We start from the raw sequence: 120,660 nt of genomic DNA on the forward strand, positions 1-120,660 counted from the left end.
AGGTCGAATTTTTATAGTCTCAAAATTGTAAAGTGATGGGAGATTGGTGTGTTCTTCGGAATCCTTTCTTCTTAAACAAGAACGACACTTTTCACAAATTCCAAGTGGAACTTTGTCATTACTAAAATCGATCCTCTCATTGAGTATTGTTTGGCATTTTTCTTTTAGGAAAGGTGTCAGTTCCCTCTGACATTTACTGAAGCAAAGAAAACAGACTTCCTGCAGTCTTGGTGGTTTTTTGCTGTATTCGGCATTTTTTTGTAAAATTAGATGTGCGCAGTTTTGCTCTCGTGAATAAAGTAAATAAATCATGCCTTTTCCCGAAATTTTTATTTTCCCGAAATTTTCCCGAAATTCAAAAACTGTCTTATTTTCACAGTTAAAAATAATTTTTATGAAAAGTTAAACAGAAAAACAGAAGAATAAAAAAATATTATATTTGTTTGGTAATAAAGGAAGCTTATCTTCTTGACATCTTTTAATTTTTCAACTTTTTTTTATGTTTTCATAAAACATAATGCTCTTTATGCTACAGTATGTTTGTTTACTTGAATTTAAAATTATATCTTACTGTAAAAATGCAAAACAAGCTGTCATTTTGAATGTGTGTGTAATCAATAAATTCAGAAAATTTAAACATTATATAATAAATTATATAATATTATTATAAATTAGTCGTATATATTAATCTATACTATTTATATTGTTTAAATATATATATATATATATATATATATATATATATATATATATATATATATATATATATATATATTTATATATATATATATATGTATATATCATATATGTATAGATCTTTATCGTTTATATTGATCTATAATATTTTTAATATCGTATCTATAATATTTAAGAAAATTTAAAATTGGACAACCTTGTGTTTTATTTTTTTACAATTTAATGTTGTAATAGAGTTATGACTATATTAATATGTAATGTGTCTATGACTATATTAATGTATATATATTTTTCTGCTATCGGCGCGACAAATGGCAAAAAGGGAGTTCAATCTCAAGCCTTACAAGCTCCAAAAAGTTCAATTGCTCACCGATGAAAACAAACGTGTGCGGCTCCAGAGATGTCGCCAACTCAAGCGTCGGTCCGCTGTTCAGTGATGGGAGCGTATCCTGTTCACGGACAAGAAGCTGTTCACCGTCAAGCAGACGCACAACCACCAAACCGACAGGAGCTGGTCCACTGAGGCTCCCGGCACGTCGGCCATTGTTGAACACCGCCAAAACCACAGTCCGTCATGGTCTGGGGCGGAATCTGCGCTAGCGGTATGACCCCCCTCGTTTTCGTGGATCAAGGAGTCAAAATCAACCAAGAAGTTTATCGACGCAATATTCTCGAGATTGTGGTACTTCTGTGGACCCAACAGCACTTCGGCAATGTGAATTAGACGTTCCAACAGGACTCTGCCCCTGCTCACAAGGCGAAAACGACTCAATACTGGTGTCAAACCCATTTTCCGGACTTCATCGCGTCTTCGGAATGGCCGCCCTACTCGCCGGATCTCAACCCGATATATTACAGCGTGTGGTCAATTTTGGAGGTCAAGTCCTGTGCTACACGCCACATAAGTTTGGAGTCGCTGAAGCAATCGCTGCGCCGGGAATGGGATCGATTGTTGCCAGAAGACCTGCGGCCCGTCGCTGAAAATTTCAAGACGCGTTTGGGCTTATGAATCGCCGCGGGAGGAGGCCACTTCGTAACCGGCTGAGTATATTATTGCGGAAGGTCCATGTTGTTGTTATTTATCGTAGTTTTACAGAATTTTTGTTGGTTTAATAAAAATTGATAAAAAACGTTTGTCTCCGTTTTTCTGATTACCCTGTAAATGCGGTGCTAAGTGCCCCCCTTAAATTTCTAATAATAAAAAAAAAGTCCTTTAGAAAAAAGTTTGGGAGGAGGGGGTACTTTGCACCTCCGCATTTAATATTGTTTTTCCAAATGAGTTTTTATGGACTTGCCTTTTGGGGATTTTCTCTATGATTTTTTTTTCTTATTTCGATGTTGATAATATGTTTATTAATACTTACTTTTAGATTTAGTTTATCAATACTTACTTTTAGATTTGTATAGTCCTCGGCGAGGACGAAACAAATCTAAAAGTAAGGAGCATCAAGAGTATGAAAGTATCAAGATTTGATTTTAGGATTAAAGGAGTAGGATTAGGAGTATTAGGATAAAGGAGTAGGATTAGGAGTAGGATTAGGAGTAGGATTAGGAGTATTGAAGTATCAAGATTCGATTTTAGGTAAGGAGTATCAAGATTTGATTTTAGACAAACTCTTTGATATTTTTACTTGTACATTCATTTCTTGGAATAATGTTTAAAAAGAAAATTTGGACCGCTGAATAACGCAAAATGGTTGACTTTAGCAATTTGAATCATAGCTTTGCCCTGTGGGCACAGGACCAAAACGTTCAAAAGACGTTGAAAGACGTCTTTTTTACGTCTTATGCCCGAAGGATGTACACTCTTACTGAAGCACCTAGATTAGATCTAAAGCCGTTCGGGAAGGAGGGGAGAGCGTACTATATCTGCTAGTGGTATTGGACACCGGAGTCGGCAAAATTGGATCTATTGTTGGCAGTCGGCAAATGTCAGATAAGGAGACCTTTTATTTATTTTGATCTTAGTCGGTAAAAATGTTTTTTTTTAGTTTCGTCGGCAAGATACGTCTCCCCTCATTTAAAATCTCTTTGGGTAAACCCTGATTAGATCGTATAAGGCTTGTCCGTTTTATTGGACAGATGTATGCTTATATTTGATTTCTTATTTAAAAAGTCAAATTGATACATTAATTGTACTTTATAAAATTTTTAATTACGTAGGCGCTCAACCACCGATAGCTCAGTTGGCAGAGCGGGAGACTGTAGAACGAAATACTGCTTGAAATCTCTAGGTCGCTGGTTCAAATCCGGCTCGGTGGAAAGTTATTTTTTAAAAAACTAATTTTTAGAATTCTTTTTAATGTAAATGTGATTTTATTATTATAAATTAATATATTATTATGTAACAACATTAAGTAAAAATCTAATTACCATAAAAAATAGAATAAAAGCCTTTTATAACGTCATAGAAACTTACAAGCGTCTTAATTCTTTAATTTTATTTAAAAGAAACAACTTTTTATAAGCATTTTATATTTTAAAAACGTGTTTTTAAATAATTTTTAATTTATTGGGAACTTTTGAATTTTTCGTGAAACATAGCTATATTTGTGTAAAGAATGTTTACATGAACGAATTTATTGTTCTCCGAATATTTTTTCTATTTTTATGCTGCATAGGTGTATAAGCAAGCTCCTTGTTAGAAAATGGAAATCGATACAAAGATTAATAATACTTTGATAAATGGTTTAAATTTTTATTCAAAAAATAAACTTTTTTCATACAATTTTCTAGGATGTAAAGTAAGAAATAATTTTGAGACTTGTTTATAATCAACAATTTCATTGTAGTGGATATTCATGATGGCTAATGAACCAAGTCTACCTGCAGTCATACTGGCTCTCAACCATGTTCTTAATCTTCGCATTTCTGAAAAACTGCGTTCACATTCTGCGGACGTTACGGGTAATGTACATCCGATCTTTTGAAGCTCAAAGAGATTAGGATATTGATTTTCATCGCAGATTTTAATGGCTTTAGCTAGAGTATTAAGCCTATTTTCAGGTTTAATAACAGACCATTTTCTTTTCAAAAACATGAATTCTTGATCTACAGCTTCTGAGTTTGAAAGATCAGTTTTATACATTTCACCTAACTTCTGGAAAGCAGTTATCTTCTCACTGCAAATTATCGAAGTAACCAAGCATAAAACCTTAGCAGCAATGCAATTTGTCTTTTGGAATCGTATTTTGATTTCTGAATTGATGGTGTCGAGAAAAGGTATAATCAAGGCCCGTATATAACATCGATGGGGACTCTCTGCAGGTACGTTATTTCTGTTGGCCTGTCTCATAGTGATTCTGGGAATCGTTGGTTCTACAAATGATTTAGTTGCCATACGAGTAACTTGTTGGTAAATTGCATAAGTTTCTCTTTTTTTTTTCTTTTTTCATTTTTCCGTAGATGGTTCAAATCGTCGATTGTTTCTTGAATGTTATTGTATGCATACACAATATCAGTTGTGCGCCCTTGGAACCTCTCTGTTATATACGACTACGGGTGAAGTAAGCGGTACAAAGTTATAATAACAAATATGAGTTCGAACTTAGTGAGTGCATTAAGGAGTGAGTTGGCCTCTCTTTTTCCTTGTGCGTCCCAATTCATACTAAACTCTATATTGAACTGTTCTATATTAGAGTGTATTCCTAAAATAATCTCTAATGCCTCTGCCATAAATGGTATAGCTAAATAAAAGTGTTCATATGCAGCATCTCTTTCTGACAATCTTATTTCGCATATCCCTATCAAAATCTTTTTTTTTTCAGTTGATTTACAACAGTTCTCTGCAACATGCTCCAGCAAGCGCTCTCTTTTCGGAGTGGTATTGAAATTAATGGATATATTTCTGTATACCTCCAAAATGTTATCAGTGATTGGTATTTTTAATGTTGCAGCAATTGATAAATTCAAATTATGTGAGCTACAATGTGTTAAAATTGCTTTTGGTGATACTTTTAAAATATAGCTGGCAACACCTTTTTTTACAGATTGCATGTTTGATGCCAAATCGTAACACTAGCCTCTACAAGAACTATGATTAATTCCACTTCCGCTGTAAAATTTCATCAAGCTTTCTCAAATATGTTTGCCTATTATCCTGTCAAGATTCCAAAAGTCAAAAAATACTTCTCTAATTTCTTTTTTTCCGTTTAACGATCTCATACATACTGATAGAATTTGTTGGTTTGCAGTTGTTACCTCGTCTGCTGAAATTGAATGGTAATTTGCTGCTTTGATTTCATTAATTTGCCGCTCTTGTATACATTTCTTTCCAATTATATCAATTAATTCATTTCGACTCTTGGGGCCAAGGTAGCTGACATCTTTGCGTGATGGTGTTTGTATATGTGCATTAAGTTCAGCGTTATGGCGAGCTATTTTTTGCACAATTGCATTACCTTTTTGGTCTGGGTTTTCCATACACTTTTGATAAGTTCCATGAAATGCAAATCCTTGTTTCCCCATCAAATGCACTATTATACCTTATATTTCAACAATGTACGGGTACATTTGCTGTCGGTTTTTTAAAGTGCAATCGCTTTGTAATGGAATGGTTTGTCTTGGATCTTCAAAACAACAACAAATACCGTTAGCTTGTTCGATAGCTTCTTTATGGTATCTATTGCCTATATGTAGTTTTTGTTTCTCTAAAAAATTGTGCCATTCCTTATATCCACGGTTAACAAAAGCTCTCAAAGATTTTTTTTTTATCCTGCTTTAGAAATAAAGTACAGTATAAACAGTAGACTGCGTCTTCACTTTTGCTGTAGACAAATCCATTTTGTTAAGATTCTTCTTTACAAGCGCGTTTGCAACCATGTTTAATGTTTTTTTGAAATTGAAAATTTATCTTTTGTTTTAAGTTATTCGTAAACATTTTGTGTATTTCATGTGGTGATAATTCTTGATATCCGCACAAGATTTCCTCAATATCATATCGTTTTTCTTCTTCTTTAAAATCACATTCTTTTACATTTATTTGGTCTACTTTGCATGACAAGCTTTTGTTAACATTATTATTATCTTTAATGACCTCTTTTTCTTCTACTTCGGGTAATGTTTTATCGGTTACATTTTGAGAACTGTCGATAATAAAAAACACTTGAAACGTAAGTAATTAATAATAAACTTTCAGATCTTAAATTGTACCAAAATTAAAAAAACTCGCGTAAACATTACAATAAAAAACAAGTAATAACAAAAGAACTATCATAAAAAAGTTTAACGTATAGATAATATCTATATCTAGTTAATATCTATATCTAGTTAATATCAAACTAATCAAACTAATTATTATAAAAAGAAGATCAAAATAACTTTTTTACTTAAAATATCCAACTAACGATTTGCATTTCTTTGCAGCATTTTGAAGCTCTTTTCTATCAGCTGCACGTTTCCTAATTTGGTTAGGTATGTTAACTCTATCGTTTGCTTTTAAAAGTGAATTAGTATTAGTAGAGGACTGTAATTACAGTATAAACTCTGGAGAGACTATTTTTCATATTTCGTTTACAAAAGATTTCACAATGCAATTACTTGTAATGACGCCTTACGTTTGTGAAACAATAAAGTAAAAATTGTTTCATGAAAATGATTCATAAAAATCAAATAATTATCGTAAAAATTTTGATTAAATATTTTGACATCGAAAAGAGTTTAGAAATAACTTTTGGCGTCAAATTAAAAAAGACACATTGCATAAAAAGGGGGTCAATCGCAACCAACGACCCCCTCCCCCTCCTCCCCACGGTACGGTCCTGCATTATAAATTCTACACATAGGCTCAACTTTAGCACTTTTTACAAATGTCGGAATATATACAAAAAATAGAGGATTATAAACAAAAAAAAGTGGCTTTATATTTCGTCCAATAGTTAGACATCTAGTTTATATAATATATCATTGAATGAGCCCAATAATGGGATTCCGACTTTGATGGTATAACTGCTTTAAAATAATAAGAGGTTTGAAAACTTTTTATATTCTTAACTTTCATATGAAATTTAAAATCTATTAGTGAATATAAATTTAGTTTAAAATAGTAACTAATATAAAACTCAGTAAATTCTTGCGTTTGGTGTTGGAGAGGTTGTTGGGGAATTTTTTTAGTGTTTTCGTTGTTCGGAAGACTCCAATCACAGCATTTTTTTTCTTTTTAATGCAAAATTGATATAAGCCATATATATCTATGCTTAAAATTTGCTCCAAATATGTTATTCGTTCTCAAATATCAAAAGCTATCCCTGGAATATCACGCAAATCTTTTGCTCAAAACTTCGCTACTGCACAACTTCATCTTTGGTTATTACCAACTTGCTTTTGTTAAAGCTAGATATATATATATATATATATATATATATATATATATATATATATATATATATATATATATATATATATATATATATAAATATATATATTTATATATATTTATATATATATATATATATATATATATATATATATATATATATATATATATATATATATATATATATATATATATATATATATATATATATTTATATATATAAATTATGTTAGTATATTCTACAAACAGAGTGCTCAATCTTCTTAAAGAACAGAGCGATAATAAATTAGTAAAAACAACTATCTAATTTTTTTTTCTTCTACACAGTGTTTCTCCATCAGTAGCTTCATCATGAAGAATTCTTCCTGATAAACCTACTGATGGAGAAACACTGTGTAGAAGAAAGGAAAAGTTAGATAAGTGTTTTTACTAATTTAAATATATATATATATATATATATATATATATATATATATATATATATATATATATATATATATATATATATATATATATATATATATATATATATATATATATATATATATATATATATATATTAACTATTAAAAACATAAAAATCGCTACGCGCATTTATGAGGTTTCGGACTGAAGGTAAGTTCGCTTTTTTTTTTTAACCATTCGGTAAATATATAAACGTATATATAAAACAGTAATTACTATGTTTATTTATATTAATAAATTGTATTTGTGAATGAACTTTGTATAATAAACATTGATATTTAAAGAAAAAAATCGCTAAAGTATGTCCACCGAGCCGGATTTGAACCAGCGACCTAGAGATATCTGTCTTTATGCTCACTACAGTCTCCCGCTCTGCCAACTGAGCTATCGGTGGATATGCAATAAACAAATGAGTTTATATATATTTATTTTATTGTTTAAACTTTTGAAATTTAATCACTTGATTTTTTATTCTTTAAAAATATTATTTATAAGGGTAATCCTTCAGTTAAGCGGCACACATTATTTTTTTTTTTTTGCATTTTTCACAAATACGTCTGAACAAGAGTTAATACATTTCTAATAAGTATGTCTGATATGATGCACTCTTTTAAATATTAAAAAAACACTTATTTAGGTTCAGGATCGGGGTTAGGGTTTTTAGATATTATCAAGTTATAGTAATCTGATCCTTGCCCTAAACCAATTTTAGACAGCCATGACCTAAAATCTGACCCTAATTACGACCCTCATCACCCTAAACCTTGCCATCACCTGACCTAGTTTTTTAGTTGTGAAAAGCGCAAAAAAAGCAACAACAAAAAATTTTTTTTACGCCGCTTAACTGAAGGATTACCATTTATGAGAGCTACTTAAGCAAGATTTATAGACCATATTCTATTCACAACCTTAGATTTTAGGAATGGTTATAGTTAGGGTGACCAGTCCCGGTTTTCCTCGGTGTCCCGATTTTAGGTAAGCAGTTCCGACAAAACTTCTTCCCGAAAAAGGTCATCACAAAAGTCAATTGTCTCGGGTTTGATTATGTTTTTTTTTTCAATTAAATGCTAATGCAATAGTTTCCGCATACTTAATAAACTTAACTGGTATGGAAACTCTATTTAGTCTACTCTACTAAAAAACATTCAGATCAAGAGATATGAAGCTTTGGATTAAAACTATACACTACGTATGTTAGGCCGCATCTAGAATTCGCTGTTCCGGTATGGTGTCCTTATTTAAAAGGTGACATCAAAGAGATTGAAAAAATTCAGTACAAAGCAACCAAAGGAGACGCGGTGACTTGATCCAGTAGTTTAAACTAGAAAACGGTTATGAGATTATCAATTGGCGTAATCAACCAATTCGCAGATCACCTTCGAACGTCCTAATGCATGAATTCACATATAATAATACTCGTCACAATTTTTTCGCAAATCGTATTGTCAATGATTGGAATAACTTGCCTTAAGCATTCAAAAAGGCTCCGTCAGTTAATACATTTAAGAATAGAATTGACAATATTTTTTTTCTACAGATGCAAACAGTACATCTCTTATTGAAGATGAACTGCACGTTTATTTATTAATTCGTGCTTTAGCAGCTATAAATGACTGACTTTTTAGATACTATTTGTTATAGAGGTAAATTTTAATTAAATGAAAGCAATCTTTTTTCTCATTTTCTCAACTTTGATATCAACTTACTTGCTATGAAATAACAAATGCTTTTTTTTTAATTAAAGTTTATGTTTTACAAACCATAAATTTTTGTATAATTTGTTGGTTTTGTTTGTTTGTTTTTTAATTATTTTTCATGTTATCTAAAAAAACTTATTTAAATATATTTATTTAAATATAAACTCTCTTAAAACAAACAAGTCTCCAGGTATAGATGACATTTGCAGTTATATCGTCATCAATGTCTTTTCGGAGATACGCAAACCTATTTTCGAAATATTTAAATCATCAATTATAACAGGAACTGTACCAGATAAATTGAAAGTAGCTAAAATTGTGCCTATTTTTAAAACCGGTGAAACATTTCTAATAAACAATTACAGACCAATCTCAATACTTCCAACCTTTTCTAAAATACTTGAAAGAATAATCTACAAAAGATTATATGAATACCTAATTCAAAACAAGTTCTTAAATAAAAAACAATTCGGCTTTCAAGCACAGCACTCAACAGAACATGCAATTTTAGATTCAGTTAATAGCATAAGTGATTCTTTTAATAAAAAGCAATTTGTATTAGGAACTTTTATAGACCTATCCAAAGCATTTGACACAATTAATCATGATATCTTACTAAAAAAAATGGAAAAATACGGAATAAAAAATACTAGCCTAGATTGGTTTAAAAGTTATCTGTGCAACAGACAACAATGTGTTATTTCGAACGATAATAAATATTCTAATTTACTAAAAATGAAATGCGGAGTTCCCCAAGGTTCCATTCTTGGTCCTCTTTTATTTTTAATTTATATTAACGATCTTCCACAATCACTAAAAAAACTTGGTGCAATAATGTTTGCTGATGACACAAATTTATTTTATTCATCAGCATCAATTGAAAATCTCTTTGAATCTGCAAATGATGACCTTGAGAGTCTAAACATTTGGTTTAGAGTAAATAAATTATCTCTTTAAATCAAGAAAAAACAAAATACATCTTGTTTCATTCCAACCAGCAAAAAAACAAAATACCAAGCATGCTACCATTACTAAAAATTGATAACATAAACATCGAAAGAACTGAAACTATTAAATTTCTTGGGATAATTATTGACGAAACGATTTCTTGGAAACCCCATATAAAAACATTAAATACAAAAATATCAAAAAGTATCGGCATACTTTACAAAGTCAAAACTATACTTTCCCAGGAGAATCTGAAAGTTCTCTACTTTTCTTATATACAAAGTTATCTAACATATGCTAATATTGCCTGGGGAAGTACAAATAAATCTAAATTAAGTTCTCTATATACACACCAAAAACACGCATCAAGATTGATTTATAATAAAAATAAATTCACTCATGCCGATCCTTTACTTAAAAACTTGAATGCTTTAAATATCTATCAAATTAACATCTACCAAAATGTTTTATTTATGCTCAAATATAAGCTCGGACTTGTCCCAACTCATTTTACTAATAACTTTTTTCAAACCAACGCCAACAGATATATCACACGAGGAACCGGAAACTTTACAATGCCCATAAAAAAAACAAAATTTTCGAGATTTTCAATTGTTTACCGTGGCCCCTATTAATACAACAAAACAATACCTCAAAATATAGAACTTACTAAATTGGACAATCTTATTGCCCTGAATAAAAAACTAAAAGAGTTCATAATTAACAAAACCAATTTTATCGATATGTTTTAAATATAAAAGAACAATTAATATAATAAAATGTAAAAAGAACAATTTCAGCAATAAAAATAAATAAAAAAGAAATAAAACATAAAATATAAAAAAATAAATAAATAAAAATTGTTAGCAACTATACATAGTAAAATATTACTGAACAGTAGACCTCAAAAAATTAATGTGTGTCTTTACTCTTTAAATTTTTAGTTTATTTTGTATTTTAAAGGTTCTCGATGAAAAGACTTTTCCTAGTCTTCTGCGAGTTTCCTTACAACTACATAGTACTACTAATATATGTTGATATATATTTTCAACAAATAACATATATTTTCAACGACAACGACAAGCAAGTCCCTGGTAGCCCTGTGGTGCGACGGACTTGCGTATATTTTTTAAATGCATGGGTTAAAAGCCAGCAATTTATATTATAAACCACGAATTTATTATTTTAACTCGCATGAGTTAAAATGTCAAACGCGCATGCGTAAAACCGCATTGTTAACGCTCTTTAGATATTGTAAATATTTGTGGTGGACATTTATATAAACTGGAGACATGTAAATACCATTTGTTTTTGAAATATATAATAATGATTGTTTTTAAAAAATATATATATTACTATTATTATTTAAATAAGTTATAAGAAAGGAGGCAAAAATTATTTATTTTGTTTATTTATTTAGTTTAGTTTTAAAAACGGGATAAGAAGTAGACAAATCAAAGTGCGGCAAAATAATATTATTCCACAAATGTGGTGCCCAGTGGGTGTGCGTTGTCCGGGGAAGGTCCATCATGCGATGGAAACTTGTTGTCATTACTTCTTGATAGTTCAAACAGTTGTTAAAAACTTATCTATTCAATTTTTAAGAAAGTAATCTACTTCGATTACAGCTTTCAATGCTTACAAATTATATTTCAAAATTTTCTTACTTCAATGCAAAGGCGTCATTTTAACTTGCTGCTGGAATTATACTACTAAGATTGTACCACAATTTTAAACGTTTTTGGCATCGTTTTTGCTCCAGCTAGTCGGTTATACCTCCATGTTTCATCTCAAAAAAAAAAATTTGAATATGAAAAACGATCCGCAAAATTATTCACACATTTCTGGAGGCAATAAAGAAGATGTAAATTACTTTTTTTTAAAAGTGTCTTATTACATTTAAATCTATCACATACCTCTTTTAGTTCTTCATTTGTATGAGAAAAAAGTTTGTGAATGTCATTATTAACGGGTGATGTGGAAGTTATCGGACAAATCCTAATTTCATTATTTGAGCATAATAATTAGTTTTTGTGGTTTTATGCGTAGACATAAACGTTCTATAAATTATAAACTTTATTATTTGAAACACAATTATTTAAAATGAGGTTAAATGCAGCTGAACGAGAATCTTTTCGAAAGCGACTGAAAATGTTTTTTGTAAATAAACCTAATATAAAAAAAAAAAAATCGTAAATCATTTTGGAAAGGAAGGATTTGCTCGAAGTACAATATATGATAACCTAAAAAGACTTGAAACTGTTCAATCGTTTTCTGATAGAAAGCACCCTGGTTGTCCGACATCCTGGACTAGAGAAAAGAAAGCTGAATTAACGAGACTTGTCAACAATCGAAAAGGGGTCAGTCAAAGAAAAATAGGTATTAAATTCGGTGTAAATTAATCGACAATTGGTCTTCAGTTAAAAAAAATGAATATTAAATATAGAAAACGTGAAAAGACTCCAAAATACACTATAGAACAACAAATAAAGGCAAAGAAAAGTAGCAGGAAACTAGTTAACTAACAATATAACACAAAATCGCTTCTAGTCATCGATGACGAAAAATACTTTTGTTTTGCAGAGGACAACATGCCTGGAAATTCTGGATACTACACAAACAACAAAAAGACATGCCCAGAAAGTGTTCGTTTTATAGGAAAAGAGAAATTTCCAAAAAAATTATTAATGTGGATAGCCATATCTGACCGTGGTATGTCCGAGCCATTGTTTCGCACTTCTAAAGGCTGTAGCAATCAATTCATCAATCTATATTAATGAATGTTTAGAAAAACGACTTCTTCCGTTTTTTCACAAGTATCATGGAGACTTTAACTATTTATTTTGGCCAGATTTAGCAAGTTCTCATTATTTTAAAGATTCTCTAAATTGGATGGACCAATATGTCTATTACGTTGATAAAGAATCCAATCCCCCAAATGTGCTTCAAGAACGACCAATTGAAAATTTTTGGGGACATTTGGCACAGAAGGTTTACGAGGGAGATTGGCAAGCTTCAACAGAGCAAGTTTTGATTGATCGCATTAACTAAAACTACAAGAAATTGATTTAAACTTTTTACAGTCGCATATGAAAGGCGTCAGAGCAAAATTGAGATCAATTGTTTTTTCATATAAAAAATAATATATTTTTATTAAAAGATAAATGCTTTATTAAAAAAAAATATAATAGTAGTTTGTTTATTTATTTATAAATAAGTTATTGACGTTTTTATTTTGTCCGATAACTTCCGCATCACCCGTTAGAAAGAAATAAGTTGGTATTTTCAGCAAACACAATACTTAATAGATTAGATTATTTATTTAAGTCATTTACATAGACAAAAAAAAAACAGAGGCCCAAAAATGAAACCCTGTGGAACTCCGCATGGTATATCTAAAAAAGGATTTTGAAATAATCATTAAAACTAACAAATTATTTACTTTTTGATAAATAACTTTTAAACCATTTTATAGCTTACCTGTTTATTCCATAATGGCTAAGTTTATATACAAAAATGATGTAATCTACAGTACCGAATGCCTTGCTTAGAAAGGTCAATGAAAATGCCTAAAGTTAATTAAAATCTTTTAAAAAAATTAAACATTTGTTGTGCGAGCCGGAGTATCACATGTTCTGCAGAACTATCTTTTTTAAAGCCGAATTGATTATATTTACCCCATTGTACATAATTCTTTCCAAAATTTTTGAGAATGCTGTGAATTTTTAAGAATCTAGATTAGAGATGGGAAGGTTATTACTAACATTAGCCTTCTTTGTTGCCTCCTTTGAAATCTGAAATAATTTTTGCAATTTTGAGTTGGTTAGGAAAAACTCCTTGATTGATTGGTAAAAATTCTAAAAATAATTTCTTTCAACTTTTAGAATTATGCTACCATTTATTTCATTGGCTTCAATTGCTTTGTTTCTTTTTTTTGAATTGATTTACATGCTCTTACAAACTCAAAAAATAATTGGAGAATATAGTTTGGAAGAAAAAAAGCATAATGAAACTGAACAACTCTTTTTGTGATGCTGCTTTTTTTCGACGAAAAATATTTAGAACGTCACAGAATTGTTAATTACAAAAATCAGTGTAGCAATTTTTAACTTTAAATTTTGTTTTTCAGCATTTTATTTTTAACCTGATGAGTTGTAAGTGTTGACGTTTGCTCCAGTCTAATAGTCGAACCTATAACGTTCTTGATTTGCTTTAGTTTGTTGAATGACAGCTCTCCTAAACAGTTTATAGAGGCGATACTTAAAAACATGCACTATGACATTTACCTTTGAAAATGTAATCTTGAGGTTCTTGGATCTTTGGATCTGATTTGAATCAGGTCCTGAGCTTTAACTTTTCTCTTCTTTTTCCAAACTAACTTTTTGTAGAAACTTTGTAAACCTTTAAGTATTGGTAACGTATAGGTCAACATGTTTCGCTGTATGACTAGAAACGGAGTCAGAACCAAGTTCATTTAGTTTGATAAGAAAACCCAGGTGTTTGTTTAGCTTGGAACAAATTTCCTTCTATCCAACTTGCTCATAAACAAATAGATGTTCGTATTAATCTTGGATACCATTTTAGGTCTTCCAGTAAAAGTGGTGTCTTTATCACTAGTAGTTTCATCTTGGTGTCGCCTTCAACCCCCAGCAACGTCTGATGTCTATAACATACTCTTTTGTATTACTTTTAGTTTTTGCCAGAGATGCAGATCTCGAGATCAATGTCTTTATCTTGAGACACCTCAAGTTTCATATTTAACTGCCTTGGTCTTGGTATTGGTCTTGAAAGCCAAGACTAATTGGTTTTGGACGGACCTCTACTTTCTTTACCTTTCTTGATTCTTGCGAAAAATATCAACTCAAAATTTTATTTATGTAAAAAAAAGAGTTTAGTTTAGTAGATAGTTAAAATTAGTTTGTTTACGAGTAAAAAAGTTTTTCAATTTCTCGTTGTGTTGAAAGCAAGAAAACTACATCATCTAGTACTTTTAGTTTTAATGTCGTCTAACTTTTCTAAAATGCTGTTTTTATCTAGAAAGTTGTACTTTAAACTTTTTTTTTTCCTGCTTTCCCTTTAACTATGTTACATTTATTGTTTATATTTATACAATATATACAAATGAATATATCAATAAAAATAAGGAATAAAGAATACGGAAACTCAAAGAAGACCGTGATGTCTTGTCCCAGAGAACCGTTTGAATTTGAACTTTTAATATTAAACTTTTTTAAATTTTTTGTATTTGGGTGTTTATGGTAATTTAGGTGCTTTTCATAATCTAATGGTTGAGTTTATTGATTTTCTTGTTAGTTATAATAAGTTTATTTCTTTGACTATATATTCATGTCTATAGTTAATGATTTTTCACTTTTTCTTCTTGCATATTACATACTTCTGTATACAGTCGTTCTATTATGTAGGTAAACATTTTCAATATTGTAAATTGGATCTCATATAAATAAAAGTATTTGTCTATTTGAACTGATTTGGTTTGTCGTAAAAGTTCTTTTTTGTCCTTCATTTCGTTTTTTGACTTAGTAATATGTACAGGTCGCATATACTCACATATACATGCATATGCATACTTATATATACAAAGATACAGGTACACATACACATATACATACGTAAACGCGTTCACATAGACATATTAATACGTACATACAAACATATAGAAAACAATATACATTATAGACGTAATTTTTTTTTTAATAATAATATAATATTTTTCGTTTTACAACTGAAATATAAGTTAAAAAATCGTATTATAATAATAAATAATAAGCATGATATATGCTTTTATGAGAAGTTAAAAAAATCTACAACGAAAAAATAAAAACTGGGTAGAAAAACTATATATTCTTTATTAGTTAAAAATGTATTATCAATAGTATTATCGATAGTATTATCAATAGTATTATCGATAGTATTATCAATAGTATTATCAATAGTATTATCGATAGTATTATCGATAGTATTATCAATAGTATTATCGATAGTATTATCAATAGTATTATCAATAGTATTATCGATAGTATTATCGATAGTATTATCAATAGTATTATCAATAGTATTATCGATAGTATTATCAATAGTATTATCGATAGTATTATCGATAGTATTATCAATAGTATTATCAATAGTATTATCGATAGTATTATCAATAGTATTATCAATAGATAAAATGATTTTCTTAAGTTTTCTTTTAAATTAGTTAAAACTCCATTCATGAGAAAAGTCAAAATATTTTAAAACTATTTTATTCCAAAGAAATGCTCCTCGAAATGAAACACAAGATTTACCAAAATTAGTATGCGAAAATTGTAATCAAATAAAATTATCATTTTGTAGATGGTACTTGTTTTTTTCTTTTAGTGAGTACAGGTTGTGAAAAGAAGAAGGGGAAACGTTGGTTTTACATTTATAGGTAAAACATAAAACATTATAAATTTTAAGCTGATATATATTTAAAATATTCATTTCAAGTAAGAGAGGCCTGGCATGAGTAAGGCGATCTTTAAAGTTTATAAGACGTGCAATGTGTTTCTGTTGACGATGAAGAGGTTAAGTATATTTTTGTTGACACTAACCCAAGCAATATTAGCGTAGTTAATATGACAATAAATAAATGAATAATATAATTGAATTAAAGTATGTTTATTTAAGAAACTTCTTGATTTGTATAATATTCCTATAGTTCTAGCAATTTTGTTATTTAGATTATTAACGTGATTTTTCCATTTAAGATTTTCATCAATATAAATACCTAAAAATTTTGTAATTTTTATTTGCTTTATTTCAATATTGTAAACGAAAATAAGAGGCGTAATATTTAGAACTAATTTTATTTTTGAAGTTGGGTAGAAAAGCATCCATTTAGTTTTTTCTATACTAATCGATAGTTTGTTTGATTTAAATCAGTTAGAAATTTTAATAAGCTCAGTGTTCATACTGCTAAATAATGTTGTAAGGTCATTGCTTGTTAAAAAAAGATTAGTGTCATCGGCAAACGTAATTGTCATAAGGTTCAAGGCTTTGTAGAGATTATTGATATATATTAGGAAAAGTAAAGGGCCTAGTATTAAGCCTTGTGGCAATCCACAAGTTATATCTTATAAGTCTGATGATAATGATGAGTCAATTTGAACAAACTGATTTTGTTATTAAAGAATTTCATGATCTATAATATCGAAAGCTTTTGATAGATTTATGAAAATACCTAATGTGTATTGCAATGTTTCAAATGAATCATCAATATTTCTTGTTAGTTGAAGTATTGCATGTATTTTTTTTAAATCAATTTTGGTTATTATATAATTTTTTTTCTGATTATTTGAGCAGCCGTGGCGGAGTGGTTAGAGCACTGGCTCAGAACCCAGAGGAACCTAAATAACTACAATAAAAAAAAAAAGAGAAGTGATTATAATTTTTATTATACAACATTCTTTCTAAAATTTTTGAAAAAATTGGGAGAACTGAAATTGGGCGAGAATGACTGAGGTTAGTAGGTTCCCCTCCTTTAAAAATTGGGGTAGCTCTAGCTATTTTGAGTTGATCAGCAAATACTGCCTGGTTGATTGAGCACGAAAAGACTCTAAAGATAATATTTTTAATTATGTCATACGAACCAATAACAGTATTTCCGTTTATGTCGTTTTGTCCAATTGCTTTATTAGACTAAAACATTTTGAAAGCAATCTCAAATTTATCAAAAGATACTTTAAATTCATTTAGAGAAGATATTTAAGGGAAAATAAAATCTTTTTTTGAGTTGATTGAATTACTTATTATAGGGATATTTTTTTGCTAAACTCGGTCCAACTGATACAATGAGCTTGTGTATTTCGTTTGCTATTATGTTAGGGTTATACAAAAGTTCAGTATTTATTTTAATTGCCTTTGGCAAAGAGCATGTTCTTGCTTTACTGTTACAAGTGATTTCATTAACAGTTTGCACATTTGACACATTTGACATAAATGTATCAAATGTATTTTTTTCATTTCAATAACGCCCAGAAAATGGAAAAATATTCATACAGCCTAATATTAATGTTTTAAACTAAAACAACAGAGATCACTACACAATGATATTCTCCAGGCCTCAAACAAATTATGATTTTATGATGAAAATGCTTTACAGCTACGTTATTAAGGTGTCCAAAATAAGAAGGAGTCAGGTAAAATTCATAGACTCCAATCAACCTGAGGAGGCTCTTGATGTACAAATGTATGATATATGTAATCACCAGGACCACCCTTGACCACCTCTAAAATAGTCACCTTAACAGTCATTCACTCCTGAAGACTGTATATGCTCAGTTTCAAATTCTCTGACCGCAATTACCTATATTTAGACATGCAACATGTCCTATCTAATTGAAAAATATCGGGGCATCTTAGGGCCACTCTTGACTACCACTAAAATGACTATTTGAGCGGTCATAACAACTCTTAAAGACCGAATATGCCCAGATTTGAACTCCCTGACAGCAGATACCTATATTTAGGTATACGATACATCCAATCTAATTTAAAAACCATCGAGAAACCTTATGAACACCCTTGATAACCCCTATAATAACCATTTGTGTGGTCATGACTACTCCAAAATTAAAATAGACCCCTAAAATAAAATCCTTGGCCCCAAAAACCTCAAAAAATGTATCATATGTCTATATTTAACCCATAAATGGTTTTGCCATTTTTAGTCAATTTTGGCCTACTGTGCAACGCGACGAGTTGTATCTAGAAAGACGGGTACTCTTTTTTTTTTACGCATACCTTTGTTAAACTGTCAAAATGGCTGATAAATTTCCCGCAACTGTTAAATTCAACACTTTCAACACTATCATATCAACGATATTTAATTTAAGTTCAGCTGTCTTATCACAAGAAAAGACAGCTGAACTAAAATTCGTCTCACAAAGAGCATGTAGGTCTATTAAACTTTGCAAGAGATAAGATTTAACAGAAGAAAATTTACTTCAAAGAGTACGAGTATTAGTGATTGAAAGATTTAGAGAACTTGGTTATGACAATGGTTTTTTGTTTTTTATAGTTTTTGATACTTCAGTTATGTTTTAATTGACTAAAGAACTCAACTTAAAGCATAGATAGTACTCAGTACAATACCTAATAATCCAAGCAGTTGCATTATTTCTATGAATAAACCCTAAACCGTAACAAAAGCTCCAAAGGTAGCCTCAACAATACACACCAAAAGTACGAACAGGGACACCATCCATGCACAATATGGCACTGTTAGTACTAATATTTTGAATCGGTCTTTCTGAGAGCTACAACAGTGTAAGCGAAACCTGACTACCAGATGGCCTTAGAACCATAAAACTGAGTTTTAGAACTACATCCTCATTAAGAGATAATAGAATGAGTTATCTAGTCACAAAAACAGCAGTTGGTAGAATTGATCTCTCTGAGAGCTACGACAGAGTTCAGAAAACCTGACTACCAGGTGGCCTCAGAACCATAAAACTGAGTTCTAGAGCTGTACCCTCATTAAGAGATAATAGAATGAGTTGCCTTGTCATAAAAACAAAGACACAAGCAAAACCCATGCAACGATTTAAGAAAATACAGCATTCAACATTCTAAACTGGAAATAATGTATTATAAATACATCTACGGCCGCCTAACAAATGAAGAAGGGGTGAGAAGCTGGTCAACAGATAGAACCGGTTTACCCCTTACATGTGTGAGCATAAGTTTTATTGTGTTGGACTTCTTATAACCTAAGTTTTGATCCTGATCTTGTAAAAAATTTCAAAGTCTTGGTCGTGGATTGATTTTTTGATTACTTGGTCTTGCAGCATTGAGTCTTGGTTTGGTCTTTTGCCCAAATGTCTTGGTCTTAGTCTTGCTCTTGGCCTTTACTGTCTTGACTATATCTCTGGTTTTTGCCAACCAACTCAAAGAGATCAGTTCATAGCCATCAGCTCGAGTGGACTTTCTGATTTGTGAGAGAGTTTTTGGTACTTTCAGCTTTTATTAAGTTATGGTTGTCGTTGGAGTCTAATGTAGAAATAAAAACGGGCCAATAGTTAGTAGATGCAGAAAAGAAATTGAAATGATCCTTGAGAAATCAAAAAAATGTAACTTTGTGTAGCAATAGTCTACATTATGTACACCAACGAGGTTCAACAATCAACAGCACATGGGAATTAATCAGTAAAAGTGTTTAACTGCTTGATACTTGCCTGCAAACTTTTTAAGATACTAGTGTAGTTTTAACCTGTCCTTTACTGTCAAAAATATCTACTTCAAGCTCTTTGAGCTTATTAATCAAAGTATCCAGCATTTAGATTGCAACATGCTTTGTAATAGAAATGAAGAAGGAAAAACGTTCAACTGGAGTGACAGACAGGAGAACGTAGCGAATCGCAAAACACATTTAGTTAGTATAGTAAGTTTTAGCAGTCATATCAATTATGATGAAAAAGTGTCATATTTAAATAGTTTTTAAGCATGTTTTTTAATATAAATAAAACTTTTTATTTTATAATTTAAATTATGTGATAATTTAAATTTTATAAATTTAAAATTAACACATTTAACATTATCGGCAATACACATAAAGTTTATAAAAATAAAAGTAAAAGTTTAAATTTTCATAATTAAACCAATAAATTTAAAAGCCTATTTAAAAAAGTTCTGTTTTTATTGCAGGGAAACAAATAAATAACTAAAAAATAATAATGCTGGAGATAAATAAAACAAAAGTTAAAAACGACAAACTTGACAAACAACATTTTTTGCATAACGGATTCTTGACTTGCTTTTTGAACACCATGGAACTTTTAAAAGAAATGATCATGTTATCTGAAGTACTCCATTATGAGATGGCTCTATATAAAGTACAATATGCATTCTTATATTTAGAGCCGTTTGGTGGTAGAATCATTTTTTTTTTGGATCAATGAGAGTTTAAAGGGAAGAACTTTTTATAGTAAATTGTTGTTGTTGTTAATGTATCAGTTTTAATAAAAGATCTTAATAAAAATTGTTAATGAAAATTCAAAATTTTCAAAATAAAACAAACCTTGACTAAAACTTTTTTTTTGTCCATTGGTTTAATAACTTCTCCTACATAAGAGCCTTGTTCTTGTAGTAAATGCAGCTCTTCTCTTAAAAGTCAAACTAGTAAATGTAAATCAGTACAAAATAAAGTTTCATTATTAACATAAATAATTTGCATTCTTTGTTTTTTATAATTATTGTTTATTTTTTGAAACCAAACCCTTGCGTAAAATCATTTCATTTAAAATTTAGAATAAAGTATCCAAATTAGAGGAAAATAAAAAAAATTAGACATGATAAAGCCGTTAAACAACAGGGTAGCTTTATCACGGGTTAAAAAATTCTATGCGCGACAAAACGAAACATTATATCTGTTCCTCAAACTTTAGCTCCATACCCATCATAACTCCAAGTAACCCATCGCCCATCGTAATTCGCCTTATCGTAGGCAAAAACTCTTAAACTATCTTTAGATGTTGACTTTTTTGTTTTTCTAAACCAAAGTCCAGAAATGGATTTTTTTCGGTTAGGAGATAAAGCTCTTTTAATTTTTAACATATTTAAATTTTAATAAGCACTTTTTTAGTTTTTAATGTGTTTTGAACCTACATTTTAATTTTTTTCCTCGGAACGGCAAACATTTGTAATTTCAAAGAGATATTTTTCCAATAATATTTTTTTAATAAACCTTTTAGCGAGAAACTTGATTATTAAAACCAAGCAGCGTGCAACCAAGGTTTTAACCTTACAACCGTACAACGTAGCGTACAACCAAGGTTTTATCCTTCTACTTTACTTTTTCTGTTTCAACCGTCTCACGAACTCATAGTCAAATCAGGTACAGCAATTGCTGCATCTGATAATAATCCTGTTATGTGCTACTGACTGTTTGTGGTTAAAAAGAGTTAATATAAGGTGTTTTTTGATCTTGGAAGCCACCTTTGTAAGTCAACACAATCTTAGTATTGCCAAAAAAAAACAAAAAAACATGGCCATCAATCTCTAGAGTCTTTTAGTTTGAAAAATGTCAACCAGTTGTCTATGGTTAGTTTATAATAAAATAAGTATAGTTTCTAAAAAGTTGTTAATTTTTTTTTACTTATATAACTCCCTTAAATAAATAAACTATTGGTTGTTGATAAACAACTTGCGCAGAGGATATAATCATGCTTCAAAAAATTGTTCTATTGATAAAAGGCTAAAATTCTGCGGGAAAAATCCGCCAGGTTTACAATTTTTAAGTTTTTAATTTTTCAGCTTGTCTAAATGATATTTGAATAACAACAACAACACGACAACAAATTATATATGGGGCTTATTTACCTCACACTTAGTTTCAACACGGTTGCTATACTACATTAAGTGTGTAAAATTTACGTTATTTTATATTATTACATTTTATTTATTCTATGTAAGTGCAACAACAAACAACAGCAACAACAACAACAACAACAGTTTCTTTTTTAATAAAAAAGGTTAAAGGTTATTTTGACAGCATGAATGGCACATGAGATGAGACGGCATGAATGGCACACACTTGAAGAAAAAATTCCTAAATGATACTAATAATAATAATAATAATAATAATATATATATATATATATATATATATATATATATATATATATATATATATATATATATATACACGACACAAAAAAAACGCTTATTTTTGCTTTCACATGTTGCATTTAGCCTTTTATCACATAAGCTTGCTAATATAATCACTTTTATTAGTCGCTAAATGTCTAAACAAACGCGGCTGTTGTTTTTACGCTTAAAGTTGTATCCAAAATATTAGTGCATCTAATATTAAAACGTTAGCTTTTTTAAGTAGCTTATTTACATGTAAACAAAATGTTTTAAAATATTATAAATAAACATTTTTATAATCCCATAGCTTTTATTAATGTATAAATTTATATAGTCTTGGGGGAGGAGGGGAAACGGAGTGAACAGACTACCCCCTCACTCTATAACTTCATTTTCCTTTATTCTATTGAAACGATTTGAAACAATATTGTTTTTATCAAAAACAGAAAATTACAAATGATTTACCACCTTTTCCTATATTAGATTACATTATTGAAATGATACTTTCAAATGAAAACATAAAATTTCCTAATAAAAAATCTTAAAATTTAGTTTACAAAAAAATTATTTTGTAATTTATTAAATAAGAATCAAGAGAAATCCAAAGCGAAAACAAAGCGTCGTTTGGGTGTAAATTGAGCGGTGCGAGTAATGTAATAAATTATGAGAAAGTCGAAAAAGTAAATAGAATATTATGTAAACGGATAGAAGAACAAGAGAACTATGGTTTACAGGAGTTAAATTACGAATTGTTATAATAAAAAGATTCATTAAAAATTGAAGCAGATAATAATTCAGAAACCATTTTTATTAATGTTTAAAGAGAGTAGCTGTCTTTTAAAGATAATTTATAAAAATTCTGTTAATCTGTAATAGATTCTAAAATATTTTTTTAATAAAAATTTAACAATAGTCCTGGGTCCATACATTGCTATTTATAGATACATAAGTAATTGGAATGGCCCCACCACCTATTCCAGCTCATAGAAAGGTAATTTTTTTGTTTAAAACCTAAAGTTGTCTCTATTTACCATAATCACACAACCAATTTAAAATAGCGTTAACCAAGCTGAGTTTTCTAATTTTAATTCTAAATTATCTTTTGCAAATAATAAAATAACGTTTTTTAAAAAAATTCCTTACAACTATTGTATTTATTCCTCAGTTATTAATAATGTACTCTAATTATACTATTTTAGGAGTATTAGTTTTTTATTCTATATATATCAAAGAATATTATGAAAATACAACATTTTTTTCTAAATTATAAAACACATTTTATTCAAGGTGAAGTTAGTTACAGCATTAAAGAACAAGCTATCAGAACAAACTTCTAAGCTCCAAGTTAAACATCATGCAGAAAATGATCTTCTAGAAGATATACGGTATTATTGTTAGTAAATATTAGTTTTGATGTTTGCATTTCTTATGATTCTAAGTTATACATTTTGTAATAGTTAACAATTTATCTATGAAATGTAAATGAAGAGTGAAAAGTATGAAAAACACAAATTGGGCAGTTATAAATAGTTATAAATTGACAAAATGTAACACCTTACAAAAACATAAATACACTTGTTATCAAAAAAGATTTTTTTAAGTGATTGTACATAATTCACACATACATACATACATACATACATACACACATACATACATACATACATACATACATACATACATACATACATACATACATACATACATACATACATACATACATACATACATACATACATACATACATACAAACATACAGACATACATACATACATACATACATACATACATACATACAAGTGTCCAAACCAAGCAACTCTAGAAGATTATAATAAGAAAAATTATAATAAAACAAAAAATGATTTTTAAGGTTCTTAATTTTCTAAGTGAATTTTCTTTGAACACTTTCAACTGTCTTAATCAATCTAATTTAGTATGGTAACCAAACAGGAGAATAATTTTTCATTTTATCCGTATTCGTAGATTGGGAGTTTTAAAACAGTTTAAAATTAAGTATGCTCTGGACTTGGCTTGATAGATAACATTTTCAATATGCTTTTGTAGTTAAGATTAGAGTCTATAGTGACTTCTAGATCTTTTGGGTTTGAAGACAAAGCTAAAGAATAATCACCAAGACCATCGTGATCTATTTTACAGTTGCATAATGAAGGAGGTGCTATCCTATGTGCAAAACACTTGTTGACAGTAATTGTTGATTGCTACATTTCTGCCCAGAGTATGAGCCTATTTAGATAGTTCATGTGTGATATGAACTGTATAACTTAATATCACTGCAAAAAATTTTAAAGAACAATTAAGATTAGTAATCGTTAACATATTGTAAAAATAATGTTGACTAAAGTTAAAAACTTAATGAGTAATTAATGTGGTTACATTTATTAGAAATCTTTAGGTTTCTAATCAAAGTAACCATATTATTTACTTATTTGGTTTTTAACCATATAAAATAAGTTTTGATAGCTGACACATTTTAGTATTTAAAAAACGATATCATATCATAATAAATATTCTTTTATTTCAAGGTAGTTCTAAAAAAGGCATGAAGTTTTTTTTATACTGAAATACATTTTATACAAAATTCAACTAATTAAAACACAACTAATTAAAAACACAACTAATTAAAAGTATGTAAGAGTAAGTAAATGAAACTTAATGCTATAATAACAACTCTATACTTAATGATGTTATTTCATTATTAAAATAAAAATCTTTAATTATTACCCTGATAAATAATATGTTTGTTTTTAATTTATAATATATATGTGTTAAGTAAAAATTTGAAGAAAAGACTTATCTCAAAAAATATTTGTGCAATATTAAATAAAAAAATATTTGTACAATATTAATATTTGTACAATATGCTACTTATATTGCTGAAAAAAATTCATTTTAAAAAGTGAAGGTTTTCATTAGTTTTTATTAAAAGATTTTATATATATATAATTATTCCTCTTATTTTGGTTTCTGGAGAAGAAATGCAGTAAAAAAACAATGCAATAGTGTTGTAGTGGTAGAGCGCTCGCCTCACAAGCAAGAAGTTTCGAGTTAGATCCTCACCGCGTCCCTGGTAGTTCCATGCTAAACTTGTTTCTCTGTGCAGCGTCCTTGTTTATCAAAGTTTCTGTTTCAGAGTTATAGAGTTAAGAAAGAACTGTATAACCACAACTAAAAGTAGCCTCCTCGACTACAGCAGCCTTCATGGCTTTGGGGAGGTCAATTAAAATAATTAAATAAAAAAAAGACTGAAGAAACATAACTCAAATTTGTTTAATTTCGATTCCAGTGAGTAAAAAAAAAATGAAATTTTATCAATTCGGAAATTCAAAAGAAGATATGTCATATTTTAATTATTCAAAAGAAAAATCATAGAAGATATATAATTTATAAAGTTATAAAATTATAGAAGTTTTTCTTCATATTTTAATTATTCAAACTTCGCAATAAATATAAAATTTTTTCAAGACAAAAAACAAAAATTCTTATTTGATGTGGTTACGATGCCTAAAGTTGATTTCATTGCCCAGATTTTAAAATTCTTAAAGATTATGTCTTTTAATATTTAGTTGTCATAAATTGCAACTAAATATCTTGGAAGTATCTTCAATTTTATGCCAAAGTGAATGGTGTTTTGAATTTCCGTGCGTGATTTAAAAGATCTAATTATTTGGAAAAAGAGGTGTTAATAAGTTTTAAAGAAACTGATTTTTTTTACTTTGTGTATTTTTAGATTACTCAAATGAATGGCAAAAGTAATTTTTTTCTTTTATGATATTTTAGCATGTTTTTTTGCATAACGCACAGACATATCACGCACAAATAAATACTCATCCATGCATGATAATTAGTTTCTTAAGCTTTATAATGTTTGAATCACATATTTGCTGATTAACTAGTTTGAGGATAGTTTAGTTAGATTGAAAATAGTTGCTTAAATGAATTTAGAATTAAAATGAACAAAGTTAAGGATTTAATAGTTAAGAAAAAATTTAGAAAGAAACATACAGAATATCAGATTGCAGAAGCTAATTGAATGAAAAATAAAAGAGCTATCATGAGCGATAGGGTAAAGGAGGAAGTGCATCGAAAAAATCACGAAAGTAAAGAAGCGAAAGTGAGAGGTAAACCAATCTACATCTGATATTGAACAGTCCTTTTTATTTCCACAGAGTTTTGGAAAGGCACTTGAAAAAATTAATTCAGCATATGAAAATATACTATTTTATGATATTTCAGGTTCAGGTCCTAACTTTGCCGGTTTGGACTATGTTAATTGCAAAGTTCTTGATTTTTATTTGCAAGAAGATGTCAATAGAATGGCTCCAGGTCGCAATGATGTTGCTATTAATAGGAAAACAAAAGAGATGGTATGACACAATGTTTATATGTAGGAATCATATTTTATTTATTAAGGTTTTCAGTTTTTGTAAAAAAAAAATTTTGTTTTCTTTCAGAAACAAATCCATCACATGCTGATTACCATAGGAGGAGCATATTCACTTTTGAAAAATGAACATTTTAATTTGTGAAAAAGAGTGGAGAAATCTAAGTTTTACGATCTGCAGCAATTATATGTCAATGGTAAACAATCTTCCCAAGATGTTTGCCTTTGCATATACTATGAAAATTTCAGGTTGTTAACGAATGCCCTTAAAAAAGAAGCCAATCTTGCATGTTTATGGAATGTAAATTAAACTGTGGGTTGGTAAAGTTTGATGAATGTTTCTAATGAATAGACTCATTTGGTGATGATTCAAACAAACCACTTTTTGCTTTTAACTAATGGTCCTCAGAAAATGTGCAGAAAATTTAACAATAATTAACATCTTTGTTAGATGGGTGCATATTGCTGCATCAGCAACTGCCAGATTGTATAAGTCTTGTATATATAAAGTGACAACAAAGTGCAAATTTTTGTTTGTTACCAAAATGTATCAGAAAATGAATTGATTATTACAAGTAAAATTGTAACTTTATTTGTAGTACGATAACAAGATTTAATAATTTTTTATTAACCTTTTTGTTATATTTCTAAGCTAACTATTCATCCATATTTTTAATTTTTCTAAAATCAGATGGATTTCAGTGAAAATTATACCATAATGGAGCAAAGTGAAACCACTTACTGGGTTCATCACCAACTAACAGTATTCACTGCTGCAATTCGGAATAAGAACAATATAGATTCCTATGCAATTGTATCAGATTGTTTACTTTATGATAAATATGCTGTCATCACACGGAAAGGGGGCAGTTGATAGCATATGTGGAGAAATAAAAAAAATGGTTTGGGCAACAGTAAAATTTAGAAATTGATATTGTCGCAGTTTGGAAGATTTTGTGAGCATTGCAAGTGAAAAAAATACCAAAATTAATATTATTTAGAGAAAAAACCTAAAAATGAAAGTTGTAGATTGATTACAAATAAGTATTACCGCAAACCAAAGTGAGATCAATGAGACTCTTCTCAAAGATAAATTTAAAGTCAAGGGTATTTGTTGCCACCACTCTTTTGTTTTTAATATTAATGGCGCTTTTATGGCAATTTGTAACCAATCAGAAATGGTAAAAATTGTTAAGAAACCATCTTCTTCCTTATTGGTAAATAAAGTACCATCTTTATCTGAAAGGTACAAATTTAATACTATTTCCCCAGGTATATTTGTCTTTGTTGAATTGTGTTCTGCTGGTTGAACAAAGACCTACCTTGCTGAAGTATTAGAAATTGTAGATAATATGGCATATTATCTACAAATTTCTAAAAAAACAAAATGAACTTATTTTTATGTATCCAACTGTAGATGGTTTCTCCTGGCATGACGAGTTAAAGTCGTTAATATAATAACCACACTTTGATAACCGTGGACATATTATTATCAAGCTGAAGTGTTACAACTAAACTTATTGTTAAAAATTTGATATTATAATTTTCTTATCTTTAATATAATATATTATATTAAACTATATAATTCATAATTATCTTTAATATAATATATTGAAATATCGTGAATTTAATATAAATGTAAATTTAATATAATAAGTATTGATATATATGTTATTTATTATGTCATAATCGATTTATTTCCAAAAATACAATCTAAAAAGGATAAATGTTTGCATGTTCTGTTCGTTACTTTTTTTTTTTGCCTGTGCGTGATGTTGGTTTAAACTACTATGGTGGAGCAAATATACATTGTAGGATGCTGTAACTTTGTAATAATCTTTAAGAATGCTTGTACAATTACCTATAAAAAACAAAACACCAGTCACTGATACATTTTCAGAAAAAATAAAGTTTATTTATTTTATTTTTTGCTTTTTTCTGTTCCATGCATGACTCCATTAAAAAATTAATTTATTTTATAATGAAGCAACCCATAGCTAGTATACTTTGTATAAGAAATATATAATAGATATATTTAAAAACATAGCTGTCATTTAAATAAAAGTTGTAGATGACAAATTACATTATTTTTACAATAATTAATGCAACAGATACAATGTTCTTTGCGTAATTTTTTGGAAATGTCCAAGTGTAATTATGTATACAGCATAATGTAAGATGAATATATGATGTATATAGCATTAGCTAAAAATTTTCATTAAAGTTGAATTTATATAAAATATTTTATAAAATGTAATTTTAGCCATGTTTATATTCTGTCAAATGCTATTATTTAGATCATACACAAAGTTTAGAGCAGCTGCTGAAAAAGAATATGCTCAGGTAACTTTACAATTTATATTTTTCACTCACATATATATCAATTTATATTTTTCACTCATATATACATATATATATATATATATATATATATATATATATATATATATATATATATATATATATATATATATATATATATATATATATATATATATATATACATATACATATATGTACATATATATATAAATATTTATGCATATATATATATATATATATATATATATATATATGTATATATATATATATATGTATAAATATATAGATATATATGTTTACATATATATATAGAGAGAGAGAGAGATATATATGTATATATATGTAAATTATGTTAGTATATTTTACAAATAGAGTACTCAATGTTCTTAAAGAACAGAGCAATAATAAATTAGTAAAAAACACTTATCTAACTTTTTTCTTCTACTTTAAGTTTCACCATTGCTGGATCATCAGGAAGAGTTACTAAATCTCAACAAAAAAAAAATCAATTTATAGAAAAAATTATTTTACAGGAAGTTATAAATTATTATTAAGGAAAAAATTATTTTACAGGAAGTTATAAATTATTAATAATTTTTAATTACTATATTTTTTTGGTTAATGGGAAGTTACAGAAAAATTTTACCTATATTTGTTGAAACATTTTTGCTGTACAGGGGGTTGAACCAAATTATGTTTCTATTTCTATTACACTTTTTTGCAATTTTCTTTTCAAATTTTAGCTCGAAATTTTGAAAGCCACTTTTTTTAAAGGCATCTTCATAAAAGCGTTTAGAGGAGTTAAAAATATTTTCATTAGAAGAGTAGTGGTTTAGCCTATTGTTAATTGAAATTGGAATTTGTTTTAGAATTTAAGGGGGATGGTTCGAATTCACATTAATATACAATAATTCGTCATTAGGCTTTTTGTAGGGCTTATAGGAACTTTCTGAGAGGTTAAATGTGACATCAAGAAAATTCACTATTTTTAAATTTATGTTTATTTCAATTTGGAAGCCAATGTTTTTAATAACATCTTTTCTAATTTTATCGAGTTGTGGCCCTGATTTTATGCATTATTATTAAACTGTCATCATGATAAAGACCTAATTGATTAGTTTGGATTATTTTAGCTAAGGTATTTAAAATATATAAACCTACAAATTCGCAAATTTCTGCTCCGTCGTAACTTCCCATTGTTACATCAAAGCATTTATGCATGGTTTTTTTCTTCCACGTTTCCTTATTAAAATAGAGTAAAGTTTTTCTGCAGTGCTTAATTATATGGATAGTGTCCTCAGCAATTTCTAAATGGGATTTTCCAAATTCTATTGTTTTATCTAAAATTTCTGCTGTAATTGAGGGGTAAAAATCAACAATATCAAATTGTATAAATGTGCATTCATTTTTATTTTTAATTTTAGAAATTATTATTGTAATTGTAAACAAAAAATAGATTTCCCTCTAAATGGAAAATGCCTTTCGAAAAAAATGTAATTTACAAGTGCATTGTTTCCTCACAAAATAACCCTGATAAACAATATATTGGCTTAACCGAGGGGAATGGAAAAAACGTTATGCCAATCACAAACAATCGTTTAAACTCAAAAAATATTCAAAAGACACTATGTTGTCAAAATATATTTGAGATTTAAAAGAAAAAAGAAAAATTTTAATTTATAATGGTCTATTCTAAAATTTGTCCCTGCCTATAATAACATTTCCAAAAAAATTGAATGCTATGTTTGCAAGAAAAATTTGAAATAGTTACTCATTTAAATCAGGAAAATTTATTAAATAAAAAATCTGAATTAATTCATAAATGTAGGCACGACAATAAATACCTCTTAAAAAATTATAAAAACAAATGACCAAATTAAACTATCCCCAATCCAAAGAAATTTATTTAATAATTACTTTCTGTAACTTCCCGTTAACCAAAAAAATATAGTAATTAAAAATTTTTTTATAATAATTTATAACTTCCTGTAAAATATTTTTTTCTATAAAAAATATACCTAAATATTTTTTCTGTTTTCGTTTTATTTTTTTTATTTTTATTATTATTTGTTATTTTCCACTACCAAAATTGATACAAGTTAAGGAAAAAAGCGGATAAGAACACAACAAAAATAAAAACATTTTATATAATTTTTTCGTAACTTTTTTCAGTCAGTATATTAAGGAAATATATTATAAATTACGCTAGAAACATGGACAATTTTTAGATTTGTTCTTCAAATGTTTTAACTAATCGTTACTGTTTTTATCAATGCACAGAAAGCTAGTTGCTTATTATTTGTAAAAAAAAAATTTTTTTTCTTCAAGTTTTTCATGTAAAAAAAAGTCATTAATACTAATATGTAATTATAAAATATTTGGTTGTTTTCACTTACCCCCATTGAAATAGTCTGCACTTTTGTTAGATTATCCAAATAATGCATTTAAACTCGATAGTTTATTTCCTGATGAACTATTGTTTTTGACAATGCTGCAAAAGCTTGTGGGCTAGTGCATTGTTAATTTACTGAACTTTTGAACAAAAATTTTAGGAGCCTATTTAAAACTTTTTTTAAAGTTTTAAAATACATTTTTTCAAACAAAACAATCGTTATATTCATTATCTCTAGTAATTTGTATTAACATTGGAAATTGGGCAATATAAAAGAAACAATTTCAGACATGCATCAAATGCGGTAAATACATTTATAAAAGAAACCATGTTATTCTTTTATTTAATTTGTTCTGTCATTACAAAATTTATTAATCAAATAATATATTTTACAAATAACTACAATTTATTTTCTTATTTTTCTATTACATTAGTATTTAGAAAAGCGTCAAATATAGTAAAAACATTTTTAAAAGCGAAAAGTTGTCAAAACAAATAAACTTAAGAGTAAAAAAAAAAAAATTCTCATAGTTCTAGCGCACGTAGCAAATTAGTTTATTAATTATATGGACTGATAAAAATTGTGAATAAAATGCATATTAAAACTTTCAATTGTTGTTAAATTGTTATAAAAGATAATATATATTTTTCATCAACCTGTATAAAATTTGATACTATAAAAACTTTACAAAAAATTTTTTTCTTTTAATTTTCTTTTTTTAATTATTAAATTTTCTAGTTTATTTAATTAAATTTGAAACTTTGTGACAATTTTGTTTACAATTGTTTTTAATGTTAAAATGATAATACGAAAATATTCGATTAGACTTAGCAAGCACAATAGTAAATGGTTATCTTCTGATGCAAAGATTAAAAAAAGCCTATGTTGTAAACTGGAGCATTGTTATAGAAAAACTGGCAATTTATCAGATAAAAAACTATATTGAACTGCATGCCCAGAAGCATTTAAAGCAGTTCACCAATCCAAATATAATTATTATAAGGAAAAACTTCACTCGGCACATGGTTATCAAAAAGAAACATGGAATATTGCCAAAGAAATACTACATAATACTTACCTTCTTTTATGTGTAACTTCAACTGTAAACTTCAATCTTTTTATCTGGTATTAATCTGGTTTTAGGTCTAATCACTCAACAGAAACAGCACTCCTAAAGATATGTCATGATATCCTGTTTAACATTGATGATGTTTTAACCACCATTTTCCTCTCTCTGGACATATCTGCAGCGTTTGATACAATCTATTACAACCTGCTAATTGCTCATATAAAAAATGAATTTGATGTCACCGCATTAAAATGGCTGACATCATACTTGCACACTCAAAAATACTTTGTTTCTATTGGCTTAACAAAATCTAGATTGTCAGGAAGTTCAACAGGAGTACCACAAAGTAGTGTATTAGGCCCATTTTTATTTTTGATGTTTGTTTTATTGAATTAGCACATTCAGTAATTTCAAAATCACTGAATGTGCTAATGCAGTCACAAAATAGTTTCTAGAAAATGGACTTCTGCTTAACCCAAGCAAAACAGAAACTATCTTATTTGGATCTAGGAAACAAATTGGAAAATTTAAAAATGATTTCAAAATTACATTCTCCAGAACAACACTAACTACAGTAAATTCTGTAAAAATACTAGGTGTCACCCTAGATTCAACACTATCTATAGACCAACACTGTTATTAACAACGCTGCTAAATCCTGCAACTACCATTACGTGCTCTTTGCATTATACAATGTCTTATCAAAGAAGCAGCTGACACATTTGCTTGCGGCATTGTTAACTCTCAACTTGACTATTGTAACAGTCTTTTAACAGGTTCTTACAAAAAAAATCTTAAAAAACTCCAACGTATTCAAAATAGCTTATCTGGCATTGTCTCTCATTCTCCTATCTATTTAAAATCAGAAAAGTTGCTGAAAGCGCTTCCTTGATTACCAATCCATCAAAGAATAGTTTATAAAATATAAGTTATTACATATAAAACTTTATCAACCAAATCTCCTGCATATCTATTCAAACTTCTAAAAACTCAAATTTCAAAACAAAACGCAAGATCATTAGACAGTTGCCAACTTACTTGTCGCCTATCAAAACCTTTTTTTAGGATCAAAGTCTTTCTCCATGACTGCTCCTCGAATATGAAATAGCTTGTCTATAAACATTCATAACTCAACCACTTTAGAAACATTCAAAAAAAGACAAAAATACAAACTTTTTGTAGACACTTTCTTGAACTGATAGTAAACTTTCTCAGTACTTCAGTACATACATTGACTTTCTTATAGTTTAAAGATTTTAAAACTTAAAAACATAATAATCATGCTAAAATTTTCACTAAAAAATGCATGAGAACAACAGACATTCAAAAACTAAGTTTTTGTAACTTTAGAAGGAATTAATGACATTGCTATGCTTCTTATGAATGAATTTGAGAAAAAAATAAATAATAATTTATTATAATAATAATTTTTGCACAAATATTGTTTTTTGCCAAAAAATGCCTGTTTCCATCAATGTATCCTTACAGCATGCATCAACATGGGGGTTACTGCCACCAAAGTTATTTTTCTAGAATAGCCTCTGGTAATAATTTCTCTAGTTTGATATATTTTGGTTGCTGCGAAATAACAAAATGGAATGTGTATTACAGTGCTGTTTATATCACTCTCAATTAGAAATAATGTCTGAAATATCACTAATTAAGGAATTCTTTGAAAAAAGAAAACATTTTCAAAATGCAAACAGAAATATGGAATACATTCTATTTCAAAAAATTGAAACATAGTCTCTTTTTAAAATCACTTAAAATTGAGATCATAGAAAATTACATAAAGAAGCAAAATATATTTGAGGTGCTGCTGCCACAACAACAACAAGACATAAGGTTTTGTTAGACCTAAAATGGATAATAGTATGCATTTAATAGTATACATTTAATTTTTTTTACATTTAACATATTTAAGTTAATAAAGAACTTGAATTTATTAACATTGATATTTTTAGTTCAAAAAAATAGCCAGTAGTTTACTGTTTCATGGTTTGCTGGTGTTGTTTGCATTCTGTGATTACTTTTTCATATTTTATCTTAATAAGTTCTCAAACATATCAAGATATATTGGTTTCATTTCTTTTTTTATTTTTATTTTTTATTAAACAGGCTCTTTTGAAAATAACTACTCAATTGTTAGCAAAAGTTCAAGTTAAAGATGAAGAAGAAGAAAAAAAGTAAGTTTTCTTTATCTTTAAAATGATATCATCATTGTCAACTTTTTATTTATCAAAGTTGGTATTGTAGTTAGCTCTTTTTAAATATTATTGATTAATTATAAATATATAACATATGAAATATTATGTTGCTTAAATTTATTAACATTACATTATTTAGTATTATGTCCAATTTTTAGTTTTTTTTCTTTTAACTTCTGGTAAGTGGTATGGGTTAGGGCAGGTCAAATTACAACTTTTCTTGAAATCAAGTATTTGGCATTAGAGATATAATCTAAACGATCCAATAACACATCCTGGAAAATTTTTTTAAATTAAAACAGTACTTTCATGAGTGATTTTTGCTTTGAAGAAGTGTTTGAAGGCTTTTCACGCAACATTTACTGCAGCATTTACCGACATTGTATTTCAAATTCAGGACTCAATTATTTGATATATTAAAAATATATGATGGGAAAAACTGGCTCGTAGTGGCAAAATAAAGAAAAACAAATCAAATTATCCGTTATTAAACATTTTAGGGAAGCTCATTCTGATGAAGATTACAGTCCGTAGTGTAAAGTTTTTTATCCAACTCAGAAATTATTTCTACTTTATGACTTATGTTTGTTGAAGTATTGTCATACTCTTCAAGAACTTCATAGAGGCTCTGAGCTTGTTTTTTCCCTGTTGTTACAACAAGAGGTAAAACTTTGACAGTAAGATAAAGGTTTTTTTTGTTCAAGAAATTAATTTTAAATTAAATAAGTCACAAAATTCAACTAATTGACTTGAATTTACTATATTCCATCAAAGCAAAAACTTGAGTTTTTACTTTTTAATTTGAAACTTTAATGAGTTACCGCACTAGAGCTAACAGGTTTTAAACCAGATTCTAATAATACCATTTTTGAAAATTTGTAACTAGTTTCTTGTTGCAGTTGTTGTTTAAAATATAAAGATGTGTTTCTAGACCATTCATGATCAATTAAACCAAGATAAAATGATATTTTTAGACCAAATCTTACTCTATTTTTAAAATATAGTCTCTTCAGGAATATAAATATTAAATTTCTGTTGCTACTTTACATTTACTTTGATTTATTAGTCTGGATAATTTATAAAGTACTCTAAAGTTAACATTAAAGGTAACCAAAGATTAACTTTTAATCATATCATAATAATTTTTTTTGCTATAAGATTTACAGCTATGCTGGAACTATAAATTGGATAAGTATTGTTTAGAAAATAAAGAACTTAAATAATCTGTCTATGGGTGGTTCTGTATTTAAAATAGAGTTAGGACTTTCACTAAACTTATTTTTACGTTGTGTTATTTCATATTTTACGCTTGTTTGACAATTTTACTTTTTGATCTATTTCTGTAAAAATTTAACACTTATTTGTCTTGCGTAAATGCCACAATCTTTAATTTTGTACAAAAATGTAAACGGTAAAGATAGCCTTCCAAAAAAAAATTAAATTATATTTATCAATACTTTGAAATCATTTTATCTCAACCTAAACTTCTTTAAAATATAATAAGATAATATAGACTATATTTAATACACTAAAAAATTTTAATTGTTTACAGGTAAATAATATTATTAAAAATTGTTTGAAAATGTTCACAGATTATCTAGCTTTTCATAGCAAGTATTTTTGAGAACAAGGAAGTATATATAAATGTATATTTGAATATAATATAACAGAATAAATCCAGGTCTTGGTGATCCAGAGAGATCACATATAAAAATGTTACTTAAAAAGTGTCATTGTGAAATTTGATGTTTCAAAGTTTAGTGAACTTGGTACAAAAGATAATAACACCAGTAAATGTAATTGCCACATTAATCCTACAACCAATAAGAATCAATTTAATAATTTAACTAAAATCAAAATTAAGCAATATCCTTTCAAAATGATTAACTATGCTTTCTTTAACGTCAGATCAATTAACAATAAATTACACAACCTACACAATCTTCTTCAAAACAATCTTGTCATTGTTTTCATAAAAAAAACATGGTTTAATATTAATGACAATAGTTATAATCAAATCAGTAAAGGCGGAGTTCGTCTTATATTAATGCACAACAATAAATTAAGTGCAAACATGTGTTGGCGTGTTTGTCTCTAATGATTTTAAGATACGAATTTCATGGATTTATCACTCACCATTTGCAGTCACTAGCACTTTAAAAGCTAAAGCTTTGTGCAAGTTAATTTATCATTTCTACATGACATTATACATGTATCATAGAATTAATTTCAATCTATTATTCATAAACTGGTTAATCTCAATTAATTTTGGATATTTTTGTCATGATCTAATTAAAGAAATGCGCTCTGACAACTTTAAATCAGCTTGTATCTGACAATACTCGACATAACAAGATTTTAGATCTAATGCTAACAAAAAACTATAAAAATGTATTTTATATAGAAACTGATGACTCATTTACAAGCACCTGGGTTTTTTCAATTGTAATATGGAGAAATCAGTAAGTCAGTAAAAAATTCAGCAAAATAATCAACCAACTTGAGTTTTCACAGACCTCATTACAACACAATGTACACTGATTACAACACAATGCAGATTGGTTACAACGCAATGCACATTGATTACAACACAATGTACTTTGATTACAACACAATGCACATTGAATACAACACAATGTACTCTGATTTTAAAACAATGTATGCCTATTACAACACAACCTACACTGATTACAATACAATGCACACTTAATTTAAATTGGAATATGTTATCCAAGCAAAATTAAGACCTTAAATCAGTATTTCAAGTTATTTGTAATTATTTGAACATATCTATTTCATCGTAGTACTTTGCATTAGAAAAAACAGTTTCTAAACCCTTGCCATTCAGAAATTAGGGATATGTAAAAAATTCACCACCACACAAAAGTTCTTTAAATTTAATTTTTTTTCTTATAGTTCTGTTGTAACCAAAAGGTATTATTTAAGTCTTCCAAATCCCCTAATTGATATCTTGCAATATTTTTAAAACTATTTGCAAATGTGATTAGTATACCTTTTTCTATTCTGTTTGAAATGCCAATGATAAAAGTGACAAAAAAATCAAAAATCTGGAAAATTGCTTTTGTGCGTCCAATATTTAAGAAAAGAAACCCATTTTTAACCACAAACCATAGGCCTATTTTATGACATGAGTTGCTTGTTAAGTTTGCTTGTAAATTGTCAACTAATTACATTTACCAAAAAAAGCATTTGTTTACCCTATGGAAAAAAATCCTTTATCTTTAAATTTGTTTGAATCTAACTTAAAAGTAAATATCTTGTTACATAAAAGTAATTATTGTTTGTATTACCTTTTTTTTTAATGTAAATATATTAAATATATATAATAATATATTAAATATATTAAATATATATAATAATATATTAAATATATTAAATAGTAAAAATATTTAATATTATTCGACAATTTGTTGTTAGTTAATTTAAGATTATTTCTTTAGATTACCTGATGGTCTTTGGCGTAAAGTACTTAAAGAAACAGAAAGTCTTGCAAACTCGCGTATGAAAATAGCTCAAACAATGATTGCTAGTGTTTCAGAAAGTATTAAGACTTTAAAAAGTGAAAGAGTAATCACAATGAAAAAGGTTTTTTTTTAAGTAAACATATGCATAAAAAAAATTTTAGATCTGAAAAAAAAAAAAGAAACGAATTCTGTAAAAGAAAGTTAAAATTATTTTCATTTAGTATTAACTAAGATTTATTAATAAAAGTTAAATAATTGAAAAATCACTTTCAAAAAATTGACATGTTAAAGAAGTTAAGAAACTCAAAAAATGAAATGTCCATGAAGACTGCTGTCGACAAGTCTGCGGAGTCAGTAGTAGAAAAGTTTGGAGGAAGCAAAAGTTTATAAGTTAAATATTTACCTTTCTTAAAATTTTAATGCAGTATGGTAGTTGTTGTTGGTTTTGTTACATTAAATCGATTGTTACAAATTTGAATCCATGAGTGACTTGTGGATTAAAATTGAAATCTCTGAGTCACTTCTATTTAAAAGAGTTATAAAGTTTTCTACTAATAAAGTCAAAATGGTCCAACTAATCTGGAAATACTTCATCAAAGATGACCAATAAATTAAAATGCCCAATGGCAGAAAGGTATTTATGTGAAATGTGAGCATGATATGCTCATTTCATTGAAATAATATTATTAATGGACAAGATCTTCTGATAAAGATCTTCCTCGTTAAGATATTCAGCTACTACAAAAAGAATTTACCATATTATTGTGCTGCATCATTTCTCTGCCCTTTTCATTGAGGATACTTTTTGAAATTCACAAAAACTGAGGAAAGAATATCCAAATACCAGCAAGAATATCCCAAATTATAATACTTATTTAAATTATAACTTGTTAAAACTTATTGATGTTGTTGCCATGTAATGTTAATGTCAATTAACATTACAATGCAACAGTTACAATGTTTAAAAATTGTTTTTTTTTTTTTTTTTTTTTTTTTCAAGTTTTTAAAAATATATTCATATTTTTAAATAAATTTTATTATACAATTTGTATCAATAAATTATGATTATATTTTTTTTCCATGTAAAGAGTACTGCAATAGCAGAAAGAATTCATGAAGAACTACAAGCATCGGCTGCTGAACTCATTAAAGTAAACTTTTTATTTTTATTATTTTTTTTTTTATAGATATTTTTGTTTTTATTTATAAGAATTTTTGAAATTTTATAGAGTCAAAAGGTATACATGGAGGCTGAAAAATTAACTCTACAAGCAAAGGAACAAGCTGCAGAAGCTCAAGAACGGTTTGTAAACTTTTTTTATTTGATTCTATTTATATGGACTTTTATTGAATATTTGATTTTATATTGATAAACAAAGATTTTTGAAAATTCTTTAAGTTCCAAATAGTCAATTACTTAATTACTTGACTCTAAATACAAAATATATGTTTTTAAGTTGAAATTATATATGGGAATGATGTGGGAATAAAAAGAGATGACATGGAATAATTTTAAAAAGTTCAGTGAACATATTTATCAAAAAATTTACACAATTTTAAAAACAGCAAATAATTAAAAAAAGGCAAATAAAGTTGTTTTATATATTAAAAAAATATATATTTTTTGTGCTTAGTATTACTGAGAAGTAGAAAAATTATTATTATATAAATTAAATGTTTGTGTTTTTAATATTATAATATTGATTATTATTTAATAAATCTGAAAAATATATTTTAAAATAATATTCAAAATATATTACAATATATATTGTATATATAAATAGATATATATACAGGCCTTGTTAAGAAGTGTTACGCAACTTGTGTAACACTTCTTAACAAGGCTTTTTATATTTTCGTATCTATTTGACTTTAGCTGGTGATGTTACACAGCCGAGTCATAAATTAACAAAAACGCCCACATTGTAGAGTTTTTTGCCAGAATACCCACAACATATTGTGGGTATTCTGGCAAAAAACATTAACTCAAAAATCCTTGTTAAGAAAATCAGTCATTTAAGTTTTCTTCCAATTTAAAACTTTTCTAATCTTATTAAATTACATTTGGTATTGACATTTAAATACACCATAATGTTAACTGTTTATATAAGAAAATATTTAAAGCTTTTATATAATCAGAGAAAAGCTTTTTTCTGATTATATAAAACATAATCAGGGAAAAGCTTTTCTTTGGTTATAAAAATACATTTAAACATGACACCTCTAGTACGTGCTTTTGTTTTTATGCAAACAAACAAAAAAGTTTAGATTTTCACCTTTATATGTTAAAATGAGAGATTTTTCATATAAGCAAAGATTGCAAATTTTTGATAAGGAGTATGGATTGCAATGTTCAACAGTTTTACATTTAATTGATGGTATAAGCATTTTGTCTTTTATGTTCCGAATTTCTTTAGACAACTCAGTATCATTTTTATATTTATTAATGTTAAAAGATTTTAGGTGATTAGCATATCAAGATTTAAATGGAACTTCACATAAGCCAAAATATACTTTTTCTTCGTAGTCTGGTTTATTTGAGAACATGGTGGCTCGATAAATGATGTTCTTTGTCAAACACTGGTTGATCATAGGGCAGATAGACTTTTTGACACAGTTGCATTTTTTTTTCCTCAGTTTTACCTTGGTTATATAATATCCTGTGATTGTGTGAATTAATGATGGACTTGATGTTTAGCATACATAAATAGCTTATTTTAATTGTATTTTAATTAAATAACTTGTGAAGTTTTTTGACCGACCAGAAAGTGCAGATCTACCTTGGCCAAAAAATGACTGTCTATTTTTGTTGCAACATTTCTACTCAAAGATGGGTTGTGCCAGATGTTTTGTTTGTGATTTTTAAATGGGCTCTGTTTTTTATTTGATTGGTAAGCAAATAAAACCTGATTTAATTAATGCATCTTGATAAGAAGAAATAAATTGTTTAAAAATATTTTCACTTGAAGAGTTGGTTGACATTCTTAGTTTGATTGTTTGAATAAAACTTTTTATTATGTTAGAGTGGTTAGAATCAGTCATGATACTAAGCTGTCTAAAGAAATTTGGGGCATAGAAGACAAAAAACACCCTCAAATGGAAATTGTGAAATGTTGCAAACCATACAACAACTCAACAAAAATCTGCAATCTTTGTCTATATGAAAAATTTCTCATTTTAACATACACAGGTGAATATTTGTTAAATAAAAGAAACTTTGATTTCAAAATGCAGGCACAAGAATAAATTTCTTGTATCTTTTTTTAACAGTGATAATAAGCTAATCTTTTGTTTTTTTCTTTCGTTGCTATGAGGTTTGTCTTTCAGCATTTTTTTTTTTTTTTCTTAGATTTTTTTAGTTTTGTGTTCAGTTTTTTTTGTTAAGACTACCTAGCATTTTGTTCTGTCCATATTACAGGAATAGTCAAATTATTACAATTACAAACAGCAAAAAAATATTTTTTCTTGGAAATCTTTAAAATAAAAGTTTTACCAACTTTTTAAATTCTATTTTAATTTATTTTGATTATTTATTGTTTGATTAAACTATATTTTATATATTGTTCTTCTTTAATCATAAAGTTAATTTTTTTTTTTTCTTTGAATAAAAATTTTACCGATTATGAAAATTTTAAAAACCTTACTAAAGTTGTGTGAATTATTATTATTTTTTTTTGAAAGCAGACATGCAAATAAAATTGGATTAACAGTCCAGTAATTTAAAATTTATAGGACAACAAAATATTGACTAACAAATGAATTGCTTGTATAATTTTTCTTTATTATGCAACAGTTCTCATTTTATAAAAGTTTAAGTTTAAATTTTCAGCTAACACAAAAAACTCGAAACAACCACAAAAAAGGAATAATATGTTAAATTTTTTTGCAATACATGCATATATTTCATATTTTGTCTGTTTTTAACATACTAATCATTTAACTTATAACATTGGTTCTTCTGTCTGAGGGATTTAAAGTGATTTTCAAGTAAGTAAAGAGATCAATAATATGGACTGTTTGAATCAATAATCAAGTAGAGTCTAATTTTATTTTTTTAGCATATATTTAACAATATAAAGTACTATTAAATTATATTATATAAATATTATAAAGTGACTTCCATGGGTGGTTAATTTTAAGTTTATTAACTTTTAAAAATTTTTAACTTTTAATAAATTAGAATAGAATCTACTTAAAAGATATTGATGTTTTAATCTGATCTCTTAATTGAAACACACTGCTAATACCAGTACTTACAGTGTGTCAGCTTTTGTGATATTTCACCAAAAGATGCGCATGTATGAGCACATAAAAAAACCTGAGTATTTGACACATAGGAGGTATTAGCTGACAGACGGCTATATATATGAAGTCAAATAACTTTAGAGTTAATAGTATACTTTAGAGTTAATGTATACAACCATAGGAGAAGGCTTCAATACCTTTACTGGGGGTCAGGATTTCACAAGACATCATAGATCTTTTTATGACAAAAAAAGAGCTAAAAGTTTTTTATTTTGTTTAGATTTTTTTTATTTTTCTCCCAACATTTTTTACTTCATTAAAAAATGATATATGTTTTTTTATAATTTTTTTTATTTATTTTAATTGTGAAGCATGTTTTAGATTGAAAAAAGGTTCTGTTGGTATATTTTCTTCAAGAGCAAAGTTAGAAAAGACTTCAACCAAGGTAGTTTTTTACAAGTACATTTAAAAAAAAAGCTCTTAAAGAAATTTTAAGTTTTTATGTTCATTTATGTTTAAAATATAAAAATTTTATGTTTTTTTTTGGTAATAAAACATGAAAAATGTGGCTTTAACAATTTTTTTTGAAGCCCTTAAAACCAGCCCTTACAACCAGTGTGTGTGTGTGTGTGTGTGTGTGTGTGTGTGTGTGTGTGTGTGTACACATTCCAAAGCTCATTTACGTTCTTTGATAACCTTTTTATCTTCTTTCTGTCTAAGTAGTCCCAAACATGTTCGATTATATTCAAATCAGGGCTCTGAGGAGGCCAAGACATGGTTTGAAGCACTCCCTCTTCCAGATTTGACAAATAACTTTTAATTAATTTGCAAGTTTGTTTGGGATTGTTATCCTGTTAAAGGATAAAATAATCCCTGATCAGTTGTCGTCCAGAAGGCACATTATGATTATGTAAATTTTCTTTTTTTTTTTTCACCTGTAAGCTTTTCTGTTATTCTAACAATATCCCCTACCTCTTTTATTAAAATACACCCCCAAATTTAAATATTTCCTCCACCATGTTTGATAGTTGATGCTAGACATAGCTATTTGAATGCCTCCCTATTTTCTTTGTCTAGCATACTGGCTTCTATTCGTCCCAAATATTTGAAATTTAGATTCGTCTGTGAACAATACCTTGTCCCATTGATTTTTCTGCCACTCTTTGTGCTCTCTGGCGAAGTTTAATCTTTTTTCTTTATTACCTTTGCGTAATAAAGGTTTTCTAATAGCTACACAGCCTTTTAATCCAAAAACACACACACACAAGAGCTGGTTTTAAGCTTCAGAAAACATTGCTAAAGCCACATTTTTCACATTTTATTAGCAAAAAAAACATGCAATTTATATATATATATATATATATATATATATATATATATATATATATATATATATATATATATATATATATATATATATATATATATATATATATATATGTATATGTATATATATACCGAGGTGTACACTGTAAAATATGATGTTTGAATTTTGACACTTGTGCAAACTTAAAACTTTTAAATATTTTTTGAATAGGTTTTGTCTAATGCCAAAACCCGCTATTCTCAGGTCAGAGTCTTGTTTTCCAGCCTGCTGGAAGGCGGCATAAGTTATCCCTATCTTCAAAAATTCTGGAGAGCAATATGATTCATCTAACTACCGTCCCATTAGTCTTCTTCCTATCATTAGCAAGGTTTTTGAATCTTTAATTAACAAACACTTAATTTCTCATCTTGAATCTAATAACTTACTTTCTGACCATCAATATGGTTTTCGATCTTCTCGTTCTACAGCTGATTTGCTAACAGTAATAACTGATAGATTTTATCGTGATTAGATAAAGGTGGAGAGGTTAAGGCCATCGCTCTTGACATTTCAAAAGCTTTTGATAAAGTTTGGCATGCTGGTCTTCTCCATAAGCTTTCTTCTTATGGTGAATCTGGCAACAGCTTTAAGATCATTGAATCCTTCCTTTCCAATCGTAGCATAAAAATTGTCCTCGATGGACAACACTCTTCTTCTTATTCTGTAACTTCAGGGGTTCCTCAAGGTTCTATCCTTGGCCCTATACTCTTTTTAATTTACATTAATGATCATCCAGATATTCTCACATCTAAGTTGGCATTGTTTGCTGATAGTACTACCATTTATTCTTGTTGTGATAAGAAACCAACACTCTCTGATTGCTTGGAGGGGGCGTTTGAGCTTGAAAAGGATCTCACTTCTGCTACAGCATGGGGCTCACAGTGGCTGGTGAACTTCAATACAGATAAAGCTCAATTTTTTTCAGCCATTCGTTATCGCAATAATTTATATCTTCCTATATTTATGAATGGTGATGTACTTGATGAGTCATCTACTCTTCATCTTCTAGGATTAACTCTTACTTCCAATCTTTCTTTGAAACCATATATCAAATCAGTTGCAAAATTAGCATCTGCTAAGGTTGCATCTCTTTATCAAGCTTGTCACTTTCTTACTTTTGATTCTATTCTCTAACTCTATAAATCCCAAATCCGGCCTTGTATGGAATACTGTTGCCATACCTGGGGCGGATCTTCTAATGATGCCTTTTCTCTTGGGCACTGCTCTAAAGAGCTTGTGTCTCTTGTGCCATCTACTAAAATTCATTCTTGTGTTACTTGTCATTCAATTAAGTCTCATCTTTTTTCTGTGACTGTTCCTAAGTGCTCCAAAAATGCTTATTCATCTAGTTTTTTTCCTTGAAAATCAGCTCTTTGGAATTCGCTTCCTTCATCTTGCTTTCCTGATTCATATAATTTACAATCGTTTAAGTCGTCCATCAATCATTATCTTGCTCTACAATCTTCATCTTTTCTCTTTCAGTAACTTCCAACTTTAATTAGTGGCTACTTGCAGTCTTGTTGGATGCAAAGATGTTTAAAATATATATATATATATATTTATGCTTATGTCAAATGAGAATGTTTTGTAAAGAAATACAGTGATTGGAACTGGGGGATAAAAATACCCTAATTTTTGGGCCCACCCAGCTGTTCACATGGAAGCAATGAGTTTATAAAATATTTTACTTTCTTTCTATTTTTATCTAAATTTACATTCATCAACAAATTTCAAATTTCATGCATTAATCTTTAATTTTTCTAAAATTATGACCATATAAAGTTTTAATTCCCCTCAATTTGAGGTGGCTGTAACCTTTGCAGGGTCATAAAAACTGAACACTAAGAGGGTATTGCATGAGATTTGAAGTTTGTTGGTGAATATAGATTTAGATAAAAAAAGTAATAAAAAAAAATTATAAATTCCTTGCTTCCACGTTAACAGCTGGGTGGCCCAAAAAGTTAGGGTTTTTTTGTTACCAAGCTGCAATCACTGCAATCCTTTGCAAAACATTCTCATTTGACATAAGCATGAATATACAAAAGTTTTGAGTATTGCGTTATGTAAAAACATTGTGAGTGTGTCTGTGTGTGTGAAAAACCAGCTCATGCATGTGTGTATGTATGTATGTATGTATGTATGTATGTATGTATGTATGTATGTATGTATATATATATATATATATATATATATGTGTGTGTGTGTGTGTGTGTACTTTTTTAGGCAAATGAGAAGTATGAAGTTTGTGAAAAAAGATCAACAATTGCTCGCAATGATTATCTACTGATGCTGGCTGCTATCAATGCTGAACAGCATAAGTACTACAAGAATGATTTACCAGGATTAATCGCTGTAAATTTCTAAGCTAATTTGTTGTTGTTCTTGTTTTTTGATAAATTATTTAATTAAATCAGATAAATAGGTTGTTTGAATTAAGTAAATGGGCTATTTGAAATTGAATAAAATGTTTAATCAGTTTCAAAAAGAACACAGTATCAACAGACAATTTAAAAAAAACAATACATTAATGACAAGTAATAAACAAAAATAACACAGTAATGATTCATTTGTCATTAAAATGTTTTAGCATAACCAAAGTAATGTACATCTTGAAGTATTTTGCATAATTTTTTAAAGCAAGGCATGGAAAAAAAAAAGACAGGAAGAAAAAAGCAGGAAAAAATGCAGTTTTATATTTACAGCCAAGAAAAAAAAAATTATTATAAGTATATTTACCATAAAAAATTTTTTTTTAGATGCAGGATGGTAATATTTATGAAAGTTTTCGGAATTTTTACACTATATTAACAAATGCTGAAATAGATGCATGTAACCAGAATCTTTCCAATTTTCGAAAGCTGGAAGAAGACGTGTCACAGGTATGTTTTTATATATTATGTTTGTTATGTTTAAACTGTAAATTAAACTTTTAGCTATTTTGTATGATAGTTGTTAGTCTAAAGAATAAAATAAGCTAAAAAGTTTTGAGCCTGGCCAAAAGAGAGCAAACTTATTACTGAAAATGCCACTTGTTTTGAAGTTGAAGCAATTATTTCACCTTGTTTTGCTATGCCGTTGCATAGCAAAACAAGGTGAAATAATTGCTTCAACTTTTAGGTCAGATTTCTGCGAACCAATAAAGTGGTTTGTATTAGAAACTTACACAAGATGTTGAGAATTCTATACCAATTTTTAAAATATATAAAAATTTGTCAGATGTGACCAGCTAAAGAAAATAAACTAGTTTTTTTGATACTATTATTAAGCGTTAGAGTTACGTAACAAAAGAATAGTAAAAGTATTTAACTCATTCATTAAAAATAATTAGCAAAGGAAATTTTAAAAAACTGGTGGCACTCTTCCTGAGTGAATTTTCATAACATTTAAGAATTTACAAATATAGAGTTACGTGCTTTATGGATGATCCCCCTTTTTTTTTAATGTCTAAATAAAAATCTTTATATAATTCTTATTTTTATTTTAATTAACACTTAATAAAAAAGATTTTTTTTTCTAAATTCTCCAAATATAAAAAGTTAAACGTCAAAGGAACGCAACAAAATATGAATTACTTAATGGCATAATTCATTTTGTTAATGAAAAAGCGTCAGAACTGTAGTAAATGCATGTAGTTTTAACTTAGGTAACACAAACATGCATATATTATTAAAAAAGTTAGGTTTTTTAACTAAATATAAGAAAAAACAAAACTTTATCATGTTTTTGTTAACTTACGTTACTTGAAAATTGCAAAAGTTCTTTCGTTATTTTCTTGAAATAAATATATTTTATAAAGTATAAAATCTGACCAACAACAATTTGAACATGTTAGATCTATTTTCACACAATGTTATTTTCGATTATCCAAATAAATTCATGGTTAAAATAGCATTTTACAATGATAATTTTTTTACCATATGATAATGAGAAAAACTGTAACTTTCGGAAGCATAAAAATGACTTGAATTAATTAATTTCAGTACTAACGGTATATTTTAAAGAAACTTTTATGTGTCTACATCAATATTCAAATTTTTATTTAAACATCTTTACTTCCAACAAGGCTGCAAGCAACCAATAATTAGAGTTGGAAGTTACTGGAAGAGAAAAGATAAAGATTGTAGAACAAGATAACGATTGACAGACGACTTAAAGGATTGCAAATTATATGAATCAGGAAAGCAAGATGAAGGAAGCGAATTCCAAAGAGCTGATGTTCGAGGAAAAAGACGAATAAGAGTTTTTGGAGCACTTAGGAACAATGACAGAAAAAGGATGAGACTTAATTGAATGAGGAGTAACACGAGAATGAGTTTTAGTAGATGGCACAAGAGACACTAGCTCTTTAAAGCAGTGCCCATTATAGTATTTGTAGAAAAGAGCAAGAGAAGCAACATTACAACTATGTGATAATGGTTGGAGGTTGGCTGCGAGAGCAGATCCAATTATGTTTACAATGCATTTTTGCACCTTGTCTAAAAGAGAAAAGGCATCATTAGATGATCCGCCCCAGGTATGGCAACAGTATTCCATACAAGGCCGGATTTGAGATTTATAGAGTTAAAGAATAGAATCCGGAGTAAGAAAGTGTCAAGCTCAATAAAGAGATGCAACCTTAGCAGATGCTAATTTTGTAATAGATTTGATATATGGTTTCAAAGAAAGATTGGAAGTAAGAGTTAATCCTAGAAGATGAAGGGTAGATGACTCATCGAGTACATTACCGTTCATAAATATAGGAAGATCTAAATTATTGCGATAACAATTGGCTGAAAAAAATTTAGTTTTATCTGAATTAAAGTTCACCAGCCACTGTGAGCCCCATGCTGTAGCAGAAGTGAGATCCTTTTCAAGCTCAAACGCCCCCTCCAAGCAATCAGAGAGTGTTGGTTTCTTATCATGACAAGAATAAATGGTAGTATTATCAGCGAACAATGCCACCTAAGATGTGAGAATATCTGGAAGATCGTTAATGTAAATTAAAAAGAGTATAGGGCCAAAGATAGAACCTTGAGGAACCCCTGAAGTTACAGAATAAGAAGAAGAGTGCTGTCCATCGAGGACGACTTTTATACTACGATTAGAAAGGAAGGACTCAATAATCTTAAAGATGTTGCCAGATACATCATAAGAAGAAAGCTTATGGAGAAGACCAGCATGCCAAACTTTATCAAAAGCTTTTGAAATGTCAAGAGCAATGGCCTTAACCTCTCCACCTTTATCTAATCACGATAAAATCTATCAGTTATTACTGTTAGCAAATCAGCTGTAGAACGAGAAGATCGAAATCCATATTGATGGTCAGAAAGTAAGTTATTAGATTCAAGATGAGAAATTAAGTGTTTGTTAATTAAAGATTCAAAAACCTTGCTAATGATAGGAAGAAGAATCAGCAGGCTGGAAAACAAGACTCTGATAAGCACTTGTTGAATAGTTTTGAAAGTATAGATGACAGCTCCGGAGAACACTTCTGCAAGACTATAACAAGTATAATGTCCGGGCCACAAGCTATAGAAGAGTCTAGGCAGGAAACCACTTTAGATACAGAAATAGGAGTGATACGAGTGTCAAGCAATGGATCAACCTGTTTATTGTCTATATCAGGTATAACTCAACTAGTGGAATCAAGAGATGATATTGATGAAAAGTTCATAGCAAACAATTCAGCTTTGTTTTTAAATGAGGTGACAAAGCCTGAACCATACAAGAAGGGTGGAATTACAGATTTCCCTTTATTATTGATACTATTGAAGATTCTCCAGAAGTCATGAGAGCCTAATTTTGTGATGAAATACAAGATTTCATGACCTGAGAATAGCGGGCTTTGGCATTAGACAAAACCTTTTTACAATGGTTTCTAGCAGTAATAAACAGATGTCTCTTTTCTGGAGAATTGTTTTGCTGATAGATATTGAAGTAACGGTTTTGATTGGAAATTGCAGCAACACAATGTGAAGAAAACATGAGAAGAGTGAGGCTTGACATGGAATCGTCGAGAGGGAATAAAAGATTCCATGCCAGCCTGAATCCACGAAGTTATGTCAGAAGCACATTTGTCAACAGGAAGACGAAAGATTTCTACCCAAGGGCCATCACAGAAAATCATGGAAAGAGTCCCAGTCAGCTTTAAGGTAGTTGTAAAAGCTACAGTGATTCAGATGATGAAAAAGAATGAGATAATAGTTTTAGAGAGATCAAACTGTGATCAGAAGTACCTTAGGGTGAATGTGAAGAAACTGAGCACTGACTAGGATCAGAAATAAGACATAAGTCGAGTAGAGAAGATAAATGATTTGGGTTGTTTGGAAAGCGAGTTGGAATGTTGACTGTTTGAATTAGGGATTGGGAAAGGCGAAAGTTTTGGGTTTAATGCTTGCTGAGTCACTGACACTAGAGCAAGCCATTCAGTGTGATGAGCATTAAAGTCACCAACAACAACAATATTGGCTGATGGATTAAGAGAGAGGGCTTGGTCAATATGATCAGAAATAACATCAAAAAGAGTGTAGTCTTGAGATGAAGGAGAGCGATGTAGAACAAAGGGAAAGGTGAGACAGCTGAACTCAAATTAGTCTCACAAAGAGCAAGTAGGTCTGGTGTACTTTGCAAGAGATAAGACTCAACAGAAGTTACCTCAAAGACCACAAATATTAGTTAATAGGTTTAGAGAACTTGGTAAGGACAATTGTTTTTTGTTCTTTATAGCTTTTGGTACTTTATTCATTTTTAAATTTGCTAAAGAACTTGACTAAAAGCATAGATAGTACTCAGTACACTGTTTAATAGCCCAAGCAATTGCCTCATTACTATTAATAAACCCTAAGCCATAACAAAGGGCTCCAAATGCCCTTGGCAATGCACACCAAAAGTACAATCAGGAACACCATCCATGCGCAACATGGCACTGTTAATACTTTGATATTTTTCAGCTGTTGGAATCAGCCTCTATGAGAGCTACCACAGAGTTCAGGAAACCTGACTACCAGCCGGCCTCAGAACCAAAAAAACTTTAGAGCTGTACCCTCATTAGGAGATAATAGAATGAGTTGCCTAGTCATGAAAACATAGACACAAGCAAAACCCATGCATTGAGTCAAGAATATCCAGTATTCAACATCCTAAACTGGATACAATGTGTTAAAAATACATCTGCGCCAGCCTAATAGATGAAGAAGAGATGCGAGGCTGGTCCACAGATAAAATTTGTTTACCCTTTATGTCTTTGTTTAGGAGACCTTCTACAAGTCAGTGACTGGATGCATTTAACATCTCCATAAGATGAATATTTTTATCGAGACACCATCTCTAGCCTTTACTCAACCAAAAGTCCCAAGGCAGGGGGTGTTTTAAGTCGGAGTTGGCTTCTCCTAACCTTTGCCTAAAAAAGCGTATCCTACGCATGATGCTACAGGACATGAAGCAAGGCATGAGTCCTACAGGACATTAAGCAGATATGTTACATGTTACCAGTAGCAGGATAACCTGACCTGACATATTTATATTTATAAGTTTTATTTTGTGAAAAATAGTAGTATAGAAAAATTATAGTTTATAAAAGTTACATCAGCGTTATATAATTAACAGATTGTGCAATATCAATAAAATGAAAACAGAATTTTCCTTATAATTGAATTTGCTTAAAGTTGACAAAAAAGAGAATACTTTTTCATTTTCCGCCGTAGAATTGCTCATATATATTCTTTTTTTCTTTTATCTTGTGTGCAGAAAATACATTTTTAGTTCTAACTTACTTTAAGTGTTGTAATGATTATAGAAGCAGGAAAAAAATTTTTTTTTTTGTAAGTTTTATATGAGCCACAATGCACATCACAAATATTTAGAAACATGCTATAGGTCTATAAACTATAAACTATAGGTCTGGAACTACTTAATCACAAACAATTATTAAAGAAATTTTTCTTTTTATTCTAGTTTTTATTTAAGCTTTTAACTTGTTACTTTTTTTTCAAATTTGCTTATCTTGAAATTTATAATTTACAGCAGCGGTTCCCAAACTATGGGTCGCGATCCCAGTGAGGGTCGCCTGACAATTCGCCTGGGGTTGCCATTTTACCTTCTAAAAATAATTTGTTTACGTCTGTCAATGGTTTCTTTCTGTCATTTTAAGTTCAAACTCCTACTTTGACTACAGTCATTATACTGAATTCGATGTACAATTCTATGACGTACAACCAAAGCGACGTACAATACTAAAATTTATTTTACAGATTTTAGAAGCCTATATAATTTAATTATTTCAGACATTTCAATTCTTGCAACCAATGGGCATTTTCATGATTTTCGATGTTTTTACTTATATCTAAACTTTATTTTGCTTTAAATATCCAGGTTACACAAGTTCTAATTACTGTTTAGAAATACTAGCATGTCCACTGTTTTGGGTGCTAAAGATGCCTGCCGTCAAATGACTACATGTCCATCAGTTGAGAAACTTTATACTGCAACTTTAGTGCCATCAGAATGATGGCACTAAAGTTGCAGGTATGCACGTGTACTATAGGGCTAAAATAGCATAATTTTATTTTCCATGTTCCAGGTTTTAAAAGCGTTTTCTCAGAGAGACAAACTAATAAACAAGTTGGAAAAGTTATGAATAATGTAATAGAAAATTTTTTTACATAAGGTGAGGAATAATAAGTGGGTTTCAGAATCTCAAGAATTTCTCAAGAAATCAGAAACTCAAACAAATTTACTAAGGTTGTGTTTAATGGTTTTAGAAATTCTGTTGGCAATAAAGAAATTGTATCTAATAAAGTTTTTAACAACAAGATTTTCAAGATCTTTTACATACCAGTTGTTAAATTGTTATATTATGATTTCTCAATTAAGTCTGTGATAATGAATCAGGGAGAGACAAATATTAGAAAAAGAAAATATAATGATGAATATTTCAAGTATGACTTTACTTTTATAGTTGCAGCAGGAATTAAAAATCCACAATGTGTTATTTGCAACCAAATTATGGTAGTCGAATCCATGAAGCTTAAGAAACTGAAAAGCTATTTTGATACTAAACATTTTAGTTATGCAGGCAAGGATGTCCAGTATTTTAAGAACAAAGCTGATGGTGTTAAAAAAAACAGACTTGATTCTCATGGCCAGTACCAACAGCAAAATATAGCAGCCATTGAAGCTTCATATTTTTGGCTCTCAGAATCAAAACTTCAACCATTGCCAAAAACTTACCGTTGCCAGCAACCAAATTTATTGTTTAAGTTATGCTTGAAGTTAAATATGTTAACAAACTGAATACAATATCCTATTCTAATAACACCGTCAGTAGAAGAATAGATGGCATGACTGCTGATATTCTTGAGCAGGTAATCCAGGTAATGAAATCTGCTCCCCTTGAAATATTTAGCATTAGGAGGTGACCGGCCCCGGCTAAAAATGAGACTTTTTTCAAACCAGGCTCCGGCTAAACTATAAGGTTTAGCAGAGTTTGATAGCCGGGGCTAGAAAAAAATTTATAATACTTTACATATTATAATTTTATGCTTACATTTACTAGTTATTAAATACTGGCATATATTTATATATTTTCAAACTCTAATTTATCTCCAACAAGATTGCAAACAACCACTATTAAGTTATGAGTTTCTTTAAAATAGAGAATAAGTAAAAATACTAGGAAATGGTTAACTGAAAACTTGAAAAGTAGCAGGTTGCATATAAAAGAAAAACATGAAGATAGTTATAAGGTTTTTTTGATGTGCAAGGAAAAAAACTGGATTTATAAAAGTTTTTATAGCATAAAGAGACAGATACAGTAAAAGGGTGCAACTTGTTGAATAAGAAACAAGCAAGAATGAGTTTTGGTTTATCGTAACAGAGATGATAGCTTGTTTGAGCATTGACCATGATTGTATTTGTAGAAAAAAGAAAGAAATGCAACCTTTCAACAGAGTGGGAGAGTGCCTCAAGCTTGGCAGATAAAGCAGGTCTAATTTATTATTATTATTATTATTATTATTATTATTATTTTTTAATGTTAACTCACCTCCCCAAGACTGAAAACGCCACTACAGATGAGGAGGCTACTTAATTGTGGTTATAACCCTCTCTCTCAACTATATAACTCCGAAACATGAGGACAACCAAGGCACAGTGGGCCAGTGACTGGACAAAAGTATAAAAACCAAAGTCAGAATTTTAATGTCATAATGGTTTTAAACAATTATATAGATATTATAAAACAATTTAAAACCGTTTATATACACTTAAAATTTTAATGAATATACTTATGATGTGGTTGAAGTAGACGCAAATGTAAATTAGAAAGAAAAAAAATTATAAAGAGAAAAATGTTGTTTAAAAAATTGATGGAAATAAATAGCATTTAAATAAAATATTGCGCTTTTTAAAATATTATATTATAACTCTATATATTATCTGGATTTTAAAAGTTGTTGACTAAAATTGGTATGTAATTAACATTAAGGCAGCAACTTTAAACAGGCTTATTATTTTATATTTTATTGTATCACTTTTGCTTTTATTTGACAAAGTTTTTTTTTTTATTGCTACAGCTTGCTTTTATACTTAGATATTTTGAAGCTTATATATGTTTTCTTTAATAATTTCATAAATATGGCTGCCACTAGGCGCCACCTTGGTTTTCTTTCACATTTGAACATCTCTTACCTGACAAAAAATCTGTAATTGCGCTCAAAAACTTTTATTTGCACAAAATTTTCAAAAATGCGGAAAACATATAATACGATCTTACTCATACTAAGCGTAGTACTGAACAATAATATATATATATATATATATATATATATATATATATATATATATATATATATATATATATATATATATATATAATTTAGCGCTAGTCAAACCAAATGGATTTAATAATCTGTTTTAATTGGTTTGGTTGGGGTTACTTATTTTAGATGTTGATCTGCTGTTTTTATTTAAGTTTCATGAGTGTCACAAGAAACAAAATTCACCAGTTAATCAAACTCAACAGTCTGTCAATACATAAAAAAGAAGACAGTATACTTGTATACAACTTCTTTTTTATGTATTGACAAATCAAAGAACATGATTTGAAGTTTCAAGGTAAAAAGTTTGAGAGTCAATTTCATTTATTTATTTCTGAATATGGTAAAAGATGGACTCGAAGTAAATGAACCGATGCAAAGTTTATAAGGAAGAATTCAGCTTGGCTTGAAAATGATTTTAATACCATATTAATGAAGGAGAGTAAAAATAAACAACTCGGCAAACAACTCAAAATTTGCAACTTTGTCAGCTTCAAATTCTTGTGAGCTGTTGTTTGGTAGTGGCACACACCTGTGGAAAGAAGGTAGAGAAAAAGATGGTCAGATAGCAATAAAGTTAAATGATAGCAAAGATGATGAACTAGATCATTCTGATAATACATCTGAAGAAGCGTTGGCTCTTTTGTTAGATAATGAGATGAGCAAATCTCAATATATCAGCGCTTAAGAAACAATGCGAAAAGCAGAAAAAGTAATTTATATCCACCATACAATGATGTACGTAAGGCAAAAGAGAGGTGTTTGGCTAGTTGTGAATCATGGGCAGCAACAGATTACTCTGCAGACATCAATTTCCAAGCATTGGTAGATCATACTGTGCTGCGGTTGTTGGAAGTACAACATGATGTTATCAATTCATTTGTTTTTGATAGGCTAATTCTGCGCTCAAAGGTAGGTTTTGATGGGTCAACTGGGCAAAGCATTTATACACAAGTTACTGATGAGCTGGAAAACTGAAGCTTTTTCCAAGAAGCAAGTTTGTTTCTTACCTGCTTTGTATCACTTGAATTGACAGGATTCTCTGGTCAAGTGGGGAAGATTGTTTGGAGAAATCCACATCTGTCATCAACATTGTACTGCCGAATTGTGCGGTTTAGGTTTGTAAAGGAGACAACTGATGTAATGAATGCAGAGCATCAATTTCTTAAAAATGCTATTGGAAACTTAACTACAACTCCTCTGCCTAAGTATGAAAACTTAGCTGTTCTTCACAAAGTTGATGTTACCATGATAGATGGAAAAGTAGCCACTGCATTATCTACTCTTACTAATTCAAGTCAGTGCTGCTCAGTTTGTGGTTCAATGCCAAGTCAAATGAACCAACTTAATATTGTTTGCAATTTGCCATTAACTCCGACCGGATTGAAGTATGGCTTGTCAACACTTCATGCATGGATTCGTAGCATGGGGTGTTTCTTAAAAGTCGGCTACAAAGCTGAAGTGAATAAATGAGCATTAAGGTCAGATGCAGAAAAAGAAAAAATTAAAGCTAAAAAAAATTTAATTCAATCTCGGTTCAGAAATGAAGTTGGGCTGGTGATTGATATCCCTAGGTCTGGTGGTTCTGGATCATCAAATAATGCAATACTGCCCGGCGTTTCTTCAGAAACGCTGAAAAAACAGTAGCAATTATCAATGTAGATGTGCACTTAATTAAAAGGATATATGTTGTGCTGTGCACTTTTGTCATCTGGTTTTATGATTGATGCTGATAAATTAAAAGACTATTGTTTAGAAACAGCACAGCTTTTTATACAACTTTATCCCTGGTACTACATGCCACAGAGCTTGCGCAAAATCTTGATACATGGGTGGCAGGTTGTTGATGAGATGGTGCAACTCTTAAAAGAAAGCCATTCTTTTATTTTGTAATTTCGCCTGAATTATATTGTACATAATTATTTTGTATTTTTAAATATATAGACCTACCACTTACTAAGCTAGTACTACTTGTAGCATACATTGTCAAAGATTTTCGTGAATACATGGGTACAATAATACCCATACAAGTTTGAAAAATTCTGTAGGCGCTTGTAAAATCTGCTAATTAGAAAAAATAATTAACTAAGCTAGAGTATAATTTTTTTACAGGGAAGCAAGTTTATCCAGCAACGTGTAATAGCACGTGTAATAACACCAGTTAATCATATTAAACTAAAAAAAGTTTTGCTTTCCGCGAGCGAAGATCAAAGGAAGGATTTCATAATAAAACACGTGCTAAATAGTGTACATAGTGCAAATAAAACATATACAACTAATACAATTTAGCTGCTGCTAAGCAAAATTAGGTATCCATAGCAACTAAATAAAAAAATATTTACTTTTTTAAAAAGCGTGACCTCATATTGGTACTTACGTAAAATTTGGTGAACATAGCAGTTGTAAAAATATATGAAAAAAAAATTATGTTTTTGCTACCCAAAATTAGGTATCCATAGCAACGAATTAAAAAAATAACACCTTCATAAGAAGCGCAGACATCATATTATTACTCATTCTAATTTTAGTCAATATAGCCCTAATATTAAATAAGTTATGAATTTTGTCCAGTAAAAGTGAATTCTGGCCCACTGTGCAAGGGTGCTCGGTACCTCTTGCTTATGATGCTAGTGCTCTACCACTACACCAGGACCGCATTACATTTACAATGTGTTTATGACTTTGTCTGAGAGTAAGAGAGTTGTTATTCATCAATATAGGAATACCAACATCATGCAATATTTTTTTGCAGTAAATAAATGAGTTTTGTTGTTTAACAAAAGTTGCAGATTTTAAGTCCAGAATTTAAATCCATAAGCTACTGCAAGCTTTAGGCTTTTACAGAAGAGAGATCAGATTTAAAATCAGCTGCTTGTTCTGAGCAATCAAAAAGTGAAGATTTTTTGTCAAGACAAGAGTATAAAGTTGAGTTATCAGCAAATAGATCCACTTTAGATATATAATTTTTATGAAGATCAATATTGTAGATAAGAAACAATACGGAGCAAAGATAGAATCTTGTAGTGCCCTTAAAGTTACTTGAAATAAAGAAGAGTGTAGACCTTCAAAAATAACTTTATTACTGCAGTTAGTAAGAAATAATTTAATAATCTCAAAACCTTTATATAAAGAAACTAATAACAGAGTGAAAATTAATCGTAGGATAGTTGGAGAGGTCAAAGTGTTTTCTAGAGTTTTGAAAAATTGAAATCACTTATTTAGCACTTTTTAAAAATTAAATATTATTGAATATTATATAATTAATAAGATTAAATGTTAGACTTACTTTAGTTAATGACATTGTTGAAGACTAACCAAAAGTGTCTAGAACCTAACATCTGATATAAGATACAAGATTTAGTAAACTGAAAATAACAGAGCTTAACATCAGACAGGACCTTTTTACATTGGCTTCTTGGAATAATAAAAGGACATTTCTTCTTAAGAAAGATGTTCTTGTAAAAAAGATGAAATGAATGATTAATAAAGCAACTGCTCAAGATGGTGAAAAAAAAGGAATAAAAGTAGGAATAAAAGCTTCCAAACTTTTAAGGAATAAAGTTTCTGAGATGCACTTTATGCATTCATATTATGGATATAAACATATATGTTTGCTATTTATTTAGACGCTGGCATACAATATCCTTTCATATTTATATAAACTTTAGTATTTATATGGTGTAGTATTTGCTGAAAGAGAAGATGATGAAACCACTCAAAGCTTCAACTACTGCACACAACGCACCTGATTAAGTTGTTTTTTTTTGTTTAAATTATCCTTTGCGAAATTATTTTTTGTATTTGCACAGACAGGACTCTGACAATGGGATGTAGGTCTGGATTTCAATGTCTGTTAATGACCGATTATTGTCCGAACTTACTGAATGATTTATCAACAAGTGTAAGTAATGAAGACTTTTCAACACAAGTTTGTAGAAATACTGAAAAAGGTTGTAAGTGCTGTGAATTTTGTAAAAAGTGGTGTTTTTAAATAGCCCCCTGTTTTCAAAACTTTGCAGCGAGTTGGTTGCATCCAATTATATTGTTTTATTTCACACTGATGTGAAATAAAGCAACATAATTGTTGTGGTAGTTGTCCAAAGGGAAAGTTTTAAAACTAGATTTTAGTTTTTGTGATAAATACATTTTTTAATCAAAAATCTAAATCACAATTTGAAGCATCATTTGGCAAAAAAACCCAATTTTACAAAATTGCTTATTTTGTTGACACATTTTTCAATCTTAAACAAGTTGATTTTATTGCTGAAAGACTAAATGCAACATACCTAGATTTGTCAGAAAAGATTTGAGCATGCGAATTGAAACTTGGCAAACAAAATTGAATGAAAATAAATTTTACATGCTGTCAAACTTGTCTGCTTACTTTGAGGAAAATGAAAATGAAATTGTTGTTCTTTTCATTTATACATAAAATATTGTTCTTTTCACTGTTTCATGTTCAATGAAAGTTTCATTGAACATGAAACAATGAACAATACTTTTGTCAAAGAATACTTTCAAGTTCTTGAAAAAGAAATTTTAAGATATTTTACAAATTTACCTTAAACACCATTTGCACTTGCTAGAAGTCCATTCATCGTTGGAGTTGAAGATGTTCTCAAGAGTCGGAGTTGAAGATGTTTTCAAGAAGAGGAGTTTATTGAACTTATTATCAGCAGATTTTTATTCAGTTAATTAACAAATTTTGGATTAAGTGTTTGCTGTCATATCCTGTTCTGTATCAGATCGTTTTGTGCCTGCTTCTTCCTTTTTCTTCAACATGTCTTTGTGAAACAGGCTTTTCAAGCTTGTTGGAAAGTAGGCAACACACTTTTCACTGACTTTTTTTAGGTTTTGCAACTCCAACATTTTCGTTGTTATAATTGATCTTAATCAGTTTTTTGCTTTCTTCAGCTTTAATTTTTTTTTTTTTTTTACTAAAGTTAATAGCTTTGATTGTGTGTAACTCTTAAATGTATAATGCATATTGCAAAATGCACACTTAAAATATTGTAAAGTTTACAACATTTTAAGTATACATGGTGCAATCTACATTTATATTTAAGAGTTAGACACGTTTGAAAATTTAAAGTTAAGGTCTTATAAAATGTTTTTACAAAGTAAACATTTTGTTCCTTTGCAAATATTAAACAAAACATACAACTGTTTTGTTGGTATACTATTATAAAAAAAATGTAAAAAAATTATAACAAAAAAATATGGTGCCTATAAAGTATAAAATATAAATAAAATCAGATGTTTAGAAGTCAAAATACATAACAATTAGCTGCTAAAATGTAATGATTTAGGAGCAACCTTATTAATTTTATTTTTGGTGTTGCCTCAACTTGGCAAATGTTATCAAGGGGTCACAGCATAGGAAAGGTTGGAAATCACTGATTTACAGAATTCTCCCTAAATAATGATAGATTTGTAATTCTTGAAAAACTTGAGATAATTTACAGAATTCTCTCTAAATTATAATGGGTTTGTAAATTGTAAAGATTTAATGTAATAAGTACATATTACAAGGTACATATTTTTTGTTTAATCATTTTTCATTAACACATAAGTCATAAATATTTTTTTTTTTTTAGCTTAACAAAGTTTATGCATTAGATTATTTTCACAAAAAGAATCCTGTATTTTCACAGTATGATACCTATTCTTTTAAACCAGTAACAGGTGACAAGGTTAGTATTGAATACACCTTTGAGTCTTTTGTTATTTTACATATGATGCTTTTCCTGCAAAACAAGTTGATTTTTAGGTTGTTTTGTTTAGATTTCGAGTATTAGTTTAGAATATGGCGCCAGTGTCGTTCTTGATAAAGAAGCAAGGAAATGGACTCTTCGTTATGTTAGAGAACAAAACATGATTAAAAAGAAACAGAAACAACTTTCCTCTCTTCAATCAGATAATAATAATGAAACAGTAAGCAGTTTTTTAATTTTTTCAATAATTCTAAATTAGTGCTTAAATACTCATGCTATCTTACTGAATACCTTTTTGTTTTATGTAGATTCCTGATCTCAATCCTGAAGCTTTTAAATTAAAAGAACAAAATATAGAAGCATTAGTTGAAGAAATTCGTCATCTAGAGGTGTTAATAGTTAAGGCTGAGGGAAGGATTCAATCTATGAGACTTGCTGGAGGTTATTATTTTGAACCTTCAAAAATATTTTATATATTTTAAATGTCCTTAATTTTACTGACTACTTGTTTTGTTTTTATTTTTAAGCTTTCTGTATTTTAAAGATAGTTTCAAGCTTTCTGTATTTTAAAAATGGTTTGTCTCACCTCGTATTAAATGATTGAGCAGTCAAAGCTAGTTATGGTTCATTTTGGAATATACATTAGGGTGGGTCATTTTTTAACTTTATACAATAAATGCTTAGGCCATATGAATTTTAAATGTGTTGGCCCTTATGTAAAACTAATACAAAAAAAAAAATTTTAATTTTTATGCTTTCAAATTTGAACCTCAAGAACCGTGGTTTTGGATAAAAAATGCTATATATTTGTACAGGGAATTCTGGAACTTCTGTTGGGATTTCTAAGAACTTAGTAAGTTCTTCTTTACTAATCTTGCATGTGAGCAAAGGCTCGTAAATATCAGTACTCCAACCAATCAGTTCAATAATAGTTTCAGCATCCATGTTAATTTTTGGAATTTTTCTTGATCTAACAGCAGTATTTCTAAAAGAACTTAAATTTTTCATTGAAAGTATTGTCTTCACTTCAAACATCCTCTCTTCTTTATCTTTGCTACAAAGTAGTGCTTGAAGTATGGATTCACTGTGAGCATTCCAGGCAGAGCAACAAACATAGGGTAAACATAGGGTCCAGGCAGAGCAACAAACATAGGTTTTCTGAATATTTAAGTTCATTTTTCCGACAAGTTCCAGCTGTTTGATAATATGGTATGGTCTGTTAGTCCATTTTTGTTTTACCTAAACATTTTTTATTAATGAAATTATTCATACACACACAAATAAGAATTATCAAAGTAAACAAAAAAAGTTCTTACCTTAATTTCAAACCATAATACAGAGTATACACCAACACAGAACTGTACAAAGTGTTTAAAATTCTCAGCATTGTTTCCATTTAGTCCATGCTGTGAACACCAGATTCTGCAAAGCCTACTTGCCAAGTTTAACCAGCATACATGATTGTGGGGACCAACTTAAATTTCTTTTAAATCGCCTGGCATTATTTTATCTTTAATAGCTTTTGTTATCTGGTATAGATATCTTTAATCACTAGATAAATTTTTAAAGTACCTTCATCAATGTCTAATAAATCAGTTTCAATATCTATAGATTGAATTAGATTAGTGGAGATTTTGAGATCATTGGCAATAGGGACAAGTTTACCGATATTGCCAGAAAACTTATTGTTTTTCTATCAATAACTGGCATTAAGTGCCTCAAAGGTAATTCATTTGTGTGCAAAGCACAAATTATCCAAATAAGTTTGGTTTAAAGTTTTTTTTCTGAAAAATGAATAATACCTCCTTTCCAGCCTAAAAAATACTTATTTAAATATATGCATGGCATTTAATATCAAATATTTACCTGTATTTATTATCAAATGTTTACCTGTATTAAGATTGGTTGAATCACAGTTAACAGAAACTAGATTCTATGGATTCTATACCATGTTCTATAATCCATTTATATATATGCTCTGCTGGGGTAATAAACTCAGATCTGTTTTCTTTGTCATTTGTAAAATAGTGCAGATATAAATCACCTGACTCTGCACAAACTAAATAATGGTCTTCTTGTACAAGTTTGTGGTGAATTTTTCCATCTTCTCCAATCAAAGAAAATTTTGTCTCTTCCTTTCTCCCATTAATCATTATACATTGAACTCCATTTCTTTTTACCATATCATCATTTTTAGATTTTAGTTACTTCATCACCTTCAATTTAGAGCATTTAATTTTCAGTGACAGATGTCACTGTTTCACTGTCAGTCACATTTGTTTTAAAAAAGCCTGCCTCTTTAGCTGCTTTCAGTGTTAGTGTTGAAATTGCAGCAGTTGCTCTATTTGATACACCATATCTTAATGATGCTAATGCAACTTCTTTCATATTCAATGACTTTTTAGGAACTTGTCTACTAATGTACTCAGAATTTTCTTCGGAAACAACATCTTTATCGTCAGTATTCTCAATATTTTCAATTGGCACTTAAGTTTTTTTTTATGGAGAATAAAAAGATAGGTATTCTATTTGTGACTTCTTTTTTCCAGTTTCCTTCCTTTTATATTTTTTTCCTTGTCTGTTAGCTTCTTTAAAATCTTGAGCACCCATTTGCATACAAGTTTTTGTCCCAAATTTTTCTGTTTGGGATTTCATAAATGGAAGTTCTATTCTGGGAAGTTTGTTTTCTCTCTTGCATTGATAAGAAATATGAGCTTTAAAAACACCTGAACTAGAACTTTCCTCCTCACAAGAAACAATATTACACTTGCACTTCTCTATATCAAATAGCTTGTCCAGATTGAAATTTAACTTAGAAATAGTCTCAGTTACCTGAAGTTAACAATATCTGTAGCTTTTTTCCATAATCTAATTATTTTATTTATACCGATTTTGTCTGTCACAATAGGAATTACAGGATTCACTTTCAGCAATTGTGTTTTCACTTTAAAGAAAACTTTTTTGCGTTTATCTTTAAGTTTTGCATTTGTTTTACAGTTATTATCTCTTCTTAGAAGAAAACCGTATTTAATAACATCTCTTAATATTGGTAACTCAGAATCTAAAAATTCACTTGCAAAACCAATCACAACACTTCATTTGCAACTTTGACAATTTTTACATGTTCCTTTAGCCATCTATAAAGAACTCAAAATTTACACTAGTTTATAAACAATATTTGTTGTGAACTTAATGTGTCAACTGAAATGCAGCATTTCAAATGCATCATCTTATAATTGATATTTCTTAAGTTATTTCATATAACTTATTAAATAAATTCAAGTTCAAATAAAATATTTTTTTGTAACAATGCAAGATATTACAGCAAAGTATAGCAAAAATAACGATCTTTGTAAACTTTAAAAATCATAAGTTTTTAAGTTAAAATGGCTGTCAAGGTATCTAATTAAAGGTATTTGTGATCAAGAATTCAATTGAAGATGTTTTTGGTTCAATCAGAATAACCGGTCAAAAGATGCGACAGACCACGTATATCACATTTTTTTACCCAAAACCTCGGTTTTTAAGTTTCAAATTTGAAAACCTAAAAATTAAAAATTTTTTTTTTTTTGCTTTAGTTTTACATAAGGGCCAACACATTTAAAATTCGTATGACCTAAGCATTTATTGAAAAAAGTTTAAAAATGACGCCCTAATATACATCAAATACATCTTGAATTTAAAATAGAATATCCTTGATATTTTATTTTCAATTCTAATATCCTTCAAGAGCATTTCAAATATGATTGAAAAATGACGAAGTAACATTTAATAGTTTAAAAAAAACATTTATGCGATATGTTTAATCAACAAGCCAAATATTTATAAATAGAATATATATATATATATATATATATATATATATATATATATACATATATATATATATATACATATGTATATATATATATATATATATATATATATATATATATATACACATACACACACTTGAAAAGGATCTCACTTCTGCTACAGCATGGGGCTCACAGTGGCTGGTGAACTTTAAGTCTGACAAAACTCGATTTTTTTTTCAGCGAATCGTTACCGCAATAATTTAGATCTTTATTTATGAACAGTGATGTACTCTACCAGTCATCTACCCTTCATCTTCTAAGATTAAGTCTTACTTTCCATCTTTCTTGGAAGCCATATATCAAATCTATATGCAAATATATCAAATCCATATGCAACCTTAGCAGATGCAAAATTAGCATCTGCTAAGGTTATATCTCTTTATTGTGCTTGACACTTTCTTACTCCAGATTCTATTCTTTATTTCTATAAATCTGAAATCCATCCTTGTATGAAAGACTGTTGCCATATCTGGGGCTGATCTTCCAATGATGCCCTTTTTTTTAGACAAGGTGCAAAAAGACATTGTAAACATAGTTGGACCTGCTCTTGCAACCATTATCACATTGTCATAATGTTGCTTCTCTTTCTCTTTTCTACAAATACTATAATGGGCACTGCTCTAAAGCGCAAGTGTCTCTTGTGCCATATGCTAAAATTCATTCTCGTGTTACTTGCCAATTAATTAAGTCTCATCCTTTTACTGTGACTATTCCTAAGTGCTCCAAAAACTCTTACTTTTTTTTCTCAATTATCAGTTCTTTGGAATTCACTTCCTTTTCATATCTTGCTTTCTTGATTCATATAATTTGCAATCTTTTAAGTTGTCTGTCAATCGTTATCTTGCTCTATAAACTTTATCTTTTCTCTTCCAGTAACTTCCAACTCTAATAGTGGTTGCTTGCAGCCTTGTTAGAAGCTAAGATGTTGAAAAAAAACTGATTTTTAACATCTTGAATACAAGTGTATGTATGGACTATACACTTGTATTCAAGTGTATTCAAGACTTTTTATAAAAAGAAATCTGTTTTTTTTTTCAATTAGTTCTTAACTAAAACACTAGTTCAGAATGCAGAAACTGTTTGGCATACAACTTTTTAAATGTTTCAATAAGCATGTTTTTAAAATCTGAATAAAAGTTTCTGACTTCTAAAAAATATATATATATTAAATTTTAATTTTTTTTAAATCAGATTTTTTGTTAACAACTAACTTAAATTAACTTAAAATTGATTTAGTTAATGTTGATGAGTGGCTTCAAAGTTCGTTATTAGAAAAACAGTCAGATGATGATGATGATGATGATGACAATTATAATCCTGATGATACTAATGATGACAGTAGATTCAGCAGTGGAAATAATGGTAAACATTTTTATTTTTTAAAACTTTTTATAGTTTTTAAAGTATTACAAAAAATAAATTTAAGTGAATGATATTAAGAATAAACAATGTATTTACAAAGAATAAACAATGTATTCACAGATAATTGCCAGTGTATTTACAAAGAATAAACAATAAAAGTTGATAATATTAATTTTAATAGTTGTTCCAAGTTTAACAGACAAATATTTATAATCAAAACTTTTTTAAACATTTTTTTTAAAACAAAATTTTTTCATAAAAGACATTTACAATCCTCCAAACACTTTTTTGTCAGTAGTTATATTTAAAGTTTGTTTTTTTCACCACAAAAAAATTTTAAACGTAAGACTTAATAATGAAACTTACTTATTTAAACTTATTTTTTGTAATACATTTTTTAATTACTATTTAGTTATCTTAATATAGATATCTGATAAAATGTGAAAGAGATATATAAAATGTGATAAAATGTGAAGATTGTAAACTACAAAATATCACAAAAAAGACTTAACTGTAAAGTATGATTATAAACAAGAAATATAGGGACAAATATGAAACTAGAAATATAGATCTATATAGAAATATAGATGATCATAAATTAAAAGAACTATGAGCTTTACTATTTATTATTATTTTACTTCTATTTATATAATAATCTTTTTATTATTAAATGGAAACACAAAAAATTAAGGAAACATTGTTGTTCTAAAATATGTAAAAAAAAATGCTTGTCTAACGTTTTGAAATTGCTGTTTTTTATATCTATGAATGTGTACACATTGTTAATAATGAATGTGTATGTATTGTTAATAATGAATGTGTATGTATTGTTAATAATGAATGTGTACATATTGTTAATAATGAATGTGTGTGTATTGTTAATAATGAATGTGTATGTATTGTTAATAATGAATGTGTATGTATTGTTAATAATGAATGTGTACATATTGTTAATAATGAATGTGTATGTATTGTTAATAATGAATGTGTACGTATTGTTAATAATGAATGTGTACATATTGTTAATAATGAATGTGTATGTATTGTTAATAATGAATGTGTACACATTGTTAATAATGAATGTGTACATATTGTTAATAATGAATGTGTATGTATTGTTAATAATGAATGTGTACGTATTGTTAATAATGAATGTGTATGTATTGTTAATAATGAATGTGTACAATTTGTTAATAATGAATGTGTACGTATTGTTAATAATGAATGTGTACATATTGTTAATAATGAATGTGTATGTATTGTTAATAATGAATGTGTATGTATTGTTAATAAATAGTGTGTACGTATTGTTAATAATGAATGTGTACGTATTGTTAATAATGAATGTGTACGAATTGCTAATAATGAATGTGTATGTATTGTCAGAGATGTAGTCAAGACAGTAAAGGCCAAGACCAAGAAAGACCGAGACATTTGGGCTCAAGACCAAGACTGAATGCTTCAAGACCAAGACATCAAAAAATCAAACCAAGACCAAGACTTTAAAAGTTTTTACAAGACCGGAATCAAGACTTATGTTCTAAGTAGTCCAGCACAATAAAACTCATGCTCACACATGTAAGGGTTAAACTAGTAGTGATGTATAATGATAAAAATATAAAATGGTAGTGGTGTATAATGTGCAATAAAACTCATGCTCACACATGTAAGGGGTGATGGGGTAGTGGTGTAGTGGTAGAGTGCTCACTTCATAAGTGAGAGGTTCCGAGTTTGATCCCCGCCACATCCCTGGTAGTACTGCGCTCAACTCGTTTCTCCACGCAGCGGCCTTGTTCGTCAAGGTTCATGTTTCGGAGTTATAGAGTTGAATAAGAGTTATACCACAAATAAGTAGCCTCCTCGTCTGTACTGGCCTTCTTGGCCTTGAGGAGGTGAATTAACAACAAAAAAAGCAGGTTTTATCTTTTGACCAGCGTAGTCAGGTTTTCCAAACTCTGCCATAGCTCTCAGAGAGACGATTCTATCAACAGCTGTAAAATATTAGAGTACTAACAGTGCAATGTTGCTTATGAATGGTGTCACTGTTTGTACTTTTAGTGTGTTTTGATAAGGCTACATTTAGAGCCTTTGTAATGGCTTAGGCTTTATTAATAAAAATGAGGCAGTTGCTTGGACTATTACATAGTGTACTGAGTACTATCTGTGCTTTGAGTCAAGTTCTGTAGTCAATTTAAAAAAAGACCAAAGTAAAAAAAACCATTGTCATAAACTAGCTCTCTAAATCTATCAATCACAAATATTCATGGTGTTTGAAGTAAATTTTCTTCTGTTGAGTCTTATCTCTTACAAAGTCACCAGACCTACATGCTCTTTGTAAGACGAATTTAAGTTTAACTATCTCATCTTGTGATGAGATAGCTGAACTAAAATTAGGTAGTGTTGATGGCTATCTTCCTTTAATTCATAAAGACTCCAATAGTCACATGCTTGGCCTAGGCATTTACATTAATAAAAATTCACCCATTTGTTGAGAAACTAGGTTTGAATCTGCACGCTATTCTTTTATGTGCTTTCGTCTAGCTCTACTCCATTCTATCACCTTTTACTATGTTCTATATTGCTCTCCTTCGTCTCAAGATTGCGCTCTTCTTGATTATTTAACCATTACTTCCATATCTATCACCAAAACATTTCTCCACAAAACAGAGCTGTTTATTAATGCTAGAAACCACTGTAAAAAAGTTTTGTCATGTTTTTTTATGTCACAAAATCTTGTATTTCATCCAAAAAATTAGGCTCCCAAAATGTCCAGAGAATCTTTAACAGAGTCTATAATAAGGGCGAATCTGTCATTCCACCTCTCTTACATGATTCAGGTTTTGTTACTTCACTTAAAAGCTGAGCTGTTTTCTAAACACTTTTCATCAATCTTCTCTCTTGATTCCACTAATTACATCCTACCTTATATAGCCAACTAACAGGTTGATCCATTACTTGACATTCGTATCACTCCAGCTTCTGTATCTAAATTAATTTCCTGCCTAGACTCTTCTACAGCTTGTAATTAGGCAACATATCTATTATGGTCTTGTAGAAGTGCTCTCCAGAGCTGTCATCTATACTTTCAAAACTATTTAACAAGTGCTTTTCAAAGTCTTGTTTTCCAGTCTGCATCTTTTATCCTAATTTTCAAAAATTCTGGAGAGCAATTTGACTTGTCTAACTATTGTCCCATTATTCTCCTTCCTATCATAAGCTAGGTTTTTTTTTTACTAACACTTAATCTTTTATCTTGAATATATTAACTTATATCTTATCATATTAATATCTTATCATCAATATGGATTTCAATCTTCTCGTTCTACTGCTGATTTGTTAACAATAATAACCAAAAGGTTTTATCTTGCATTAGATAAATAAGGAGAGGTTAGGTCTATCACTCTTAACGTTTTTAAAGTCTTTGATAAAATTTGGTATGTTGGTCTTCTCCATAAACTCTCTTCATACTGTATCATTTACATATTATAACTGTGTAAAAAGAATACATAAATCAATAAAATAATAATAATATAAATAATTTTAATTAAAGCGTGTACACGAAATAAATGTGAATGTAGAAAAACAACTAAAAAAGTACTCCTTAATTTTTATTTCGAACCAAGTAATAATTTTAATACAGTAATATAAGAAGATCAAACATTAAAAAAAAAAATTAATTATTCCTGTGGGAATCTAATAAAATTTTGAGCATTTGCTTTAGTAGTACCCATAAGCTTGCACACTGAATAAGAATCAAAACTGTTTGATGCTTTTTTAAATGATGTTTTAATATTTTTAATGTTTCTGCAAAGCTTTTTTGTTTTTTTCATTTTTCTTTTAACATTTGCCCAGTACTTTTCTATAACTCTCAGTTCTGGGCAGTTTAGAGGATTTTCTGTTTTAGGCACAAATTTCACACTATTCTTTTTATACCATTCCATAGCTAGTTTATAAGAATGAATTGAAGCTAAATCAGGCCAGAACACAGGTCTGTTATTGTGTGATTTAATGAGAGGTAAAAGGCGTTTTTGTAAACATTCTTTAACATATATTTGACCAGAAAGTGTGGACTGAGAAATATAAGGTGCTGATTTTTTGCCACAACTGCAAATAGTTTGCCAAATCAAAACTTTTTTAGCAAACTTGTCATGTTTTGTGTATTTAAATTTCTTATCTGCTTTTCTTCTATATTTGGTAATATAATAAACAGCACCAGGAATTTGTTGATGATTGTTCTTGATATAAGTTTCATCGTCTTCAATAGTACAGAAATTTTTAGAAATAAAATTGTCATACAACTTTCTGCCGCAGGTTCTTGCACTTTTTTGTTGAGTTTCAGAATGATTGGGCACTTTTTGTGTTTTGAAAGAATGAAAACCATGTTTGTTTCTAACTTTTGCAACAAAACTATAAGAAAATCCATATATTTTTGCCTTAGTAAAACTGTTAACCAGTTTTTTAACTAGTTTTATATCTTTAAAACCTTCCTTTCTTCCACCACCAGATTTGCGTTTGATCGATTTTGTTTGAGAAAAACGTTGAATAACACGACTAACGTTGTATGAATGTATTTGCAATGATTTTGCTATCGAATTGTAGCTACTATTTGGATTTTGTAAATATTTGTGCATAATTTTTTCTCTTACGTCTTCTTCTTTTGTCATTTTTAAAACTAATTTCAAGTTAAATCCTAAAACTAACATATTTTTTTGAAACCACAACACATTGTAAACAAAATACAAAACAATTAAAAAGATTTTAATACAACCACTGAAAAAAATGGCGTTCTTATTCTTTCACATTTATTTCATGTACGCGCTTTAAGCGTTAAAAAAAAATTAAAAGATTTTTTTTAATAAGTAGCCTCCTCATCTGTAGTGGCCTTCTGGGCCTTGGAGAGATGAAATAAATAAAATAAAAAAAAAAAAATATTCTCCTAACATAAAAAATTTCAGTTAGAACCTTGTCAAACCAATGCAACGAACTCTCATTGAGAGTGGTAAGTTGCAGCTATCTACGGTTTATTATTAATAACTAATCCATTAATTGAGTTGATATTTTTCGTAAGAATCAAGAAAGTAAAATACAGTAGAAGTCCAAGACCAATACTCTAGGCTTTCAAGACCAAGACTAAGACCAAGACTTTAGGCTTAAAGACTAAGACCAAGACAGTTAAGTGTGAGTCTCGAGGCGTCTTGAAACCAAGAGTTTGGTCTCAAGACCTACATCTCTGCGTATTGTTAATAATGAATGTATACTTCTTTATAATGAATGTGTATGTATTGTTAATAATGAATGTGTACATATTGTTAATAATGAATGCCTACCTATTGTTAATAATGAATGTGTACGTATTGTTAATAATGAATGTCTACTTGTTATTAATATGAATGTATACGTATTTTTAATGATGAATGTGTACATATTACTCATAATAAATGTGTATGTATAGTTAATAATGAATGTGTAAGTATTGTTAATAATGAGTGTGTACATATTGTTAATAATGAATGTGTGTATTTTATTAATAATGAGTACGTATTTTGTACGTATTGTTAATAATGAATGTGTGTATTTTGTTAATAATGAGTACGTATTGTGTACGTATTGTTAATAATGAAAAATTATTAATGATATATATCAAAACTATTTTCAATTAGTTGTTTTTTATTAAACTTGATCCACAGTCTTCTTAACATCTTGGTGCAACATTATTGCTAATAAACTTTAACTAGTATGATTCTTTTTATATATTTGTTGTTTCTATATCTTTATTTTTTTATGTGTTCAATATTTATAAAATAAAAATTTGTGTTAGAATAAAAAGCTCCATTCTCAGTTCAATTTTCAGTTCTTAGTTCAATACAAGTTCGTTTTTGTATTAAACAAACTTGTATTGAACTAAGAACTGAAAATTATTATTCTATTCTTGCTATAAGCTAGTTATGATTTTTATTTAAATTTGTAGTTTGTGTCAAATGAAAATAAATCTTTATTGCAGATGACTTTGATGATAGTGAGTTTCCTGATGAAGATAAAACTTCATATCTTTACACACCTGTTATACCTGATGATACATTATCTGTTACATCATCAATTGATCAACAAAGAGTCTGTGTTACACAGGCGCTTGCTTTGTACACATTTCAGGTATCTTGAATTTATACTTTGTTTCTTTTTTTAATTTATGTGTTTTCTTCTACTAATAAAAAAAATATAGTTTCCAGTAGAGGTTACTATTTGTTTTATTAATGATTTTCAGGAAATGTCATTAGATATTTTTCCATCCATGCTAAATTGTTATTGTACTTCTAAAACTCCATATTTTTCCAATTTAACTTGTGACATCAAAAGTGCCATATGACATCAGACCTTATTTCTTAGATCAATCTAAAAAATTGAGAAGCCTGTCTAATGCAACGAATTCAAAATCAAACTAAAAATTAGTTTTTTAAATCTTTCCAGTACAACATCTTCTAACGTCTTAGATTTAAAAATTGCCTAAACAATTAGAAGTTGAAATATCTTTGTATAACTATTTCGAACAATTTTTAGTAGAATAAATTATTGTTATTATGATAATTATTAACATATAGTTTTCAATTGGGTGTTTACTTTAGTGCATACACTATATGTGAATATCTGAGCTGTAACAACTATTTCATTATTAATTGATTGAAGCCTGATTGTCAGTCTTATATACAGTAATACTTTTAGAACTGGATTGTTTATGGGCTTTCTTTTTTTTTTTTTTTTCATTTTATTGAATATTCAGGGCTTTTTTTGTCTGTGCAACCAATTATTTTAAAAACAATTATATCAATAGAAACCATATATTTGGTTTCTATTGATATAAACAAATTTGTTACAGTAACGTATATTATATTATAGTAGGAGGAACAAGTTTAATAGTAATACTATTAAATTTGTGAAGAATGTGACTTAAGCAGCAAAAAATTTAATATTAAAAATATTTTTATTATGCTACATTCAATCCTCCCTCTTTTTATTTTTTTTTTATTTAAAACAATACTTTATTTGATTGAAGTGTTTTATTTGCTTTTCATGTAAATATATTTACATGATTTTTCCATTTTGTATCATTAGATTTAGATCATTAGATTAACACACCTAATTTTTTTCAATAATGTTTTAAGGATAGTGTATTGATTTTCTGTTTGTTTTTTGTGTTTTTTTAATGCATAAATATGCATTCTATTCTTTGTTTTCTATGAAAGTATTTTTTAAATGCATAAGTATTTTGTATATTTTATTGTTTTATAGTCTACTTCTCAGGAAGAAATTTCAATTTCCAGTGGAGAAAAGATAGAAATTATAGAGTATGAAGGTGATGGGTGGTGTAAGGTAAGACTTGAATGTAAGATAACTTTTAGTTTGAAGTAAATGTCTTACTATAATATGTATATTTATATTGTATTTATCTATAATAAAGTAAAAAATATTTCATAAAATATGTTTTATAAAAATTGCCGGTCTAGAAAAAATCAGAAGGAAGAGCTTTAAAAAGATTTTTTAAACAAACTTTATAGCACCATGTGATCAAATAACTATGTTTACTTAATATACAACAAAGAACTATATTTACTTAACCCTTTGAGCACGGGGAGCCAGGATCGTGGCTATACCGTCAGAGCATGTAGAGCCACGATCGTGGCTTTGAAAGTGTTCTTCAAAACTATGACTTTTTCTGCAAAAAAACCACTGTTCATAAATTAAAAATGGTACCATTGAATAGAGCACATTTTTTTCTATCTTTTGGTATATTGTTTGTGTATATTTCGTACTAAAGATGAGTGACAGCGGAGAAAGTTTTACAGAAGAAGAAAGTTGTACAAGCGAAGAATATTTAAGTAGCAGTGATGATAGCTTATTTGATGAAGGCACAATATTTTTTATTGAAAAGTTGTATACAATATTATTTAATTTAAATATATCACCATATCTAAGCATTTGAAGTTTTTATTTTTTATGTAGACTCCGGTTCTGATGATGATGCTGGTGTCGATGATGTTTTAGATAATTGTGGCTTCCTGTTGTAGGAGATGATAATGGCCCAAATATTTTTCCTTTTACAGGTGTACCAGGACCCAAACATACTATTTCACCAGAGTCAAAGCCCATTGACTATGTTGACTTATTTTTCACAACAGAATTTTTGGAAAATTTAGTGACTTATACAAACCAGTATGCTGATGCATGGATACAAAATAACCAACAGCATTTAAGATCCCATCCATTGTTGATAGGTCATGTATGGATAAACCAAGGAAAAACAAATCTTTCAGAAATAAAGGCATTCCTTAGTGTTGTTATTAATATGGGTCTTATCAAGAAAGCTAGTATTAAACTATATTGGGACATTAGTCATCCTTGTGCTTCCACTTGCTGGTTTGTTACTCACTTCAATCGTGACCGTTTTCAACTTTTGCTTAAGTTTATTCACTTTACTGATATCTCTATCCCTAATCAACAACAACTAAATAAGACTTATAAAGTTCAGTATTTAGTTGAACATTTTAACAAAAAAATCCTGTATTTTTATATTCAAATTCAAAAAGATATTTCTATAGATGAGAGCATGATTGGTTACAAGGGAAAGACACCACATCTCCGCCAATATATGCCAAACAAGCGTCATTCTCGGTTTGGAATAAAGTTATGGTGTGTTTCAGACAGCACCAATGGTTATTTGTCTCTGTTTGAAATTTACAAAGGAGAAGATCCAGTTGAAGCAGCTGTTGCCCATGGTATGACTTACAACTTGGTTTTTCGTCTTTTGCGTCAAACCAACCTCCTCCATCGAGGTTATCACTTAGGTATAGTTAACTATTATACTTCTCCACAACTGCTATTGGATCTATATCTACATCAAACCACTGCAACAGGCACAGTGAGAGTAAACAGAAAAGGTCTGCCAGAAATCTGCCTTAAAACAAAATTAAAAAATAAAGAAGTTTGCAAATATAGAAAAGGTCCTTTTTTATGTGTTGCATACCAGGATGGTAAAAAAAAACCTGTATTACTGTCTACTGTTGCCAAAAAAGGGTTTTACTGAATTGCGTAACAGAAGAGGTAATTTAGTTATGAAGCCAAATGTTGTTGCCCTTTATAATCGAACCATGGGAGGGGTAGATTTGGGAGATGCACAGCTCTACGTGTACCTGTCAGAGCGTAAGACAATAAAGTGGACTACAAAAGTTGCCTTTTCATTATTTGGCAGGGCTATTTTAAACAGCTACCTATTGTATAAGCTTAACACTAATGAACGTAAGCCCATGTCTAGAATAAGTTTTATGATGGCAATTGTGGAAAGGTTAGCTGGAGGGTATCAACCAGTAAAAGTAGTAACAAAAAGACGAACATCTAGGGAGATTGAAGTGGCTAGAAGTACAATTGTACCATATCCACTTCCTCAACACACAGTGATTAACAATCCTTTATATGGTCATAACCTTGTCAAAATTGGTTCAGGAAAAAAAAAATGTGTCGCTGAGCACCAACCCGTGTCCGCACCAGTTGGCAGTGTCAGTCATGTTGTGTTGGACTGTGCCCTGGATGCTTTTCTAATTATCATACAACAGTTTTAAATTAAATACATTGCATTTCTTAAATTCTTTTAAAAACTACAAAAAATAAACTAAAACTCAAAATAGTTGTTTTTTGAATTTTTTTTCTTTTTTAGTTTAATTTCTCCGTTCGGCGTTTAAATTTTATCACGCGCTCAAAGGGTTAAGCAACAACAAAGACCTATGTTTACTTAACATACAACAAAGAACTATATTTACTTAAGCAAAAACAAAGAACTACTTTTACTAGCGCTCAGGGTTGCAGCTGATATGCTGCAGCACATAAGTTGTGTTGTAGAAGTCAACTCTTTGGAGTTAACTGCATTGTACCTGTTCCTGTTGACCGTTAAGATTAGGTACCTGTTGGTTAGAAGAATACATTTAAACTTTACCACATTCACCTTCATTAACTCCATTGCGCTGAAGTGTCTCTTGTTCTCATGATTTAATAAATGATTTTTGTAATTTAAATTTCATGTCTCAAAAATATTCTGTTTAAATAGCTAATTTTTGTATTTATTTATTTGTCACTATATTATTCTTATAGTTTAGGTTTTTTGTTTGTTTGTTGTTTTTTGTCTTGTTAAAAAAAGAAAAATTTTTTCTCTTTCCTTTAGGTACGTAATAAGGCAGGTCAGGTTGGGTATGTTCCAGAAGCATATATTCAACTAATCGATGCTAAAAATACTAGTACAGAAGACGACTTCAGTAAAAAGATTTTTAAATTTTATGATTTGATTTTATGATTTGATCTTCGTTGTTTATTTTAAATACTTTTTTTTTTAATTTAGTATGTTACGCGAAAGCTTTATATGATTACGATGCATGCGAAGAAGAAGAGCTTTCGTTTAAGGAAGGTGACTTCATTAAAGTTATAAGTCAGCAAGTTGACGACGATGATGGTTGGTGGATAGGTATTTACGAAGACCGGAAAGGTATTTTTCCAAATATTGTCGTTGAAGTCGTTGATAATAGTTAGCAATTGAAATGGAAACAATTTTCTTTATTGTTGCTTACAAATAAAGAATTTTATCGTATTGTTTTAATAAAGCAATTTTATCGTATAAATCTATTTATGAATGTTGAAAAAGCTGTAAAATTATTATTCAGTTGTCTTGTACAATTTATTATTTTATTTATTTATTTTGACTTTACTAGGTTTAATAAAAAACGGATTTTTGATTTAAACAAAAAAAGAAACCATGAAATCAAATTATAAATGGTAATCATATTAGCTAAAATAGAAACAAGTATCTCTTGTTTCTCTTTTTAAAAGCGATGAAAAATCCTTTTTTTAATTACATTTTATTTTACGCTCGAATCTTAGTCAAAGCATTTTATGACGTAAGTCAATGACAACTTGTTAAAAAGTATACTTTAGGTCTGCTTTTATCTAGTTTTACGAAACTTAAACAAACAAACAAACAAAAATTCTTTTTTTGTTTAACTTAAAAAAACCTTCAATTTTTTTTTTCTCACTTCTCGCATAAATAGTGATAAACTTTGTTCATAGGTTTCCTATTTATTTATCATTCTTTTTTTTTTTTTAATTATTTCTTGAAGAAATTCATTTAAAACTTTAGTAATTAGTATGTATATTTTTACCAACAAGATTGACGCTAATTGTAAATTGCGATCAGATGAAATTTAATCCCTTTGTAAATTGTAAATTTTTGTAATAAATAGTTTTTTTTAATTTTGTATTGTTTAAATTTAGTTTATGTTTTTCTCAAATTTGATAAAAGTTTAAAAATTTTTTACATTTTCAACATTTTTAAACCGTCAAAATTGTAGATTAAAGATTATTTTCAGTTTTTCAATCTTTGCTTTAATAAACTTTCAGTTTTTTTGATGAACTTTGTTTGATGAAGTTTTTTTCAATCTTTTTTTTAGAAAACTTATTTTCAGTTTTTTTGACGAACTTTGTTTAATGAAATTTTTTTCATTGCTTTGGTAAACATAATTCAGTTTCTTTGATGAACCTTGTTTGATGAAGTTTTTTCAATTTTTGTTTTAGACAACTTATTTTCAAAATGTTTCTTTGATAATCTTTGTTTAATGCAATTTTTTTTTTATCTTTGTTTTAAAGATAATAAAATGTCATTATCACCCCAAAGACAAGAAATTGTCCAAATATAATCTGCGTTATACGTAATATGTAATCAAACAGCTTCTAAAGTGCCTATATATGCAATATTATAGAAACATAATCTATGCTTCATGCATAGATTATGTTGAAACATAAGACTGTCTTATGTTTCTTAAAGCTATGCTTTATGATTTTTTACTAGTTGAATGTTTTTAAATATTTTATATACTGAAAAAATTCACAAATCTGTAAATTTAAAAAAAATATATATATATTATATGGATGATGCGCCAAACAAGCCTATTCAACGAATATGTTGAAAAAAGATAGGTCAGGGTAACAACGTTAGTTTTTGCTATGTTTAATAACATCTGACCAACAATATCTGTAAATATTATGAATTATAACTACATCTGTCCATTAACATTTGAAAATTCATTGATGTCTAATAACATCTGTCCAACAACATCTGTAAATACACTAAGGTATAATAACATCTGAAATCTTATTGATGTCTCATAACATCTGGGTAAAAATTATATGATTACTACAGATGTTACATCTCAATTATTTACGTATAACAACATCTGAGCAACTACATCTGGAGATTTTACAGATGTAGTTACATCTTTTCAATTATATTTAACATAACTACGGGATTTTATAAAGTTATTAAATTATTACTACTATACTATTACTGCATTATACTAACAAGATGTAGTTACATACATGGTTTTTTTCAGATGTAGTTACATCTAGAGGAAATTTTTTGAGATGTTATTGAATTTGGAGAAAAAATTGCCAGATGTAGTTACATCTTTCAAAAGATGTTGTTAGAGGTCATTAAATTTTCAGATGTTGTTGGAGTAAAGAACAAAAAAAGATGATCTTGGACCACTCTACAGATGATCTTGGACTACTCTACAGAATTAGTAACCTTTAGCAAAAGAGATAACTACATAGAAATTAAATCGATGTAAGGAAAAAAGTCGCCCTGTGAAGCTTCAAAATTTCGAATCCAATCAATAAAGTGATTCGATTCGAAAGATCTCTAATTATTCGAATCAAGGTTTTTTTTAATACTTTCAAAAATTATGGGGCCCTAACCATTATTAAAAGTTTGTTTTATTATAAAAAAAGTTTTAAAACAGGTTGCTGTAAGTATAAGCGTTAAAATTAATTTAAGGTAGGATGGAGATCATTTGCACTCTTGCACGGAAATTTTCGTTGAACGTAAAGCGCTATATTACTTGAAAAGTCTTAGCAAAAGAGAACCAATAATCGCCAACTTCTATTCATTAGAAAAACTTGTCAATTGTGAAGTAAAAATTGTGGCAATTATTCTTTTCAACGATTTTACAACTCCACTGTGCTATAAAAAAAATGTACAATTGCTACTTTGATTTGTTTACATTTATTTCACTGAGAGAAAATAAATTAAACATTCTTTTATAAGTTGATTTCATAAAGAAAAATTTCATAAAGAAAAAACATCTGTTGCATGTTTATTACTTAGAAGACAATTATTTTAGAGAACATTTTTTTAATTTATTTTTGATTCGCAAACTCTTTAAAATTACTATATTTCTTATTTATACAATGGCGGGAGTCATTAAGCCGTACTTTGAAGTAAAAGATCAATTTTATTTAAGTAAAACTTTTTGCACACGTAAACCTGCAAAACTATTTTATGTTAACAATACCCTGGCACAACACATCTCTGGAGTCACTTGAAAAGAAAGCACATGACGCTTCATACTCAAGCTGATGCAGATCGAACAAAAAAAATTGTCGAAACCTGATGTTTCGGAAACCATTTGTTTTAAAATAAATCTGAGAAAAGCGTTTTGTCAAATTTTCTTAACTAGCCTATCTCGATATGAAAAAGATATCAAGCTGGTTTTATATTTTATAGATAAGTCAACGAGAATAAATAAGACCTCTTCTAACTTTCTTAATAATATAGTTACTAATAACTGGTAGAATAACCATATTTTTACAGTTATACATAAGACAGACTTATCAGGTCATTTTACTACTTTTCTAATTACTGATCATATAAATATATACAATATTTCTTCCGAATCTACTAATACCGACGGCAATTCAATAAAAACTCCGTTTAACAATTCGAAAACCTTTTAAACACGTCGACTGGGATCTCATTCTGCAATCAAGTGAGGTTGATAATGCCAAACTTGAAGATATTAATGCTGGTTACAATAATAAAGATATAGATTTTTCTTAACAATCCTATCTGTGGTAAATCTTAAAGATATCAAAATTTCTCAAAAAACAAAAGAGGTTATTATAAACCAACCGCAAAGTTCAAATATTGAAATAGAAAACGTTCTATGTGCAACCACAGACACAACAAACGCAATGCATGCCACTGCTAGTAACACTACCAGTTGTTCTTCTGAACGAGTCAACTCAATTGGTGGTCATGTAATAAATTATTCACTTCATTCTTTATCTAATAATAATGCGGAAACATTATTTTAGGCGCAAAAAAATAAAGACATTTAATTTTAACCCTTTTCTTTTTTATTTTATCAAGAAACGATGTTTTATTTCTTTTTTCTTTTTAACTTGAAGTGGAATGCAATGTTAAATGTTTAGTGTCTTTAAATAACTTCAAGTCATTGTAAGGAAATAAAATGGGAGAATAGGATTTTTTATTTTTTTGAAATATATACTATTTTTTTTAAAAATGCTCAAATTTAGATTTCCTTAAAATGCTGATTCGATTCGAGATTCAATTCGAAATCTAAAGTGCTGACTTGCAGCCCTAGAAAAAAGTAAAGATGGTAATTTTGTTTTTAAATAGAGTCAACAAAAACCATTGTTGCTGCTACTATTAATACTTAGTTAATCATGAGTAAAAACGTAAATAGTTTTAATAAAGAGCGATGTGTTAAATGATTAAAAGTGATAAAAAAGAGTCTTCGAGTGGTACTTTTCCGGAATTACGAAACAAAATGCAAATATATTTGCGTTATTGAAAGCTAACAAATAAACTTAAGGCAATAGCCTATAGGCTAGTACCATAAGTTAGGTAATATTCAATAGTTACATAAGTTAGGCAATATTGAACAGCAAACATGTATTTTCGATCCTGTCTTACCTAAAATACCTTAAATTGTAGCTAAATGGTCATCAGACGAGATGTTTTACCCTAGTAAAGTTAGTGAAGATATCGTTTACAGATATTGCGATCATAAAAAGGAAGGTAACTGCGGGCAATCATGAAAGCAGAGTCGCAAAATTAGTTCAGTTGAAATAGATACCTGGTTAAATGTTACATGCGTTAAATCTATGGGTAAAAAATTATATAGTGACTTTTTTATTACTTTTTAATTGATTTAATCTTGAAAAAGAACATTGCAGTTGTCCTGTTAGTGCTAGTAGGTTGTGTACTGGGTTGTTTGCTTTCACTGTGATTTTTAAAACACTATAATAATAAAATACCATAACTACAACAAAACACTAAAAGTACAAAAGAAAAATTTTTGGCTCTATCTTGCACAGAACAGTTACAAAGTAACCATTTTTTAAAATTAAATGTATCCTAAAAAATAAAAATGAAAAACAAAAGAAATGACACAACGGCTATATCAGCAGTCCAGATCTAATGTAATTTTTAAAAGGATGTAACATTAATTGTTAAAAAATTGAAAAAACCCTTAAAAAAAAGGCTGTAGAGTTGTAACATGTTTATTTTGTACTAATTATTACTAATGACATTAGTATTTCAATTTCATTAGTCTAATGAAGTCAAAATCTGTCGGTCTACATTTAGATTATAAATAGTCACAAAAAACTGCATTTTTTTAATCAGGTTATATTTATTTTAATACTCCATTATTTGATCCAAATATAATTCATATAAAACATAGACTTCTACATTAATACATACTTTACAATACACACTTTAAAACTTAACTTACCTTATAATACACACTTTAAAACATAGACTTCTATATCAATAAACTCACAGAAGATTCAAGTGATAATATTATTTCAGGAAAAAATAACATTTTTATAAATAATACCAAAAGTGTCACTGATATCATTCCAAATAATATCGAAAATACTAATGAACAAAGCACTTATGGTAATTTAAAAAGCATAGCACGTCTCTCAATTATCAGAAAATATTTAGATAATGTTTAGATAAATTTAGATAATATTTAGATAAATATTGACCTTAGTAACCGTGTGGCTCCAAAACTATTTGATATTAATTACATAAGTATAGAATAAAACACAAAAGAGTGACGTGATTACAGAAAATATAAAATTACAGCTGGTTGATTAATTTATTTGGTTTTTTAGGGAAAGTTAGTTTTATATTTGTAGCAGAATGTTTTTTAAAATAAAACATCTAAACACCAGACCTAGGCTATTTTAAAAATATTAAAAAAGGTAAATTATTTAAAAACTCCTTTTATAAGCAAAAGTTGAAAATATATATTAATAGACTAATTAACAATAAATATGGTTGTAGCTCTGATAAATTAGGGCCATCAAAAGAATTTTATTAGACTAGAAAGCTCAAGCAGCAAATTGTGTTGGGCCACGAACAACTGTAGAAAATTTTCCTCAATGTTATGTTCAATGCCAACTATAGATTAAGTGTACAGATGCAAAATTTCGCATTTTAATCTTGTTAGTTGGAGACCAATACATCAAAATACTTTTAAGTTAAACGAAATAATACCTTAATTGTTCAATTCAAATATGAGACGAGGTAAATCAAAACCTGGAATTATTTTGAAATCAAGTTCTGCAATCTAATTTTGTTAAAAACAACTTAAACATTTTGAAAATTTTCTTGGTGAACTTGTATATATTAAGGCTTTCTTTTATAATTTTATAAACTGTAACATTATCTTTATTTTATTTTATTTTTTTTTATTTTTTGGCGCATCAAGTTTTTAGGCACAGAGCAACGCGGAAGAGTATTTAATAGGAATTCGCGCCTCTTTCCTAACCGACGTCGAGGTGGGGTTCAAACCAGAGATCTTTTGTTTCTGAGGCAAATGTGCTACCACAGCACCGCTGCTCTTTGCTGATTTGTATTATGGTTTCTGATCTCGGTAAACGATAGTATTTGAGTAGATTTAAATATTTTGATTTAAAATTATTGAAGCTTAGTTGATATTTTTCTGCATCATTTCTTTAACTTTTTCAACTTTTCGTTGAGGTAATTCCGACACTATTGAACTTAAATTGACAATTGCTTACACAGATTCTTGCAACACATTTTTTAATTGAATTATGTTTCCTTTTTCAGAAATCTTTTATTCGTAATTCATATGTATGTTACATACAGTAAATATAATATATTCGAATATTTAGTGTCAATATGGTTTTATGTGTTTTAGAAAATAATAAAGCAGCTATTTAAAATAAAAATAATATTTAATTTTTAAACAACCTTATCAAAACACGAACTTTACAAAAGGCATGGTTAGGAAAGGCAAAGCATGGTTAGGCAAGACAAGGCATGATTAGGCAATGTAAGGCACGGTTAGGGAAGGCATCAGTTTGGTTTTTTAACATTACAGATTAAAATTATCTCAAAATGTTTTTAAAAAATATTTATCTTATCCAATAACTCAGTTTTTTAATAAATGAAAAATACTGTTGTATATGTACAAATATTATATGATGATATTCTTAAATTTGACGCATTAAACCTAAATCGTCATTTAGTTGATGATTTAGGTTTAATGCGTCAAATTTAAGAATATCATCATATTCATAAATATAGATTTAAAAACGATGTTTGCAAATCAAAGTCTTTATAATAAAACTTTTTTACATTTCACCTTTAAATATGATTAAAATACTTCAGAAGTAAAAAAATTGGGTTTAAATTTTCTGAATCGAATAATTCAAATATTAAAATCTATATTTCCCATTATTTACTTTTTCACATTAAGACTTAAATCCATTACATAATATTCATTTTTGCATAAAAATTTTGATTACTATTTTACTAAAATTTTTAAAAAAACCTTCAACGACGCATAATAAATATTTTCCACAACAAACAAGTTTCTAAAAAGTAGGAACCAAAATGCTTTTGATTTAAAAAAAGTTTAAAATCAACAAAACGACTCTTCATATATTTTTTGACGAATCGAAAAAATGTACTTGAGAAATATTTTTCTGAGTTTTCATAAAATGTTAGAGAAACTTTGAATTAAACTCTTGAATAAAAACGCATTAAATTAAAAGACTTAAATTACAAAAAAAAATAACTTAAATATTAGATACAAAATAATAAAATAAATAAAAATCCAAGATATAAGTGGATTCAAATATTAGCTTTTTTTCTAAGTATAAACAAAATTTATTCTCATCTCAGTTGAGACTTGATTTTGCTTTTTAAAATTTAGAATACGGAGTCAAATTTAAAAGCAAGTGTCTAACACGCAACAACATGTTAAACAAGCACAAATACCAGCGAGACATCCAGTAGCTGCAGCTTCTTGTGTATTTCCTTTATTTTCACGAACTTCTACTACTTGTACTCCAGGTTCATGAATTATTACAGGTTGAACGTAACCTCCTTGAGGATAATATTGCTGGTGCATTGGATAAGTTGGTTGAAACGGAGGATATGCGGATTGTTCGTAACCGTACTGCTGTTGTGGATATCCGGGGTTATTAGACGGTGGTGGATACGCCATTTTTATTATTATTATAATTTTTTTAAAATCTCAATTTGCTTATTTTTTTCTGTTGTTCACTTCAAGTCCTAACTCTATAACTCGTTATTTATTCTTTAAATATAACAATGCGTCAATTCACATACCCTAAAAAAAATATGCAAGAAGCACTTTACCACAGTTTTTTTTTACTGATATGACAATTTTTTTATAAGACAAATGCTAAACATTTATTTTGTAAAATATTTTTAACCATAAAAAGCCTCTGCAACATTGTATCCTTAAATTACCGGAATTTACAACGACTTAAATAGCGCAATGCGTCAAAAATGACGAAACTATTATTTTAAAGATAATAGGATACGTTGATTAAACGAGGTCAGTAATTTAATAACTGCTGTAATTCCAATTTAATACCCATTCCTAATTTTGTTTGTTATTGTTAATCTTTATTTTTTGTTTAAGACATAAATGCTACATTGATTAGAAGGCCAATGATGAAACTTCAACATTAAATGCTACTCCAGCGGCTTTATAACAGTGCTCTGTAACAAAGCCTAAAGTCATTTTAAAACATAAAATGAAAAAAAAAGTGTTTTTTTTGTAAATAAATTTTATATAAGCATTTTTTCAACAAACGTGCACTTCTTGTTTTCATTGCTCGAAACAACAAAACTGTAAAAAATAAACGTAAATTAAATCAACTAATTTAATGAAAACTTAAAAAACTAACAATAAAATAAAATGACGTACGGTCAAATATAACGATAAAATAAAACGACGTACAGTTAAACAACTTTAAAAATAATTAAAATTTAAATGAAATTGTTTTAATAATGTTTTAAAATGATAGTGTATGAATAAAAAAATTGAAACATCTGCTTGTTGTTTTTAAAATAATTTTTTATTAGTTTTATTTATTTATATATAGTATACTAAAATACAAATTATGTCTAATCATTTATGTTGTGACTCATTTGTTTCTAATAACATTTTTGTATTCGTATATACAATATATACGTACATACAAATATATACGGATGTACAGTGACAATTTTAAGAGATAAGGGTGTGGCACCCTCCCAAAGAAAGCGATTTTTAATTATAGCCAGCTTTTTCCTGCAAGGCTTATACTTTCAAAGTATTGTGTTTTTGATTCAGTATTGCGAAATAACTAAGTTTTATTTTATATTTATCAATGTTGGATTAATATGTCACTAAGATCTATTTTATAACCCTGAAAAATAATTTCAAAAATAATAAAGTTTAAGGAGATAAATGCCGCGGTCTCCCCTTTATTTAATATTTGTTTTAATAATAGTTTAGAGGACTTTTTATAATTATTTTTTTTTTTCTGATTATATAATAAAGTTGTAAACCGGTTTTGAAAAAATTAAAATCTAATAAAAAAACTGAAATTTTCATTTTAAATAATAATATGAATAGAAAGGAACTCAAAGAAGATACAAATGACTGGATCACCACAATCTTTTCATAGAGTCCCTTGTCTTTTTTAAAAAATTACATAAACTTTATATTATAAAAAAAAATAGCACTTATAAAATGTGCTTCCGTAATAAACTAAAGTTGTTAGTTAACTAATTATAAAAAAAATTAAAACAAACAAACTTAAAATAAAATGAAAAACTTCAAATGAAAAACTTCAAATATATATGAATCCGAGGTTCGAACCCCACCTCTGGGGTTTGAACCACGGATTCATATATATTTGAATCCGTGGTTCATACACACATTCGTATATATATGAACTCAAAATATAAATGGAAGATATGTTTTATGTGGAACACAAATGTATTCAGGATAAAAATTATTTTCATAAAAATGACATATATAATTGGCCTACAATTTATTGAAAAACATTTGTGATAAAATGGGAAATACCCCATTATACCCTTTGGTGGTTTGTTGCTAAAAACAGTGCCACATCCAAGAAAAGTTCACACATTTCAAAATTCAAAAGTTTTGATAATACCTTGTTCTATATTAGGTATATGCAGTATGAGCTTCAGCGTATGACATGAAATAATAAAATTTTGCATCATATGATATGATACGGTAAAATTACATCGAAGTCATATTTACTTAGTCAGGACAAACTTTGTAAAAATTTTAAACTAATGCAACTGATGGTGGCATTTTGTCACATGATAATTATCAAAAATGACGCAAAAAAATTGTTTGAAACTAATTGAGTCTAAATAGTTATTTCTAAATAATTAAAATATTTGATCGAAGGTTATGCTTACGAGAAAATTTTAACAAAAAAAATATTTGAAAAAGCGTTTGTTGGAAGATTATTACTTAACTTATACATGTATAAATGAAAGAATCTGAAATGAATTAAGTTTCGCCATATCTTAGACTTTCATAGTTTTTATTACATGGGTTGCATTATATAATTTGTTTATAAAACTTATAACTTTACATGCATGGTAATCTTTGTAAGTTTTTAAATTTCGTTTTATTTGTGTTTGTTCATACAATATTACCATATGAAAGATGACTATGGACAAAACTAAAGTACAGCATTTTTCATAATTTAATACCAAGAAAATATCTCAGAATCCACGCATATGTAAGACCTTGAGTCCCATAATGTCAAATTCTTTGGAAAGATTGATGAATACTCCTAATAAAAGATTGATGAATAATCTCATTCAACTTTAACGAAAGAAGTGGACATTTTATCTACGAGTTCAACACAAATTGATTATTGAATATCATTTTATCTAATAACATTGTTTTAATAATGTTCTAAAATGATAATATGAATAAAAAAAAATGAAACATCTGCTTGTAAAATAGTTTTTTATTAGTTTTTTTAAACAACGATTTATTTAACGTCTCACCTTATAAAATGCATACTAAACGATGTAAAAACTAATACAATTAAAAAAAAAAATTATTAATTAATTATTGACCTTTTTCAGTTTTTAATAATAAATTTCAATTTATTGCTTCAATTCATAAAATTGCCTAAACAATGTAATAAAAACAAGTTTTATATCAGGTAAAAAATAAAAGGTAAATAAAATACTGTTAGGGTAACTTTATATCTTTAAATTAGAATTCATTTCAGTGATTTAAAGAAATAAAAAATATTTATAAAATCATAAAACAGAAACTTTAAGCAATTAAGAAATCAGAACAAAAAATTCAACAACATAAATGTCAATGAATAACTGTTAACTTAACAAGACAACTTTGAAAAATTTAGAGACAGTTCTTTGTTTGATTTTGGTGGAGAAAGTTTGTAGTGGTTTTTGATAAAAAAATATTGGACAGTATTACCATGATGTTGTTCCATTTCAAAAGAGTAATGCTCAAATATAAGCATACAAAAATTGCACAGTGATGTCCGACAAACTTTATCTTTAATAGAGTTAAAGAGTACAAATGAGAAGAAAACCCATTGAACAATATTATCAACAGGAATTTTTAACCCACCTCTATCGACTGATTTTAGATATTGACCAAACTTTTCAAAATAAAATATTGTTCTGATTAAAAGCTCATTTTTTTAAAGCAAATCATAATTACAAGACACATATGTTGGACACTTAAAAAATATGTGCCATCAGGTCCTTGTCTTAACATGCTGAACTCTTTTTCAAGTGGGTCTGTAGTAAAATTTACCAACATAACATATTTGTGTGTTTCCCGTATTTATTAAAAAGAAATGTGCGAACCGATCCGGAGAATTAATTAAACGGATCGCATGTTTCTGACGGCGAAAAAAACATTGTAACTTACTATGATTCCGCAGACAATAATTCCATAATTTATATACTTATGAATATATATTCTTAACTTTTATAAAATAGTAACTAAGTTTAGTTAAATTATTTTTATCTTAGTAAGCACGCGCCTTATTCAAAATTCCGATACTTTTTGAAACTTTTGAGCAGACATAGTTAATGTGATGTTTCCATGTGATGTTCTCGGCAATAAAAACGCTTTGGTATTTAGTTACAGAATCTCTTTTAATTTCAATTTTGACTATAAGAATTTTAAGTAGATTTGGGGGTAGATAACGCTTTTTAAGAGAGGGCGGAAAAGAATTCATTTTATTTTGCTTAAATTTAATGTTAACTTGTTACTTTTAAACCATTTAGATAAATCTTGAAGTTCGTCATGGAAAATAGTAGATACATGTCACTGTTAGAGAGAAATTAGTTTGTGTCATCAGCAAACATAATACTAAGAAAATTTGATGCTTTATGCAAGTCGTTAATATATATTAAAAGCAAAAGAGGGCCTAAGATGGTACCTTGTGGAACACCGCAGGAAACATTTTAAAATTGGTTATGATTAAGTTCATTACAAGAAATAAATTATTTTCTGTTAGATAAATAACTTTGAAACCATTTAAGTTCTCTTTCATTTATTCCGTAATAATTAAGTTTATAAAGTAAAGTATCATGATCGACTTTATCAAATACTTTTGAAAGATCGATAAAAACTCTTAATGTGAATTGATATTTTTTAAAAGAATTGGAAATTTCACATACCAACTGGATAATTGCATGCTCAGTTGAGTTATTTTTTTAAAAGTCAAGTTGATTGTTGTGTAATAGATTATTTGAACTAAAATAATTAAATACTCTATTGTACATGATTCTTTTTAGTATTTTCGTAAATACATATAAGATAGGGCGGTAATTACTAATGTCATATTTGTTACCATCTTTGAATAGTGGAATAACTTTAGCAATTTTCAAATGATCAGCAAAGATCAATTGATGATTTAAAGACTTCAAAAAGAATATTTTTTACTTGTTCAAAGCAATCTATAATTATGTTTCCATTGATTTCATCAGGTCCTACTGCTTTATTTTTTAAAAGTTTTTTTAAGACTTTTTCGAACTCATCAAATAGTAACTCTTTAAATAACTCATCTGAATGAATGCAATTATCCATTGGTATTAAGAAATCTTTAAATGAGGCTTCAGTATTAGGAATTAATTTAGATAGTTAAGGGGCCGCTTTCTATAAAGAATTTTTAAAATTCATCTAATAAATTGTTTGAGAATTATTTATATTATTATTTTCCACTTTAATCAGGTGTGGCAGGGAACCTGAGGAGGGAACCTGAGCATGACTTTGATCTACCGGTAATTTCTTTTATTATTTCCCAGGAACGTTTACACTTATTTTTTGCCTTATTGAGAAGTTTAGAATAGTAATTTGTTTTGTTTTTTGTTTTAGTCATGTTTTTAGAGTTGAAGTTTATGGTAAAAAAGACGGGGAAATGGCCAGATATATCTGTTTCTTAAAATAAGTTGGGTAGCTTTGGACGGCGGGTAACTTCGGACACTTGATGTACAGCTTAAAATAAAGAAACTATGTGATTTTAAATACTATGTTATATAAATAAAAACAATATTTGAGAGAAAATATAGCATATGCAAATTATCTATCATAATATGCCGAAGGGAGTGCAATATATTGTTCCCATCACCAGACGAGCGATGTATCTTCATATTTGATTCATATATTAACAAATCTAATATTTATGTAAACTAATAACTTTTTATTGATTAAAGATACATTTTTATTAAAAAAAAAAAATTTTAATATTTTAATTCACTGGTTTTAAAACTAGTATTTGTGAATGAGGTATGATCGGGTGGTTTTGGGAACATGTTTGTAGGGTGGTTCCATACAACTTAATCCATTTACATATTTAAAATGAGCAACTTTTTTATATAAATAATAATGTATTTAATATAATAAAAAAAACCCATGAAAATCATTTAGTTCTAATTAAAAAGACTTAAGATTTGAAAAAAGTATTTTTAAAGTGTATATTTTCATTAGTAAAAAGCTAATGTTTATATTTCTAAATGATGACATATTCATTCCCTTTCCTTATATATCAGTGGCGATTTTTTAAGGTAATTTTTTTTTAAATGTGTTGAGAACATTCCAATGGTAATTAATTGTATATAACATTTGTGTCACAAGGGTAAAAAAGAGGTAAAATCATAGTTAAACTATGTGTCCGGGGAGGGGCTTAGGGGGACTATACCCCTGGTCCCCGCAATTTTAGGGGCCCCGAAATAGTTTTGAGGGCCTTTAGTTTTTTTTTTAAAGTCACTTTTTTACGCTGCTTTTACCTTAGCATTGTCCACCTAAATGTTGTCCACCTAAATGTTGTCCACCTAAATGTTGTCCACCTAAATGTTGTCCACCTAAATGTTATCCACCTAAATGTTGTCCACCTAAATGTTGTCCACCTTAGCATTGTCCACCTAAATGTTGTCCGCCTAAATGTTGTCCACCTAAATGTTACCTGCTTTTACCCCACCTAAATGTTGGGAATCTATTTTTCAAAATATAATTTCTATTATCTTAGGCTTTATAAAAATATTTATTGTTTCTGAGTTAAATCAATGAATGCTTTAAATGTTAAGAAGTTGTTTAGTCAGGCATTATTAATAATGCCTGACTAAACAACTTCTTAACATTTCGAGCATACGAAATGTTAAGAAGTTCTTAGCATTTCAAGCAATTTGTAACCCCCTCAAATTTAGGGAGTTAAAATTTTATATGGTCATAATTTTTGAACGCTTAGAGATTATACTATGAAACTTAAAATATATTGATGAATATAGTCTAGTTAAGAATAGTATAAAAAATATTTTATCAACTTGTCTCACGTTTGGAGCAGAAGGGGCGAAGATTTTGGGGTTTTTTTGTTTCTAGGATCCAATCATCGCAATTTTTTACAAAGCATCCTTATTTGACATAAGTATAAACATATAAATGTTTCGAGTTTGGTCCATGTCTGGAAGTTAGCTATTTCGAAGACCAAAAAATGCTAGACTCCTACTCTTGGTTCCCTAGATTATTATTACAGTAAATACGTAAAGCTTGAAAACCAGTTAGATGTTCTTGATTGTGATATTGATGATCAATAAAACTTGATTTATTTTCAGTAAACGAATGCTTAAGAAAGTTTCAAGTAATGAAGAGAGCTCTGGAGAAAAAATTGTTAGAGAAAAATTATAAGCTTGGTAGAATCTTTGGAGAAAAGTTTATTGGTTATATTGATTCTGCTATTATGGAATTCAAGACGTCTTATGCTAATTTAATGGAATATATTAATCATAACCTCCATTTTTTGAATTACAAGAGTCATCTACTTACGATGTGTAAAAATGGTTGAGTCATTTGGACACTATATAAATTAGAAGAACTATGCGTAATCTTTACGGGAATCGGAAAACCCAACAAATTACTGAAAACTCTGCAACTACCGAAAGCACAAAGAAAAGTCCCAACAAATTACCACAAAACATCAAAACATCAAACCATTTAGTTCAATTTAAAATACTACAAAAATTATGGTTTTTAGTACGAATCATGCTACATTTTGATCCAAAAATGAAGAAATTAAAACTATTATTTAAGAATTCTGATTATTGTTCTTAAGATTATAGATTTGTTGTGGGGTTTTAGCTAATCTGACCAATATCAGTTTCAATAAAATCAGTACTAATTATAAACAGAAAAAAATTTATTCTAAAAGACTGCTTTAATAATAATGTCTATTTTAAAGGTAATGTTAATCTGCACATATTTCAGAAAAAGAGAACGTAAAGAACTTGTTTTAAAATGATATTAATTATAACATCGTATATATCTATTTCATTAAATTAAAGTTATTAACAATTATTTATTTATCACGTTTAATTTTAGCGGCTCTTGGTAACAATGGTCTTTTTCAAGTGTCCACGTTCTTTGTTTTGTTTATTAAATATTGTTAAAGTTTTACTATTTTTAATTAATTTTCTACCTGTAATTTTATTTTTTGTATTTGAATAAATATTGTGATAAAGAAAAAAATTACTTTGAAAATATTTAAGTTTACCATGGAAAGTTCATATTGCAATAAACTATATTGCACCATTTCTAAAAAGTACGAATGCTGATAAGGGACTTGGAATTTACTCAGAACAAGCAGGTTAATCTATCACGAGTATAAAAAGATATGAGTGATTAAGGAGATGACAAAACCACTCTGACTATGCTAAGTCAAGTGTTTTTAAATTTTCAATATTTAATAGTTATTATTGAAGTTAATATATTGTTAATACATGTTTATTAAAGTTATTATATTGTTGACTCGCAATAAAACTGTTGTTACTAAACTATTAAGTATCGATAAAATTTTTATTTATGTATTTTAAAGTTTAGTCTAGATATTTGTTCACATGAGGGGTCGTCTATAAAGTACGTACGCTTTTTTTTCGTTGAATCCCCCCCCCCCCCCGCGCACTTTGCAACACGCTTTTTTGAGTATCCTCCACCTCCCTAAAAGTACCTACGCTTTTAACCTAATTATGTAACATTTTATGATATTTTATTTAGAGTCTCCTTTCATATATAATCAACCCACTGCCCTCCTATCTCATATACGCCAACTGCAGACCCCCTCTTCCCCTCCGAGCGTACGTACTTTATGGACGATCCCTTACATGGCACAGTGGGCCAGTGACTGGACAAAAGTATAAAAACCAAAATCAGAATTTTGATGCCTAAATGATGTCGAACCTATGTAAAGACATTATAAAACAATTTAAAACCGTTTATATACACTTAAAGTTTTAATGAATATACTAATGCTGTGGTTGAAGTAGACGCGAATGTAAATTAGAAAAAAAAAATTAAAAAGAGAAAAATGTCGTTTAAAAAATCGATGGAAATAAATAAAATTTACATAAAATATTGCGCTTTTTAAAATATTATATTATAACTCTATATATTATATCTAGATTTTTAAAGTTGTTAGACTAAAATTGGCATGTAATTAACATATTTATAGCAAATTTAAATATGCTTAATTTGTTATATTTTAATGTCTAACTTTTGCTTTTAATTGACAATATATTTTTTTTATTGCTACATCTTGCTTTTATACTCAGATATTTTAAAGCTTATATATGTTTGCTTTAATAATTTCATAAATCTGGCTGCCACTTTGGTTTTCTTTTACGTTTGAACTCTTTTACCTAACCAAAAATCTGTAATTGCGCTCAAAAATTTTTATTTGCACAAAGTTTTAAAAAACGTGGAAAACATATAATACGGTCTTAGTCATACAAAACGTATTACTGAACAATAATATATATATATATATATATATATATATATATATATATATATATATATATATATATATATATATATACCCTAATTTAAATTTTATTTATTTGGCGCTTGTCAAACCAAATTGATTTAATAATCTATTTCGGTTGCTTTGGTTGTGGCAATTCATTTTAGATGTTGAAATGCTGTTTTTATTAAGGCTTCATGAGTGTCACAAGAAGCAAAATTCACTAATTTATTTGACTCGACAGTCTTTCGTTTATTTACTTTGATTATGTTAAGAGATGGATTCAAAGTAAACTAACAGGTGCAAGGTTTATTATAAAGAATTCAGCTTGGCTTGAAAATGATTTTAATATCACATTAATGAAGGATAGTAAAAATAAACAACTCGGCAGACCTACATTATCATTTCAAGAATCATCATTAAAAACAAAGAAAAGTTGCAACTTTGTCAACTTCGAATTCTTGTGAATTAATGTTTGCTAAGCTTGTACTACTTGTAGATTACATTGTCAAAGATTTTTGATGATTGTGAATGCATGGGAACAATATAAACATACAAATTTTAAAAATTCTGTAGACGTTTGAAAAATCTGCTTATTAGAAAAACTAATTAATTAAGCTAGAATACAATTTTTTTCTACAAGAAAACAAGTTTATCTAGCAACGTGTAATAGCACGTGTAATAACACTTGTTAATCATACTAAACTTAGATAAGTTTTGCTTTTCACAAGCAAGGATCTCATAATAAAACAGGTGCTAAAAAGTGTACATAGTTGCTGCTAAGCAAAATTAGGTATCCATAGCAACTAAATAAAAAATATATTCACGTTTTTAAAAAGCGCGACCTCATATTGGTACTTATGTAAAATTTGGTAAACATAGCACTCGTAAAAATATCTGCAAATACCAAAACTAGATTTTTGCTATCCGAAATTTAGTATCCATAGTAACGAATTAAAAAAATAACACCTTCATAAGAAGCGCAGACATCACATTACTACCCATCTTAATTTTAGTCAATATAGCCCTACTATTAAATTAGTTATGAATTTTGTCCAGTAAAAGTGAATTCTGGCCCACTGTGCATGGCCGTCGACACCGGGTTTTGAAGCGGAGGGGTGCAATCGTTTATTTTTAAAAAGTCGTCTAAATCTAGAATTTTTTTTTTTTTAAAAAAAAAGGTCCTTCAGAAAAAAAGTGTTGGAGGTGAGAAGCAAATGCCTCCTGCCCCCCTCCCCTGGTGTCGTCGGCCCTGCATTAAATGCATTTATTACATTTTGTTGTTGTTTTTATACCTACACTTTTTTGCTGTTATCTATTGGTGAATATATGTTCAAACACTTTATAATGCTTTTATAATGTTGGTATAAACAAGTACAGAGTATAATTAGGCTGAGGCATTGATATATATATATATATATATATATATATATATATATATATATATATATATATATATATATATATATATATATATATATATATATAAATAAACATAAAAAAAGGAAACTTAAGTATGTATCCCGCGCACATTTTGGTTTGAAATAGTACCACTTTTCACTGCGTGAGAATCAAATTTTAATTTTTATTATAGTTGTTACTAATTAAAACTTAATAATTAAAAGTTTTTCAAGCTTTGGTAGAGTAAATAATCTTTTTCCTGTAAAAGCTTTTGTAGATTCGCTGTTTTTTTAGGTAAACTTTCGTGTGTAAATATCTGCAGCTAATGTAAATGTAGACGTAATAAGAAACAAACCCTTAACATCATATTCGGATATTCGACATTATCCTTGTTCATTACTGGTAAGTTCTTTTTCCTTGTCCTTTGAAATTCGGTTCTTGTTAACATCACTGATTTAAAGTAAGCTGCGACTTTTGTTAAAAAGGTATAATTTATTTTAATTAATTTACAAACATCAACAAATTGATAGTATTAATTTATTACGAAATAAACACACAAAAACGCAAATAAAGATTTGTGAGAAAGTGCGCAAGAATTTAAATACTGTTGATGGCTTTTCCACAGTAAGCAGCTAAGCAGGCTTCTCGAAGAGCTTCCGATACGGTCTAAAATAAACAAAGCACGTTAAAATTTTTTCATAAGCGAGCAAAATTTAAGTCTAAACAATGACTTTTGCAAATTAAATTTAGAAAATATGGCACAGGTTTCACCGAAAGGGTATGGCTAGTGATAGTAGTGGGTTGGAAAATTTTCCTTTATTTATTAGCTATTTTTTAAGCATATTATAGATATTAAAAAAGAGAAATATTATTTTTCTTTTAGTTCGATGAAAAATTTACAATTCCTTATAAAAAAATTTCAAGTTTTAATTAATAATGACAGATAAAGATTAAAAGTTTTATAACGTGAGTATAACATTAGAACTTTAGACTCAGTATTAAAGCATTTACTCAAATACACAATTCAAACTTATAATTACATTCAACATCCAGTAGCTAGTTACAGAAGCTTCAGCATCTGCAGTTGGACACGATCGCAGAGATGGAGTAATTCGAAACAAAATTAGGTCAAGGAAATGAATGAAAAATTTCACATCATAAAGTCATTATATTTATTTTCTGTGTTTTATATATAAATAACACTACATTTTTAATAATTAATTTAAACTTAGATGTAATATATTGAAAGAATCCGTTGTCATATTTTTGTAATATGTGCCACTATTTAAACTAAAAAACAATAAAAAATTTAGATTTTTGGCAGTAATATTATAAATTTAGTTTTTAGAATAAAGTGTTATTTTAATAAACAATATTTTAAATTTAATTCTGCATCATTTGGTACCTAATTAATACTTGTAGCTTATTTTATAATGCATTTATGATTATTATTTGCATTTTCAACCCATAAAAATTTCAAAATTTTTACATTTTGAGACTTAAATTCAAGTTTTAATTTACATTAACGACCTTCCAGAAATTCTCATATCTAAGGTGGCATTGTTCGCTGATGATACTATTATTTATTCTTGTCTTGATAAGAAGCCAACACTTTCTGATTGCTTAGAGGGGTCATTTGACCTTGAAAAAGAGCTCACTTTTGCTACAGCGTGGGGCTCACAGTGGCTGGGGAACTTTAACTCAGATAAAACCCAACTTTTTTTCAGCCAATCGTTATCACAATAATTTAGATCTTCCTTTATTTATGAATGGTAATGTACTCGATGAGTCATCAACCCTTCATCTTCAAGGATTAACTCTTACTTCCAATCTTTCTTGGAAACCATATATCAAATCCATTGCAAAACTAGCATTTGCTAAGGTTGCATCTCTTTATTGTGCTTGACACTTTCTTACTCCAGATTCTATTCTTTATCTTTATAAATCTCAAATCCGTCCTTGTATGGAATACTGTTGCTATATCTGGGGCATGATCTTCCAATGATGCCCTTTCTCTTTTAAACAAGATGCAAAAACGCATTGCAAACATAGTTAGACCTGCTCTTGCAGCCAACCTCCAACCATTATCACATCGTCCTAATGTTGTTTCTCTTTCTCTCTTCTATAATTACTATAACAGGTACTTCTCTAAAGAGCTAGTGTCTCTTGTGCCATCTACTAAAATTCATTTTCGTGTTACTTGTCATTCAATAGTCTCATCCTTTTACTGTGACTGTTCCTAAGTGCTCGAAAAAATCTTATTTATCTAGTTTTTTTGCAAAAACATCAGTTCTTTGGAATTCATATCCTTCATCTTGTTTTCCTGATTCATATAACTTGCAATCCTTTAAGTCATCTATCAATCATTATCTTGCTCTATAAACTTCATCTTTTCTCATCCAGTAACTTCCAACTCTAATAGTGGTTGCTTGCAGCCTTGTTGAAAGTGAAGATGTTGAAAAAAAGTATGTCAGCTAAAACTGGTAACCATTGACTTTTTTCTTCATAAATGTGTTTTAAAAATCAAAAGCCAGGTAAACTTGTACAGAAAGTTTTAACACACTTGTTTTTTTTTTTTTTGCAAGTTAATGGAAGTTTAGACTGGTACAGAGACCTAATGCAGGGTCCATGTGTTTTTTGTTTTTTTTTCATAGCCAATTATTTTAAAAAAAACACACACACAACCTTGAAAAAAAAAAATCTTTTCTGAAATGAAATATTATAACCTTTAAACTCTGCGCAATATTTTTAGCTAAAGTTGTAGGTATATTAAAAATGAGATTTTATGTCATCGTTATGTCTATACCTTAAAGTAAAGTTTTTCTGAAAAACAAATGAGTATATTTACATAACCAGGGTTCCCACTATTAAAACTGAGTCTAAAAATAAGGATTTTAAGGAGATTTAAGGAGATATTTTGCTAATATTTAAGGAGATTAGGTCACAAATGACAGTTTTTTGAAATGAAAAATCAGGAGAATTTAAGGAGGAAACGATTACATTAAAAACAGAATCTTTCTTTTTTTAATAAACTTTATATATAAACAGGTAAACTAATATAAACTCATATGTAACAATATATAAGTAACAAGCTTCATCAAAAGTGTGTTACTTATATATTGTTAGATGTTCTTCATTGAGCATTGCCAAAAACAGTTTATTCACATTAGGGCTATCCATAGACACCTGAACCATTTTTCCATATTTGCATGACTGGTTTGATTTCTATCAAACCAGTCACGCAAGATTTTAAAATATTTAGAATACCTGTAGTTGCAGCTTTTCCAAGATCTCTGGCCAGACCTTTTTAAGAAAATGCAAAAACATGCATTAAAGGACAAGACCGAGCTGTTAAGCCCAAGTGAAATAAGGGAAAAATTAGGAGGAGAGAGAAAGGGTAAAGAAAAAATTAAATAACAAGATATATTTAGAACAGATGTTCAGAACAGAACAAAGACACTCTAGTGAAGCGTATAGTAAAAAATTATAATAATGATGATAATTTAGGCATCGCGTATGTAATAGAAATTATAAACTCAGACTCCTAATGAAAAATCATGACCAACGTGCAAGGTCTAAAAATATAGAACATGAAATACAAAATTTAACGTGTTTGCTTAAAGAGGGAATTGAACCTGATCAAGCTAGAGATGTCGATGTTAATAAAAAATAATAAATATTGAAAATATAATAAAATCAACAACAAAATTAATAACAATGAAACAAAACAATGTACAAACAAAACAAAGTACTTGAATATGTATATATATATACATATATAAATACACACATACATATACACATATACATAAATATACATACATATATATACATACACACATACATATATATACATACACACATACATATATATATATACATATATATATATATATATATATATATGTGTATATATAAATATATATATATATACATGCTTGGTCACGTACATACACACACAACACACACACACACACATATATATATATACATATACAGACATGTACATATATACACACATATATAAACCAAAAGGGGAAAATGAAAGATAATAAAAATCACGGTGTTATAAGATCCAATTAAAATTAAGAGGTGAACTATTGTAGATGAAACTTAATCCTCAGAGCCACAATATATTCAACAATGTTTTGGAGAGCCTGATAAAAAATGGCTAGCATTGCTCTTCAGAGATGCATCCTTGCTACCTTTTATATCAACTCTATTTTCAACTCTAAAGTATAATATCTTGTACAAACAGTATTACTTTCTTCATTACAACATCGCACATGTGTCCATTTGACCTTTCTTTATAACTATTTATTGTAAAACTTATCAAAAAGAAATAAAAAGTTATTTCAGCTTGTTCATATATATGTGTGTATATATATATATATATATATATATATATATATTCATATATATATATGAATATATATATGAATATATATATATATATATATATATATATACATATATATATATGCATATATATATTATATATATATAAATTTCCTAGATGAAAAAAAAAGAAAGCAAGAACAAATTAAAGGAGAGAAATTTAAGGAGAGCAGCCAAATTTTAACTTTTTTTAAGGTTATTCAAGGACTTTTAAGAAGGTTTCTTTTTTTTAAGGACATTTAAGGTTTTTAAGGAGGAGTGGGAACCCTGATAACTTATATAGATTGACACAATACCTATCATAAAATTTATACCTTAGTGTTATACCTTGACTAAATATAGTTTTATAACATGTTGCTTAGCAATTTTTACATGTAAGTATACATAAAGAATGTCTATAAAACAAGGTTAATAAATTTTGTAATAACATTTTAGATTTCAAATCGTAAGTTTAAATTAACTTTTTAAGGTTAGAAAAATAGACTAAAATATATATACAATTACGAGAAATCAGTTATTTATCATTAGAATCATTATTTTTACTATTTTTAAGCTCATCAATATGTTTTTAACTTGGGATTGTGTCAATCAGGGACCTCAGGAAGTCATAGTTTATCTGTTTTTTCAAAGTTAAAATGTAAGCAAAGTTTATAATAAAATCATGTGAAGTTATTATTTTTTGGACTGCTATGGTTCATTGATTAGAAATCTAATGTCAGAAATGTAATGCAATATTTAGTTTTTGAGCAAAATATATATTTAAAATGCCAAAAGACTTACTTGGGATCTAGTGAGAACACCAAAAAGCGTTTTTTGGAACATAAAAGTTAAACACAAGTATATATTGAGAGGGGATATGACCCTTGTTGTTTTAAATACATACTTGTAATTGCCATAAAATGATTCAATAAGGTTTTCAATCATCTAGATTGGTAACTCAAGCCAAAATTTAGATTGGCTTTTTTTTGAGATTTTTGTGACGGGAAATTTGCTTTTTTGTAAGTTGATAATCCATCCAATGTTTAACTTACAAATATTTAAGTCTGCCAATTTGTTGATTGCTCATTTTTATTTTATGCATGACAATCACTTGCCATTTGGTTTTTGATGAGACAGCTCTTTTACCAATGAAAATATGATCTTTTATTAGTTAGTAATTGCTAATTATTTATTCAAATTATAGTCATAATTTTTATTCAAAATAAAATAAGAATAAGGATGTCAGAGCCTCGGCTAGTCTACCCCACACCATCTAATTGGTGTGTGTGAGAGGGACCTATCCAATTTAGAGGCCCCTTTAAAATTTAAGGAGATTTTTTAAATTTATTTATACCTAGTAAAATTTTTTTTTATATTTTGGGGCCCTAATGACAAGTTTTCTTTCTTTTTTTAGGGCTGGGTGGGAGGCCACCGACCCATTAGCTATGGTACTGAAGGATGCAAATATATTATCCTAACACTAGCAGGCTGTTAAGTCATAAAAATGTAAAAGATTGCAAAAAAACCAATTAATGAGAGAGTCATGAGTTTTCTTATCAAAGCTAAACTTTCTTTCAAAAAATTGAAAGGACTTAATTGCTCCATTAATTTTCTTGTCACCCTCAACCTTCTTTATGATATTCTTACAATTTTTTTCTTATTTAAATTGTTAAATTATACCCATAGTATAAATAAACATAAAAAAAGACTACATCACATCAATTTATTGGGTTATCATTTCTTAAAAAAACTATACATGTTAAAAAAACAAAAGCACTTGAACTTTTTGTACAAGGTGTATATATGTGTGCGTGTGTGTGTGTGTGTGTGTGTGTATGTGTGTGTGTGTATATATATAATTATCAGAGGCTATTCTGGATTGATTTCGACAACATCGACCCTATTTTGGTGCAGCCCAAATTCAGACCTTTATTTTTTTACGGCAGATATTGATTATTTTGCAAAAAAAATGCCTACATACAACAATGTTTCTGCTAAATTTCCTTACAGTAGGTGCCGGCATGGGGGAGGGGGACCGCCACTTAAATTATTTAAATAAATATTTTGTATGTATATTTATATTATAAATATGTATATAAATATATAAATAAAAAATTAAAACTATCTAAGTGGTTCTTGGTGACAAGACAATATGGTTCAAAAAAATTATTTGTTGGCATTATTAACAGATAACAAAGAATTGTATGGTGTCGCAATACTAATCAATACAAAAGAATTAGTTTTGAAGTTATTGTTGAACTCAGGGTTGGGCACTAAGTACGCTGTTACTTTTTATATACAATCAATTAAATAAAAAGGTAAAAAAATGATGATAAATGGTCTTATATTATATTTTGTTATTTATTGATAAGAGGATGTTACAGGTAAAGTTAGGATGATTGGGAAATAAATAATAAAATTAATAACAATAATACAAATTTTTAAAGTATACACTCAACATACAAGTAATAAAACTTACTGGGTGAGCGTGGCAAACTCTAGCAACATCTTCTGCTGCTGCACCATACTCCATAGCAAGTGCTGCTTCATTTATCAGTTCACCAGCGCAGCTTGCAACTATGTAAACACCTAATAACCGATCTGTTTCTTTATGACTTAGAACTTTAACAAGCCCATCTGTATCATTATTTGTTTTTGCACGACTGTTTGCCATCATTGGAAATTTTCCAATTTTATATGGTATACCCTAAAATATATTGAAATTATCTTTGATATTTTATTTAAATTTATATTTATTTATATATTATTTAAATTGAATAATCTTTTGATATTTTTATTTTTAAGATTATAGTAAACTATAACTACTTCTTGCTTTAGCTGCTCCTCGCTTTTACCAACCCAACCAACTTCCTAAACAAAATTAAAATTATAAAATGCTTAAATCAATTTAAAACAACAAATAAACAAACTAACAAAAACAATAATAATGAACAACCAAACAAAAAAAACTTTACATTATACTGCACAAACATTAACTAATTAATCTTACAGGGTGAGTGTATATGACAGATGGTACACAGTTGTAGTCAATATGCACTGCACTGCCACATATACCTTCTACTGCAAAAATACCTTTAAAAAAGTTAAAATTATTAAAATTGTTATCAAAAGCTGAAGCACTTGACTTTAAAATAAAAATAGAAAATAAATAATAATCAACTCAATAACATAAAATAAAGGTTACAATCAATCTCATTTATAATTATATAATTATAACCTTCATCTTCTGCCTTGTGTGCAAGCATAGGACCATGTATTACATCACCAATAGCATATATACTAGAAAAGTAAATTTGAACTCATATTTACATACATGAATACATAAACACATACATTTATACAAACATACATACATACATGTATGTATGTATGTATGTATGTATGTATGTATGTATGTATGTATGTATGTATGTATGTATGTATGTATGTATGTATGTATGTATTTATGTATGTATGTATGTATGTATGTATGTATGTATGTATGTATGTATGTATGTATGTATGTATGTATGTATGTATGTATGTAAGTATGTATGTATGTATGTATGTATTTATGTATGTATGTATGTATGTATGTATGTATGTATGTATGTATGTATGTATGTATGTATGTATGTATGTATGTATGTATGTATGTATGTGTGTACATACATACTTACATATTTTGTATGTAAGTATGTACATACATACATATTTACATACAAAACTCTAAAGATTTCACATTTCAAGTAAAAAAAATGCATTATGGGATGTCTTGCAGGACCAAAATTATTATTTGTAATCCCTTCTATAATTAAATATGCCAGCTTTTTGTTCAGTCATCAATTGTGTAAACAAACGTGGAAAGAATGTTGAAAACAGTATATCTTTTTTTAGATTCCCAAAAGAGAAAAACAGGCAAGTAACTGTAGATCATAATTGATCTATTACAAAAATAAATATATTAAATCTTTAAAGATACTTTTAAAACAATGCAAATGCATAATATGATGAAAAATATTGATACATAATATGATGGAATTAACTGCAACAAGTTTATAAGGTTAACTTTTTTTTAGATGCAAACTTTGGGTTCATAATTGTCGTTGTCAAGATCTTGATACAAAATCTTGTGAAGAACTTAATCTTAGTTATACAATTTGCAGTGAACATTTTGACTCATCCCAATACTAATATCTAGCTAACAATGGCAGTAAAAGAGCACTTGTAACTGCTGTACCGACAATTTTTAACTTTCCAAATTAACCATCTTTGTTAAATTTAAAGAGAAAACAACCAACAAACAGAACTCGTTTACAGGATAAAATACAAAAAAAAAGAAGTCAATAATACAATTGAATTTAGCGCAAGAAATAGTGTTGACACTACTGGTACAAATAATATATCAGCTGTCAAAACCAATTTTAGAAATGAATATTTGTCATCTCAAGTTAAGATTTTTTGTCTTAAAAAAAAAATAAAGCACTTACAGTTAAAGAACAAAATGTTACAAAATTGTGATGGTTCAATAGAACACATAAATTTATCTAAAAATTTTTCAACTACTACCCAGCTACAATTTTTTGAAAGTCAATTACTTATGAATAACCGTGTTAAAAAGGGAAAACGTTGGACTGTTAAAGATAAACTGTTAAAGATAAACTGTTAAAGATAAACTGTTAAAGATAAACTGTTAAAGATAAACTGTTAAAGATAAACTGTTAAAGATAAACTGTTAAAGATAAACTGTTAAAGATAAACTGTTAGCCTTGAAGACTATGTATCGCAGTCCACAAACTTTTAAAATGCTAAGAAGAGTTTTTTCATTGCTAGAAGCACTATTTTGATGTTTCTAGATAAATCTTTTGGGACCCTAGCATCTGGATTTTTAAATAAGGTTATGGCCCTATTAAAAATGAAAGTTGAAACCATGACAAAATTAGAAAGGAACTGTAGCCTTGTTTTTGATGAAATGTCTTTAAAGCAACATCTGGATTATGACAAAAACAGTGACAAGGTTGTTGGAATTCAATGGTAAACCAGTGAACCAAGTACTTGTATTGATGGTTCGAGGGTTATCAACAGAATGGAAACAACCAATTGCTTATTTTTAAAGTAATAATGTTTAAATCAATTTAAATTGAGTTAAACCAATTTAGCTAAGATCTTAAATAACGCTATGGTTCATCTACATGCAATAGGTTTAGCTGTAAGATGTCTTGTTTTTGATCAAAACTCAACTAATATTAGAGCTATTAAATTTCTAGGATTTTCATTATTAAATCAACAAATTTTACATCCAACTACAAGAGCAAAGGTATATATAATATTTGATCCACCGCATCTCATAAAAAGGGTCAGAAATAATTTAATACAACATGACATTCTGTCTGATGGTAAAATAATCTCGTGGAAGCATCTGCAAGAGCTCTATAATTTAGAAAAGGTTAATGCTATCCGCTTGGCTCCAAAATTGACAGATTGTCATTTAGATCCAGGATCACAATTAGCCATGCGAGTAAAGTTGGCAACGCAAATTTTTAGTAGTCAAGCACTTATTATGGTTAGAGATGATGTCTCAATAAAAATACTCATTTTGGGCAGTTAGTAAACTGCACTCTAGTTACTGTTTTGTAGAAGTTCAGCAACCTCACACATCTTTAATTAACTGGAATAGATGTAAACCTATGTTAAACTGTTTCCTGTTTATGATGATGAATTTTGGCTGTTTTTGATTCTACTCATAGATTTTCTCTCTCCCCCCCTTTCCTTCCCCAGTAGTAACTATGCAACTCTTTCTGTTGCCTCCAAGTTAGAATCCTCTAAAACTCATTTTAAACCTCTAAAACTCATTTTAATGATTGAGTATAGCTGGTAGTAAGGTTACCTGAACTCTGTATAAGCTATAAAAAAAGTTGATTCAATCAACAGCTGTATATAATAGTAACAACAATACTATGTTGCACATGGATGGCATCCCTGTTAGTGCTTTTGATGTGGATTGTGATTGAGGCCACATAAGTGGTCCTTTGTTACAACTTCAGGTTGATTAACAAGAATGAGGTAATTGTATTGCTTAACATGCCAAATACTATTGATGTTTGAGTCAAGTTCTCTCTCAAAATTGAAATCATAACTAGAGTACCTAAAAATATCAAACATTAAAAATCATTATTACCAGCAAATTGTTGCAATTTATGTTATTAGAAATACTTGTGGTCTTCTAAGTAACTTTTCATTTGCAGAAATCTTTTGCAAAATTCACCACTTGACTTTTGAATTTAAACTTTTCAATTTCATTATAAAATTTCATCACTAATTTAAACTCTTCTATTTTATCATGTTCATCATGTCAAGGCTATAACCCTTTGATTTGAAAAGATTCCAGTAGCCAAATGTTTAGACTGGGGATATAACAATACATACATTCACCTATTATAAAATTTAGTTTGAATTGTCTGACTATTCTTTGATGTGTTTTAACATAACATTGCTTTATTTAATCACTTTTCTCTTTACTCTTTATTGTTTTTGTTCTTCCCAAGCTTGCACATTTTAAATGTATTTCTTATCAAATATCTTCCTTTTTAACCATCTGCTGTGGAAGACATTGTTGTGGAAGCTTCTATTTCTTTTTAACCATTGTTGTGGAAGCTTCTATTTCTTTTTATCAGTCAGGCTTCACTTTTAAACTTCCCCAATCTCATTTGAGCTCAATAATTTATTCTCTGACAATAAATACGACAATAAATATTTTGACCCTTGTTCTACTGATGAGTTTAAATGTTAACCATTATATCAAGTTTTTATCATGCATCAGATGGAAGCAGCAAGGTTGTATCATGTATCAGATTGAAAAGTAAGGAAAGGGCCGTTACTCTACTGACTTTTCATATAAACCATATATCTAATCTATTGCAGTTAACATCTGCTAAGGTTGCCTTTGTATTTTTTTAAATTAATTTCTAACTCCTGAATTCATTCTCTACTCCTTATTCTTCATTACTACCATAGCTGCTACCAAGCAAGCTATCATTTCATGTTCTACCAAATAAAACATTTGTGCCACATGTCATTCAGTAAAAATCTTTTTACTGTTTTGTATTTCAAATTTTTTATTTTTTTGTGTTTTAAATTTCTTCATGTTAAAAAAATATTATCCAGTTTTTTCTCTAAAAAAGCCAATGCTCTGGAACTTTACTCATGTCTTCATGTTTTCATGAATCACACAACTCACAGTTAACTAAGTCTTCTATCAATTATTTTTTTGCTCTTGAATCTCTTTACTTTTTATTAACCACTGACTTGAATAGTGGTTACTCAGTCTTATTCAAAGTGATTTTTTTTTATCAAAAAAAAAAAAAAATGATCATTGAACTGATTTGAATCATTGATGATTTCAATACACTGATGCTATCCATCAAACATCAAATATTTTTGTATGCAAGTTTTATTTTTACTTTAACAATGGTAACCTAATGTTAAGAAAATGAAAAGCATTAGGTTGTAAGCATTATTTTATTATAGAAAACCATTTAACATTTGTAACATTTGTAGTTTTAGTCAATACACAGTACAGTTCTGAATATGATACAACCTCTACAAAAAAAAAAAAAAATAGATATTTTACAAAGAGTTACAAAGAGTTGTTAATACATAGAGCCATTTTTTTTATCACAAACAGTAAATTTAAATGTCAAACTATAGGAATATATATATATATATAAATATATATATATATATATATATATATATATATATATATATATATATATATATTCTTTAATTTTTCCCATAAAATTTCAACTTTATATATACATTTTTTAAATTTATTCAAAAAACTGGAAAAACTTTAAAAAGTTTTTTTATTATTATTTGATCGACCAAACCAAATGTAACAGCACTCCTCACATGTTTACCTATTTTTCAGTCGATGAAGCAACACTCCTCACATTTTTCAGTTTGTGTATGTAAACAGTTAAAAAAAAAGAGAGCTGCATAATCTTAACAAGACAAAGAATTTTATTCAAGTAATTTTTTTTAGCAAATTTAGCTGGATTACTTTATCTCTAAATCCTTAAATAAAATTTGTAAAAAAATAAAATAGTATTTTTGTTTAAACAATAAAACTTTTTAGATTTTTTATTTAGGAAGTAATTAATTAAATACTTTTTAACGCTGGTACAATTTTCTTATGTTCTAATTAATATTAGAAAATGCAGAAAACAAACTTTAAAAATAATAGTTTTATTATTATTTTAGATAAAAAAAACCATAACTTTGCCCTTCATAAAATTCGGTCACCTGGTACTGTCGGGCAACCACGAGTGTACATCTCTGTATGCATATATATATATATATATATATATATATATATATATATATATATATATATATATATATATATATATATATATATATATATATATATTAGTAAAAACACTTATCTAATTTTTGAAAAATTAGATAAGTGTTATTACTAATTTATTATTGCTCTGTTAGAACATTGAGCACTCTGTAGAACACACTAACATAATTTATGTATATATATATATATATATATATATATATATATATATATATATATATATATATATATATATATATATATATATATATATATATATATACACATGAAAAATAAAAAAAATAAAAAAATAAACTTATTAATCTATAATATGTAAAATTTTCAAGTCAACACATCACAAAAAAAAGATCAAATTAAATAAAACTTAAAAAACAACAATAAATTAAACATACGAAGGAATTCCGGTTTGAAATCTGCTATTAACAATAATTCTATTTTTTTCATCTCTTTTAATTCCTAACTGCTCAAGGCCTATTCCATTGGTAAATGGTCTTCTCCCAACGCAAACCAAAAGAACATCACATTCAATATCTTCTTTTTTTTCAGTTTTGTTATTTACTACCGTTACTTTGAGACTGCCATCAGGTTGCTTAGCTGCTCCTGTAACCTTGTGGCCAAGTTTGAACTCCATCCCTTGCTTACTTAAACTTTTCTGAAACTGTTTTGAGACTTCAAGATCAATACCCATGCCTCCAATATGATCAAGAAACTCAACAGCAGTTACTTTTGAACCTAATCTCTGCCATACAGAACCAAGCTCTACACCAATGACACCAGCACCAATAACTACCATGCGCTTAGGAACTTCTTTCAAAGAAAGTGCACCGGTAGATGATACAATTGTCTTTTCATCAATCTATATAAAAATAATTACATTTATCAAAAAATACAACTATAAATTAAAATTAAAATGTTATAGTTATAAGAAAAAAAACTTACCTCAATACCAGGAAATGGAGTGACTTCTGAACCAGTAGCAATCATAATATTTTTTGTGGTTATAACTTCCTTACTACCATCAGATTTAGAAACAGTTACCTAACATGAAATTATTAACTTTTTGATACTTAGAATATTTAGAACATTTTAAATAAACTTAACATAAAAAATATTTCTGTATAAATTTATGTATGTGTAAGCAAAAAAAAACTAATTTCAGAATCTAAAAATATGCTTATTAAATTGAAAATGTTACTTGATTAGGTCCACTGATAGAGCCAAATCCATCCACTCGTGTAACTTTGTTTGCTTTAAAAAGAGTTGCAATTCCATTAGTAAGACCAGTGACAGAGTCAGATTTTGCTTTCATCATTTTGGTAAGATCTAGTTCAACTTTGTCACATTTTATTCCACGATCAGCAAATTCTTTTTTGGCAACATGGTAGTAATGGGAATTGTTGAGTAATGATTTTGAAGGAATGCAACCCACATTTAGACAGGTTCCTCCAAGTGTAGGATTTTTTTCAATGCAATATGTCTATAGCATAAATAAAAGAAACAATTTAAATATATTTATTTATATTTATGTATGTATCTAATATCTACCTATTTCTGTCTCTCTCTCTCTCTTTATTTTATATATATATATATATATATATATATATATATATATATATATATATATATATATATATATATATATATATATATATATATATATATATATATATATATATATATATATATATATATATATAGATATATATATATAGATATATATATATAGATATATATATATATATATATATATATATATATATATATATATATATATATATATATATATATATATATATATATATATATATATATATATATATATATATATATATATATATATATATATATATATATATATATATATGTATATATATATATATATGTATATATATATATATATATATATATATATATATATATGTATATATATATATATATATATATATATATGTATATATATATATATATATATATATATATATATATATATATATATATATATATATATATATATATATATATATATATATATATATGTCTATATATATATATATATATGTATATATATATATATATATATATATATATATATATATATATATATATATGTATATATATATATATATATATATATAAAATAAAGATTATTTAGAATACAATAGATTTTGAAATTCTTCCTATCTCATTTTTAGCAGGATTAATAAGTCTAACAGTTGGTTTATCTAGGAAGTTCTCTTTATGGTCTTTTAGAGTTATGAAACAATCAGTACCGTTAATTTCAATTTTATTGTATACATCATGGTTGATTAAGATTTTTTTACCTTGTTTATAAAAAACTTAAAAAACTTTAACTCTAGCCGACAAAACATCAAACATGTACAAACTATCCAAAGATCAATACAACCATCTCCTTAATAATGCAATTACTTCCACGTATAAAAAGGCGGACCCTAAACTCAAAGATCAAGTAAATAAACAAGGTAAAAAAATCTTAATCAACCATGATGTATACAATAAAATTGAAATTAACGGTACTGCAGATTGTTTCATAACTCTAAAAGACCATAAAGAGAATTCCTAGATAAACCAACTGTTAGACTTATTAATCCTGCTAAAAATGAGATAGGAAGAATTTCAAAATCTATTGTATCCAACATTAACTCCGAACTGAGAAAGAAGCTATTTTTGAACCAATTGCAAAACACCCAAAATGTTATACATTGGTTTCAAAACATAAAAGAAAAGCAATGCTGTAAGTTCTTAGTCTTTGATATTAGTGATTTTTATCCGTCGATTAATGAAAACCTACTAAAAAATGCAATAAATTTTGCATAGCAACATCTAACAATAAATAGCGAACAAAAGAGTTTTATACACCATGCAAGAAAATCATTATTATTTAGCAATGGAACTGCTTGGATTAAGAAAATGGGAGGATTATTCGATGTTACTATGGGGGCCTTTGATGGCGCGGAGATTTGCGAATTAATTGGGATTTTTATTTTGCATCAAATCTCGCAGTTTTATGATAAAAGCAATTTCGGCATATATCGAGATGATGGGCTAGCTATGTTTAGGAATAAAAGTGGTCAAGAAATGGAGAGGATAAAGAAACATTTTGTACAAATTTTTAAAAACAACAATCTACTTATTTCTATTCAATGTAATTTGAAAATAGTTAACTATCTCGATTTAACGCTAAACCTTAACGATGGATCTTTTCAGCCATATCGCAAACCAGATAATATACTGAATTATATACATATTAGTTCTAACCATCCACCGAGTGTAATTAAAAGTATTCCTAAGACTATTGCATTAAGATTGTCAGCAGCATCGTCGAGTGAACCAATTTTTAAAGAAAGTATTCCTCCTTATCAAGAAGCCTTGAAAAAATGGGGTTACAATTGTGAACTTGCATACCATCTAAGTATAAAATCAACAAACGGCAACCATAATTGCAAGATAATTTGGTATAATCCTCCTTTCAGTGCAAATGTTGTTACAAAAATAGGTAAATGTTTCTTGAACCTCATCGACCTCCACTTTCCATTTAACCACAGACTTCGTAAAATATTTAATAGAAACACAATCAAAATAAGTTATTCCTGCATGCCAAACATAAAATCCATTATTAACTCTCACAACAAAAGCATTTTACGTAAGGAGGCAAAAACTAATGAAATGAAATGCAACTGCATTGAAAAAACCAAATGTCCCATGAACAACCATTGCTTTTCCAACAACATTGTTTATCAGGCCACCATCAATTCAAATAATCCGGAATATAAAGAAAAAGTGTATTTTGGAATTAGCGAAACACCTTTTAAAGTTCGGTATGCAAACCACTTAAAATCTTTTAATGCAGTTAGATACAAGAATGATACAGAGCTATCTAGAGAAGTATGGAAATTAAAAGAAAATAACTTTACACCTTTTATCAAATGGAGGATTGTTAAAAAATGCAAACCATACAACCCAACATCAAGAGTTTGTAACCTTTGTTTGAACGAGAAGTTCCAAATTTTGATGTATAGAGGAGAAAACCTACTAAATGAGAGTTACTAGGAAAAAAAAGAATAGATTATAGAGCTAGAAAACGGTTGACAGAAGATGTATGAATAAAGAAAAGATAAAGATTAAAGAGTGTTCCAAAGGGTTAAATGTGGGTAAAAGAGCCAGACAAATAAAAGTTTTTAAAACATGCAGGTTAGATACAGTAAGTGAATGAGACTTAGCTGAATGACAAGTCAAGTGAGAATGATTTTTTGTTGATGGAACTAGAGATAATAAGTCCTTTGAGCAGCAACCATGATAGAATTTGTAGAAAAGAGAAAGAGATGCAACTTTACGACTATGGGAAAAAGGCTCAAGTTTAGCAGATAAAGCGGTTACAACTATGCTTACAATGCATTTTTGGACCTTGTCTAGAAGAAAAAGAGCATCATTAGAAGAACAGCCCAAATATGAGAACAGTAATCCATACAGAGAAAAATAAGAAATTTGTACAGTTAGAGAATGGAATCATGGGTAAGAAAATGACTATAATGATAAAGGGATGCTGATTTAGCAATTGATTGTATATTTTGTTTACATGAAAGGTCAGTATTAAATGATAATCCAAGAAGATGTAAAAAAGAGGACTCAGTGAAAGGGTTGCTATTTAATAATATTGAAATGTTGACAGTATTGTGGTAGTTGTTTGCAGTAAATAACTGATTTTTTGTTGGAGTTAAAATTTAGCAGTATTATTTTGTTATATAAAACATATTTAGGGGTTGTCAGCTGACATTTTCAAAAAAAGTTGTTTTTAGCACCACCATATATATATATATATATATATATATATATATATATATATATATATATATATATATATATATATATATATATATATATATATATATATATATATATATATATATATATATATATAATATATATATATATATATATATATATATATATATATATATATATATATATATTTATATATTTATATATATATATATATATATATATATATATATATATATTCATATATATATATATATATATATATATATATATATATATATATATATATATATATATATATATATATATATATATATATATATATATATATATATATATATATATATATATATATATATATTACACACTTACAGTTTTTCAAAGATGGTAGGAAAGTTTAATATTTTATGTGACCACCTTTGTTTTTAAGGCATGCTAAGACTCTGCGCGGCATAGAATCTATAAGTTTTCTGATTAATTCTTGTGGCACGGTATTCCACAACTCTTGCATCTGCGTTTTGAGCTGCACCAAGTTAGTGGGCTTGCTTTTTTGTAATTTGCAGTCTATTGCTAGATCCAGCAATGCAGCCCCAAATGCTAATTGAACATCCTCCTCTTTGAACTCTTGACATAATAAAACGAGGATTATATTTCGTTTTTGTATCTCCCACGACAACCCTTTTCTTGTGATTAATAAGTTCAAAATTTGACTTGTCCAAGAAAATTACCTTTCTCCATTGCTCTACAGTCCATGCAGCTCTCTCTTTGCACCATTTTCTTCACTTGAGACGGTCTTTGATACTTAATAGTGGCTTCTTTGTTGCAAGGTATGAATTGAGATGTTTGTTCTTCATAAGCTTGATAATTGTTGATCGGCTTACTTGATGTGCACTCAACGCTGTATTCAGGTCTGAGGCAATTTCGGCTATGCTTATGTTTGGGTTGTGTCTAGCGAGCATAATTGCTTTATTTTCGTACCTTTCTGACATTTTTTTGGGACGACCAGAGTGACTTTTGTCTTTGACTGTTCCAAACTCATTATAGTTTTTGAGCGTTGTTCTAACGCTGCATTCACTGATTTCAAGTTGACGTCCGATTTCTTGATTGCTAAGACCACTTTTGTTCAGGCCAACAACTTGCTACTTTGTTTCAATTGTTACGCTCCTTAAACCCATATTTTTGTTGTTGCAACTTTAAAGTATTAACTAACTGTATTTCAAATGATATTTCCGCCACTTCAATTTATTCTTCTTACATTTTTTATTGACTATTATTAATCAGCAGTGAGTTTTTAACAAAAATTAACCAGAAAGTTTTTCTCAAAGGAATTAAACGAGTGTGCTAATACATTTTAAATGAGTGCGCTAATACTTTTGCACGCTTAATTTCAGACATTTTTCAGAGTAATCATTAAACTTCTAATTAACTCATAAAAAAAAAAATCAGGTTGACAATATTTGACATTATAATTAAATTTAATTGGTTTTACCTTTCATTTAAAAAAAAAACTAGTTCAAAATTAAAATTACTTTGCAATTTATACTGATTTGAAGTTGTCTATAATAAAAAAATTACGAGTGCGCTAATACTTTCTGGAAGCACTGTATATAATATATATATATATATATATATATATATATATATATATATATATATATATATATATATATATATATATATATATATGCGGTAGTGGTGTAGTGGTAAAGCGCTCACTTCATAGGCGAGAGGTTCCGAGTTCAATCCCCACCACGTCCCTGGTAGTACCGCGCTCAAGTATTATTAAGTAGCCTCCTCATCTGTAGTGGCCTTCTTGGCCTTGAGGAGGTGAATAACAAAAAAACAAAAAAAATATATATATATATAAGGTGCTATTTTATTTTTATATATATATATATATATATATATATATATATATATATATATATATATATATATATATATATATATATATATATATATATATATATATATAAGGTGCTATTTTTAGAACATTTTCAATTGAATTTTTAAAGCACTAAAAAATTATATTTATGGAATATTAATAGAAGAAAAGTTGAAGATAAATACTTTTTCCAAAAAAGTTGAAGATAAATATTCGTTCCAATCGTAAAGTTTTTAGTCTTTCTGTTAAAATTTCACATGAAGGTCGGGTCACACTGACTTTTCCAAGTTTTTAAAGTTTTTCTGACTTTCCTTTCATCAAGATTGAACAACTTTGCTGTCATTCTGATGGATACAGTAGGATTCTTTTCAAAATGCTTTTTAAGCATTTCTGTGAACTCTTTATCACTTATTCACTGGAAAAAGCATTTTGGCTCGTTCAGCACTGCCACGTTTAACCACTTTGTAAAATGTAGTTTTAGAAAAGTGGTTCAGAAACAGAAGCACAAACCACTTCACGTGCAGACAAACCCATGTGAATCAAATTTAAAACTTCAGTTCTTTTGGTGTCCATTGTAAAACTTTTAACTAAAATGTGTTTTATTTACTATTTTATTAAAATCTAAGATGGTCATTGAACATTAATCAACAAAAACAAGTTACGGAGGTATTTTATTTACATCACAAAACCTAGCCGAAAACTAGATCGCGAATCGCTGCCGCACCCTGTATATATATATATATATATATATATATATATATATATATATATATATATATATATATATATATATATATATATATATATATATATACACACATACATACATACATACATACATACATACATACATACATACATACATACATACATACATACATACATACATACAACTTAAATCAAAAACTAAAAAAATTTTATTTGAGAAGAACTAAAACTACTTTGAAGATCCTTTTAAAACAGTTAGTCATTTTGCTACAAGATTCTAAATTACAGTTAGCTTTTCCTATTAAAGCATAAATTGCTTTAAAAAATTATTTTTTAAATATAAAACAGTTTATAAATTTAATTAAAAAGTAAAACTTTAGAAAAAAGCAAAATTTAAAAAAGAAAAAGAAGATAAACATGCAAAAAAATTAAAAAATACCTTTAAACCTAATTGTGCAGCTTTTATAGCAGCAACATAACCTCCAGGTCCAGACCCAATAACAACGAGATCAGCATCAACTTAAAAAAAAGGATTTTTAATTAAAAACTCAACTAAGAAATTTTTTAATTATTTAAATGCCAACAAACTTAAAAATAGTATTAAAGAGAGTCCAGGCAATATAGTGTTGAATGTCCTAGTGTTTAAGATAAGCACTATATTCAAGTTTAATTATTTAGTTTATAAAACTAGAATGTTAATGGTCACACAGAAAATGTTATGCAGATTTTATAAATAAAACATAAAATAAGTCAAACTTGTTTGAGTGAAAAGTCTTATAAAGTAGGATTTTACAGTTTTCCCAGAACATAAAAAATATTTCAAATTTTTCAAAAATTAATTTAAAATCATCTTAATATTTATGCAATTATTTGTTTAAATCAAATTTAAATCATTACAAAAAAACAACAACTTATTGTTACTATAATTGCAATAAAATGGGTTCAAATTCAACCAATGGCAAACTACAAATAAATAAAAAAGTTTGTAATACTGCAAAAATAATCATGCTTTTGTGGAGTTAAGAAACCAAGCAATTTTTTGATTCATCACTACATTTAAAGAATAAGTCTTGAAAATTTTTTAAAAGATTGTGGTGTAAAAACTATATTACTTTAGGTTGATTTCTTCTGAAAATGTAAACATTAAACATTACAATGAAATTATACATTAGTAAAGTGCATGGATTTATGCAGTCAAAAGAAAGTTTTACAATAATCTCTGATTGTTTAAATCGCACCAAAAAAGTCGTTTACATATTCATGTCATTTTTCCTTGACTATTATAAAAATATTTATTAGTACTAATTGAATCACACTAAAAAGGCGGTTAACATATTTATGGCATTTTTCTTTGATTATTTATTAGAAAAATATTTATTAGTAATAATTGATCAACATTCTACCAGTGATAAGGCTGCATCTCAAGCAGCAATATTTTCAATGAAAAAAAAGTTTTAATTATTAAATATTATCACATTTTTGCCACATCACACAGGAAAGGCACACTTGATAAAAGTAAAACAATATGTATAAAGAAGTGTAAAAGCCAGTGCTGCTGCTCCCATAAATAGCAAAAGATCAAAACCCTTATATAAATACATGCACTAATAAAATTAGAATTCAGTTTGAAAAAATGGCTAAACATCACAGTGCTACATTCCATGGTACAACAAATATTATATTAAAAATTAGAGCAGTATTAAAATTATTATTTTAACTGACACTCATCTCATAAATAAAAATATTTTTTTAAATGATACTGACAATAACAAGAGTGAAAATAAATAAATTGTATTAGATAAAAAAAAAAAAGATTTAAGTTTCTCTGTTATAGAATGGTTACTAATAAATTATGACAATAAAAAGATCCCAGGTTTTTGTGCACTTTATTGCACAAAGGTGGCAGGTTTTTGAGCTATATACCAAAGAAATTATCTTTATTTTTTATTAAAACTACACAAATATATCTATTATAATAAATCTGTTTGACTAATAAATTTACGTTTATATTTTATATAGCAAATTTTTGTGATTACTTTAAAGGTAAAACTTGTTTATTTTAAAAATAAAAAATATCTGTTTTTTTTACATTCTATGGAATTGTCCTTATGCCATTGTAACTAGGAACCAAAAATTCATTGTAGAATATTTGAACATGAATAGAATGTTAGAAGATTAGGTTACTAAGGGGGGAAAAACAATTAAAAAAAAAAACTATTACCTTGAGTTGATGTTGCATAGTTTTTTCCAAGAACAGTTGTACTTTTTAATGCTGTTTTTAATGCCGATTTCTAAGATAAATTATTTTGTGATAACTAAGTCAACTACTTTTATAATTTTAATTTATTTTGTAATAAATAAAGAATGAAATTAATCGACTATTATGATAATAATCATAAAAGTAATCTTAATTTTCTTAAATTTCAACATAAAAACTAAATACTAGTTTATAAATATATGCAAGATAAACAAAAAAGATGAGGCAGTTTGAACATTTTTTTTTTATAAATAATAACTTTTCTAAGTCAAGAACAAAAATTATACCATAGATGGTTTGCAATTATTACCCTTAAAGAAATATTATACTGCAGTACAGGGCTAACACAGAGGAAAAGTAAAAATTATAAACAAAATGTTAGAATTTTCTGGGTTCCATTAATTCTCCAATAATTCTGATAAAAAGATTCTAACAATCTGAATGAGTCGTTTTGGAATGAAGGAAATAATTTTAAGGGAAAAAAATTTAAAAAACAAAAATTTAAACCACAGAGCATAACACATTACAAAACGTAAACAACACCATTATTGGCATAACAGCTTCGACTATTCCAAATTGATATAATCATAAAAAATACTTTTAGCTTAGTAACTCTAACACTTTTTTTTTGCTATAAATATTGGTAATTTTTTGAAAATAAATTAAACAGAAATTATTTCAACTCACATTTGATGAACTTTTGAGGAAAACTTGGGCAGCTGAATACGTTTTTTGCATTTTCGCTTGTAATTTACAGCAGATAAAAAACGCAAACGCTATTCTTTTTTAACCGAAATTCCCGTATATGATGACAAATGTCGACGACTTAAAAACAACACGCCTATACGGCTAGGGAGCACTTTTTTTTTTTTTTCTTTCGTAAATGCAATGAATTTTAATGGAGCTGCACCAAGCAGTGGATGCCTTAGAGAAGTAAAAGGAATTCCAAAATGAATAGAAAAATAGACAAGTAGAGTAAGATAAAATTACAAATGGGCAGATATCAAGATGAAAATTGGGATTCGTTTATAATAATAATAAAAAAAACCTAACCTTAAATATTATTGTTTTTATTGTTGTATTTCCCATGTTCACCTTCTTGAACATCTTCCTGATTAATCTCACAGAATTTCTAACAAGTCTCGCTTTGACAGCCCTTATTGCTGCTGACGTTCTTTTAGATCTTGGTCATCCAATGTCTTTTTTTCTTTCTAGATAACCACAAGTCTGAAAACGAGCTTGAACACGAAAAACAGTTTCTTTATGGACACCCAGATTCGGCCACTTTATTGGATGGAATTCCAACACTAAGAAGTTCAATAGTTTGTTTGTTTCTTGACTTCATTTTTACATTTTTAATTAATTTTTTCTTTTTTTTTTCCTTTCCTTTATCAATATAGTATTTATGATTAGAGCAAGCAGAAGAAGATTGCTTTATTATCTTGCCTCGTTAATTTCAGTTATATTTTATTATCTTGCCTCGTTAATTTCAGTTATATTTTACAATCAATAATAATAAAATATAAAACAACAACAAATTATAAAATATTTGCAGCACATATATATTGTACTACCAGTACATATTAAAAAGCTAAGTAAATTTATCATAAACTAAAAATAATAAGCAAACCAGATTTTTATAAATGTTATATCTATGAACATTATACTTATTAACATAAACATTTCCAGTTCTTGTGTAAATGAAAAAATTTCAAGATGTGTAAAGTTCTAAAAATAAGAGATTGCTTTATTAATGTTAGGCAAGTAACTCCTGTTTAACAACGCATTTAAAATATTGGATCGTTTATTGTTTTAAAATGATTTGTGAGAACTAAGTTTCATAAGTGTGACCCTCTTTTACACATTGAGAATTTGGAATGTCTCAATGAAGTTTCTGGAATATAGTAGTTTTGGATAGAATGTTTTGTTTCTGTTTGTGATCAATTAGTTAGAAGTAGTTATAGTATTTTGGGGATCAAATCATTTTTTAGTTTAAACATAAACTGAAGGATGCTATAGATGTTTTTTTCGTAAATGTCAAGAACTCTCAGTTCTCTCATTATTTGTTTAGTATTAGCATATCTATTGGCATTTGTTGATATACCGCATCGTTGCTATTATTTTTTATAGACTAAAACTAGTTTTGATTGGTAAGTAATTGCCCAGTCAACATTGCAGAAATTAATGTAGCAATAAATAAATGCAAAGTCTTTTTAGAAATATTTTAGTTAAACCTTTTAGATATATTATTCAAAGATGTCTAATCGGCACTTTATCTTTCTGTAGAATCCAAAAACACTTGGAAGTTTTGTCATGGATTTAACCAAACCTGTTTTGGTTTTGCTATTTAATGCTTGGTTATCTCAAGAAGTTATTTAGTGGTGCAGCTCTCCAGCAGCAGAAAATATCTTTATCAGCTATATATTAACCTGCATATAGAGTTTAAATCCACTCAAACGTGTCCAACAAAGCGTAATATTGTTAATTAAACATTTTAGTTACAATCAAAGACTAAAAATACTGAAATTTGTAGTGACATTATACTAAAACAAATTACAAATTTGTAGCGAACTCATACTGCAATACAAAATTGCTTATCATTTACATTAAGTTTAATTTTGTATTCTACAAGTACAGCAGGGTGTCTGCTTTTCCCCCTGATCCTCTAAATGTTTTCCCTACTTTAATTTAAAGTTACATAAACTCAACTTTAAACTTACTTAAACTCAGAAAAATAGACTCGTTTTCGAATAGATTTTTGTTTTGAAAAATGTTTTTCACTTGTAAAATTATAAGCATTAATGCAATGCACATTTAATGCATCTGCCAAGTAAAATTTTAATTTATGCTGATGATATACAACTTTAAAAAAGTCTTAAAACGTTAGCTTGATAAAAAGCCATTTTCCTAATTTTTCCATGATTTTTCTAAAATTTAATCCAATTTCCCAGATTATTTACCTTTTTTTTTAGTTATCTAAATTCCCTGATCTGGCAGTACTGCCTTGTACCGCTTTTCTCAACAAACTCAGTATGTTATTTAAGAAAAACGGCTTTTTTAAAACCCCAACAAATTAAAAGTTATTCAAAACGTCAGCACTTTTTAACAAGCTGTTAAAAAAATTAGCACAGGATATAGTTGATGCACCTACAGTAAACTTTTTGAAAAAAATTATGTTTATGATGCCACTCCAACTGCAGCTATGCTAGCTGTTAGCAGAAGACAACCTTGTGTTGCTATCCTTTATCAATATTGCACATTTTATGTATACATTTTATTGATAATTGTAATAAATAAATAAAAATGTAAGATCATTTTTTATTCTTCTGCTGCAGTCTTGCTAAATGGAAGCCTCGCAAGTACTCGCACACCATTGCTTTAATTTTAATTAAATCATCGACA

General features: G+C 28.2%; 3 protein-coding genes and 2 non-coding genes across 5 annotated transcripts; 2 read left to right on the plus strand and 3 right to left on the minus strand.

Moving 5' to 3' along the window:
• The first annotated feature begins 2,867 nt into the window (after window positions 1-2,867).
• trnay-gua (transfer RNA tyrosine (anticodon GUA)) lies at window positions 2,868-2,958 on the plus strand. Its single transcript is given in 2 exon segments — window positions 2,868-2,904; window positions 2,923-2,958. It is a non-coding gene; the product is annotated as a tRNA-Tyr (tRNA).
• Window positions 2,959-3,394: 436 nt separating this feature from the next.
• On the minus strand, window positions 3,395-3,784 carry LOC136088030 (52 kDa repressor of the inhibitor of the protein kinase-like). Its single transcript, XM_065811672.1, has one exon. The coding sequence runs from the start codon at window positions 3,782-3,784 to the stop codon at window positions 3,395-3,397; it is 390 nt and encodes a 129-aa protein (XP_065667744.1).
• Window positions 3,785-7,778: 3,994 nt separating this feature from the next.
• Window positions 7,779-7,868, minus strand: trnay-gua (transfer RNA tyrosine (anticodon GUA)). The gene is given in 2 exon segments: window positions 7,779-7,814; window positions 7,832-7,868. It is a non-coding gene; the product is annotated as a tRNA-Tyr (tRNA).
• Window positions 7,869-23,431: 15,563 nt separating this feature from the next.
• LOC101240941 (F-BAR and double SH3 domains protein 2) lies at window positions 23,432-77,295 on the plus strand. The gene is made up of 18 exons (XM_065812735.1): window positions 23,432-23,740; window positions 24,037-24,134; window positions 29,449-29,494; window positions 35,054-35,121; window positions 38,604-38,748; window positions 39,716-39,778; window positions 39,857-39,930; window positions 43,254-43,317; window positions 46,462-46,590; window positions 46,995-47,117; window positions 60,629-60,724; window positions 60,816-60,965; window positions 61,054-61,186; window positions 65,839-65,964; window positions 71,966-72,114; window positions 73,249-73,329; window positions 76,169-76,259; window positions 76,343-77,295. Exons 1-18 carry the CDS (start codon window positions 23,708-23,710, stop codon window positions 76,528-76,530), a joined length of 1,857 nt encoding a protein of 618 aa, XP_065668807.1. The 5' UTR covers window positions 23,432-23,707; the 3' UTR covers window positions 76,531-77,295.
• Window positions 77,296-95,028: 17,733 nt separating this feature from the next.
• LOC100203520 (dihydrolipoyl dehydrogenase, mitochondrial) lies at window positions 95,029-118,097 on the minus strand. The gene is made up of 11 exons (XM_065812736.1): window positions 117,946-118,097; window positions 117,223-117,292; window positions 115,441-115,520; window positions 108,807-109,088; window positions 108,551-108,649; window positions 108,004-108,467; window positions 102,482-102,543; window positions 102,254-102,336; window positions 102,070-102,114; window positions 101,723-101,950; window positions 95,029-95,532 (listed from the first exon to the last, which is right to left on the minus strand). Exons 1-11 carry the CDS (start codon window positions 117,994-117,996, stop codon window positions 95,464-95,466), a joined length of 1,533 nt encoding a protein of 510 aa, XP_065668808.1. The 5' UTR covers window positions 117,997-118,097; the 3' UTR covers window positions 95,029-95,463.
• Between the last annotated feature and the right edge of the window lie 2,563 nt (window positions 118,098-120,660).

The sequence above is a fragment of the Hydra vulgaris genome, chromosome 12, assembly GCF_038396675.1.
Source record: "Hydra vulgaris chromosome 12, alternate assembly HydraT2T_AEP".
NCBI classification, from domain to species: Eukaryota; Metazoa; Cnidaria; class Hydrozoa; order Anthoathecata; family Hydridae; genus Hydra; species Hydra vulgaris.

Excerpts from the sequence above, each read along its gene's own strand:
- LOC136088030 (XM_065811672.1), bottom strand. The coding sequence starts at position 3,784 with ATGTATAAAACTGATCTTTCAAACTCAGAAGCTGTAGATCAAGAATTC.
- LOC101240941 (XM_065812735.1), top strand. The coding sequence starts at position 23,708 with ATGGCCCCACCACCTATTCCAGCTCATAGAAAG. Across the intron at positions 24,135-29,448 it reads GATCTTCTAGAAGATATACG|ATCATACACAAAGTTTAGAG; the intron begins GTATTATTGTTA and ends GCTATTATTTAG. Across the intron at positions 29,495-35,053 it reads CTGAAAAAGAATATGCTCAG|GCTCTTTTGAAAATAACTAC; the intron begins GTAACTTTACAA and ends TTTATTAAACAG.
- LOC100203520 (XM_065812736.1), bottom strand. The coding sequence starts at position 117,996 with ATGCAAAAAACGTATTCAGCTGCCCAAGTTTTCCTCAAAAGTTCATCA. Across the intron at positions 102,544-108,003 it reads TTTCAAACCGGAATTCCTTC|TATATATGCTATTGGTGATG; the intron begins GTATGTTTAATT and ends TTACTTTTCTAG. Across the intron at positions 95,533-101,722 it reads GAGTTTGCCACGCTCACCCA|ACCGTATCGGAAGCTCTTCG; the intron begins GTAAGTTTTATT and ends TGTTTATTTTAG.